A 144179-nucleotide genomic window follows, 5' to 3' on the forward strand; every position below is an offset into this window, starting at 1 on the left:
GAGGGCCGTAAGCTGTTACTCTTCTAAACTTGTTGCTGATTTACAATTGCCTGTAACTTCCAGACGAGTATGATAAATTTTGTCACATGTTTGTAAACATCTTGCATTCAAAATTCCTTCTCTAGCACCCAAAATGGCACTGGCAATGGCAAGGAAATCGTTTCTGAAGAAGAGAAATTTGTTAACATCGAGTATAGATTTAAGTGTCAGGAAGTCGTTTCTGAAAGTATTTGTATGGAGTGTAGCCATGTATGGAAGTGAAACATGGACGATAACCAGTTTGGACAAGAAGAGAATAGAAGCTTTCGAAATGTGGTGTTACAGAAGAATGCTCAAGATAAGGTGGGTAGATCACGTAACTAATGAGGAGGTATTGAATAGGATTGGGGAGAAGAGAAGTTTGTGGCATAACTTGACTAGAAGAAGGGATCGGTTGGTAGGACATGTTTTGAGGCATCAAGGGATCACAAATTTAGCATTGGAGGGCAGCGTGGAGGGTAAAAATCGTAGAGGGAGACCAAGAGATGAATACACTAAGCAGATTCAGAAGGATGTAGGTTGCAGTAGGTACTGGGAGATGAAGAAGCTTGCACAGGATAGAGTAGCATGGAGAGCTGCATCAAACCAGTCTCTGGACTGAAGACCACAACAACAAACAGCACCCAAAAATAAACAGGCCAGATAGGAGTTTGCTGAAAGTGGGATAAAGTGATCTTCAGTGATGGGAAGAATATTTTAGATGGGCCGGATTGATTTCAGTATTATTGCCTTGATATGAGAACACAGTAGCATGTAAGAATGTGCAGATAGTTTGGTGGTGCAATTGTTATGATCTGGTCAGCCTTCTGCAGTAAATGTAACTCACGCATTGCTTGGACGAACACTAGTATGAACTCCAACATGTACACTGAGACGCTAGAGACAAAACTGATTAGAAAGTATGAGGATATAGGGAACAGGAGTCTAATGTTTCAACAAGGCAATGCGTCTGTGCATGTTTCTGCTACGAACAAAAAGTGGTTTGCACGTAAAGATATCATGTGTTACCCTGGTATGAAACGGATTTGAACCTTGCGGAAAACCTTTGAGGAATACTTGCAAGGCGTTTTTACCGCAACAGAAGGCAATTTGAGGGCTATGTAAGATGAAAAGAGCGACATGTGAAGAGTGAGCTATAATTGTACTGTGCGCGACCGCTACGGTCGCAGGTTCGAATCCTGTTTCGGGCATGGATGTGTGTGATATCCTTAGGTTAGTTAGGTTTAAGTGGTTCTAAGTTCTCAGAGCCATATAATTGTACTGTAAGAACTGCAAGCCCTAACAAAACCAACGACAAAGAGAATTTATGAAATTATGAAGAACAGAGGTTGGACAAAGTACTAAGAATGCAATAATACAAGAGGACAGTGAGTTCCTTTATACTTATTTCCATCCTGGAGAAGCAAACGCCTTACTTTGTTACTCGTGTTATGAAAGAAACTATGCAATTCCGTCATAACTGTCTGTGTTTGAGGTGTTCCTATAACCTTCATAGTAAGTTGGATGCATTTTTGCTTCACACATTGTACTATCATTTTTGTATGAATCCTGTCTTTACAAAGATTCCGACTATTGCATATTGACAGCCGGTTTTGCTGTTATTTCAGTCATGAGTGTAACGTTTTTATCGCTGTGTTATTCATATTTACATTATCAGGACTTTTCCATTTTCAAGGTTATTCAATATCTGACATATAATTTGTTCAAAAATGGCTCTGAGCACTATGGGACTCAACCGCTAAGGTCATTAGTCCCCTAGAACTTAGAACTAGTTAAACCTAACTAACCTAAGGACATCACAAACATCCATGCCCGAGGCAGGATTCGAACCTGCGACCGTAGCGGTCTTGCGGTTCCAGACTGCAGCGCCTTTAACCGCACGGCCACTTCGGCCGGCTATAATTTGTTGATTTAACGGTTGTTGCTATGTAGTCGGAGAGCTAGAATTATTCTTGTATCTATTTTATTCTATTACTACCTACTACACACATTTTCCGTTGCTTTCAGAGCTCCATATCCTTCCAACTGCTAAGAATCCACGTTATGATACGTAGGACAACAACAACGTTCGTTCTTGTATCCCCTCGTGGGTAGTCCCTACCAGATCTCCTATTGACATTGATTATTACTCCTTTAGATATTAAAAGACAGAGTTGCCCTACGCGTCAATGAAGTCATCTACATATTACATATGATCCTGGTTGAAAGGTACCTTCATACAATTTCACTTTCCGGTTTTTAAGTAATTACTCCGAGAGATATTGTGGTGTATTAATTATTCCGACTCAAGTGAAAAATATTATGTTTTGAAGAAGACATACCATTAGCGGCATTTGGAAACGTTGAATAAGTGCAGGAGCCAACGAACTATCGACGATCTTTAGAACTGATTAGTAGTAGGCGAATAGGCGTAGGGAAGACACAGTGCATTCTCGGTGAAGAAGTACCGGGCAGTTTCTCAGATGAATCTGATAATGAGAGTTACTAATGAGTTCCTTGGAACATGAGTTATGAATGAAGCTGCTAATGAAGAGCTTTCATAGCGGATCAAACATCAGCGTAAACAAAGCTAATTGGCTGTCTCGTGTCTGGCGAGGATTACGCTGCCTGTTTCAGAGTGTGTCAAAAGAGACTGAAGGCAACCAAGGATAAGGCTGGACTGTTAATCGCGTGTTCCCGTTCAGCTGAGAGCAAGGCAAACTCAGATACAGGGAAGCTATTGCAGGTAGTAAAAGTCCGGAGCACGCAAAGGTCCGTAGCACTTCCTATATTAACTAAAAATAATTTTTCAGTTTTCTTCAAGGGTGGGAGCTGATGCTGAAGAGAATGAACACCTCCTAGAGTAAAACGATTATCAACGAGCTTTCCCTGTTGCTTTTGAATCATGATGGTCCCGTCTTTACAACCCAGTTCTTATTGGAGTCATTAATTTAGTGACCAGCCGGAAGACCGTAAAGGTCAGATATTTTTATCGTAAGTGATTTCACGGTTATGTTACCGTATTTACAAATGTTCAAATGTTTGTGAATTTCTAAGTAACCAAACTGCTTAGGTCATCGGTCCCTAGACTAACACACTACTTACACTAACTTAAAGTAACGTATGCTAAGAACGACACACACAGCAATACCCGAGGGAGGACTCGAACCTCCGGCGGGAGGGGCCGCGCAGTCCACGACATGACGCCTCTGTAATTGGTGCTGGCACACTCAATGCCAAATCAATACGACGTTATAAAACGATTAGATGAAACGTTGAAACGTTTTATCAAATAAATAGAAAGCTCCGTCCTTTCTCTGTACTAACTTAATGTCACCTTCGCTGAGGTTACTGATCTTTACGTACAGCAAGCTGCTGCCTACTTCACTGAACCTGTTTCAGTGTACTCTGTACAGCCCAGTTGCCACCACACTGTACTTAACTACACTTAAGTGGATTATTGTCTCTGTATAACTCATTCGAACGCCAAAACCATCATTATCACTTTTTTCATGCCCACCTAATCGATAACAGCATACTCTGATAAACAAATTATCTGTTGCTAGACTTCCTCCAACATTTACATAAAGAACATACACTGAAACCAGACAAAAACATTACTGTACAACAACAACAACAACAATAATAATAATATACTATCATATGTAATTTATGTAAGTGTATGATATTTATTGGCAACAGACTTGCCGCAATGGTAACACCAGTTCCCGTTAGATCACCGAAGTTAGGCGCTGTCGGGCTTGGCTAACACTCGCATAAGTGACCATCAAGGTCTGCAGAGGGCTGTTGGCAAGCAGGATTCACTCAGCCCTTGTGAGGACAATTGAGGAGCTACTTGATTGAGAAGGAGCGCCTCTGGTAATGAAAACTGAAGCGGCCGGGAGGCGGCCCCTCCATATCTGCACTCAAAGATGCCTGTTTGCTGAATATGACACGGCGGTCGGTCGTACCATTGAGCCTTCCGACGCCCGTTCGGACGGAGTTAGGTGTATAAAATTTAGTGATCGGTGGCTGAATTTAATGTATTAATGTTACATATATATGAACTCCCTGGGCTAGCAGGACAGAGCGGATGAGGTTATATTTGTGGAAAGGGGCCAAAATAAGTTAGTGACATCTGCACTCAACATATAAACTTTATTTGTTAAAACACACAAACACACAAGCAAGAATCAAAACTTGCAAGATTTTAACAAAAGACCTCTTTTGATTTAATTTAGATCGGCTGAAGGCCACATCGAAAATCCAAGGCACAAGGCCTAAACAAGGAATTGACGTACAGGTATTCTTATATAGAATTTTTTTTATCTTCAATATAAATAGGCTGAAAGCCTTAGCTTAAATTTTTCTCATAGAACTCGGCTGAAGGCCACACATTAATCAAGAACAGTGTTACGGCTTAAGGCCGAGACAAAGATTTTCAATGTTTAATCTAAATAGGCTGAAAACTAAGCTGAAGGCCACATATCAACAAAAAAATTTCACGGCTTAAGGCCTAGGAAGAAGAGCTCTCAATTTGAAAAGGCTGAACGCTTTATCTTAAAATATTTCACGTAAAACTCGGCTAAAGACCTCATACTAAGGAATAATAATCTTATGACTTAAGGGCAAGACAAGGGTTTCAAATTTTTAATTTAAGAGAGATTAAAACTCGGCTGAAGGCACCACACCATGCAGAAAACAATTTTACGGGTTAAGGCCTAAAGGGAAGAGCTTCTAATTTTCAACTAAAATGGGCTAAAGGCTTTATCCTAAAATGCTTCACATAAAACTCGGTGAAGGCCACATACGAAACCTAAACAATCTCACGGTTTAAAGCCCAGACAAAGAAATTTCCAATTTTTAATTTAAGCTAGAAAACTCGGCTGAAGGCCCATACAAACTAGAATATATTTCTTATGACTTAAAGCCTAGACAAAATTTCCAATTGTAATTTCAAAAGGCTGAAAACTCGGCTGAAAGCCACATACCAACTTGAAAGCAATTTACGGCTTATGGCCTAGACACAAGGAATTTTCCATTTTAATTTTTAATGGCTGAAACTTGGCAGAAGGCCACATATCAAATAAGAAACAATTTCTTTTTTACTTAAGACTAAAAAGGAAATCACTATGTAAAACACAAGGAGCGGAGCTCAGAAGGTTCCAAGAGTCGGCCTCGGAAAATAACACAAACGCACGTTTTGGTGAGACAGGCAGCCAGACCGACAACCTCTTAATTGGAAAGCAACCCAACCGAAAGCCAGCCGAAGAACCAACCAACAAGTTCAGTTCTGCTCCGCCCGACCTGCAAAACGACAACAAGATGTCAATAGCACAACGTTCTGGATACTGGTACCCAATCCAAGCAAGTCAGAATAAACGCCCAAAACTCAGCTGTCGAACTACATGCCGTGTTGGACAGCATCAACACGACGAGGAAAATACACTGCCTATAACTACGTCAACGACCAGAGCAGGTAACCGGAAAGTCACGGCCACAAGGAAGAAGATACCGCTGGTACACTTCATTAATGAGGGAATGTATTAAATTAAGCTAAACACCACACAGGAAGACGGCTTCAGTTCTAGCCGACTTCAATGCACCTCTCAAGAAGCGCCTCACAACTCCAACCGCGCGTGCACGCAGCCAGCGGCTCCAGCCTGACTACGCACCACGGAGACTTCCTCGCTTCTCAGCCCCAACTGAATGACTGCCACCACCCGGAAACGGTCAAAGGACCAAACAGACGTCAGCTGAAGGGACGACCGAACGGACGACCAACCGACGGTCGTTCCCGCTCCAGTCTCCTCCAGTCGGACAGTGAATGTGTGTCCGCAAGTACTGGCTGTCCGCACCTCACTGGTGCTGCATCCCCGACGCTCCTTCGTCGCTGACCGCTGCTCCGTCCCCGACTCCTGCTCGGTGCCCGACTGCATCCTGGTCCGTCTCTAACTGACTTCCAGACACACAACGACCCAGAAATACTATAGGTCGCTCTAGAGATTGAAGGACAGTGCACTTATCGATAAGCGCTGCTGCTGCCACTCACGGGCAAGTAAGGCAGAATTTAGTGACATGGCATGAACACGAACCCCGCACGGCTCAATATATTCGTTATTATTTCATATACTCTGTATTCAGTGAAAGTTAACATAACGTCAAAATTAAATTACAAATATTAGCGTTACTACTTGTCCTCTAACACACACCAATCGTGTAAAATATGAAACCTATTTATAAAATTTCTTACAAGTGACATCAATTTAACTGATATACGACTTCATGTTTATCTGTAGTATTTAAAACTTATAGTATTCTCGATTGTCTGTAGGTGTCATGTCGTAGGTTTTCCCGATATTTCAGCAAACAGATTTGTTGACATCTGTAGGTGGTTCCAGACGACTGTTGTCCCGTCGTTGTCGGCGTCCTGTATACGCTGAACGTTACCCCTCCACTCCTCTCGGGATCTGTGCAGCCAACGCAGTATGTGGTGGGAGTGGTGGGGATGGCCGCACTCGGCTACGAACTCCCCAGTGTCCCCGGTACCGTCGTTGTGTGCGGATCACACTGTATGGGAACAGTTTTCTTTTTCTAGGATCAGCGCCGGGTTCTACGCCCGACTCAGCCGCGCGGGGTAGCCCCGTGGTCTGTGGCGCCTTGCCACGGTTCGCGCGGCTTCACCCGTCGGAGGTTCGAGTCCTTCCTCGGGCATGGATGTGTGTGTTGTCTATAGCGTAAGTTAGATTAAGTAGTGTGTAAGCCTAGGGACCGATGACCTCAGCAGTTTTGTCCCATAGGAACTTACCACAAATTTCCAATTTTCTACGTCCGACTCAACTGTAGGCCGCTTTGTTTATTCATTATACCGCCTCGGCCCTGCATTTCAATATTCCCTATTATCACGCACTTCCAGAAGGAGGACGACTGCCTAAGTATTTTGATTTTGTTATAGTCAATAGTAAGACCATTTTCATAATCGGTGTCAAGGCTTGTTTGGTGGTCTGTCGTAATTCAAAGTGGCGTCTACATTCACGCACTTCTTTTCTGCCGTGCATAACGTTTCTCCAACGTATACATTGGCGCACTATTAGGGGATTTTCTAGCAGTGCCAAGGTCGGGGGGGGGGGGGGGTAAGGAGGGCCGGCCGGTGTGGCCGAGCGGTTCTATGCGCTTCAGTATGGAACCGCGCGACTGCTACGGTCGCAGGTTCGAACCCTGCCTCGGGCATGTATGTGTGTGATGTCCTTAGGTTAGTCAGGTTTAAGTAGTTCTAAGTTCTAGGGGACTGATGACCACAGCAGTTAAGTCTCATAGTACTCAGAGCCATTTGAACCATTTTTGTTTTGGTAGAGTGGGCTGAGGTGATGCAGAAATTCATCTAAATTGTCCCGCCCTTGTGTTGAGCCTAGAACGTGTCATCTTCCACGAACAAATTCGCCAGAATCGTTGACACAGGACACCGTTCGGCGACGCCGTCCGTCTGTTCACAATAATTTTCAATGAACAGGATGTAGAGGTGAGCACAAACCCGAAAGGGTCTTGTCAGTTTGGTCTCGAAGGTCTTGCTTATCAATTCCCTGATGTCCCTTTGTGATGTCCCGGTGAAGAAGGGCTCTACATTCAATTCCACCAACAGGTCCCTACCACTGATATGAAGTTCTTGTACATGTTGCAGAAAATCAACTGAATTACGGATGTGATGTTCACATTTTCCCACCCAAGACGGAAGTCAAGTGTCTACTCAATCAAAATATTGCTGCTGATTATGTTTGCAGCAGTCAGTATAACCGCAGCCGGAAGACGTTTTACACACACTGGTTCACAGGGCTTGATCCATCTGCGACAAGACAGCCTTCCAACTGAACTGAAGCAAAACATTACAAAGAACGGGGTACAGCAGCAAGTAGGTAAGGTGTGCTTTCATACACGCTGTACCTGGACAACAGCAGGAAGGAAAAGACTGCAGCAGATAAAAAGTGAATTCTATTATTTGAAAATGCAGTAAGAAAATATTTTAAACTTGTATTTCAGGGGCGAAATTATGAGAGGTGTACCAAGGTACTTTTCCTTAATCAAATTACTTCTTTCTCACCACTTTATATGACCGTCTCGGCATTAACTAGCTTCATACATCCTCACTGTTCACTGGCAACTCTCTCCAGCCGGCCGAAGTGGCCGTGCGGTTCTAGGCGCTGCAGTCTGGAACCGAGAGACCGCTACGGTCGCAGGTTCGAATCCTGCCTCGGGCATGGATGTGTGTGATGTCCTTAGGTTAGTTAGGTTTAACTAGTTCTAAGTTCTAGGGGACTAATGACCTCAGAAGTTGAGTCCCATAGCACTCAGAGCCATTTGAACCATTTTTGAACTCTCTCCAATCTCCTACCATGATTACAAAATATAGATGTTAATTCTGATCCAACAGGAATAGCAATTGGCTACATACATCATAAAATTTACATTGTATAAATTTACAAGAAAATACCGTGTGATCAAAAAGTCAGTATAAATTTGAAATCTTACTAAACCACGGAATAGAGAGGTAAAAATTGACACACGTGGTTGGAATGACATGGGGTTTTATTAGAACCAAAATGCACGTTGGCGCTCCACCCCATATTGCTAGACGCGTGAAAGATCTCTTGCGCGCGTCGTTTGGTGATGATCGTGTGCTCAGCCGCCACTTTCGTCATGCTTGGCCTCCCAGGTCCCCAGACCTCAGTCTGTGCGATTATTGGCTTTGGGGTTACCTGAAGTCACAAGTGTATCGTGATCGACCGACATCTCTAGGGATGCTGAAAGACAACATTCGACGCCAATGCCTCACCATAACTCCGGACAAGCTTTACAGTGTTGTTCTGCTGTTCAGAACATTATTCCTCGACTACAGCAATTGTTGAGGAATGATAGTGGACATATTGAGCATTTCCTGTAAAGAACATCATCTTTGCTTTGTTTTACTTTGTTATGATAATTACTGCTGTTCTGATCAGATGAAGCGCCATCTGTCGGACATTTTATGTACTTTTGGTTCTAATAAAACCCCATGTCATTTCAAGCATGTGTGTAAATTTGTAACTCTCTATCTACATTATTCCGTAATTTATTCAGTTTTAAAATTTATACTGACTTTTTGATCACCCGGTATATTCGCAAATATAGTTGTACATAACAGGATTCATTCATTAACATTTTATGTTTGGTAAATAATTACGCAATAACTTTACGTTGGTAACTAAAACAACTAACAAAGCAGACACCACTTGAATATTTACGCATAGGAATTACATAAGACGAATATCTCCCTCATAGTGCCTATGTAGAAATAGTCAATGTTGCTGGCGGTGTCATTAAAGTATACTTATGTAACTGGAGCTCTCTCGCGTTAGTAGCTCCTCGCTACAGCACAGATGTACTTCCATCTCCAATTCAAGACAATAATTGAAGTACTCTGCAGTGCCATTTCTGATCTCTTCGTACCTTTCAATCGAGTCTCCCCTAACAGAAATTGATGCGGACATAATCACAGACGGTATCGCCGCTTACGTTGATGGTCTGTTGTTTCGTTTATTAGTCAATTCAGGAAGAGAATGGAAGCCAAAGCCAGTGGCATACTGCACAGTATGGGCAGGTGGTGCCTGAAAAACAGGTTCACTGAGTCCACGAAAAAAAATTGTCTACGTACCACTAAAAGGAATACTACATAGAGATCCGGTAATAAATGTACATAGTGGAAATATTTACAGAGAAAACCTATCCAGACACTTGGACTGACGATCGACTGACTGACAGGCAGTTTAGGGAGCAAAAATAATCTTGTACACAAACTCACACGCATCAGTACACTCACTAACATTCTACTGTGCGCCGTACGAACATACCAGTCTGCCTTGTTCAAATCAATAGCAGGCTTCGTGGCGAGGACATGGACACAATGAATCCTTCTCACAAGGATCAGAATCTTTTCAGCCGAGGATACCGAGTTGTTCTGCTGAGTCTTTCAGGGGCTTTCTGCACCACGTCAGTGGAAGCACCGTGCGTGGTGGTTGGAATATGCCCCCGAGGGATCGAACAGTCCATCAGTGACCAGAGGCTACTGGCAATAAATGTGAAGATCGGACAAAGTAACGGGAATTATTGGGGAATATATAAGAGACAAGCGTCGGCTAACCCAGTGGTGAATGAATGAGTGGGAGCGTGTGTGAGAGCTGCTAACCCTACATCACGTACACTAAACGACAAATTCACTGAAATGAGAAAATACGAACGAATCAGACGGGCAACCACTGGAGATAAACTCGAACGCAGACTCTGACATTAACAGTTCATAACTGAGGAGTGACTCAGTGGAAGAAGAATGTAGCGAACAACATCACATTTTAACTGACAGGTTGTCGGCTAAAGCCCAACAAAGAGAGGACATCAAGAAAAAACGTCTGTAAATTGCGATTAGCTATAACCATGTCAGGCTGTGCGCTCAGCAGGAACGTTAAAACTGTAATAATTGTAGTGTATAAGCAGTACCAATAGGGTCTCGTGATGACTGGGTGTTGTGTGATGTCCTTATGTTAGTTAGGTTTAAGTAGTTCTAAGTTCTAGGGGACTGATGACCATAGATGTTAAGACCCATAGTGCTCAGAGCCATTTGAACCAGCCAGTACCAATAAGTATGAAACAGATGTCAGTTAGGCCATAGATTCAGAAGTCATATAAGTGCTCGGTTATCCCTACGTGGAAATGAAATGCACTAACTACACTCATAGAGCTATATCAATGTAGAGGTGACAAAAGTCATGAGATAACGATGTGGACATATGCAGTTGGCGGTAATATTGCGTACACAATGTAAAAGGACAGTGCCTTGGAGGAGCTGTGAATACTACTTGGGTGGTTCATGTGAAAATATTTACAGCCTGATCATGACCGAACGATGGGAATTAACAGTCTCTGAACGCGGTATGGTAGTTGGAACTAGAGGCATGGGATATTCCATTTCTGAAATCGTTAGAGAATTCATAAATCTGAGATCAACAATGTCAACAGCCTTACGAGATTGTCAGGAATTACATCTCACCCAGGACATCGCAGTGGCCAACAGCCTTCACTGAACTTTCGAGAACAGTGGCGTTTCTTAGAGTTGCCAGTGCCAACAGACAAGCAACATTGCGTGAAAAAACCGCATAAATCAATGTGGGAAATAAGACGAACGTATCCGTTAGGACTCTGCGGTGAAATTTGGTGTTAATGATGTTAATGGATTACGGTAGCAGGCAAGCGACGCTATTGCCTTTGTTAACAGCAAGACATCGCTTGCAGCGCCCCTCCTGGGCTCTTGGCCATATCAGTTGCATCCTATACGATTGGAAAACAGTGGCCTGGTTAAATGAGTCCAGATTTCACTTGGTAACAGCTGTTGTTAGGGTTTGAGTGCGGCACAGACCTCACGTAGCCCACAAATCCAAATTGTCAACAAGATGATGTGCAAGCAGATAGTCTTCTGGCCCAACAGAACCAATCACTGACTGAAAATGATTATGTTCGGCTGCTTGGAGATCATTTCCAGCCACTCATGTCCTTCATGTTCACTAACAACGACGGAACTTTTATGGATAACAACTCACCTTCGGGACCAGTTTTGTCACAGAGCCACAGTTGTTTGCGACTGGTTTGAAAACCAGTCTTGACAGTTCGAGCGAATGATTTGGCCTCCCAGATCGCCCTGCGTGAATGCCATAGAACATTTATGGGACACAATCGCAAAGCCAATTCGTGTACAAAGTCCTGCACCGGTAACAGTTTCGCAGTTATGAAGTGATTTGGAGGCAACATGGCTCAATATTTCTGCAGGTGACGTCCATCGACTTGGTGAGTCTACGCCACGTCGAGGTGCTGCACTACGGCGGGCAAAATTAGGTCAGACAAGATAGTAGAAGGTATACCATGACTTTTGTCACACCAGTGTGAGATGCCAGCTGAGTTCTCGATAGGCTCAATTGGCTGTCGCAATGTTCCACATCCGTTGGACATCTCATAAATCAAATAATATCCCCATGGACTCAAACATGTTAATGAAAACTGTCGCTCAACGGGAGTGATATAGTAAAAGACGGCCATAACAAATGAGTCCTGCGTGTTGGTTCTCACAAAATGTAGTAAAAGAGGATACTAAATCTGATTAAATGAAAGAACAGTTCAAATTGACCCCAATTTTTTATAATATTTTCTGTCACACAATGACTCTAAAGTAATGACAAAATAATATTGTGATCGTTGGAGATCAGAGATTCAGAAAGTTAACATTTACAGACATTGAACAAATTTATACTAACAGTTGAATAGCTTTGGGACATCTGTGGGATAAATTGACTGAATATCATTTTTCCGGTCATATATGACAAGACAAAACCGCTCTAATTCAGCCAATAGGGCATATGACTACCAGATGCAAATAACTTAGCTGTCCTGGACATGAGTAAGCCTACGCTCACCAAAGAGCGGAACCTACTCAACCGAAAAAAACACCCCACAAACAGTTAATAACTCTCACTTCCCCACTTGCCCTGCCTTCGATTTCTCACCGTACTCTGCACACTGGAAAGTGGGAAGCTGCGTGTGACATGCTCGTCTGCCCAAGACGACGTGTCGTCCACTGAATGTTGTAGCATCGCTGTCAAAAAAACTATCTCGTACCTCGAATGTACACTTCTGTCGCTTAAACTCGAACGTCCTCTACTGAGTCTCAACTTCCAATTTCCTCTCAACAGAATTTCCCGCTCTTTAATGTCTGCAAAGTCCGTGAAATTCTCGTTCGCCAATGAAAAAGCTCCGCTAAGCACTGGGCATTGATATTATAATGAAAACTGTTTCCGCTATTTTCTAAACGTTCGGCTGTTGACCCCGCGCGAGGTCAGCGCACTACTGCTACAATGAGTCGGAGCTTCTAAGCGAAACACAAGTGCAGCCGCTCCCACGAAACAATAGAGATTGGTATCTAAGACCGGGCACCCACTCCGCTGTCTTCTAGGAAACGGGTAGTCGGAGAAAAATACGTTACTTCGGCCTGTGCTTCGATCGGATGGCATACCGTAAAACGGTAATATTCTGCACTGGGCTAAGTGCACCTCATAGCTCATTATACAACTTCTGTAGTTAAAACTCTGACTAGGGGAAAAATGAGTGAACTCCGACACCAACCCGCCTGCCATGAGAATGCTTGGGCCGTGGTTTCTTTCGGCGAACGTACCCGATGCACCACCTTGGCGGGCCGCTCTACTGTGCGGGCGCTGAGTGACCGTCAAGTCACTGTCCTAGACCTCCGCTCTCCTCTCGGCTAGTGACGACTCAGCAAAATTGTGACACTATAGAAATATGTAACATACCAACTACCAACAGATTATAGCAAATATTTAGACAGAAGTTTTTGGTTTAATCCTTGCGATCCCTGTTCTTACTCACAGTCACCTTATCGTATTCATTAACTGGCAGGAGAATGACAGCATATCTAACGCTCAGATTCAGAAAAACGGTTCAAATGCCTCTGAGCACTATGAGACTTAACTTCTGAGGTCATCAGTCGCCTAGAACTTAGAACTAACTAAACCTAACTAACCTAAGGACATCACACACATCCATGCCCGAGGCAGGATTCGAACATGCGACCGTAGCGGTCGCTCCGTTCCAGACTGTGGCGCCTAGAACCGCACGACCACTCCGGCCGGCTAACGCTCAGTTTCCATTCGTTTACGGTTTTCCCACAATCAGTGATTCGCTACCGTACAAATCAGTGCTTCAAACATTCCTCAAAATTATGGGTGATTGAGCCCTGCCGGTCCGATGTTTTTACATCTTCGCCTGCTGGCGCGATCAGTCCCTTTGTAGTCGCCTGGTGGTTCTTTGGAAGCCTGTTAGCTGAGTCTTTGGTTATAGTTACTAGGAGCAGCTTGTTGACCACATCGGCGATCAGTAGCTCGCAGTCAGCGAGAGAGAGAAGAGACACATCTGACGTCCGGTGAGCTGTTCAGAAAGCTTACGGCCGTACGATTGACTAAGCAGCCGGTGTTCGATAGATTGGTGTTGGTTGGCAATGCCTGGGCCCAGTGTCGACTCAACGGGTTTATGTTGGATTAACCAGGCGTTTTTGCTCATGTGTGTGCTGCTCATTTTCTGGTGCCGTTTGTTCTGCCCTTTTTGGGTAAAGTACTTGTTACTTCTTCGACACGTGTTCACAAGTTGAAGTATCTCCCGCCGCCCTGGATTGCGTGTGGTTCTCCATCACTCTGTATCAGGTGTCAAATTCACCCTTTGGTGCGTCTCTTTGATATTATCTGAATGTGTTTTAAAATTTCTTTTAATTATAATTTGTTCAATGTCTTCTTGTTTTGTCAGTTACGCCTAAATTTGTCGTACTTTCTAGGTCGCCAAGTGTGCTAGTGACCATCGAGGTCGAAATTGAGTCTTATTTGCGTTGAAAGTTGTCGCTTTCCTGACTGATCGTCAAATGTTCAAACTTTTGTGAATTCCTAAGGGACCAGACTGCTGAGGTCATCAGTCCCTAGACCTACACACTACTTAAACTGACTTATGCTAAGAACAACATAGACATACACACCCATGCCCGAGGGAGGACTCGAACCTCCGGCGGGAGCGGCCGCGCAATCCGTGACATGGCGCCTGAAACCGCGCAACCAGTCCGCGTGGGTCCTGACTGATGTAGCGACTATAAAATTGCCTGCGGCTGTGTTATGCAAATGCTAGCGGTCCAGTGAACGTTGGCTCATTTTGGTAATTAAGTTGTATAACTCTGGTTAGATTTATTAATTATTTATTGTTTTAAATATAACTACTGTTGTAGTAGTTGGAGTTTTAGCCCTTAAGATTTGCCTCTTACCCTTTATGCCACTTAATTTAATATGCCTGAGTACTGTGTGATTTCCTGATTATTACATTAACTTGTTATATTTTATTGTAAGATTAACCAGTTAATCCTTTCAGTATTATTGTAAAATTCTTGTTATACGTAAGATTCGGTTAGGGCTTTGGGCCACGCTCACAATGAGTTTCTTGTTCTGGTCTGAGCTTTTTCGTATGTTCTATGATTATTATGCATGAATTATATGTTTACTTGTTTTCTCTCGGCCTCCCGAGCTGTTCATAGCGTTTGGAGGCGCTACCCCGGGCTGTTATTTGTCACCCGCCGGCTTGTCGGGCGTAGCCTGTCCGAGTCGGCTGTGTTATGTGCGCGCGGGCTCCGCGCCACTTCCCATCTCACCGTAGCCTCCGAGACGTTGCGGCCTCCTGGCTTCCTACGGCATTCAGCTGAGTTTCTATCTAGTAGCAAGCGGGCGCTAATTTAACCAGTAAACCATGTTATCCAGACCTGACCTGACTTACCTGCTCCTTCCACGTTTTCCGTGTTGGAAGTTTAACGTAACAGTTTTAATATTGGTGTAATGTTCAATTTGTTAAATAGTATTTTACTATTTTTTTCAACGTCAGTATCTTAAATATGTCCAAGGAGCTTCTCTGATTGATCACATGTTGGATTTTGGTGTTGATACCATACTTGTGTAAATTTCTGCTAGTACACATTTGTAAGTTATGTGCATCAATGTCAAGCACCCCTTTCGCCAGCTAAATATTGGAATTGCAATCTTTAGCATCATTGATCTCATTGTTTGACCAGCGCTAAGTGCATTTTTGAGACATACTTGATTGTACTATTTGGTTGTTAGTATTTCTTAATTTGGTGCATTTAACTCGTTTAAATTAATTGACTAACCATCTATTAGTGTAATTGAAGGAATTTTGGAATAATTACCTGAATAACTTGTATTTTATTAGTATTTTTAGTACCTGTGCAATAAGAGATTGTTGTTTTTTGAAGTGACAATGACTTGTGATAAATGGCCTGCATCTTCCCCCTTCCCGTTTGGTTATTTTCTCTCCCTGGGTCGTCCACTGGCATTTCAGTGATGTTTGATACTAGTGGACGTACATGGACACATTTTGCACAGGAATTGCACGTTAGTCTACTTTTTATTCCCTCGTTGCTTCGTCCAACACGTATTGTTTTGCTTTCAAGGCAGCAGAATATCTTCACGTCGTCCACTTCGTGATCTCCAGCTGTGATAAGTTTCTCGCTGTTCTCATTTCTGCTGCTTCTCATTACTTTTCTCTTTTTCCGGTTTACTTTTAATCCATAGTATGAACTCATTAAACTTATCATTCCAATAACAGTGACTTATCACTCATTTAACAGGTCCTGCAGTTTTTCGTCATTTTCACTAAGGATGGTAGTGTCATAATCGAATCTCATCACTGATATCCATCTATTCTTAATCATACTTTTCAATCTATATCCATCTATTCTTAATCATACTTTTCAATCTATCTTTTATTTCCATCACTGCTTCTTCGATGTACAGACTGAATAGGGCGATTGATTACAGCACCATCTACAACCGTTTCTAATCTGGAGACTTCTGTCTTTGTCTTCCGTTCTTATTTTTCCCTCTAGGTTCTTGTACATGTTGCATATTACTCGCCCTGTGTCGTAGCTAACCCTTATGTTTTGAGGTTTTTGGAATATCTTGCACCATTTTCCTTTTTCGATCGCTTTTTGTAGGTCAAGAAATCTCACAGACGCATCTTGACTTTTCTAAAGCCTTGCTGCCATTATATAAACTGCAGAACTACATCTCAGGTGCCTTTACCTTTTATAAAGTCAAATGGATCTTCATCTAATAGATTCTCAATTTTCTTTTCCTTTCTTCTCTATAGCATTTTTATTAGCAACATGAAAGCTAAATGGCAAATGCATTAAGGAACAATTTTTTGAAGCGACTGAGTCGATCGTTATGTAGCCAAACGTGGTGAGATGTAATTCTGACAATGCAGTACAAAAGCATGCGTATGGATGATAGTACATGGCTTGATAATAATAAACAAATGTGGCTATTAGCACTACAACTCAAATAATTACTTCACACAATCACGTTCTCTGCATTTAGTCACGACAGCATCAATTAAAGAGTGAACGTTGGTGGCTGAACAACGCTGAACAATATATAGGTGCTCGTAGTGATGGATGGAGACAAGAAATTCCGCTATTTAGCTACACATGGCTTGACCTTCGTGCACCTATACGCTTCCAGCGTGACGAAACACGAGCTCACTCTAGACACTTTTCTCGTGAACACGTTCGCTGTAAAGTAGATAAGAAGCCCTATTCCACGATTTAATTGATCTGACTTCTATCGATAGCTTCTTTTTAGAATAATGCAAAAGTCTTCTGTGCGAGATACCTGGCGAGAATGAAGAGAATCTCCTGTCAACAATTCTCACTGCCTGTGATATTATTCCAACAACACCTGAGTTGCTCGACCGGATACAGCGAAAATTCTCACTTCAATATCATACCTGTTCAGAATCTACGGAATGGCGCTTTGAGGAACAAGTTATTCTTACAATGAAAATTAATACAAAAACGTATTTTATTATTTGTATAATACAGTTACCAGTAAAATTTATGTTTATTTTCCGTTTAACTTAAATGTACGGGTTTCCAGCACATGCTGCTCTTGTTCATGTGTATGTACACACAGCAAAACTGTGCATAAAATTGTAGCCGTAGTATTTCTATAGATTTACTAGGACATTATGTAGCTGTATGTATACACGTCTAAATATGAGCAGAATATGCTAGAAACGTGCAGTGCTGTCTTACATCAAACGGAAAATAAATACAAATGTGGCTATTAGCACTACAACTCAAATAATTACTTCACACAATCACGTTCTCTGCATTTAGTCAGCCCGCATCTCGTGGTCGTGCGGTAGCGTTCTCGCTTCCCACGCCCGGGTTCCCGGGTTCGATTCCCGGCGGGGTCAGGGATTTTCTCTGCCTCGTGATGGCTGGGTGTTGTGTGCTGTCCTTAGGTTAGTTAGGTTTAAGTAGTTCTAAGTTCTAGGGGACTTATGACCACAGCAGTTGAGTCCCATAGTGCTCAGAGCCATTTGAACCATTTTTGCATTTAGTCACGACAGCATCAATTAAAATCGCTTACGCTCAGGTTTTTTATTGTTTACGGAAGGCCAATGGTAATTCTCAAATTTTCACGTGTTACTTTCGACTCAGTTCGTTTCGTACAATATTCGTTGCTTTTCTTTCTCTGCTTCCCTACCTTGTCTACGTTTTCACTTGGGTGCTTTAAACGTCTTGAAGATGGCTTTCTGGACAAGGAATACTTTAACACGGTAACACAAAGGCTAGTTATTCAAATAATAGACTCGGAACACATTGTTATATAAATAAAAGTAAACACCAAAACTAGTAATTATTGCTAAAGACTTAAACTGCAAGAGAGGTATACAAAAGTACAAAGCAAAAATAATAGTAGAAAAATTGCAGAAGAAAACGTTATCCCATTAAACAACTCCAATATACCTACATGTGTTTCCCACAACGGCAAAAGCCCAATAAACATTGCATTCATAAGGGGACCATCCAAGGGCCATATATCAGCTCTCTGGAATGCACTTTACACCATTTAGGAAACATATGCCTCTCGAAATAAATATCCATAAGAATGGCAAAAAGCGCAAGAAAAAGAGCAAGAAGCACTTTAAAGAACAATAGATATAGGTAAAGTGAAAGCAAAATCAGGCGACGTAAAAAAAACTGAAATGTTAATACACAATTCGCGACTAGAGAAAGGAGCAGAAGCGACAGCAGAACTAAGACAAGCCGCCAATCCCAGCTACAAAAGACGAACGAAAAAAAAAAAAATGGTTCGACACAGTGTTAAAAGCTAAGAAAAGATATACTAGAAAGTCGACTAAAACGACGCGCAGAGAACCCTACACTCCTCAGGACTTAAGCCGAAAAACGATATGTCTAGAAGAAAATTCTAAAAGAAAGGAAGAAAACGTTCTGGGCAAGAGAAGGAAAGAAACTACTGGAGGAAGCCACAAGAGACCCTTATATTTTGCTATGCCGCAGAAAACGAGCTGAAACACATTACTTCCATATGAAAGAATGGGAGACGCACTTCGACAAGATACTGAACAAGGAAGGACTAAAAGGCAGACCAGAGGGTAGACAGAAGAGAATGCCACAAAAAAGTACACAATGGGTGCCAAAAGTCAAAGATGCCATTAGCAGCACGAAGAACAAGAAAGCTGCAAGCTCTGACAGGCTTTATAGGGATTATTTGAAAGACACGGCGTAAATAAAACGCCAATTTGGACAAAAATCAACAATAAGTGCATGGAAAGAGCCACCATTCCAGAACAGTGGAGACAGTCAATAGTAAAAGTGTTTTATAAAGAGAAAGGAGATCCCAAGCACCGTAGCAAATACAGAGGCACATCCCGAGGAAACTTACCTTTCAAAGTATTCACAAAAAAAAAAAAAATAACAGATAAAATAAAGGAAATAATCGACGACCACCAACTGGGATTCAGGAAAGGAAAATAATCTGGGACTGCTCCTTAGAGAGTGTGGGAAGCCCTTGAAGATAGAGCGATGTTTTATGCAGTATTTGTAGACTTCACAAAAGCCTTTGACTTTGTAAACAGAAAATTAGTGACCAAAAAATTAGAGGAAACCCTAAGTGAAAACAACATATGCAAACGAATTATAACCGCAGTACTGCGATAGAACGAAACAAGGATCTCGGACAAACTCTCCCTATCTGAGGTGACACTCCAATCAAACGGAGTAGTTCAGGCACAACCACTGAGCCACTTGTAATTTATCCTTGCAGCGGAAGAAAGGGAGGATGTAATCTCACATGCATAGGCAGATGATATTGTAATAGGTGCAAAGGACATTGCAAAGTTACAAGAAGCAATAAACGACATGGAAGATTGGTGGGTCGAACACGGCTTCGAAATAAATGTGCCAAAAACAGAAATGATTGTGTTCCGAAATGGAGGAAGAGCACCTGCATCAACGAGACCTTCATTCTGGAGAGAAAACTGAAAATCGTATCAAACTTCAGGTACCTAGGCGTCGCCTTACGAACAAGTGAAAAATGTTTCACAAAACATATAATAGAGAAAGCAATGTAAGCGATTATGGCAATCCACGAAATAGAATATATTAAATCCCTCAGCATAGGGACAGCAACGGCACTACTTAGAGCCAAAATCTCCCCAATACTGACATACGGCAAAGAAATTATCGGACAACTTCTAACAGTGAAAAACCTAACGACACTTGAAAGAGTAAAGGCGATCTATATAAAGAAAGCAGTTGGAGTGTCCAAAACCATACGATCAAGACTTGTATACCTGCTGGCGAGGAAACCCTTCCTCACTGAAGACCTACCAACAAACCTGACACTACCCAACACCAACGCATCGAAAGTCTACTAAGACTAAGGGAAGACGTGCCTCCAGAACTTCACTGCGTAGGCGCCATGATTGACCGACCACGGACAAAGGAAAACTACGAAATGAGACACGCGATCACCAGAATGGCTGTCTATAGTTTCCTCCATCTTACTTGCAACAACACGTACCATTATGAAGCAAACGCAATGTGCAAATGTAAGCTGTGTTACCAAATATGCAAACGTTACCAAAGTGTACCAAAATGACACGGTCAATAAGTGGCTATGCAAACCACAATATGTGAAATTTTTAATTTAGTGTGTTTTTGTCATTGTACTTTGAACTTGTATGGCCATTTGGGTGCAATAAACTTATTATTATATAAATAAAAGTCACTGCAGTTTCACTTGCACTCTGCAATGTGGCATATTAGCGCTACATCAGAAAAGCTTTTTAGTACGTTTTCTCGCAAAGAGTAGTGAGTTTAACCTCTTGTGTTTCGTATCGGAGGTGCGAAGTGAGGAAAACGTGGGCAGCAAGCGAGTTTCATGCTCAATGACTGTATACCACACATTTGAACTTCCGTGTCATCGCTGAAAGTTTGAATAACTGTCGCGAAACACAAATGTTACGAGAAGACAGTTTGGGACAAGTGAGCAAGTTAGGTGACTAGTAAGTACTTCCTCACTTGTAGGTGGTAGGCATAGTTCGCATCAGTAAGGATTTAGAATATACCTGATCTTGATTACTTATTTTATTATTTTTAAGTTTCAAGTAAAAAATAATCACTACGGTTTAAAATTTCAGTTCAGGTTCTACATTTTTTATTTACATTTTTCTGGTGTAGGATGGTGTGACCTGTAATCTATAGTTTCATCCTTGCGTTTTTAATAACAAAGACCAAAGAAATTCGAAGGAAAATATTTGGTCTCTTTTGCTATAGAACAACGACAGGCATGGCTACTCATAGTTTGCAGGTTGGCCCCAGACATTCCTAGTACCGACGCTAGAGGTAGCTAACCCAACGGCCGCTACATTCATGGAAGTATTATTAAGGGAGCTGTCAATACTTCACAAACTTGAAGCTAATGTATGTCACGTAAGCAGGGCCAAAGATCCGCTTCTAGTGAAAGTTGTGACATTTATGCCACACCAACCCGGTTTTTATTCCTACATTACATTATAGGCTGCAGATTGGAGAGTGAAGCTGCGTCAGCAGCCTGTAGTCGGTAGCTGACCTCACACTACATAACGCCAAATGGTCACGTAGTGTGGGAACACGGCACGTTCTACAGGCTTTCTGTGATGGAGCAGTGGGAAGTAAACGTTCGGACGGGGTGCCAAACCGCATAACGTTTACAATTTGCCTTTGCAGATTACTATTAAATTTTAACTTCCAACCATACCGGCGGTGTTTCTTGTACTGAAAACAATCATTTAATAATTTCAACATATTTAATAATTTTGATAAGAAAAGGTGAACATTTATTAGATGTTGAGATGAGATGGACCAATCAGAAGCGAGCAGGAGGAGACAGGCGCGAAACGGTGAGTAAGCGTCTAGTGATAGGACACTGAGTGACACTGAAATGTTCCATATGATATTACCGGAAGACATGCACGGAAGCGCCAAAGAAGCTTGCATGGGCTTGCGTATTCAAATACAGAGATAAGTAAACAGGCAGAATATGGCATTGTCATCGGCAACGCTTATATAACACAAAAAATGTCTGGCGCAGTTATTAGATCGGTTACTGCTGCTACAATGGCAGGTTATCAAGATTTAAGTGAGAATGAACGTGATGTTACAGTCGGCGCACGAGCGATGGGACGCAGCATCTCCGAGACAGCGTTGAATTTGGGATTTTCACGAGTGTACCGTGAATATCAGGACTCTGGTAAAACACCAAATTTACGACATCGCTGCGGCCGGGAAAAGATCCTGCAAGAACGGGACCAAGGACGACTGAAGAGAATCGTTCAACATGACACCAAGTGCAACGCTTCCGCAAATTGCTGCAGATTTCAATGCTGGGCAATCAACAAGTGCCAGCGTGCGAATCATTCAACGAAACATCATCGACAAGGGCTTTCGGAGCCGAAGGCTCACTCGTGTACCCTTGATTACTGCACGACACAAAGCGTTACGCCTCTCCTGAGCCCGTAAACACCGACATTGGACTTTCGATGTCTGGAGACATGTTGTCTGGTCGTACGAGAGTCGTTTCAAATTCTATCGAGCAGATTGACGCTCTAAGTGTATGGAGGCAACCTCATGAATCCGTGGACACTGCATGTCAGCAGTGGACTGTTCAAGCTGGTGGAGACTCCGCAATAGTGTGGGGCGTGCGGAGTTGGGGTGACGTGGGAGCCCTGATTCGTCTACATACGACTCTGGGAGATCACACGTGACACGTACGTAAGCATCCAGTCTGATCACCTGCATCCTCTCATGTCCACTGTGCATTTCGACGGACTTGGGCAATTCCAGCAGGACGATCCGACGCCCCATACTTTTCTGAGTTTAAACACTTCCGCTGGCCACCATACTCCCTAGACACGAACATTATTGAGCATATCTGGGATGCCTTGCAACGTGCTCTTCAGAAGTGATCTCCACCCCCTCGTACTCTTACGGATTCTTAGACAGCCCTGCAGAATTCATGGTGTCAGTTCCCTCCAGCACTGCTTCAGACATTAGTCGAGTCCATACCACGTCGTGTTGTGACACTTATGCGTGCTCGCGGGGGCCCTACACGATATTAGGCAAGTGTACTAGTTTCTTTGGCTCTTCAGTGTATAAACTAAATGTTAAAGCATATTGCCTGCAGTGAGTCTGTTATTCACGGTTTTCAGAAAATATTTCAAGTTTTAGAATTTAATTTTTCTGGCTCTGTGCGTCTGCAGGCTGTTAACGGCAAAGTTTGAATAAATTTGGACAGACATTTGCGGCATCCAAAACAGCGTCCTTTCGTGTATTGCGGCCGGTTCATTATTTCGAATTTTGTTTTGTACCACTGTTCGTCCATATAGTATTTAGAATAGGAGCGACGAACTCACAAGCAGCTGAGAAGAAGAATCTGCAAAAGCGTAATGAGACATCTATAGAAGAAGCCAGGCAAGCTAAAACACCTCCAAATAATCAGGGATGATACAGGGCGCAAATCCAGAACAGTGTTTGGACTGTAGTAGCGTCCGTGCCATCTTCGTGTAACCAAAACGGTGGAACTCATTGCCGGCCGGTGCAAAGTGTTTATACGGAAATCTGCATATCAATTTTCGGCAGTGTCTAGGTGACACCGAACATATGCCTTGAAGGCCACAGTAAATGTGATAAAAAGGCTTAATAGTCTGCAGTGCACATCAATTACCACTGCTTATTTCACTATTTTTTCACTTTATTTGTGTTATAAAGTGTTTTTATCAAACGTTCCGGCTTGCATCATTTAAGGTGTACTAGTCGTTCTGATTATTGTCTAACGTGTAAGGTAATCACATTTTATTCTTGGGTGGGCTCGTTCAAGAGATATTTCCTTCGATATATACATGAAGTTTAGTTGCGCTGCCTACTTTTACTATAATGGTTTTATCTCTGTAATATGACTTTAGATGTCCTATGATTAGGAGTCGAAGAGCGCTCTGGTATTAATATTGCAAACCGCCCAGACAAAGGAAAACATGTTCTCAGCTTTTTCGGGAAGAGGACATAGACAGGACACCAGTTTCGTCATTCTGTATTAAAGAAAATGCTGGATTGCAGATATAGTCTTTTCACATCATGTACTTCGCTTCTTGGTTCTTCCAAACGTGTAACAGAAAGAAAGTTACTTTAAGAAGATCAAATGCTTTGTCTTACTGGATCAAATATGCCGTTAAGACCAGAAAAAACTGCGAATGCCTTCGAGACACTGTTACTCACAAAAGAACTTTGATATTTACAATTTAAAACAATGGTTGCGTGGACACGGCAAAAATTAAGAATAAGAAGCAATTGGAAGCAGCAGTCTGGCAATGTTTATGGGTTACTAACATGGCGCTGCTGGCTTGAAAGCTGTATACAGCGTGAGTCTGTAGCGCCACCAGCCCTTGTTTTGCTTCCATGGATACACTAACACACACTCCACAGCAGGCGAAGAGGCAACTACAAGCTAGGATAAACCCCCTCCTGTATTGTGACTGTCGCCTGCGAGTACACATACCCTGTCTCTCAGTGACTACAGTATAACGGACTCGGCTACTGAACAGAATACTGGATCCGACTGCTTTTGTATTTGGCAGCTCACTGAGTTAAGCAAGCGCTTTTTACATACATGTTGTTTTGTGTCTCATTTCTTGGTTTCTGCTTTTAGAACCCATGCACCGCTACAGGATACAACCTAATCAAAATGCCAACCTTTACTAATTTTTAATCTAAAGGTCGGTGGGATCCTAATCTAAAGGTCGGTGGGAGCCACCAGATATAAAAATTTCAAATGATAGACAGGTGACCTCCATGTCAAATTACGCCCTCGTACCGTAATATGCAGGGGAGTGATCTGACATTCTGTTAAATGATTTGGCGAATAACACGCTGTCGATTACTGTATGTGAAATTAACTGGTGAAATTTTTTCTGCCATCGGCTACGAATATGTTACTGTGTTTCGTGAACATCTCGTCACGTCTACTCAGAACGGGGCTGAGTAATATAACACAGTAGGCGCTCTATGCTCTCACTAAGTGATTACTGCAGTAGAGTTTCCGTTGTCGTGTCACTCTTGGTGTCAAAATCGGTGCATTCAGTTCTCAGGATAAACAATTGGCACAAAACGCTGGAAAAAATAACTAGGGGAAGCCATCCGAACTGACCTGACGTGGGTTCATCAGATAATATGAAGTACAGGGAAAGCAGATGCCAAGCTATATTGGAAGAATCTTGAGGAAATGAAATTCATCCGCGAAACATTTCGGTTGCAGAACATTTGTTCGACCGATTCTTGAGTATTGGCCATCAGTTTTGGGCCCTTACCGGTTTGATTTATCAAGAGCTAACGAATAAATGCGCGTTTCGTCACGAAATCGTGCCGCACGGGGTAGCCGCGCGGTCTAGGGCGACTTGCCCCGCGTCGGAGGTTTGATGGGGACCGATGAGCTCTGGTTTTTGGTCCTATAGGAACTTATCACTAGCACCACGAAATCGTTCTGTTGGTGCAAGAGCGTTGCGGAAATGCTTAGAGAACTCCAGCAGAAGACGTTACAAGAGAGGAGTCAGACGTCACGGAAAGATTTAACGCTGAAATTCTGGGAGTTGTGGTGATGCTTACTAGACTGATTATCTTAATTATCACTTACTTCCAGGTTCGGCTTTCTACAGCGTGAGAGAGAACAGACAATGTGATCACGGATAAACTTCATTTTTGGAACACAACCTACGACCAGCTTAGAGACAGAAGTGATGGCACTTTCTGCAGGACTTGACCATCATTTTGCAGGACAATGCTCAAGCACGTACAGTGCAAACTGTTACAGGTTTTTTTAACTGATGGGGCTGGTAAATGCTGTACCACCTACTGCACACCCCTGACTTAAGCCCTCGTCAGTTCAACTCGATTTCTAAACTGAAGGAAACACTTCATGACATTCGCTTCAGAACTGCTCCAAATTCGTCGGACAATAGAGCGCGCCGCTCCAACTGTCAGCACAACTGGCACTGCTAAGAATATCCTACGACTTCCACATAGCTGGCAACGGGTTATATGCAATGCTGGTGACTACTCTGAAGTTCAGTAAAAGTTTGAAACACGTATCTATTTTGTACGAGCTGGCCGGCCGGTGTGGTCGAGCGGTTCTAGGCGCTTCAGTCTGGAACCGCGTGACGGCTACGGTCGCAGGTTCGAATCCTGCCTCGGGCATGGATGTGTGTGATGTTCTTATGTTAGTTAGGTTTAAGTAGTTCTAAGTTCTAGGGGACTGATGACCACAGATGTTAAGTCCCATAGTGCTCAGAGCCATTTGAATTTGTACGACCTGTAAATAAACAGTTGTCACTATTAAAGTTCCAGCTCTCGTATTACGAGATTCCAGTCAATCTGATAAATCTAGACTTCACTCAAACCAATTCCAGTTAACTTCCAGTTGCAAAAATTATGATAAAAGTCTCGTCCAAAGATAGCGGACAATACGTAAACGTTGCTTTGAGGAACTATGGCCTTCGGCTGGTTATTGCTTTTGATAAGATATTCGACATAGTCGATCATCTTGAAGGGTGCCAGACATTCTCCCAGTGATCAGCCACCAAAAGAGAAAAATTCAGTTTCTGTAGTCACATAAGATACATACGCATATACACTACTGGCCATTAAAATTGCTACACCAAGAAGAAATGCAGATGATAAACGGGTACTCATTGGACAAATATAATATACTAGAACTGACATGTGATTACATTTTCCCGCAATTTGGGTGCATAGATCCTGAGAAATCAGTACCCAGAATAACCACCTCTGGCCGTAATAACGGCCTTGAAACGCCTGGGCGTTGAGTCAAAAAGAGCTTGGATGGCGTGTACGGGTACAGCTGCCCATGCAGCTTCAACACGATACCACAGTTCATCAAGAGTAGTCACTGGCGTACTGTGAGGAGCCAGTTGCTCGGCCACCATTGACCAGACGTTTTCAATTGGTGGGAGATCTGGAGAATGTGCTGGCCAGGGCAGCAGTCGAACATTTCCTGTATCCAGAAACGCCCGTACAGGACCTGCAACATGCGGTCGTGCATTAACCTGCTGAAATATAGGGTTTCGCAGAGATCGAATAAAGGGTAGAGCCACAGGTCGTAACACATCTGAAATGTAGTGCCCACTGTTCAAAGCGCCGTCAGTGTGAACAAGAGGTGACCGAGACGTGTAACCAATGGCACCCCATACCTTCACGCCGGGTGATACGCCAATATAGCGATGACGAATACGCGCTTCCAATGGCAGTTATAAGAGTCGAGGGACATGAAAGGGAAGCAGTGATTGGAAAGGCAGTAAGACAGGGTTGTAGCCTCTCCCCGATGTTATTCAATCTGTATATTGAGCAAGCAGTAAAGGAAACTAAAGAAAAATTTGGAATAAGTATTAAAATCCATGGAGAAGAAATAAAAACCTTGAGGTTCGCCGATGACATTGTAATTCTGTCAGAGACAGCAAAGGACTTGGAAGAGCAGTTGAACGGAATGGATGGTGTCTTGAAGGGAGGATATAAGATGAACATCAACAAAAGCAAAACGAGGATAATGGAATGTAGTCGAATTAAGTCGGGTGATGTTGAGGGTATTAGATTAGGAAATGAGACACTTAAAGTAGTAAAGGAGTTTTGCTATTTGGGGAGCAAAATAACCGATGATGGTCGAAGTAGAGAGGATATAAAATGTAGACTGGCAATGGCAAGGAAAGCGTTTCTGAAGAAGAGAAATTTGTTAACATCGAATATAGATTTAAGTGTCAGGAAGTCATTTCTGAAAGTATTTGTATGGAGTGTAGCCATGTATGGAAGTGAAACATGGACGGTAAATAGTTTGGACAAGAAGAGAATAGAAGCTTTCGAAATGTGGTGCTACAAAAGAATGCTGAAGATTAGATGGGTAGATCACATAACTAATGAGGAGGTACTGAATAGGATTGGGGAGAAGAGGAGTTTGTGGCACAACTTGACCAGAAGAAGGGATCGGTTGGTAGGACATGTTCTGAGGCATCAAGGGATCACCAATTTAGTAGTGGAGGGCAGCGTGGAGGGTAAAAATCGTAGGGGGAGACCAAGAGATGAATACACTAAGCAGATTCAGAAGGATGTAGGTTGCAGTAGGTACTGGGAGATGAAGAAGCTTGCACAGGATAGAGTAGCATGGAGAGCTGCATCAAACCAGTCTCAGGACTGAAGACCACAACAACAACAACAACAATGTGCGTTCACCGCGATGTCGCCAAACACGGATGCGACAATCATGATGCTGTAAACAGAACCTGGATTCATCCGAAAAAATGACGTTTTGCCATTCGTGCACCCAGGTTCGTCGTTGAGTACACCATCGCAGGCGCTCCTGTCTGTGATGCAGCGTCAAGGGTAACCGCAGCCATGGTCTCCGAGCTGATAGTCCATGCTGCTGCAAACGTCGTCGAACTGTTCGTGCAGATGGTTGTTGTGTAGCAAACGTCCCCATCTGCTGACTCAGGGATCGAGACGTGGCTGCACGATTCGTTACAACCATGCGGATAAAACGCCTGTCATCTCGACTGCTAGTGATACAAGGCGGTTGGGATCCAGTACGGCGCTCCGTATTACCCTCCTGAACCCACCGATTCCATATTCTGCCTACAGTCATTGGATCTCGACCAACGCGAGCAGCAATGTCGCGATATGATAAATGGCAATCGCGATAGGCTACAATCCGACCTTTATCAAAGTCGGAAACGTGATGGTACGCATTCCTGCTCCTTACACGAGGCATCACAACAACGTTTCACCAGGCAACGCCGGTAACTGCTGTTTCTGTATGAGAAATCGGTTGGAAACTTTCCTCATGTCACCACGTTGTAGGTGTCGCCACCGGCACCAGCCTTGTGTGAATGCTCTGAAAAGCTAATCATTTACATATCACAGCATCTTCTTCCTGTCTGTTAAATTTCGCGTCTGCTAATACGAACAACCATCTGCTGCAAGGCAATGAGGGCAGTGAAAATCGTACCGGACCGGGACTCTAGCCCGGTTTTCGCGCTTTACGCGAGCGATCGCCTTAACCGCTTCGGCCATCCGTGCGCGACATATGACCAGACCCATGCATGCATGCAGGCATGCATGCATACTTGTCAAAATGAACATTGCATCGTTCTTCTTAGCAACACAGTCACTGCAATGTCATATAATTACATATAATACAAACCACAATAAAAACTTGAATAAAGTGTTACGAACATTAGATGGACGGTTGCGAAAATGTGAATGCCACGAATAAATTGGAGACGCTGCAGAGAAGACGTTCTGCAGGAGTTGGACGTTACTTCCTCCTACATGCATCTCACTAAACGACTACGATGAGCCGGCCGAAGTGGCCGTGCGGTTAAAGGCGCTGCAGTCTGGAACCGCAAGACCGCTACGGTCGCAGGTTCGAATCCTGCCTCGGGCATGGATGTTTGTGATGTCCTTAGGTTTGTTAGGTTTAACCTAGTTCTAAGTTCAAGGGGACTAATGACCTCAGCAGTTGAGTCCCATAGTGCTCAGAGCCATTTGAACCATTTTTTTTTTTGACTACGATGAGAATATCAGAGCAATTAGACCTCATGCGGAGGTTTAACAACAATTATTCTTCCCAAGCATGATTCGCGAATGGATGAGGGAAGCGTAGCAAAGATAGTGACACTGGAAGTTCCCTCTGCCACACCGCGTGGTGGTTTTCGTAGTATAGATACAGATATTAGTAGGAAATTTTACGTCGATAATTAGGCAGTGTTCATTTGCCTCGCATTAAACAGTGGTTTTGATACCACGTCGACGTACTCTGAGCACTGAACTTCGGCTGGTTTACAGGTTGATGCGTAACACCTCAGTTTCATTTTAATGCTTCCAGTATAGATAAAAGACATTTTGCTTCCAATATAGTTTGAGTACACTGTCCTCCGTGATTTTTAGCAAGGCATCAGTTTGAATTTTTTACTCTCTGGACTTTCAGTTGTCTTCCTCTCTGCAAGGACGCAGACAATATCGTATATTCGTCCTGGTTCGTTAGTCGAAAAAGACTTGAAAAAACTTAAAACTGTTGGAAGCTGGTGCGGCTATTTTCGACGTAGTTGACGCGTCTACCATAGGCAGCCACGTCATCCGAAATAACAATGACAGTGCGAGCATTGCTGTCAGACACACTAAAGTACGATCAACATCTGTACCACGTGTTATCGGGACAGTACCATATTTTCCTACAAATTTTGTGGAGGTGTCATATCAAACAGATGGAAACACATGCAAAAATGCAATTTTGGTTGCAGGTTTCATGCATGGAGATTTTTCTTAAGAGGGGCCGCAGAGTCGGAAGAATATTTAAACTAGGGTGACATCGAGAAAGCATTTTTGACTAAATACTGTGAAAGGGCCATAAGAACGATTGAAGAAGGAAGTGTTTAATCCAGCCACGTGTCAAAGCAGGCAAGGCAGTCTCCGTGCTTATATTGAGAAGTTCTTAGAGAAGACAAAATTTTGGGACCAAGAAATGTCGTCCACAGATGTTCTAACAATTCTGAAGGCCAAATTACCGCTCAGTATCATGAAGAGGCAGGTAGCAAACATTCCTTATTACGATCTTGACGAATTTCTGTCCGTGATCGATAGGTTAGATTTTCTGGAAGAAGATTGGCATACCATGCGTCACAGATAACAACAACGGGCGCGCAACTAAGCACAATGATAGTTGCTGGCGTGTTATGTTGCCACCCCCGTTATAAAAATAGTAGGAATCTCGATGAGAGGTAGGAGTCTGATGAATTCTGTGATGGCCAAGCGGCAGAAAACCACACAGATCAGCCCCAACGTTCTGGTCTAGGGTGATGTTAGTATGTTACATTACAACAATGAAGTTGACGTGCAAAATGACCTGCAGGCCATCTACGAAAATTGTTCTCAAGCCGAGCTGACGGAAAAGTGATCACCTACTGAGAGAGAGATAGAGCGAATTAATATCACACTGGACTGAAAGAAGGTCAGCATTGGTCGTAATGTCATCTGTCTTTTTTATTGCAACAATAAAAATAATAAAAAAGACAGATGGTATTACGGCTGCTGACCATCTTCTTCCTGTCCCGCGTTACATCACGGTCATCGGGCACAATCATTCCCAAGGAACTGAACATGATATTAATATCGTGGCCGTTACTGACCCAGATGCACAAATGACACTGATACTGTGATGTCGTCAGTCATACGACCACACCGCCGCCTGAGAAATAGAGCCGTCGGATGCGATTCTCTCGATAAATGGAACAGAAGAACGGCTGTGCTAGCCAAAGAGTACACAGTCAATCGCAGTACTTATGTACGCCGCGAAGCGCCTCTAGGCCACTTCATGTTTAGCAAGAGTGTAGAGCAGCTGTGCCAGTCTACAGTTCCTAGCCGCTTGTTAGTCATCCTCTGCAGCTCACTCATTTCTGCCATCAAGTCTTTGTAGCCCAGTTCCAAGTTAGTCTTCCAATTCACCGAATTCGACATTTACGAGAGATTAACCAGCGCCGATATTAGTCATCGTCTGCAGCTCATTGCTGCCATCAAGTCTTTGTAGCCCAGTTCCAAGTTGGTCTTCCAATTCACCGAATTCGACATTTGCGAGAGATTAATTCGTCACTGAAAGATTTTTGATTTGTAAATTATGTCATTCTACAGACGCTTAATCTAGTCGCTTCTTCTACAATTGTCAACCAACAGATCATGGACTACAACGAAGCTAAGTAATAAATACTTCCTTATTTTGTACTCCTGCTAATTAATTGTGTTTTCCTGCTGTAGCAACCAAGCAGTCTTGGCATAGTAGAACCCACGTTTCCGCCTCCTTGGCTACCTCATATTTGCTACCTCATGTTGATGGACTCGGTTATGGTGGAAGATCGAGAGCCATCTGATACCAACGGGTTGTTTGGACCAATTTCTCAGCGAAAGGCAATGACAAATAACTTGACCACGCATGTAGAATCATTGCGCCAAAGCCACACGTAGCAAAGCTGTTAAGCTGCAAGCCAACCTTAGAGGGGAAACTAGTGGAACAGGTAGTACTGCCTCACACGTTCCACATAGTCGACGTCCTTGTGACAAACTGTATCCTTGGCATCGAGAGAAGAATGCAATGACTGACTACTCTGCCGGAACCATCGTTCTGCGTGTAGGAGGCCGTTTGCTTCAGCCAAGGGGTAACTGCCAATTCTGTCCACAGGTAAGCTTGCAGATTGTGGGTACCAGTTTCGGTCCCACGCAACACAGCACCATTAAACGCAAGCACTTTCAGTAATACGATAACTGCCATCGAACAAAAGTTAGCTCAGCCGAGTCATCTTGATGACTAACAGAGAGACCATATAGAGAATGTTTTTACCATATATAGTAATAATTTTGAAGAGAATTCTGGCTTCAGTTGTTGTGACTGCTGATTAGATTGCGTACCTGACGAACTGTTTAATCTGCCGCCTCACTCAGTCCCCTAGACGAAACGACCAGCGGTCTCGAAAACGTTAAATCAACGATTTTGCTGAGCAACTACTGAACGTGGTTTATATCCTTATCAGGATGCGAAAACTTTCTGGAAATAATCAAATGTATGGGATACTAGTCATGCCCTACATATGTTTATAGTTTTCCTAAAATGAATTTATGTGACTTGTAGTACATTTTAGATTCAGATTTAGTCGAAACAAGGCGCCAGGAGTAGACGACAGTCCGATAGAACTACGGATAGCCTTGGGAGAACCAGCCGCGACAAAACTCTTCCATCTGGTGAGCAAGATGTATGAGGCAGGCGAAACACCTTCAGACCTCAAGAAGAATATAAGAATATAATAATCCCAATTCCAAATAAAGCAGGTACTGACAGGTGTTAAAATACCGAACTATCAGATTAATAAGTCACTGTTGCAAAACAAAAAAAAAAAAAAAAAAAAAGATACGAATCCTTTACAGAAGAAAGGAGAAACTGGTAGAAACTGACCTCTGTGAATATCAGTCTGGATTCCGTATGAATGTAGGAACACGCGAGGCGATACTGACCCTGCGATTTCTCACAGAAGACAGGTTAAGAAGGGCAAACCTGCGTTTATAGCATTTGTAGACTTAGATAAAGCTTTTGAAAATGTTGACTGGAATACTCTCTTTCAAATTTTAAAGGTTGCAGTGGTAAAATGCAAGGAGAGAAAGGCTATTTACAATCTGTACAAAAACCAGATGGCAATTATAAGAGTCGAGGGGCGCGAAAGGGAAGCACTGGTGGAGACGGGATAGGACGGGGTTGTAGCCTACCCTCGAAGTTATTCGATCTTTATACTGAGCAACCAGTAAAGGAAACAAAATAAAACTTTGGAGTAGAAATTAAACTCCAGGGAGAACAAATATAAACTTTGAGGTTTACCGATGACATTGTAGTTCTGTCAGAGACAAAAATGTTCAATGTGGGTGAAATCTTATGGGTCTTAACTGCTAAGGTCATCAGTCCCTAAGCTTACACACTACTGAACCTAAATTATCCTAAGGACAAACACACACACACATGCCGGAGGGAGGATTCGAACCTCTGCCGGGACCAGCCGCACAGTCCATGACTGCAGCGCCTAAGACCGCTCGGCTAATCCCGCGCGACTGCCAGAGATAGCAAAGGACTTGGAAGAGCAGTTGAACGGATTGGACAGTCTCGTGAAAGGAGGATATAAGATGAAAATCTGCAAAAGCAAAAAGAGGATAATGGAATGTACTCGAATTGAATCAGGTGATGTTGAGGGAATTAGATTAGGAAATGAGACACTTAAAATGGAAGATGAGTTTTGCTATTTGGGAAGCCAAATAACTGATGACGGTTAGAGTAGAGAGGATGTAAATTGTAGACTGGCTATGACAAGGAAAGCATTTCTGAAGAAGAGAAATTTGTTAACATCGAGTATAGATTTAAGTGTCAGGAAGTCATTTCAGAAAGTATTTGTATGGAGTGTAACCGTCTAAGGAAGTGAAACATGGATGATAAACAGTTTAGACAAAAAGAGAATGGAAGCTTTTTGAAATGTGGTGCTACAGAAGAATGCTGAAGATTAGATGGGTAGACCACTTTACTAATGAAGATGTACTGAATAGAATTGGGGAGAAGAGAAATTTGTGGCACATCCTGACTAGAAGAAGGCATCGGTTGGTAGGACAGACTCTTAGGCATCAAGGAAAAAAAATTGGAAATTTGTGGTTAGGTCTTATGGGACCAAAATGCTGAGATCATCGGTTCCTAAGCTTACGCACAACTTAATCTGACCTCAACTAACTTACGCTACGGACAACACACGCAATCATACCCAAGCGAGGACTCGAACTTCAGATGGGAGAACCGCGCTGCCCGTGAAAAGAGGCATCAAGGTATCACGTATTTAGTTCTGGAGGGAAGCATGGGGGGTAAACTCGTAGAGAGAACCAAGAGATGAATACAGTAAGCAGATTCGGAAGGATGTAGGCTGCAGTAGTTACTCGGAGATGAAGAGGTTTGCACAGGAGAGTTTCATAAAACCAGTCTTTGGACTGAAGACCACAACAACATGTGTGTTATAACAAGTAAGATCTGATTTTCCTCGTAGTAGGATAAGGATGTTTCATTATTATAGTCAGGGACCCCATTTTATATCTAGTTCGACTAGGTATATCATGGGTAACATGTATTGAGGAAGTAGAGTACAGGGGAGTAAGGTAACTTCATCAATCGTGACGGTCGTGTACGTGGAACGCTGGTAAGCTTCAGTTGTGGTCTACGTGTAGATGGTATGTTATCTTATGAAAAACGGACATGACTGTGCCCTGCATTCCTTTTGTAATTTTCGAGAACGTACTCATGCAGAGTTTGCCTACGAGGGACCAATAACATTACCAATACAAAGCCCATGATTGTTCGGGTCCAACTCGTGCACACATACTAATATAGACTTGGGGGTCTACATACTAACAGGGAATAATCTGTATGCCAAGAGGTGTGGCCGTTAGTTACAATTTGGTTCGGTTTCGTTGCTCATTGCATTTAGGTTTGTTTTCCTTTGTTCAGTTTTTGTTATGTAAGCATGTAACTTATTCTGCTTGCGTTATGGGCGGAACGTTTCTGTCTACAGATATGTGTCGGAGGCCGTGATGTTTACTTTCAAAGGTACTCACTACGTCTGGCGTCATATGGGCGTGTATATGCTAGGTTGATTTAGGAAGAAAGTGGCTGCTATAGGCTAACTGCTGACTCACATTCCGTGGTTCAATTAAAAATGACAGTAAGAGGCTCTGAGCTGTCTGCGTTCATGGCGGCAGTCAAGTCTCCATATAATATTAATATTCTAGAATCATGCTGCAGCCGGCCGAAGTGGCCGTGCGGTTAAAGGCGCTGCAGTCTGGAACCGCAAGACCGCTACGGTCGCAGGTTTCGAATCCTGCCTCGGGCATGGATGTTTGTGATGTCCTTAGGTTAGTTAGGTTTAACTAGTTCTAAGTTCTAGGGGACTAATGACCTCAGCAGTTGAGTCCCATAGTGCTCAGAGCCATTTGAACCATTTTTGAATCATGCTGCAGACCTGTTTGCGGTAATCTAAGAATGCTTTGTTCGAAACGTATCCAACTATTCTGACGTTAGCAGTATGAATACCTTTAAGCCATTCATGTTTTTACGCAGTTAGTATTCTTTATTTATGTTACCACCTCTTTTGCCTATGTTTTCTGTGTAACTAACGAAGCCAGACCAGTGACTACGCGTCCCACAGAACTTACCATAAAACATTAGGTTTCTTGTACGATCTGTTGCGTGTATAACACTCCGTGTTGCTGTTGTCAATCTGTGCTGCTTACCGAAGTCATACTATACCAACAGCAATGGGCTCATGATGTCATGATGCCGAATGCCACTGTTGTGGTTTTTTGGAGAGGGTTTCCCTACCACGCTAATGCCAGGGCGAAAAAGTCCTGCCCTCCACGCAAAGTTAACCAAGTACTCAACTTCCTGGCATCGTCAAGGGACCAAGAATAAGAGAAATTAAGCTACTGTAAATAAGGAAACTAGGACTGAAAATTTTGTGAGGCAAACTTCCATTCACAAATACGTAAAAATGCAAATAATACCTATGCAATGCTTAACTTCATCAAGAATATTGAGAGAAATTATAATTGAACGTACTTCCAAACCAGCATACACTGCAGGGCAAGTGAATACGTATATGTACACTTATGTAAAGTATATACTACTCTGGGCGTGATTCTGAAAATCTTCGCTGCTTATATAAACTGTGCGACAAAGATATTAACTATATGCCGGTGTATTCAACAACTCCTATTAAAAACAGTTTTTTTATGTGTAAAAATGACCACTAACGAAGCAACAAAACATGTTACTGATATTTAATGTACTGTGACAGAAAGATGGTGGAGTCTTCAATGTAAGTATTTGCGTAATGTAACTGTTTTGTGTTACAGGTATTCAAGTAATTTCTGTCAGCATATGTAAACTATTATTCTAAAACTGTCTACTCTTCTACCAAAGATACTGCAAAATGATTATCATTGACTAATAGACTTTAAAACTATGAAGTGAGAACAATACACGTGACGTTTGTTACGTAATGCAATTTGTGTATAAACTTTCGGAGATATTTCTCATCAGTTCATCTTAGCAGTTCACTATCTCCATAAGTCAATATGACTAATGTTAACTTACGAAACATTTATTTGGATATAGATCAAAATGATGCTACCAGAATAATTTCGTCATACGTTCATGGCACTGTAACATCTCAGTTTCGCCTCCAGCGCAGATAACACATTTTCCTTAAGATATACATCAAGTGCGTTGTCCTCTGCGATTTTTAGCACAGTGTAACTAACACTCCCTCTGTTTTTAGATACCCAGTGTGATAGTAGCGAGCCCACTTGGCCAGCAAACGATACTTCTGAATGCGTTATCGCATCTGTGCCGATACTGTTGTTTATACTAATTTGTAACGTAGTTTGTACAATAGGGAGCGTATGTAGTGCAATAAAAATCGACTATAACTAAAAACTGACATCACGTTTGTGATTCTTTAGTTTCCTAAAGATTCTGGGAGGTATGAAATTGCATCTTGTTGGACAGTTTATAATAATTCTCTTGTAACGTACAGATATTTACTAAAGAGTATCGTTCTTCTTTAATAACAGAAACTTGCTGTAAACACCAGAAGTCCTGACCTTTTACAGAAAGGCATCGTGTATCTACCTAGCAGAGAGAAGTTTTGTTCGCTACAATTTCATACAAATCAGTGAATGAGGAACATAGGAAATCCGCACGGAATGTAATACCTATATTAAAGTACAAAATAAGCCACCACACCTGTAGCTGAAGGGAAACCATACAGACCCAATAATAAAACGTGAAAGGAACTAGAAGTGTTTTCCCAACACAGAAGAAACCAGTCCCACAGTAGCTGCTACATCTGAATCATAAACGGCAAGAATCTCGCACATACTCACTTTTTATGCAAAAGTAAATGCATTTACATAAATATTCGTGTATTAGAAAGTCGAATGAAGTGTAAGAATGGGCGAACCATGACTGCACTGACGTGTAGTAAGAGCAGATACCAACAGAAATATTTGTTTCTCAAGCATGAAATATATGTTTATATTCTCTTGATTCCAGTTGAGTAACCTATAATCATACAGACATACGAAAGTATTTCTTCATGAGCAAGTTGTACCTGTAGTTATGTCATTGAATCAGTGAAATTTGACTGTTTTTATATTTCTTTCACGATAATTTATGTCTCGTAGTAATATACTGAAGCATGGATCGCGAAACATAATTACTACTTCGGTAATTAATTAGAAAAATGTTCTTACGACGCAGGTAACTGTTTTGTCACCGCTTGGAGCGCTACTGTCTCTCCAGTCATCAATCAGTAACATTTCCAACAGCGTATTATACTGTGTTTTTAGCAACATAGCGACTTGCGTTTTTTACTTTCTGCACTTGTCTTCCTCTCTGTGGAGAGGCAGAAAATATCGGAAAGTACGTCTGATTCATTAGACGAGTGGGTTAGAAGGTTTTTCGGAAAGCACCAATTTGCGCTTACTGCCGCCATTTTGTGAGAGCGTACTTTAATGCAATATTACTGAGGCATATTGAAATGTTCCCCCTTCTCTCTATAAAGACTGAGATATTTCAATAAAAAAATTTTCTCAGTAAGTCACGATATGAAGATACTATGAATACCAAGAAATTTTTCATAGCCCGAATACCGCGATGAGAAAGAGAAAGCTCCAATGCTGATGAATAAAAGCGTCCATTCAGACAAAATGCTGTAAAGTCCTGAATGATTTTAACTCAGCATGCATTTATGAAATAATTCATCGTCAAACTTGAATCATGGGGCTGTGACATCCGACAATTGAGGAGATTTGTGAGTTCATTGTTCGGCGGTAGCTGACCAAGCAGTTAGAAAAATTCTCACGTGAAAATGTACACGAGAATGAGAAAACTGTCCGCAAATAAATCTGAGGGTGGCTATGCTTTACAATAAGGAACAAACAGTGAAAAATCATGTGAAGTGTCTGGTCGTTATACTACCGTACAATACGCCCTCAGTCTTCTTGTTGTGGCCTATGTTCAGAGCTCGACATCAAGTAAGGAGGAGGAGAAAATATGAGGAAAGAAAAAATTGATGACAGATAATTTCATTTGTCAAAACAAAAATTGATAGTAGTCCAGTCAAATAGCAGATATACCTTGCAAAAGGTGGTGTAGAAGAGTTTATTTTTTCAACTCGTTCATATGGTGGGAAAGATTAGAAAACCGGGTTTTGCCAACAAAATTTCGCTTGGGAAAAGTTTCTGCAGTCAAAAAACTTGGAAAATTTCGGCCTTTTTTCAGTTTTTTCAAAATATCTCCGCTTATTTTGCTCCTGTCGCTTTAACGTCTATTTTCTATTTGATTCTTGCCATTTTTTTCTACTGCCAATATCTAAGTCGTTACAGCGCCTCAAAAAATACCAATTTTTCAAATTTTGAGCATAGTGGCAAGATACCTTATTTTTGAACACCATTTTTTCAGTTTCTGTTTATGTAGTATAAATACATTATACATCATGTTATATGTTGGAATTTACCACCTCACTTTCAGGTATTCAATTTCTCTGTATGCAACATGAGGATTGCTGGGCACCCAACTATTCTGATTCTTACATCACTACCTGAAGTTCACTATGGGCCACCTCAGCCCTAGTATTTGTAAAACTATAAATATAAAAATACATCATTAAGAGACATAGACACACATAAACATGCATACACACACACACACACACGCACACACACATGCACACAAAATAAATTGTCTCATGAAACTGAACTACTAGCTGCAATAGGCAACCTAATTAGGTAGGTAATTATTCTTGTGTATAAAAGCCACACAGATGACATTAAAAATAAGTAGCTTTATTACAATTAAAATGCATTGTCAGTTACTAAAAAATTTTGACAGTTCTGGGTGTGTAATACTTGTAATATCGCACTTTAGCGCACTTGAGACAGATATGAGCATCACCTCCAACGTTTTGATGGGCCTGGTTCCTCAGTGTCACCAGAAATACCTTGAGTTACGGATTCAGGGTTTGTACATAGAGTTGATCCCAGATTGACCTCTTCTTTAAACAGCGAGTCAGCTTCAGCAAGTTCGTTGATTTCGTCAGCAGTTTTCTCAGCATCCTCCATAACATCTTCTTCACTGTCTTCATATAAAAATTTTGGCACGTTTTCACAGTTGACCCCAATACATTTCTTGCAAATTGAAGAACATTTCTAACCCACTTTTCTGCAGGAGCACGCTCCGCCACGGTTCAGCTTGCATGAGCATGAAACAATGTGAAGAAGTGCTTCAGGTGCTGGATCTTGGCTCATTATAACGGTTATTGGACCGTGGTCACTGTGATTCCAACCCCATTTCTCAGAAGGTTTCTAGTTTCCCATCCAACTTTGTACTTGTTGGTAAGTCCACAACGAATGATGTTGTGCAGCATCTTGTGTAGGTGGCAACCATGCAAGATTCAGTTTGCTTTTTGTGGCAGACTTGGGGAATAGCTGGTACCGCAAATGGTCTAGTGTGTGGGAACTGCTGACACCTCCACTATACAATGCGATAGTAACATGTTCTCCTGCTGTTATTATTTCTTCACGGGTAGCATGTGGTTTATTGAACGTGCAAAGCGCTGAGGTTAGGTGTTCATTTTTCGCAACAATATTGAAGCACTTAATTTTTCCTTGACCAAAAAGAAGCGGATGTTGTATTACATCCGCTAAAGGCGTGACTGAACAGAATATATTCACCGTCAAACTTGTAAGATGCAGTGGGAAACCACTTGTCTTCTGCATTTCCTCTTCCTGGCTTTAAGAAAAATTAGTTTTCAATGCCTTGCTCCAAACTGGTCATGAGCACAAGCAGGTCAACATCTTCTCCTACAATGACAACACTTCCAAAATATTTGGTTCTTGAAATGGCAGATGTTACAATCATAATGTCAGCATCTTCTTGTGCCTGGTGCACTTCAGTGCTACACTCCAGAAATTCCTTTTTAAGAAGTGTGATCAAACGCATCTCGTTTCGTTCGTTGTACAAGAACTTGTCTTGAGGGACTTGGTTCACCATCTTTGATTCAACCACAACGTCAACCGAAGAATGTTTTTTGGACCTACGAATCCTCTCAGCACTCTTTGTGCTATATTTGTCTCCCTCACGTGGATACCCATCAAATACAATAGCAAACTGATATCCAAAGTGACGTTGCAGGTAAGAAACATAGCTTTGGGCTATTGACTTGAAGCAAACATTTCGAGTTGTAGAGTAACGACGTAAGTTTTGTATAAATGGTTTTCTTTTGACATATGACCATGTGCAGACTTCGTCACCTACGTCAGTTACAAACACTTCAAAATTATTTAAATTCTTTTTAAAATTCTCTCTGAATGGTTCTTGAACGAAACAGTAATTTAAAAATCATCATTTGAGTCGTATGCGCAGAATTACGTCACTCAGTCCAATTGGTTTGCGCAAACTTTTTCAATTTAGATGTCGTTTGTTTCTTCTCGGAAATTATATTAATGCAAGTATCTGCTTAAATAAATATTAAAACCACATTGAATAAACTTTCAAGACTCAAACTCGCGATGAACGTTGTCAAAAATTAATAATCTTGTCAAATAAATCGGTAATGGTTCTTCCTTAATATAATTCTTCATAAATAAGTTCTCGGAACACGTATTTAAACTTTTGTAGTATACACTAGTTTATTATCTTCCTGTATACTACATATAGACGTGAACCTGAGCCTTGACAAGACAGGACTGAACATTTACAACTTGATTAAACTTTCTATGACGTCATTGTTGTAGAAACATTATATATTCTTATTTTTTCAGTTTTTAGAAGCACGACGCAACAACTCGGTTTCAGGATCTTCTGCTACTCTCTGGCTGTCGACCCGCGACGTATAGTGGCCAGCAATTTTCTCTCTGGTCCGGCAGTGAAGATGCTGTCCCCGTTCGTTGCGCAGCCCTCTCCGTACATGAAACATAAAAATAAATACAAAACTTTAGATACTTCACAACCATTACAAATATTACAAAAAATACACAAAAAAAAACCCTAAATTAAATTTATATTCACCTGCAAACTGGGCTGACACTGGTGGATGGGTGACGCTTCAATTTCGCGTCCCACTACATACCCCACCCACAAGCTCAGATTGTCAGGTTTTAACCGAAAATAAAACTTCTTCTATATACAATATTTAACTGTTAATATTATACATTTTTCTCACATTTCTCGTAATCTAAAGTCCTTTCTCTTAGATAGATTCAATCCTTTTACGACGATATTGTTGTGGCTATTTGTCATTTACTTTTAATTGTGCTATTATGGTAATTCATAACCGAATATATGGAGATTACTCCTTTTCATTTAATAGTTGCTAGTAAATAATAATTTAGTACGTTCTTTAACGTTGTTACATTAGGACAGAGCGTTCAAATTGTGATAGGTTAGTTTCAGTTTTATTCATTTACTAGAGTTATTCTTTTCAAAATACATATTACTAATATGTTTTTCACAATAACTAATAGTACTATTTACTTTACGTCGTTCTTTTCCATAATGCTTTATTTATGCCTCAGGTCAAGAAGAAATCACGCAAAACTTTCTTTAGAATCTCGGCACGGCTTTCTTTACCTTCGGACACTTTGTTGGGTAATGGCAATTTATTTAGGAGAAACACTCTGCTATGTTCTCGTGAGACATATAGCTCTGGACGCCCATGGTCCCTAAAATTATTAACCATCCCCTTTGGTTTCTACTATCCGAGTAAATATAAAATATACAAAATTCCTTCTGACCTAATAACAAAATTTCTTCCATATCAATCCCCTTTTAGTTATCTTTCCCTTTTTGAAGTACCGGTAGATTATTGTAGAACACTTGTTTAAACTTCCTGTTATTTCTTTAAAATAACACGTAAATATCACGAAAAACTTCACATGAATAAACTATGAACGCTCGTCCGTATGTAACATATACTAAATATTAACTTATTTAGGAATGAAGGGTTTCATTTGATCGACACTATATAATCCTTTAATTACACCTGATGAAGGTTCCACAAGAAGTAACGCTTTGGGATGTACAATCTTATGAACAACATATGGACCTTCAAAGATAAAGAAGAATTTTCTACATTCCTTATTAATCTTCGAACTTTTAGAATGAGATAGTACTAATACAAGGTCTCCTACCTGAAATGAGGGTTCTATTGCATGTTGATTATAACTTTTAATTCTCCGTTCATCATTTTTAACAATCTGTTCGCGAATTTTTTCGTTTGCACTGCATTGTTGGATCTCATTTACTAGTGGCCAAGGTAGAGCAGCTAGTAAAGGCTCACCTATAATTCGTTGGCCTAAAATTTCTATAGGTGATAATCCCGTCGTTAGATGAGGCAATTCATTTAATATCTTTTCGAATTCAAGCATTAGTTTGGCCCACCGAGTATGTTTATATGCACAATAAGTTCTACATAATCGTCCTAATTCTTTCATGACTCTTTCTACTAAATTACTTTGAGGGTGATATTTAGAAATTAAGATATGTTTATTTCCATATTGTTTTATCATATCTTGAAACTTTAATAAAGGCACTACCGTTGTCAGACATAAGTCGTCTAGGAATGCCCCAGTTAATAAAGTAATTTCGAGTAAGACAGCGTACAACACTTGCTGTATTCGCTCGTTTCAAAGTATATAGTTTCACATGTTTGGACCAACATTCCATTACAACAAACACATAAGTAAATCCTCCTGAACTACGAGGCAGAGGGCCGAAAAAATCTATTGACAGTAGATCCCACAGACCTCGAGGAATTACAGCATATAACTTATAACGCTTAGATTTGTTATTAACTTTAACCTTTTGACAGGTTTCACAAGTCCTAATAATTCTTCACACAATACGGGACATATTTTTGAAATAATAATAGTTCATTAGATGTTTAATACATTTATGAATTCCAAAATTCCCGTAACCTTCATGAATGTTGTTGTTGTTGTGGTCTTCAGTCCTGAGACTGATTTGATGCAGCTCTCCATGCTACTCTATCCTGTGCAAGCTTCTTCATCTCCCAGTACTTACTGCAACCTACATCCTTCTGAATCTGCTTAGTGTATTCATCTCTCGGTCTCCCCCTACGATTTTTACCCTCCACGATGCCCTCCAATGCTAAATTTGTGATCCCTTGATGCCTCAGAACATGTCCTACCAACCGATCCCTTCTTCTGGTCAAGTTGTGCCACAAACTCCTCTTCTCCCCAATCCTATTCAGTACCTCCTCATTAGTTATGTGATCTACCCATCTAATCTTCAGCATTCTTCTGTAGCACCACATTTCGAAAGCTTCTATTCTCTTCCTGTCCAAACTATTTACCGTCCATGTTTCACTTCCATACATGGCTACACTCCATACAAATACTTTCAGAAATGACTTCCTGACACTTAAATCTATACTCGATGTTAACAAATTTCTCTTCTTCAGAAACGCTTTCCTTGCCATTGCCAGTCTACATTTTATATCCTCTCTACTTCGACCATCATCGGTTATTTTGCTCCCCAAATAGCAAAACTCCTTTACTACTTTAAGTGTTTCATTTCCTAATCTAATACCCTCAACATCACTCGACTTAATTCGACTACATTCCATTATCCTCGTTTTGCTTTTGTTGATGTTCATCTTATATCCTCCCTTCAAGACACCATCCATTCCGTTCAACTGCTCTTCCAAGTCCTTTGCTGTCTCTGACAGAATTACAATGTCATCGGCGAACCTCAAGGTTTTTATTTCTTCTCCATGGATTTTAATACCTACTCCGAATTTTTCTTTTGTTTCCTTTACTGCTTGCTCAATATACAGATTGAATAACATCGGGGAGAGGCTACAACCCTGTCTTACTCCCTTCCCAACCGCTGCTTCCCTTTCATGTCCCTCGACTCTTATAACTGCCATCTGGTTTCTGTACAAATTGTAAATAGCCTTTCGCTCCCTGTATTTTACCCCTGCCACCTTTAGAATTTGAAAGAGAGTATTCCAGTCAACATTGTCAAAAGCTTTTTCTAAGTCTACAAATGCTAGAAACGTAGGTTTGCCGTTCCTTAATCTTTCTTCCAAGGTAAGTCGTAAGGTCGGTATTGCCTCACGTGTTCCAGTATTTTTACGGAATCCAAACTGATCTTCCCCGAGGCCGGCTTCTACTAGTTTTTCCATTCGTCTGTAAAGAATTCGTGTTAGTATTTTGCAGATGTGGCTTATTAAACTGATTGTCCGGTAATTTTCACATCTGTCACCACCTGCTTTCTTTGGGATTGGAATTATTATATTCTTCTTGAAGTCTGAGGGTATTTCACCTGTTTCATACATCTTGCTCACCAGATGGTAGAGTTTTGTCAGGACTGGCTCTCCCAAGGCCGTCAGTAGTTCCAATGGAATGTTGTCTACTCCCGGGGCCTTGTTTCGACTCAGGTCTTTCAGTGCTCTGTCAAACTCTTCACGCAGTATCGTATCTCCCATTTCATCTTCATCTACATCCTCTTCCATTTCCATAATATTGTCCTCAAGTACATCGCCCTTGTATAGACCCTCTATATACTCCTTCCACCTTTCTGCTTTCCCTTCTTTGCTTAGAACTGGGTTTCCATCTGAGCTCTTGATGTTCATACAAGTGGTTCTCTTATCTCCAAAGGTCTCTTTAATTTTCCTGTAGGCAGTATCTATCTTACCCCTAGTGAGAAAAGCCTCTACATCCTTACATTTGTCCTCTAGCCATCCCTGCTTAGCCATTTTGCACTTCCTGTCGATCTCATTTTTGAGACGTTTGTATTCCTTTTAGCCCGCTTCCTTTACTGCATTTTTATATTTTCTCCTTTCATCAATTAAATTCGATATTTCTTCTGTTACCCAAGGATTTATACTAGCCCTCGTCTTTTTACCTATTTGATCCTCTGCTGCCTTCACTACTTCATCCCTCAAAGCTACCCATTCCTCTTCTACTGTATTTCTTTCCCCCATTCCTGTCAATTGTTCCCTTATGCTCTCCCTGAAACTCTGTACAACCTCTGGTTCTTTCAGTTTATCCAGGTCCCATCTCCTTAAATTCCCACCTTTTTGCAGTTTCTTCAGTTTTAATCTACAGGTCATAACCAATAGATTGTGGTCAGAGTCCACATCTGCCCCTGGAAATGAATATAAGTAATTAATTCGTACACAACAGGTTTCGGAATGCAGATTTTCCATCTCTGGTGTTCCCTCTGTGCTTTTCACTACAACAAGTCGTTGAAATATAACCACACACCCCGGGTGTTAAATGCTTCGTCCCCATTATTAAGGTTTTGTATAAGTTCCCTATATTGATCGTCATTTCTTTAATTACATCTAATAGCAGTTACTATCCGTTTAACCTTACGTTCGTTCTCCTGAGTTAAAAGGAAATAAACATGGTAATATGTTCCTGGTTCTTCTGCAATGTTAATATTCTCCATTCCTACTGGAAGTCTCGACAAAGCATCCCTTTATATACCTGATTTCGTACTGAAATTCTTGCAAGCATAATACGCAATGTAATAATCTACTGTGAAGTAACCGACAATTGTTCAAAAACGTTAAAGCCTTATGATCAGTATATACAACTGTTTTTCTTCCAATTAATAATCCTCTAAATCTTTGAAAGCCCGATACCACCGCTAGAGCTTCCTTCTCTGTTACAAAATAATTTCTTTCATGTTTATTTAAAGTTCTACTAGCGAATCCAATTGGCTGATATAATCCCTTTTCATTGATCAGATCACCTTGGAATATTACGCAAGACACACCACAATCAGACGCATCCGTTCACATACAAAAGCCTTGATTGAAATCTGGATGGTATAATATTTTGGCTTCTGTTAACGCTCCTTTTATCTTATTAAAACTTCCTCTTCCTCTTTTCCCCAGAGCCATACTGATTTCTATTTTAATAAATCCAGTAATTTAGGATTAACAGTATCCTGCCCAGGAAGAAATCTTCTCAGAAATCCTACCATTCCTAAGAATGATTTCAATTGTTTTCGATTTCTAGGACTCGGGCATCGAGCAATAGCTTCAATACGTGCTGGGTCTGGCCTAATACCTTTACTGTCCACTATATGCCCCAAAAATCTCATTTCCTCCTTTCCGAAGTAAGACTTAGATAATTTTAAAGTAATTCCTCTGTCAATTAAACGGTCAAACAATTCCCGTAATATCGTTACGTGTTCTTCCCACGTTTTAGTGGCTACCAAAATATCATCTACATATAAAATAATGTTTTGTAATAACTGCTAACCCAAAGCAGAATCTAATGCCCTAATGAAAGTTGACACTGATATATTAATTCCAAAAGGTAAAACTTGGAACTGATATGATCTGCCTTCAAAAAGAAAAGCCGTATATTGCCGTGAATCCGGGTGTAATATTACTTGATGATAGCCCGCAGTTAAATCCATTGTACTCATATAACGAGAACCAGCAATCTTAAGAAGTACGTCCTCCATAGGAATAGGTCTGTCTCTTTCCATCTCTAGAATTTTGTTTAATTCACGAGCATCCAGAACCAGTCGTACCCCACCAGTAGCTTTCTTAACTACCCACAAAGGACTGTTAAAAGCACTACATGATCATTCAATAATATTTTGTTCTAGCATCTTACTTATTTCTCTACTAGCCGGTTCTTTGAATTGTACTGGAATAGGGTAAGGTTTCTTAAAGAATGGTTTTTGATCTTTAATCTTAAGTTTACAAACGTAATCTTTGATTCTTCCCGGTTCATCTGAGAAGACAGCTCTAAATTCTAACAATAAAGATTCCAACTCTTCCTTTTCTAATTCGGATAGACAGTTCGTAGAATAACATTTTTCTTTCACTTCGGTTTCGATACTATTACTAGCCTCACATTGGTATACTTCATATTCAAGATCACTAGAATCTATTAATAGGTTCATGGTCTGTGTGTACTTAATCTGTAAGGATTCGTAGCAATTTTCAGGTACTTGATTATTAGAAAACCTCACTTTAAAAGCACATGCCTCTTTATGGATGGTTAAGGAAGAGTCTTTAAAATCTAATATAGCTTTATATTTACACAACCAATCTATACCTAAAATTATGTCCACATTTAAGTTGGCTACGACAAGTACAGAGTGAGAAATTAATTGTTTAGAAATTTCAAAAGTTAAATAAACTTTCTCAGTAATATTTTGACTTCTTTTACCAGTAGCTCCCATAATTTTCACCGCAGTTACAGGTAAGGTTGGGAAATTCCAATATTTTCTTTTAAGTTGAAATAATTCTTTAGATAAAATACTTACTTCGCTACCCGAATCGATTATAATATTTACTTCGGTATCTTTAATATAACCTTTAATAACGGGTTTACAAGTTATATTCTCCCTTATCTGATTGTCTTCCTGAAGTAAATCTTGTTGCCAATCACCTTCCTTTTGGCAGCTTAATGATAAATTGCAATTGGGTCTTGTATAATTTTGACTAACAGTTCCCTTTAGTTGACCCGTACTAAAGGACTTTACTAGTTTTCCGAACTTTCTATGATAGCGTCACCTACAACTTGACCTTCATTAATTACTTGAGGGACCGAGCGAGGTGGCGCAGTGGTTAGACACTGGACTCGCATTTGGGAGGACGACGGTTCAATCCCGCGTCCGGCCATCCTGATTTAGGTTTTCCGTGATTTCCCTAAATCACTCCAGGCAAATGCCGGTATGGTTCGTCTGAAAGGGCACGGCCGACTTCCTTCCCCATCCTTCCCTAATCCGATGAGACCGATGACCACGCTGTCTGGTCTCCTTCCCCAAACAACCAACCAACCAATCAATTACTTGAGGATGATTTATCTCATTATCGTTATTGTGTAATTTCCGCATTTTAGAGTTATTACCACGATTTTGTTGGCTCTCTTTATCTTTAAATTGACGTTTTATATAACAAAACCGGCTATGATTGTTGTTGTTAAATTTTCGTGGTTCTGAATTATTATTATTTCGAGGATTGTCATTTCTACCAAATCTAAATCTCTCGTCTTCCCGTTCTCTATTAAGTATATCTAACTGTTCTAAATATCCTAATAAATCGCAAGGTTGTGACCATTCCCTTTCTATCATTCTTTCCTTTACATAATACGGTAACCTACTAATTAGGACTCGCATTAGATGACTTTCAATAATTGGTTCTTCAATTAATTTAGCACGGTTTAAATGCCATTCGAAATAATTCCTATAACCTCCCCACCGTTTAGAATGTGGAGGAGGGTCTAACAACTCTAAAGTTAAGTGTTGTTGTTTTCCTCTTGACCAATAATTTTGTTTAAACTGCTTAACAAAATCATTCCAGTCCCTAAATTCAGTTCTATGCAGTACTGCCCATTCCCCAGCTTCTGCTTCTAAATGTCCTATTACAAATTGAATCCGTTTTTCATTACTCCATTTAGGAGATAATGAAGTTAAAGCTTTTATAAAGATTATAGGGTGAAGTTCGCCTCCTGGTTTGAATACAGGAAATCGACTTGATACATTTGAATTTGTCGTTATATCATCCCAACATTCTGCGAAAGACATAGTTGGATTTTGTTTAGATTGCAGAGACGGAGTTGCGTCGGATTTGCTTGCCGTGATTTTTTTATTTGTGTTGTTGTCGTCCGAGCTAGCGAACACGATGCGACTGTTGTCTCTGATTACGTTATTACTTCTACTACTTAAGATGTTTTCATTATTATCTAATTTCGATAGTCGTTTAGTAATTTCCTGTATTCGCATTTCTGTATTGGATACGCGGTTAGCTAATATCGATACTTCACTGTGTTCGCGATGTGAACGCTCTGTACCTTCGTCAATGTTATTATCTTTGGAAGTCTCAAGGTTACTGCATACTTCGGTAACTAAGAATTTCATGTTTTCTATTTCAGTATGATCCTTTTCTACTCGATGCGTTAATGTCTCTAATTCTACATTATCTATTGAAGTAATCTCTACAGGTTTGGTAGAAACCTCTTTAATAGATTCTAATAATTCTCTACGAACAGTTTCTGTTTGCATAGAAAATTCCTCTCGTAACTTATCGTAATTTTTCTCTATTTCATTTACAACTAAGACATTGACATTTTCTAGTCTCTTGGTTAAGTTAGTAATATCATTTCGCATGCGAGCTTTTTCCTCACGCGATTCCTGGATATGTTCTTCTCACCTTTTACAATTATCAGCAATCTTATTACTAAGTCCTACTAGTTTTTCCTGCATTTCAACTTTAGAAGCCTCTATTTTATCACTTAATTCTCGACTGGTTTCATTAAGATGTTCCTGTAACTTGTCTGTAGATTTTGTTAGCTCCCCTTTTAACCTAGCATTAGATTCTTCAGTAGACAGTTTTAATTCCTGTTTTAGTTCCTCCTTTAATCTAGCAGTAGATTCTTCGTTAGATTGTTTTAATTCCTCTTTTAATCTAGCAGTAGATTCTTCGTTAGATTGTTTTAATTTAGCGATCGCCCTAAAAAGGGATCTCATGCTCCTATCGGACACAGATTGCTCTTCGTCTGACATTTCACTTCCCAACATTATTGTAAGATATTAATGAAACTGAGATACTTTGAAAAAACTGAAAGAAGTCCGAAATTTTCGAAGTTTTTTGACAGCAGAAAGTTTTCCCAAGAGGAATTTTGTTGGCAAAACTTGGTTTTCTAACCTTTCCAAAAATATGAACGAGTTAAAAAAATAAAATCTTCTCTAATGAAACTGAGATACTTTGAAAAAACTGAAAAAAGTCCGAAATTTTCGAAGTTTTTTGACAGCAGAAAGTTTTCCCAAGAGGAATTTTGTTTGCAAAACTTGGTTTTCCAACCTTTCCAAAAATATGAACGAGTTAAAAAAATAAAATCTTCTACCACACCTTTTGCAGGGTACAGGCTTTTTTTCTGACAGTTTCACTGAACTATAGTGTGACTTTTGGATATTTCGACAGGTACCGATCGTTAAAACAGTCTCTGGCAACGATACAATACAGTTATTACTCTTATTTGACAATTCAGATGAGAGAGAAAAGGAAAAAAATAATATATCGAAATAAATGTACCGTCACATGCATATATTTCTTTTCGATATTCGAGTGCTTGATTAATATATTTGACATACATAAACATGTAATTCTTTAATATGAAGTAGTAGCCACAATCATATTAGAAAGTACTGAGTGCATGTTAGAATTTAACACCTGCAGTGCTCAAAAATAACTGAGCAACAAGGTACTCTTTTCTGCCTTTCGTCATTTAACAATAATTACATATACTTTAGAAATTTATGTACACAGCGCTAATTGCTGAACAGTGATGGAAGATCAGAGGTAAAGTAAATTAGTTTTGAATACATCGTGGGAGCAGACAGTGATCAAAGTTATTACTAATGGTTACTATTATAATCAGTCTTGATCACCAATTTCTTTATTCTGGTAACCGGTTTCGACCACGCCCTGTGGTCATCTTCAGACAAAAATGCTGTATAGTGATTTACCACCGGGAGGCGGCTCCTGCTCATACAGTATTTTGGTCTGAAGATGTTGAGTGCTTCACTCGGAAATTACGAACCGGGCAGAGCGAGTCCATACTCGTCTCTATATCGACTTCCATGTTATGGTGCTGCAGTGCTGAGAGAGAGTGCGTGTCTTCAGGAGCACGTATCATTCGTCGTTGCGGATTGCACCAAGAAATCGCTAATGTATGTGGTATCGACGCACCTTGCCTATTTTGTTGAGGCACCCTTATCTTTGGGCGATACTACATTATCTCATTACGAACCTGTGTCATTGACTGAACGGTATAAGAAGTAGAGAGCTGTCAGATCAACGCAATATTACAGTAGTTCACAAGAAGAAGCACACATCATCATATTAGTACAATATTACAGTATTTCATTACAAAGCGCACACATAAATCCTTCCTTCAATTGAGCAATGGATTTTGCAGAATCTTTTGTAGGTATTTTCCTGCAAATGTTGATAGACAATTTAGTGCTCAGAAATACTTCGTATTTTTATTAGGTGCTACGTTGCAGGAAATTGACAAGATTTACATTATTCCCAAAATCGATTGTCTGTCACGTCCTAAATATCTATCTGTCGTCAAAACGGAGATATACACTATTGAAAAATTGTAGATTATCACCCTGAAAGCCGGCCGCGGTGGCCGAGCGGTTTTAGGCGCTTCAGTCCGGAACCGCGAGGCTGTTATGGTCGCAGGTTCGAATCCTGCCACGGGCATGCATGTGTGTGATGTCCTTAGGTTAGTTAGGTGTAAGTAGTTCTAAGATCAAGGGGACTGATGACCTCAGATGTTAAGTCCTATTGTGCTCAGAGCCATTTGAGCCAATCAACCTGAAAACTTGACAGTGTACTTTAGAGACAGATACATTGACATATATATATTGCATATTTGTGTGACAGAGTATGGCAAAATAAATGCTGGAAAGCAGTGCTTCGCTTCAGTTGCCTACCGAGTAAAACGGTAATTCTCTTTATAGTGGAAAGCGGACGTACTTGCGCATACAGTCATGAGCCAGTCCACTACGACCACCTGATTAATATTATGTTGATCCACTTTCCAAACGTAATCTTGCAGCGATTCCACGGGGCACGGATTCGAAAAGTTCTTGGTCGCTTTCCCGAGGTCACCAGGTGTCTAAGCACAAGTGATGCGAATTCTGCATCCCAGAGGCGTTCCATCGAGTTCAGATCAGGCAAATTCGAGACCAAGACTTCAACGTCACTGTCACTCCTCTTAAAACACTGTGGCGTGTTGTTAGCCTCGTGACACGGACAGCTGTCATATCGGAAGATGCACTGCCGCCAGAAATGACATCAAGCATAAAGGCACACAGTGCTCCGAACTAATGTTCATGTAAGACAGGTATTATGGTGCTTTAGATTACTACAACAGGCACCGTGGAAGCCCAGGTGAACGGCCCCCACAACATAATGTGCACAGAACCATCAGCATCCATGGAGCGGTGCATATTTCGAATAACCATTCGCCTGGATAATAGCCTATCCCAACACAACCATCGGCCTGGTGAAGCGATTAACGTGAATTCACCCGACCAGGCAAAACGTTTCTATTTTCCATGGTGCAGTCTGAATGATTCAACAGCTACCGTCATCGCAGTTGATAATATCGCTGGGTTGACATGGCAACAAATAAGTTAGCTGTAGAGCCCCATGTTTAATAATGTACAATGAACTTCATACTACAAAACCCTTATCCACCTACATTGTACTCTGACATCACATGTGCAACAGATCGCCAAGTGCGCAAGCCAGCGATCTCTATGATGAGTGATGAGCCTTGGACGTTCAATACCTTTTTTTCTGATTTCTTAGTCCTTCAACCACTTTCCATAGATGCTTACGACAGTACCACAGGAGCAGTAGACAAGCTTCGCCGTTCCTGTTGTGACCAGACGAAACTGTCGTTCGGCCATAACTGTGGGTTCTTTGATTGCTCTGGGAAAGGATCATCGAACTAGAAAACGTGAAATATTAGTTTACTTTATTACAAATCTGACAAAAAGAGTTCCTAGCAAAGCATCACTTAATGCACTAATTAACAAACTGTTCTCTTGAGGTACAACGTTCAACATATACTAAAAGTTCATCAGAAACTTTAATAACTCGAAGATCCTACATTATGATGTTGACTCCTTCAGAAGAAGTCACGAACTGGGTGTGAGCTCTTGCATTCTCGACACTGTACTGACCTCAGTGTGAGGGACTGCTCGACTTTGGTGTGGCATTGGAATCTCTGGACATTTACACATTCCTCCGCCCCCCCCCCTCCCATCCCCAACCCCACCACCAAACATCCACACCATCGTCGTGTAGGACAGACGCACATGAGTAGTGACTACAGAGGGATTTGGGGGGAGGGGTGGGGGGGAGGCGTGGAGGACTGAATGCGGATGCAGATGAGGAGACAGGAAGGGCAGCTACGGCCGATAATACCTCCCAGTCAACATCCTGCGAGGGTGACCAAGAACACCAGCCTAAGACCCAGTCATAATATGCACGTCCATGTCCAGAGACGCAGACGCTGTGGTCGGCTGGATGGCAGCAGAAACGTCTGGAGCACTGTGTAGACCTTCACGGAAGGTTCGTCCACGGACATCGGTTCGAGAAGCTGGGTGGGAGCCAGCCCCGGTGACGTCCTCAGCGGGGACAGCTGGGCGTCTATCTCCATGGGCACCACAGTTGAAAGTGCTGGACATGACTGGCGGAGAGACGGGCGCAGACTCGATTGAGGACCTCAGCGACATGCTGCGTCTGTGGACAAACGTTCAGCAGCAGTGTCACTGATATACGAATGACACGGGGCAGATGGTTTTGGTGGCACCGCAGCAGCCCTGCGGAACCGTGGGCGACGTGAGATTACCTCATTGCTCCATACGCTGTTTCTTTACAAAGACTTTGAAAAAAGACTTCATTGTGCAGCTGGGACTTTGTCCGACTTTTCGGAATGAGTTGTTTCCAGAGCAGCCGAGAAAGATTTAATAGGGTACGGTTCGTTCCAGTGGGTAAAGTTCTGCCTGTGAATTCCTGTCATGTAACAAGGAGCGTTATGATGGCAGAAAAATTTTCAAAGCCTTGTTTCGTGTTTAGGAAGAACGGAGCTTCTGCACGTGACTTTTGAATGTCCGAACAAACCATTCAGTTTCACCATTAGACTGTTATTGGAAAAGTGCAGTGGTGACATGGTGGATGTCACAGGCGGTACGAAACTGATGGAAATCGTCTGACATGAATTGTGGTCTATTTTCAGAAACAGTGACCTCAGAAAGATGCTAAAGACAAAAAACGAAAGACAAAGTCGTTATCGTACTGGTAGTAGTGCTGGATGTCATGGTGACAACAAAAGGAAATATGTAGTGTGAGCATCTACTACTAACAGCCATTGCTTGTTCCAGAACGGACCCACTAAATCAATACGAATGCGCTACTATAGACTAGTTGGATGTGGCCATTCAAAAATGCACGAGTGGCCATTTCTTCAATCTGACCCTTCATGCTCTGCCAAGTACAGTGACGGTTGCCGAGTTTATCGTGTGTATTACATCCTAACAACGTCGGTGCAATAAAGACAGTACACACTGTAGAGACTGATGAATCACAATCTAGGAATTGTCATTTTCTGTACGCAACAGCGGAACACCTGATCGCGCAGACAGCACGTGACAATGCGAAAAACAGTGCCGCGCCACTGGATGGGGTATTTCTTTGAAACTGCTTGGCCGCCGATCGTGCATGTATTTCAGAACAATCTGAAGAGCTGTGTCAGTAGTAGTAGTTGTGGCAACATACCAGAAGTCGAGAGGAAAATTTTGAAGACATTCAATATCTGGAGAATTGATTTGAAAACATAATTACTCGAACGACTCACACTTTGTTGATACTGATCAATAACCGACTTTTGGGAAGTGACTCTTTACAACAACTCAAACATAATGAGACAATATCAGAGAACAAAGTTACAATTATTGAGCTGTTCGAGCTGGGGCGGAGTTCGCAGGTTTGAAAAAGACCTACGATCTGTCAGCAAATACACTCCTGGAAATGGAAAAAAGAACACATTGACACCGGTGTGTCAGACCCACCATACTTGCTCCGGACACTGCGAGAGGGATGTACAAGCAATGATCACACGCACGGCACAGCGGACACACCAGGAACCGCGGTGTTGGCCGTCGAATGGCGCTAGCTGCGCAGCATTTGTGCACCGCCGCCGTCAGTGTCAGCCAGTTTGCCGTGGCATACGGAGCTCCATCGCAGTCTTTAACACTGGTAGCATGCCGCGACAGCGTGGACGTGAACCGTATGTGCAGTTGACGGACTTTGAGCGAGGGCGTATAGTGGGCATGCGGGAGGCCGGGTGGACGTACCGCCGAATTGCTCAACACTTGGGGCGTGAGGTCTCCACAGTACATCGATGTTGTCGCCAGTGGTCGGCGGAAGGTGCACGTGCCCGTCGACCTGGGACCGGACCGCAGCGACGCACGGATGCACGCCAAGACCGTAGGATCCTACGCAGTGCCGTAGGGGACCGCACCGCCACTTCCCAGCAAATTAGGGACACTGTTGCTCCTGGGGTATCGGCGAGGACCATTCGCAACCGTCTCCATGAAGCTGGGCTACGGTCCCGCACACCGTTAGGCCGTCTTCCGCTCACGCCCCAACATCGTGCAGCCCGCCTCCAGTGGTGTCGCGACAGGCGTGAATGGAGGGACGAATGGAGACGTGTCGTCTTCAGCGATGAGAGTCGCTTCTGCCTTGGTGCCAATGATGGTCGTATGCGTGTTTGGCGCCGTACAGGTGAGCGCCACAATCAGGACTGCATACGACCGAGGCACACAGGGCCAACACCCGGCATCATGGTGTGGGGAGCCATCTCCTACACTGGCCGTACACCACTGGTGATCGTCGAGGGGACACTGAATAGTGCACGGTACATCCAAACCGTCATCGAACCCATCGTTCTACCATTCCTAGACCGGCAAGGGAACTTGCTGTTCCAACAGGACAATGCACGTCCGCATGTATCCCGTGCCACCCAACGTGTTCTAGAAGGTGTAAGTCAACTACCCTGGCCAGCAAGATCTCCGGATCTGTCCCCCATTGAGCATGTTTGGGACTGGATGAAGCGTCGTCTCACGCGGTCTGCACGTCCAGCACGAACGCTGGTCCAACTGAGGCGCCAGGTGGAAATGGCATGGCAAGCCGTTCCACAGGACTACATCCAGCATCTCTACGATCGTCTCCATGGGAGAATAGCAGCCTGCATTGCTGCGAAAGGTGGATATACACTGTACTAGTGCCGACATTGTGCATGCTCTGTTGCCTGTGTCTATGTGCCTGTGGTTCTGTCAGTGTGATCATGTGATGTATCTGACCCCAGGAATGTGTCAATAAAGTTTCCCCTTCCTGGGACAATGAATTCACGGTGTTCTTATTTCAATTTCCAGGAGTGTAGATCTTCCGACTATACAAATACTGTTGGAATTTCGTAACACCACAAATAACAGCGAGCGCCTCTTTTTCAAGCTGACTGAAGTTACTCAGCGCTTTGCTAACAGCTTTCGAGGCAAAAGGTATGGTATGTCAGAAGGTAAGGTAGGTATGTCAGAAGAACCAATATTATGGGAGAGCATTGCTATGATCCCATAAGAAGATGCATCCACAGCTAAAACGACAGGCGTAGCTGGGCAAAGTGAATCAAACACCTACGGCTTAACAATGCTTCTTTCAATTGCTGAAATGTGTTCTGCCATTTTTTGGACCACACAAAAGTAATATTTGTCGAGCGCAGCTAGATAAGCAGAGCAGCAATTTGCACAGCACCAGGAGTAAATTTTGTGTAACAGGTGAGCTTTCCCTTATTGGATCTCCTTTATGATACAGGGCGCAAGCAGTTGTCTAACGACAGCCAAGTGCGATGTAGTTGGATGTATACGCTGTACATTTATTATGTGAACTAAATAGTTCAATTATTCCTGGAAGAACGAGCACTTTACCTTTTTGCACCTTAACGCAGCTGCAGAAAGAACTTGAAACAAATAGTTTAAATTTACCAAATTCTCTGCAGGCATACGAACTGCTACGACAATGTCGTCCAGGTAGTACAAGAAGGGACTTACGCTGTTAACATTATCAGGAACCACTGAAAAACTGCAGGAGTTGAAGCACTTCCAAAAGGGTAATCTTTGAAACTGGAACAAGCCTAAGCGAGTGTTTATGACAAAATATTGCTGGGACTCTTTATCCACGGCAACTGTACACATTCCTCTCGCAATCTATTTTTGAGAAGTATCTGCTTTTCCCAATCTGTCCATCAGTTTCTTTGGACGTGGAACAGGATAAGAATCCACTATAGTTTGTGGATTTAGTGTTGCCTTAAAGTCTGCACACAAACGAAAACTTCCTGAATATTCCTTCAGAATAATCAAGGGCGATGCCCATTGGCTTGCAGAAATGGGTTTGATAACAGCATTGTCTTTCCATCTTGGCAGTTCGTGAGCAATTTACTGACGTACTGCATGGGGGACAGGTCTGATAAAAAAAATCGCGGCTGTTGGTTGTCTTTCAGAGTGATGTGTGCTGCAGAGTAATTTTCCCTTCCTATACCTAGTTCGAATAGTTCCTTGTGCTTACTGTACTGGTGAAAATTGTTAGCTTGAAGCACAGGAATACTAATTTGTAACATTTTGTTCTGAACGAATAAGTTGAATAAATAAAATAAAACTCACCCATGTATGTTTGGGTTGTTTATAGAGCTGATTATGTGAAAAGAAACACACTTTGTCTACGGAAAACTGCTGGCAAACTGCACATGCCAAATACTGAAATTTCTTGTCCATTGAAGGGAGACAAAATAGAAGTACGCAGCGGTAGCTGTGGCTATCGATTCTGGCATAAGTGTCTTTATTTATCATGGAAACTGAAGCACGAGTGCCCAACTGCAACGTAATTTTGTGTTGTTCCACTTTGAACAAAAACTTTGTTCGCATGCCTCTGTATTGCAGTGGAAGTATTCTGCGATGCTGAAACGCGAGGTTCAGCTCTCACCTGAGTGATTGGAGCCGCCTGCTTGTGAGGACTTGTTGACAGTGACGCTGTGGTCACCGTGCCCTAGCACGAGGGCAGCTGTCGCCCTAACCGTGTCTGCCTCGTAAACAGTTTGAACGTGATTTTCACGCTCACATTGAAAGCTAGTAGCGTCATGGTGAGGACAACCGTTCTAAGCATGGTCCAAAAAGCACTGAGGACACGATTACTTACTTCTGCTATGCTTACAGTTTGTCTGTGCAGTATTCCTAGTTACTTGAACACTCTTTTGTACATGAGACTGAGTGTCTGACACATTACGAACAAGTGAAATACAAGGAGCCTCAAAACCAATCTCTGTGGAGTCCGAAGCTGTTTGAGTTTACAGAATAGACAGAACTGTTTTGTAAATCAGGGTCTGGTAGTTTTAGAAGTGCAACACAAATGCATGCATCAGATTCTGCGTAATAGTATCATGCAACGTTGCTGCACTGTAATTAATTCCACGTTAACGTTTAAGCCTGCAGTGCCTGTTGAGACCTCGCAGTATAGCTGTCCACTGCTTAACTGTCTGAGAAGGCTGCTGCTTCAGACGAAAAAATTTAAACCGTGCAGCTGCTCCATGAATTTGACTTTCATAATATTTGCTAGCAATTGCGCAAGATCATCGTATGTCACTTCCTCGAGAATAGTTTCGGCGCACAGTTTCACAGAGAGTTTGTTGACTTTGGGACCAATGGTGGACAAAAAACAAGAATTGCGCTCCATACCTGCTATAGACATTTCCTGTGGCGTCTCCGATATAATGAAAAATAGTGCACAAAAAAAAGCAGAACACAAGAGGAACAGCAAGGAAATCGACTGCAACTCACGCACATGCAGGCATCTGGGGTAGCGAAATGGCAACAGGGCGCGTGCGTATACTAATTCCCATCATGCCTCACGGCCAACCGTGATATTTGAACCGTTCAGAAGTTATGTCGATTTTGTTTCATATAGTTCAATAATTGTCTTCCTGTACAAAGTTGCCATGCAGTGAACGATTGAAACATGCCTTTGTTGATTCACTAATGCTGCCACTTTCCGTTTCAGTGGGCACTGTAATGGATGAACCGCGTTGTATGGGGCCATTTTTTCTAGAGAAATTTCAGCCTAAATTTTGTAGCTATAACAGCTTTCGCAGCCAACTCTCACTAAAGGAAAGTCTAATGAATGTGCTGAATGTAAAGAGATTTTTTTATGTGTTTCGAATAATTGTTCCCTTGCGATATTGTAGAATTGGAGACAAATCTAATACAGTGGTACAAAAGCGGGGAGGCGGTTGACGGCAAACCGTACCGGGGACCGCACGGAACAAACGACTGCGCAGCTGTTCACGCTAGCACTAGTGAGCACAGATGATATTTGCTTGTTGACGGCAGAGGGGAACGCTGTTCATTTGTTTGGAAAAACTGTTCCGATTAATTTAGCATGTGGCAGACAGATAGTATCGTTTTGACTCGAGCGGAGATCAGTGTCACTTGTACTTCAGTGGAGATCAGTATAGTTTGGACTCAAGCTGAAGTCAGAGCTTAGGGTAGTGATGGGCGGTTCTGGGTTGGCGACTGGATTTTTGCTAGCGTGCCAATGATTTGACGCAAATTACAGCCTATCAGCACAGGCTGTAATAAATGTTCTTTCATGAGATTATTTACGTCGTTATGTGTCGGGAGTCTGAGTGTCGGGATCTGAACGTATTGAAGGTTAACGTGAAAGTAATTTCGTGAAATATTTTTATGTCGTTGTTCTGGGGGCATTGCAAGTGATGTTGAACTTGTTTGTCTGAAAAGACGTTAATTCGTACGGTCTGGTGACAATGGGTTCGGGTCGTAGATCGGTCTTTCCTGTAGTTCACTAGTGTGCCTGTCGTGCTCGCTCAATGATAGTTGAATCGTAGTGTTTGTTTACGGTTGTGAATTTGTGGGAAATGCGGGGAAGTAGCTCCACATAGATGATTTTTGGCAGATACTACATACGTGGCTGCGAAACTTTATACGGTAGCAGCAGTAAACAATTGATTTGATTTTACGATTCAGATACTCAATTTTAATTTTGGTACTCATTCAGCGAACCAATTAAGGACAGAACCATTTGACCAAGCAGATAAAGTGGTGTTATCTACTGTAAAAGAAACGTTACGAACGGCTAATTTATCGCCTTTAGTTCACCCGGTATGTCGGTCCAACACCTGAAGCAACTCTGTAGCTTACTTCGTTTAAGAGTCAGAGTGTAAGTGGCAGTGACCTTTACTGCTGCATGTTTAATTAACTTTCTTTTTAAATATACAGTAAACTCAGTAGGGAGTTCCCTGCTCTCGTAACATAACGACGATTAACTAAACCATAAACAGAAAAAGTTTTATTTGTTAAAAGAGAAAAAAAGAAAGTGCCCCGAATTAAGGATTAAATAGAATCATATCTACTAATTGAAAAAATAAAGAAAGAAAAGAAGAAAAAATATTTATATAAAAATAAAACAATTTAAGGTAAACAGTTACGCAAACTAATGTATAGAGATTACTACACAGAATCCTTAACTTCTGCATAACAGTCAAAGATAAAAAAGTAAATAAAATGCTTATGAGAATTTAAAAGGTGATATTTATATTTAATGGCTTTTGAAGGAAAAATTCCTAAATATTTTGAGTTATGTGATACGGAAACCATATTTCGAATAGTTAACATTACTAAACTTTCCTTTGGTAGCAAGGAAAGAGATTATTGACTGTCAGGAGGTCAAGTGTTATATCGCTGACTTGTAGTTACGGTCATCGCTAATGGTAGGGGAAAGATTTATACTCTCTAAACGAGAATAATTATTACTTTCCAGAAGGAAAAGTTCAAAAAGTTCAAAAATGTTCAAATGTCTGTGAAATCTTATGAGACTTAACTGCTAAGGTCATCAGTCCCTAAGCTTACACACTACTTAACCTAAATTATCCTAAGGACAAACACACACACCCATGCCCGAGGGAGGACTCGAACCTCCACCGGGCCCAGCCGCACAGTCCACGACTGCAGCGCCTGAGACCACGCGGCTAATCCCGCGCGAGTTATTTTGAGTTTTTGTCGCCACACCAGAGTTACGTATAAAATCCAATATTATTTCCACCTAATAGGTTTTATTTAATGGTGACAGAAAAGTGCTTAAACAAATTACGATATTTTTAAGTTGTTAAATCATTTGTCTGACAGAAACATTTACCCAAAAGGTATGTGGGATTATAAAGAAAAGAATTTGTTGACAGCTGATTGAACTTTCGCTCGTAAACTATGATTACCGAATACTATTTTTCCAAGACTTTAGACGAACTGGATATACTTCATAGCACTATAAGCGTCTACATAAAATCTAGAAATCTGAATACAAAGTAACTATGGTTATTGAAATATTTGGACTGTAGGCGTGATCGAATTGCAAGGTCCTGCGACTTTCTGACAGAAAAGCAGCGCGTACAGAGTTAGCGTGTTGTTCTTGCAGTGATAGTACAAACTCACGCTTCATTTGAAGTTGGCGCGACTTGTACGTAAGTGCAGCGTTGTATGAGTACAGCTGCATCAATTAAAACGAACGTGGTATCGAATAAATCTCACATCAAGAGACGTCTTGTAGAGTTTTATCCGACGTTACTGAAGTTGGATTACGCACGTGAATGAAAAGCAGCGACATGAGTAGGATAACATACAACACGAGCCACCAATAGTGGAACTGCTGCATCCGACGCAGACGATTTGTTCACTGCATTCTTTCTTGAAGTTGTGTTTGTGATGACCATTACACCGTAGTGCACTCCGTGCAAGTGTTGTTGGGCGAAAAATTTAATATACCTGAGAGAATACGATGTATCTAATGAAATAGTGCATACTGTAACCAATGAAACAAAGACCAGCAAGTGTTCCTAATATTATCAACAAAGCCAGTAATAGGAAGTTATATTTAGTTGATATTTGAGTACAGAGCTACTTACGTGGTTAGCAAGTGGTTTGTATATCGAAATGCAACACAGTACGACTTTCTAAAACAATTAAGAAAATGTAGCTCTTCGTCCAAAAGCTGGTGTTGCATACGTTTTAGGGGCAGTCAAATGACAAAAAGATATATGACAAAAGTGAATTGTTTATTGTTTCAAAAATAACCACCGTAATTGTAAATACATTTATCCCACTGTGAGACAAGATAGTCAATGCCTTCGTGCAAAAAGTTTTTCGATTGCTTACTGAACTATTATTGTACCCAGGCGTGCAGCACTTCTTCTAGAGCAACTCAACGCCCACCAGTGTCTTCATTCATTGCTCCAACAGTATGGAAATCACTCGGGGTGAGATCGGAATTGTATGGATGATGTAAAACGGCTTCCCAGCGAAACTTCTGCAGTGTAGTCGAAACAATCTTGGCAACATGCCGGTGGGCCCGACATAGAATTACTGTATCGAAAATAAAGTAATGGACATCGGTAATGAAATCACAGAACCAGTGGAAGATTTCTCATAGTTATGGCTGTTCAGCACAACGAGTGCTGTTACAGGAAAAGAAAGAGACGTGTAAAAATGGCCTGGATTAGTTTTGATAAAAAGGGTTTTCAAACGAATTTTCCGATGTGTTGGAAAGGAAAGTTCACAATCAGCGCGTATTATCAGTTTCTATTTAAGGTAGTGTTACAAGGGATTTTAACGAGGAAACCGTTCAAAACCTGAGGGTGGTTTTTAAGAATTACAAAGAGAATATGTCAGGAGAGATTAAAAAACACGAGGGGTAGACAGTAGTGGATGAAGTATGTATGACCGAAATTAAAACGGTACGGTAGGCGGAACAAGTAGACAGTTGAATGGATGGTAAATGGCATGGAAACTGTTCATCAGATTTCTTGACGAAAGCCGAGGCAGCTATCAAACTAAATAACAAAAGTAAACATGTAGCAGTTTAATGCTTGCGTACAGTACAAATAGAAGATAAAAGCATGTCAAAGCCCTGAAGCGGCCTTCAGTCAGCAGTGGATGGCAGTTACACGTATTGACATATTAAAACTGTTGCACGGAATATTTACACTCCTAAATGCCAGCAGGCACGGAGGAAAGGTATTTATTTTTATAAATTAATTGTAATGTCCTACTTCGTACCAGTATATTGTGAAAGGGAGCAATGGAAATTTAAGTTACTGACTAACCAACAATAAGTTGTTCTTTCGACAGTATTATGGAGATATGATGTCATGTTAATGTTACACGTTCTAGTTCATCGTCATGATGGATCGGTGACACTTTCTGAATTAACGTTTCGGTGTTATTGCAAAACTTTTTCAGATGTTAAAACTAAAAACTGTGGACGTGATGGATATCCCTATCACAGTATCCACCTGGTTCGCTATAATTACGCATTTTCAACCTGTAAAAATATTCACTTTAGATTTTTTTCCTTCTCTGATACATTCCTTTGTCACTTGAGAATAATAAAAACGTGAAGACGTCGTCCTTAAGGAAAGTTTCAACACTTTCACACTCGTTGTAATGGAAACAAGGTGGCGTCAGGATTTTTAGGCAGGAGGTAGTCTGAAACTGATCTTTATCAGACCCAAACATATGTTGATTCTCTTAAAACATTTTTTCAAACGACCTAGAATTCTCCTATCCCTGAATAATGATCAGATACCGACTAGTTTCTGACGTGCAAGTCAGTGTTCAAATTACCTGGAACCTTATTCGCGAGAAGCTCCTGTCTCACTAGAAAAAAGATATTGTTTCGTTCCATTAAGTTTTACTTATATGTAGGAAAAACTATAGAATCGGATTTCGAGGGGTCTAATCATATCTTCTATATGCACAGTCACTTCTGTCTTTATACAAAACCATCTGTCGTTTCTGGGCTGTTTTGAGAAAAGTGGTAGGAATGTTGAAAAGTAACAAGTAGTCGGCGTCGAGATAATTACTGATAGAGCGTAGACTTAGACAAAAATCAATTTACCATCTAAAAATTAGCTCGGGGAGAAATCTAAATATGTAGAGCCGAGGTCTGAACTTCATTTCTCCCACAGCCGAGACTACGGTCTTAACGACAGGACCATCCTGATAAACCCTTGGCATTTTAGCTCTTAGCACTAACTCTTTATGTTCATATTAACTGAAACTATTGATGAATAAGTCACACGAAATATCTTATGTCTTTATGAGAATTAATTATGAAGCTTTAGAGTGTTGTAGCGTTGGAAAACTGACTTACCCATGTGTTGATCATTAAGGCGAAAAAGTATGGCACGTCTCAGAATTTCAGGTGAAGGATAGAAAGAGTTAGTTCTAGAGACGAACACAGCTTAGCGTTGATTAAATTAAATTCTGGAGGACCAGAATCTTGAAAAGCAAACATTTAAAAATTCCAGTACAGCAAATAATGTACAAGTACAATAAATTCTGAAACTAATCATAATAATACTACATATTACAAGTAAATGATCGTACTGGTTGGGGGTGGGGTTGATATGGGATAATAATATCAGTTTCTATTGTGTGACATCCTCAGTCCTTATGTAGTATATATTCGTATCCTACAAGCAAAATTTATCTATTTTTCTAGCCCAGGAAAGATAGGAAGTTAGCTGTGTCTAATTGCAGTATGTGCTTTACACAATGTTCTTCCACTGCATCACTTGTTTTCTTTTCTGTATGTCCCCAGTAGATGGAAGCACCTACTTAAAAAGATGTTTATCGTAGTGTCAGCATGTCTTCGACTAATAAAGGCAGTTTCTGTATATTTTTAGTAATTTTGGATTAGAATGCGTTTAGAATGTGGTGTAACATGGTAATATACCCTAAAAATACCGAGTAAGAGATTGTGCATTTCATTACAGCAGTTTAGCGATATATTTTTTCGATGTGGCATTCAGGAACGACCTATACCTTCACATTACAGTGGCATTGTTTTCACAATTTTTAGGTGGCTAGTATTGAGTTTTCAGAGAATTAAATATTTTCAGTCGTTTTCGAACATAAATGGTATTATCCTTAAATATCGTCTAAGAGTCTGATGAGTCACACCAGTTTTCTATACCCAATATTTTACTCTTACTTTGTGCCAGAACAACGCATTGATTAACGGTGTAAACTTTTCAGATCTAAACTCAGGGTTGAGGCAGATAAAGGAATTTTGCAATAAAAGGGAACAGATTACCTTAATATCCCTCTATATTATAAAATGGGTGTGTATTGTCAAAGAAGAGCGTTAAGACAGTATCCAAGTAACTGTAAAATAAGTTGTAATGAAATTCGTAGAAATCGTGTTCTTGTATCAAATTAAAAACCACATTAATATCTGCTTTAATTCCGGATAGTTGTGTAATTAACACTTTGTTGTCAACATGCGCAGAAAACGCCTTCTGACACGAGCAGATTGTGTGAGAATTTTTGGATGTGAGGTCCGCCATTTATGCAAAACACCGTTTTTCTCAGTATCCAAACATGTTTCGTCACCACTGTACCATCATCAGTGGGTTTTAGTTTTTTTGTTTATTCTGCAATGTGAATATTTTGTTAAATGATTATGAAATTATGTGCATTTTTACTTCAAACAACAGATCATTTATTTTTGTAAATACATTTGGTGTGCATGAGCTTCCTGGATAACTTTTGTGTTAATTACTACTGGTAGCTTGTTATCTGCAACCAAACGATGTTGATAAGAAAGTTTTTTGCTGGGAGTTAACCTATCTTCTAGAATGTAAATTAGTTTTTCGCGATGTTTTCGCGCCTATTTTCGTATTTACTTACGTTTTCGTGTGGCAAGCGCTTCCATTCTCCACATCATGCTGAGATGTGATGCATACGTAACTACAACAAGTATTTTCCACAAATGACGTAGTAAAATACTTTTTCACTACACCAGAACACAGTGTGATTTTGGTTGTGTCCCAGCCCAGTCAGTGTTCATATGTTCACCAGAGAGTTCGGCGCCAAATTTGAATTTTGTTCGCATTTTATCTTTGTGTGTGTGTGTTTTCTGTGTGCTTCCTTAACTGCGTGTGTTGTCTTTTATATGGTGTTCCTTTTGTGTGTAAATGGTGCGTCTTTGCAGATTTTAGTGTATCTACACTCCTGGAAATGGAAAAAAGAACACATTGACACCGGTGTGTCAGACCCACCATACTTGCTCCGGACACTGCGAGAGGGCTGTACAGGCAATGATCACACGCACGGCACAGCGGACACACCAGGAACCGCGGTGTTGGCCGTCGAATGGCGCTAGCTGCGCAGCATTTGTGCACCGCCGCCGTCAGTGTCAGCCAGTTTGCCGTGGCATACGGAGCTCCATCGCAGTCTTAACACTGGTAGCATGCCGCGACAGCGTGGACGTGAACCGTATGTGCAGTTGACGGACTTTGAGCGAGGGCGTATAGTGGGCATGCGGGAGGCCGGGTGGACGTACCGCCGAATTGCTCAACACGTGGGGCGTGAGGTCTCCACAGTACATCGATGTTGTCGCCAGTGGTCGGCGGAAGGTGCACGTGCCCGTCGACCTGGGACCGGACCGCAGCGACGCACGGATGCACGCCAAGACCATAGGATCCTACACAGTGCCGTAGGGGACCGCAGCGCCACTTCCCAGCAAATTAGGGACACTGTTGCTCCTGGGGTATCGGCGAGGACCATTCGCAACCGTGTCCATGAAGCTGGGCTACGGTCCCGCACACCGTTAGGCCGTCTTCCGCTCACGCCCCAACATCGTGCAGCCCGCCTCCAGTGGTGTCGCGACAGGCGTGAATGGAGGGACGAATGGAGACGTGTCGTCTTGAGCGATGAGAGTCGCTTCTGCCTTGGTGCCAATGATGGTCGTATGCGTGTTTGGCGCCGTGCAGGTGAGCGCCACAATCAGGACTGCATACGACCGAGGCACACAGGGCCAACACCCGGCATCATGGTGTGGGGAGCGATCTCCTACACTGGCCGTACACCACTGGTGATCGTCGAGGGGACACTGAATAGTGCACGGTACACCCAAACCGTCATCGAACCCATCGTTCTACCATTCCTAGACCGGCAAGGGAACTTGCTGTTCCAACAGGACAATGCACGTCCGCATGTATCCCGTGCCACCCAACGTGCTCTAGAAGGTGTAAGTCAACTACCCTGGCCAGCAAGATCTCCGGATCTGTCCCCCATTGAGCATGTTTGGGACTGGATGAAGTGTCGTCTCACGCGGTCTGCACGACCAGCACGAACGCTGGTCCAACTGAGGCGCCAGGTGGAAATGGCATGGCAAGCCGTTCCACAGGACTACATCCAGCATCTCTACGATCGTCTCCATGGGAGAATAGCAGCCTGCATTGCTGCGAAAGGTGGATATACACTGTACTAGTGCCGACATTGTGCATGCTCTGTTGCCTGTGTCTATGTGCCTGTGGTTCTGTCAGTGTGATCATGTGATGTATCTGACCCCAGGAATGTGTCAATAAAGTTTCCCCTTCCTGGGACAATGAATTCACGGTGTTCTTATTTCAATTTCCAGGAGTGTATATTTCGTGTGTGCGTGTGTGTGTGTGTGTGTGTGTGTGTGTGTGTGTGTGTGTTATGTGCGTGTGGGTGTGTGCGTGTGCGCGTGTGTATGCGTGTGTGTAGACTTTATCTGTCTGTGCTGTTTTTATTTGTAAAGTTCCTTTAATGTGTTAAATAGTGTGCCCTTGCCGAGTGTAGTGTATTCGTTTAAGACGTGTTTTCCTTCTGCTATTGCCTTCTGTACATGGAAGGTTTTCCCAATGGTCAGTTTGCTGTATAGGCTGCGGCTAGGTTTTAGTATTCTTAAGTCTGTTTCTATTGTGGTTGTGTGGTGATTGTTGCCTACAAGGTCGTCAGCAAATGTGCTATGGGAGCGATTGCTTTTTAAAGCTCTGAGGTGTATCGAATATCTTGTTTTGAAGTTTCTGCATGTTTGTCCTATGTATACTGACTGGCAAGTGTTGCATGTGAGTTCATATATTCCTAATCTGTTAAATTTATACATTGGTGTTTCTTGTGTTCTGATCTTTTTCTGTGTTGTGTTCTCTGTCCTGTATCCTATTTGGAGTCCCTGTTTCATTAATATGTTGCCTATTCTGTGAGCAATCTAATTATTGTTTGTGAGTATGTGCCATTTCGTTTTATGTGTGTGTTGTTGCTCTGTTGAGCTTGTGTGTGGTCATTGTTTGTGTTTTGTGTTGTTCTGTGCTGGGTGAGGATTTGTGTGTGTGTGGTGTGTTCATTTTTGTACTGTTTGTATATTTTTTGATTCAACTTGTCAACCATATGGGTAGTATAACCATTTTCTACTGCTATTTGTTTTATTGTGCATAGTTCTTATGTGTAGTTCTGTTTGTTCATGGGTGTTCTGTTTATGCTGTGGAGCATGCATCTGACGTTTGCGTGCTTATGTGTCAATGAGTGGTTTGATAGGTTGTGAATGGTGGTGCTTGTGGCCGTCGGTTTCCTGAATATTGTGAAGTTGTGTGTGTTGTTTGTTTTTTGTATGGTGAGATCTAGAAAATGTAGTGTGTTGTTAGTTTCTGTTTCATGTGTAGTTAATTTTTGGGTGTAAGTTGTTTATTTCATTGTGTAGCTGTTCTATGTGTGTATGTGGTTCACCAATCAGGCATATTATGTCATCGACATAACGGTACCAGTATATAACTTTGTAGTTCTTTGGTTTTATTATGTGTCCAAAGATCATGTTCTCCGGGTTGTTCATGAATACGTTAGCTAGGAGTCCACTGATTGGTGATCCCATTGGCAGTCCTTCGTGTTGAGAATAAAATTCTTTGTTGAATACAAAATAATTTTGTGATGTTATGGTCCTGAGTATGTTTGTTATTTCATTGATTTTTGTGTCTGATATGTTTCCTAGTTGTTTTAATCTTTTAATCTTTTAACACATTAAAGGAACTTTACAGATAAAAACAGCACAGACAGATAAAATCTACATACACGTACACACGCACCCACACACACACACACACACACACACACACACACACACACACACACACACAAAGATAAAATGCAAACGAAATTCAAATTTGGCGCCGAACTCTCTGGTGAACAAATGTACACTGACTGGGCTGGGACACATAACAAACCACAATCACACTTTGTTCTGGTGCAGTGAAAAGTATTTTACTACGTTATTTGTGTAAAATACTTGTTATAGTTACGTATGCATCCCAACATCTCAGCATGATGTGGAGAATGGAAGCGCTTGCCACATGAAAACGTAAGTAAATAAGTAAATACGAAAATAGGCGCGAAAACATCGCGCCAAACTAAATTACATTCTAGAAGATAGGTTGACTCCCAGCAAAAAACTTTCTCAAGAACATCGTTTGGGTGCAGATGACAAGCTACCTGTAGTAATTAAAAAAATTGATCCAGAAAGTTCATGCACACCAAATGTAAAGGTACTTACAAAAAGAAATGATCAGTTGATTGAATTAAAGATGCACACAAATTATAATCATTTAACAAAATATTCACATTGAAGAATAAACAAAAAGAAAAAAAAAAACGAAAACCCACTGATGATGGCACAGTGGTGCCGAAACATGTTTGGGTACTGAGAAAAACGGTGTTTTGCATAACTGGCAGACCTCACATCCAAAGATGTTTAAATGCAAACACGGCCAATACAAGGAGCTGCATATCAAAAGATGGAGATTGTGTGAGGTAGTATGGTGAATTTTAAAAATTTCTTCGCTAAATGAAGATAATCCTCAAACAAAGAAGCCACAGTTTTGCAATATTTTTTCCTCGAACACTTTCTTTACAATTCTTTCTGGATGTAATTCTATAAAACCCTCCTGGTCAACGACAATAAGTTCTTGCACTTCGCGTATTATGCAGGTTCTGGAGATACTCCACGAAAACTTCTCTGCAAATCGTGAAAATGCTGTCTATATGTATAGTACCGTGGACTGATGTTAACGCTCGAATACACGCGCAACAACTGGGGACTGCAGAGTGAATCACAGCAGGAACTTCCCATAGTTCTAATTTCCTTATGACAGCTTGGATTTTGTCGTTCAAACGAAACATCGTCTAACTTTATCGTCTTACAGATGTGGGTTTAATGATTTATAAATTATTTTAAGTAATTCAGTCATACACAAGGAATTGTTTCTTTTATAAATGTTTTTTTTTCTGTATTCCTAGCAGAAAAGAAACTTTCGATAACCATTGAACATCGGAATTTAGTGTTATGCTTCGTGCGATTTCCATATCTTTAGAAGACTGTACGTATATTATTGTATGTGAAGCTCAGAGGTTGGTAAAATTTACGATGTTGGGCACATATTTAGCATTCCGCTTAATTTTTTCCTGTATTCTCCTAGCTATGTTTCCTGTGCGCGAAAGAGTAACATCAAGACAACGAAGGTATATTTGACTTTTAGATTGGTGGATACTCTTATCAGGACTTGTAACAAAAGCACTAACTAAAATGGGATACCAAGGGCATACAACTATTAATCTTTACACTGACCGTTAGTCCGCGTTAGTGGAATGAAACGTTCGAAATAATTTCTCCAAAATGTTGTTAATGTAAACCGAGGGTAATAGAGGTACATCATTGCTTATAAGTGCAATTACAAATAAACAATAAAACTCTCGTGGCTCATAAATGACGTGGATCCCATACTGAAGAACGCTGCTATGGATCGCGAATGGACTTGTTAAGGACTTAAACCATAGTTTCGGCTTGATTGTAAGCTGTTCGTTAAAAAGGAAAGTCTGTTGGTAAATTACCATCAGTTCCGGCTGCAGAGGCCAGTTTCTCGAAGTACATGGAACTGCCAAATAAGTCTCTATTACACTAGGAAATAGATTACAGCACTTTTTTACGAGACGTACGACTAGAGATGCTTCAAAACACACCAACTGCTGCAATCTTGGGAAACGAGACAGAGCATATGTGTGCAAATCGTTGAGTCGAGTGAATTTGTGTCTCCTTTGATGTTTCTGTAACAAATGCCCTCCCACTAATGTTATACGTAAAACAGTATACATTTCCTTTGTTTTTTGTCTTTTAAATACTTTCTATTCATGTTGTGACCTTAGGTTTTTGAATATTTCATTCTTCTGTAAACCAATACTATTGTTTTAAATATTATTCGCAGTGTACATTTACCAATTGTCTATGAGTTTCTGGAAGCTTCGGCCCAGTAGGGAAAATGATATCAATGAAAGAGATCTACAAACGCTAGAGAGACAATTCATGAGCAGTTAGTTCGTGCAGGACTCGGAGGCATTTAGACGGATCGGTCGCGAGTACAGTGTAAATCACTGAAAATTTCCATTTAACTGCGAAGAAAAAATCAGTTAGGCAGTACTGCAAGGAGGAGAAGTTTGGAAGAAGTTAGAAGCAGGAATTTTGCAGAAATTACAAATAATATGATTTAGAAGGACCTAGCACAAAAAGTCAAGAACGAGGATATGCCACAGAGCCATTAGAACCTGCTAGAATCAACAGCAATCAGGTTACGACAGCGCCATTGTTTCATAACAAATTGAAAGGTGCTAATAAAAAATTATCGTGATCTGCAAGACAACTACAGAATACGAAATTTGCTGTTTCGGTACTTGCGGTGGTATTTGATCAAATGTGTGACGTACAACGAACTGTGATTGTTTCGTAAGGAACTGTGTTCGAAAGCGTGAGGGCCAAGCTTCCAATCTTTTATTTTGCGTGGAAAAATAAACCAAAAGCTGTATATCTAAATAATGTAACTACGTTACGGTCTTTTTAAAAATGCATCTGTGTCTGTATTCCTAACCCAGTGCAATACAGTCCTCTATCAAGTTGAAAACAGTTGAAGCATTATGTACAGTGCATTTTGCTAACAAATGATGCACCGGTGCCCCAATGAAGTTTTCTTTTGATTTATGATAATTCATTTTCATAAATCAACGTAATCGTAACATCATTTTGCTCCAGATCAGATCAGCGACATTTAAGGACAGCAGAGCGTCGATTTCACTGCAGTCATCATGAAGTAGGAATCATCTCAGTCTACACCTCTGAATTCAGCATCAACGATCCGCCGCCATTTACCTATAATCATATTAAAGTGTGGTACCCAGCGAAACAGTGTTCACATCTCTTAAAACGATAACTGCCGGTATTCCGTAGTGTACTAATCAAGTTTGCAGCCCAATAGATTTCACACGCTGTCAGGAAGTTACATCCCACTGGCATAGAGTAGAGATGGTAAAAATAGAGGTTATGAAAGACATACTGACGCTCTTAATTACTACTCGGTTGTGTCATTTACGGAGACGTTTTTTAAAATTAATCTGTAAACAAAATTAGAGGCGATATTAATTTCCTGGAACTTTCGAATTTAGAAAAGTCTGATGTGAAGCATTGCATTAAATTGCAGTCAACTGACAGCTACATGTAATCGAAACTCAACAGAAATATTATTAATCACTGGATTCAAGTCAGTGAGGCCAGATTGAGGGAAATTGCCCACAAACGAGGGGAAAGTAACCAAAAATTTGGTCTTGTGGGAAAAGGCGAAGACTGAATAATTTCAGCAAACGTGGGAATTTTGAAATGATTAATGAGTAATCTAAGAAAAAAGTTCAAATATATACCTATATTACAAACAATGCAATGGTTCTCGACATCTTCTGCTACCATCGACCTCACTACAAGGGGTTTCCCTGGTTTTTGGAACCTGTCCTGCGAAAGAGCAGCTTTAGAGCGTTAGTTTTCCACGCAGTTGCGTTGTGCCAGTCGCAGTGGAAGTGTACCTACATAGTAAAAACTGGCTATATTAACATCTCAGTAATACGTATGATTAGTGTGTAAAATGAGTGACAAACAAAGTACTCCGAAAAAGAAAAGAAGAGTTAGTGAAGAATTAATGCCAGAAGAAGACGGTGAGAAGATTTCGAGAAAGTAGAAATTTCACGGCCAATAGCTAACTGATCTTAATTTTAAGGGACGGTTAAGACAAATTCCTGGTAATGAATCCAAATGTAGATGTGCTACATTTAACGTGGAAATACAAAGAAGCTGAGGTTAAACCGTCAACTTTTATTGAAAAACATAATGTTGCATTGCAGGTTGTTGACAATTTAATCCCCTTGGTGAAAGATTTATTTTCTGATTCTAAAATTGCCTAAAACATTCGAATAAAAAGCTCTAAATGCACCAACATTATAAAAGAAATTGTTGTCAAACTAGAAGCAGATGATATTGTAGAAGATATAAAAGCTACGCCCTGCTCATCGTTGCTGGATGAAAGTTCAGACATTAGCTTGCAAAAATCCGTGTGTGTTCTGGTCTGGTTTGTTTCTACAGATTTGGGTGGGATCAAAAGGCGATTTCTGTAACTCATTGCTCTGCAGATAAACTTTATATGACTTTTAAAGAATCCTTGCTTGCGAAGGCCATTCCAGTAACGAATATTGTAGGCAGTTCGTGAAATGGTGCATTTGTAATGGTTGTTGTCAGAGAATTCTTTTGTTTCTCGTCTTAAAGATGAGGTAAATGGTGATCTTCTAATCCAGTGCCTTTGTCATTCAGCAGCCTTAATAGCTACCACAACTTGTGAAAAACTCCCTCGTGCACCAGCGGATTTTTCAAAAAATATATCTCTCCTTGTCTCAAAGTTGTAAGCGTTGTGCGCAGCTGGTTGGTTGGTTGGTTTGTCGGGTTGAAGAGACCAGACTGCAAAGGTCATAGGACGACGCAGTTGGTGAAGATCCAAGTTTATGGAAGTGGAATAAGATAAAATACTGAAAGCAGCAACTACAGGATGGCTGGCAATGCCCCAATTCGTATGCCACATAATCGGTAACTGAACTTCATTAAAGTGCTTTTTTAATGTAGCTGCATTTGCTTTTGGAATAGGCTCTTCATTTTTTGGACAGTTTCAATGCTCTTTTCCAAAGTCAAAAGATTCTTATTTATTCGCTAGCTAACAATTCAGTCAATCTTCTTAAAGAAATCTGCCAGAACTTTTTATCAGTAAGAACACTGCAGGAAGTTGAAATACTTAATATATGTTGTCCTCGGAACTTCCTTCTTTTCAGTGAAGTGTATTTAGGGGTCGAGTGTAGAACGTTGCTAGCCGGCCGGTGTGGCCGAGCGGTTCTAGGCGCTTCAGTCTGGAACCGCGCGACCGCTACGGTCGCAGTTTCGAGTCCTGCCTCGGGCATGGATATATGTGATGTCCTTAGGTTAGTTAGGTTTAAGTAGTTCTAACTTCTAGGGGACTGATGACCTCAGATCTTAAGTCCCATAGTCCTCAGAGCCATTTGAGCCATTTTTTTGGAACGTTACTAAGGGAGCTACCTGCTTCTGGCACTGATGAAATCAGAAAGAGATGTTTGTAATTATATGTGGTTCTCGTTGAAGAAATAGAGGGACGCTTGCATTTAGGGGTCATTTAGGGATCCAATGCACAAAAAAATGGTTCAAATGGCTCTGAGCACTATGGGACTCAACTGCTGTGGTTATCAGTCCCCTAGAACTTAGAACTACTTAAACCTAACTAACCTAAGGACATCACACACACCAATGCCCGAGGCAGGATTCGAACCTGCGACCGTAGCAGTCCCACGGTTCCGGACTGCGCGCCTAGAACCGCGGGACCACCGCGACCGGCTCCAATGCACAAAGAACTGAAATTTGTGCCCCACTGTAGCATTGGGAAGCGACAGGTCTGGACTTACATAATTACGACATTTAACTAAATATTTTACTAAATATGTCAACGAAAACAATGTGTCTGTACATTGGTGACTGTTACCCCATTTCTTTGTGAACAGGAGATAAGTAATTTATTGAGAATGGAGATAGATGAAATGTGGTACTATACAGTTGATAAAATGAAATTTCCTGACTTAAGAAAATTTGCAGAATTGGTCTTAACATTGTCAGATCCAAACGCAGTCAGAAGGAAGTTTTTCAGTAGTAAAACGTAAATGTCGTGTGACTAGGGCCTCCTGTCGGGTAGACGGTTCGCCGGATGCAAGTCTTTCGATTTGACGCCACTTCGGCGACTTGTGCGTCGATGGGGATGAAATGATGATGAGTAGGACAAGGCAACACCCAGTCCCTGAGTGGAGAAAATCTCCGACCCAGCCGGGAATCGAACCCGGTCCTTTAGGATTGACATTCTGTCGCGCTGACCACTTTTTTTATGCAATAATATTTATTGAACAAACTAACAGTACATATATAGAAACCATGCAACAATTCTTCAAGGTACAATTTAAACATATACAAATGATTTTTAGTTTAACAAAAATATTAGAAAAACATTAAATACAATAATATAGAATAATTCTCTCTTTCTTTTGTCGATGCATGAGAACGTGGATAAGGGTGTTGCATCATGGGACGGGTAGGCATGGCACACCCCAACTTGAGGGGGGTCAAGGAAGACGCTGCGGAGATAACCGGCAAAAGTTTGTCGGTAAGATGGTTTTCGGGTGAGGGTGCTATGCGCGGTCACAACTTTGTACCAGAAGTCGAGGACTGTATGCGGACCACTCTGAAAGAGGTATTCTAAAGCTTGTCCTCTAAAACAGATGAGTGTATCGTGCTTAGCAACCACTCAGCTACCGGGTGCGGCTTTTCAGTAGTGATGATGTGAAGACAAAGAAGGGGGATCGAATAAGTGATGAAATTCTTGGTGCAGCAGTAGTACGGTCTCCTTAAGAAGTCAAGGAAATGGACTGTCCTTCGTTCAAGGTCACCAACACCAATCTGGAACTTCACAATTGAGACGTTCTGTATTAGTTTGGCTGAGTATAGTTCATATATGTTCAGTATTTTAGATATTTTTGATGAGCCTTCAATTTGTCAATTTCCTTCTTATGCGATTTCTAAAAATTTCTGAATGCGTAGGAAAAATAGTCTTGTGGGAAATTCTGTGAGCCAAAATTGAGGTAGAGTATCTGGTGACGCTAATTCAAGTGCCGATCGGTATTGAAAATAATTTGATTCATGCTACTAGCCCATACAATAATTAACACTTGGTCGTTACGATAAATCTAGTTCAAAAATGGTTCAAATGGCTCTGAGCACTATGGGACTGAAGAGGTCATCAGGCCCCTAGAACTTACAACTACTTAAACCTAACTAACCTAAGGACATCACACACATTCATGCCCGAGGCAGGATTCGAACCTGCGCCTTAGCGGTGGCGCGGTTCCAGACTGAAGCCCCTAGAACCGCTGTGCCACAAAGGCCGGCTTGCAATTAATTGACAGAAATTGTTACTACAGCAGCAATTATATTATTTTGAGTAGTTTAACTGTTTATGTGTTTCTCTGTACTCATTGTCAAGTCTCATTGTGTGTGTGTGTCCCCCATTGATCATATCAGTCAGATGTAAGGAGAAAATCTAGCTGCCAGATATTTGCATAGATACATTCACTCAGGTTCGAAGCTTTCCGTATTAGGTTACATTTCGAGAAGAAACATGTCGTTTCAAGTTATATTTAGCCAGAAAAGTGTTCTGGTGGTCATGTCGTGTACAGTAGCATGTACCTATGACAATACAATATACTTATGCAATCAGAAGTTAAATATAAAGCGTGGGGGAGGATATTGATTTTGATAATACTTGTTAATTGCCGTCCGAGGTGCTGTAGAACACGATTGAATGCTTATAATCTCCACAAACTTAATAAAATGGTCTTAACCTATCAGGAAATATTCGTGGTAAGTAATCATTCGGAAGGTGACAATTAGATCTATTGTAGCACATAAATAACATATAACTTATCAAATGTTACAGCCTTGGAAAACAGAACATAACAGGTGTTTTAAACTCATATTTACATCTACATTTACGTCCACGCACTATAAAACACTAAACTTCATGGTGGGGGGTACTTCCGAATCACTGCGCGAGCGATCAATAGGGAACTGTAGTATGTTCCTGTATTTATCATTTGAAACTGATTTTTGAAACCTAGTAAGTAGGCTTTGTCAGGATGGTTCGAGTCTAGTTTCTAGTGTCTGCCAGTTTCATTTCTTCAGTATTTACGTGACACTCTCCAAATGATCAAACAAACCTGTCACCGTTCGTGCTTCTCTGGACACGTTCAATACCCCTATTAGTTGTATTTTGAACGGGTCCCTCACACATGAGCAGTATTCAAGGTCTGAGTCTCACGAGTGTTTTATAAGCAATATCATTCCTAGACTAATTGCATTTCCCAGTATTCTACCACTGAATCTAAGTCTGCCACCTGCTTTACCTACAACAGAGCCTACATAATCATTCCATTTCATACCCCTACAAAACGTTACATCCAGGCAGTTGTTTCAGTTTACCGATTAAATTTTTTTCATTTTGTAAAAAGCAAAGTTGTACATTTCTGAACATTGAAAGTAATTTGACATTCTATGCTCCAGATTGAAATTTTACATTGAATATTTGTGCCGATTTTTTCATACAGTAGTTCGTTGTAGATAACTGTATCATCCGTGAAAAGTCTGAGGTTACTTTTAGTAATGTCTGCCAGGTCATTAACATACTACGCGAACAGCAAAGGTCTCAATACATTCCTTGAGTCATCTGAAGTTACTTCTAGATCTGTCCATTACTCCCCAAGATAAAATGCCGCGTCCCATATATCAATAAATTCTCAGCCCATCGGAAATTTCGTTCGACACCCCACACAATCGTATTTTCGATAATAGGAGTAGTTATGGTACCTAGTGAAATACTGTATCAGATCAATTTGGAGACACCTGTTTCCCAGGTTTATAGCAACAGATGTGTTTGACAGTTTCTTGATATCGCTTTAAACTGACGTGAAAGACTGAAATATGCCAAGAACGCTGCGTCAGGAACTTCTGTTTTTCCCCAGAATCTTACAGCTCTGAAAAACCATGGTTTTAACCTCCCATAAAGGCGGACTTTGTACCTATGGTAAGAAAGCTGAGTGACCGAGAATGAAGCTGGTGGCTTTACTTTGCATTTAGGTTGTACATACACTGAGGTGACAAATGTTATGGGAAAGCGTACACAAGGTACAAACGGGCAGTGCGTTGAAGGAAGTATAATTTGGACTCAGGTGATTCATATGAAAAGGTGATTATGGCTGCACAATGGGAATTAACAGACTGTGAACACGGAATGGTAGTTGGAGTTAGACGCACGGGACATTCCGTTTCGGAAATCGTTAGGGAATTCAGTTTTCTCGAACAGAAGTGTCAAGAGTGTACCGAGGATCCTAAATTTCAGGCATTACCTCTCGCTACGGACAACGCAGTGGCCGACCGCCTTCACTTAACGATCGAGTGCAGCGGCTGATGAGCAGATTTGTCAGCGCCAGTAGTTAAGCAAAACTAACAGACAAGCAACACTGCATGAAATAACAGCATAAATCAATTTGGGACGTACGATCCGTTCGGACAACGCAGCGAAATTTGACCTTAATGGGCTATCGCAGCAGACGACTGGCGCTAGTGCCTTTGCTAATAGCACGATACCGCCTGCATCGGCTCTCCTCAGTTTGTGACCTTATCGGTTGGACCCTAGACGTCGGAAAACTCGTGTCCTGGTCAGATGAGTGACGATTTAAATTGGTGAATGTTGATGGTAGCGTTGGAATGTGGCGTAGACGCTACGAAGCAAGGGGTCCAAATTTAGAGTGTAGACGCTACGAAGCAAGGGGTCCAAATTTAGAGTGGAAGCTAACGGTGGTTCCTTAATGGTAGGAGTTGTGTTTACATGGAATGGACTGGTTCCCTCTTGTCAAAAAATAAATAAATAAATAAATAAAAATAAAAAAAATAAAAAAAGTTGGAATGTCTGTGAAATCTTATGGGACTTAACTCCTAAGGTCATCAGTCCCTAAGTACACACTACTTAACCTAAATTATCCTAAGGACAAACACACGCACCCATGCCCGAGCGAGGACTCGAACGTCCGCCGGAATCAGCCGCACAGTCCATGACTGCAGCGCCTGAGACCGCTCGGCTAGTCCGGCGCGGCTACCCCCATTGCTGGGAACAATGATGGATGTTTTATGGATGACAATGCGCCATGTCACTGGGCCAGAATTGTTCACGAATTGTTTTGGAGAACATTCTGGACAACTTGAGCGATTGGTTTGGCAATCGCGATCGTCCCACATGAATCCCATTGAACATTTGAGGGACATCGAGAGGTCAGTTCATGCACAAAATCCAGCACCGGTAACATTTTCGCAATTATGGATGGCTACAGAGGCAGCATGGCTCAATATTTGCGCAGGGAATTTCCTGCGACTTTTTGTTAAGTCCATGCGACGTCGAGTTGCTGCACTATGCTGGGCGGAAATAGGTCCGACACTGTGTTAGGAGGTATCCCACGACTTTCGTCGCCTCAGTGTACATATATCGAGAAGGTGCATGGGGTGATGTGATGGCTAACGTTTGGGAAACGCCCGTATTGATTCCAGTACATGTATGCTTCATTTGACTTTTTTAATGAAACTCTAACGGAATTATTTCCTCGAACTGGACGTATTTTCTACCTGCGTTGTTGCTAAATACGGAAAAAGCGGTTTGAGCTTGGTGCAGCAGGTTACCGAGATGATTCAGACGTTGGTTGACCTGTCAGAAGTCTTTGGGGAAATTTCGCGGAGACAATAGGATCCGGACTGTAACAGGCTGATACAGCAAGGAAGGCTGCCAAAGCGACTTGTATAGACTTTCGTCAAGGGTCATAATCGGGATCACACTGGGCGTAATGCTCTTAGTGTAAGCTGCGCTGCTGGGGAGTGGGCAGGGGACCATTGACGTCTGGCAGGATGTCTGCAGTGAGTGGTGGGTCGTCCGGTGCAGAGCAGCACATCGCAGTCCGGCGCGCCGGCTCGCGGTGCCTCTCGGCAGACCGGCATCACGGCTGGCCCGCGGGCGGGCGGGCGTTCAATTATCGGAGTCGGGATTACGGCAAATTGAAGCGCCGCGCGGGGTGGTCGCCACAGCCACGTGGCCGGTTCCAGACTGGCCGTGAAAATCAAACTGCTTTCCTATCGCTCCTCCGCTGTATCGCTGGCGGGCGCCTATCGAAATGCGATGATTGTCGGACTGCATTAATGACGCGTATCGACCGGGCAGAGGGGTGGGCGACACAGATGCCGAGTCAACTGGTGAACTGCGGGGTGTGTGGAAAGCTGTAGCGCCAATGGAATAAGACTGACAGACCCACGTACCTATATGTGCTCTGCTCATGTTTCCAGGTGGGTCTGTCACTCTACACAGAATGGCCAAGCAGAAATGGTCTACATCAACGACATGGCAAGAAACATCATTCGAAGCAAATATTTTCATACGAACATGTACCCTATTCCGAAAGGTTTCCGAGACAGAACACATATGGCGTACATTGTTATTTATTTTCTCTGTAATTCAGTATGTTGTATCCACGGACCCAACCAACCAACCAACTCGCGCACGCGCGCTCTGATCGTGACATCGCTGGCCACAGTTCCTGTCGCGGCCGTCGGCGTCTCAGGGCATTGCCGCCGACGGAAGAGGTCGCGCCATGGCTGAGCTCGGGTCCGCAGCGCCCTCTGCCTTTTGCATATAAGGAGGAGCGCTGGCCCCGAGACGAACAGTCTATTGTCGATTGTCTATTGCTAGCCTTTCGTGGACTTTATAGAAGAGCCATTGCAGTGTGATACTTGCTATTGTATTCGACTAGGCTCAGTACACGGATTATTCTTGGATATTACTTGTCTTGTATTGCTGGTGCACGTTTCGTCAGAAATAAAAATAAGTTATCTCTTCATTCTAGCTGACGCAATTCTTGTCATTAATTATTTTTCGGCCAACAGACATAGCTACATCCTGGATCACTACCCACGCTTTAATGGTGGCTGCCCCAAAAGTACCGCCGAGGACCTTGGGTTTCGGAGCCGTCACAAAACAGAACATGCCAGGTTTACAAACGTACACATGTGCAACTGTCAGTAAGCATTACGACAGACGTTTTAAAAGCATAAGATGAAAAATACGTATTTTCAATACATCCACCTCTAACCACTGTCGTACATTGCAGTTAACAGCAGTTTCATAGTTCGCAGTAAATGTACGAATATGCCGCCATCAGCTTCAATGCATTTGCACACTCTTGGGAGGACATGTGTTACTTGTCTGAGTGTCTCTGCATATTTCCTATAGAGGGCAGCAGCATCCATGACGCTTTCAAGTAGTGCGTATTACCTTTCTACACTTCAGGCTTCATCCAACCCCTTAAACAGAAAGATAATAATGTTTGACCAGCTTGGTGACCATTTAACTGTGCTACCACAACCAATCGAGTGATTGGTCCTACACGCACAAGTGCACACCAGTAGGCCATAAAACAAATAATATACACCTAGTCTCTGTCCATCGTTGGAACGAAATATATCGCTGATTCTGCGTTTCGTGGATCTGACAGTTTGTAGGTAGGTTTGTGGAGGTATGCGGCATTAGATGTCTACGCAAATCTCATGTAAATCCCTTAAATAACTGGTCGCTGCGTACCTGCTGATGTCGCCGATGACGACCCAGATGGCGAATTTGGTCACCGAGACACTATAATGCTCCTCCAGCCACTGCAGCACGGTTCTGTTTCGGAGACACGGATCCAAAATGCTACTCCAGTCGGGTGTAAAAGTGAATGTGCGCAACGGAAAATAATAAACGTTAAAATGATGATTTGGCCCTTTCTGAATACCGCGTGAAGTAGAGCTTAGGATCTTTTTTACATACAATATAAACATAAATGAATGATGAAAGCAACTTATGCTACTAAATGATAAACGTTGTTGTTCAATATATTATACACTACTGGCCATTCAATTTTCTACACCAAGAAGAAATGCAGACGATAAACGGGTATTCATTGAACAAATATATTATACTAGAACTTACATGTGATTACATTTTTACGCAATTTGGGTGCATAGATCCTGAGAAACCAGTACCCAGAACAACCACCTCTGGCCGTAATAACAGCCTTGATACGCCTGGGCGTTGAGTCAAACAGACCTTGGATGGCGTGTGCAGCTACATCTGCCCATGCAGCTTCAACATGATACCACAGTTCATCAAGAGCAGTGACTGGCGTATTGTGACGAGCCAGTTTCTCGGCCACCATTGATCAGACGTTTGAAATTGGTGAGAGATCTGGAGAATGTGCTGGCCGGCGCAGCAGTCGATCATTTTCCGTATCCAGAAAGGCCCGTACAGGACCTGCAACATGCGGTCGTGCATTATCCTGCTGAAATGTAAGGTTTCGCAGGAATCGAATGAAGGGTAGAGCCACGGGTCGTAATACATCTGAAAGGTAACGTCCACTGTTCAAAGTGCCGTCTATGAGAACAAGAGGTGACCGAGACGTGTAACCGATGGCACCCCATACCATCACGCCGGGTGATATGCCAGTATGACGATGACGTATATACGCTTCCAATGTGCGTTCTCCGCGATGTCGCCAAACACGGATGCGACCATCCGTCATGATGCTGTAAACAGAACCTGGATTCATCGGAAAAAATGGCGTTTTGCCATTCGTGCACCCAGGTTCGTCGTTGGGTACACCATCGCAGGCGCTGCTGTCTGTGAAGCAGCGTGAAAGGTAACAGCAGCCATGGTCTCCGAGATGATATTCCATGCTGCTACAAGCGTCGTCGAACTGTTCGTGCAGATGGTTGTTGTCTTGCAAACGCCCCATCTGTTGACTCAGGGATCGAGACGTGGCTGCACGATCCGTTACAGCCATGCGGATAAGATGCCTGTCATCTCGACGGCTAGTTATACGAGGCCGTTGGGATCCAGCACGGCGTTCCGTATTACCCTCCTGAACCCACTGATTCCATATTCTGCTAACAGTCATTGGATCTGATGGTACGCATTTCTCCTTACACGAGGCATCACAAGAACGTTTCACCAGGCAACGCCGGTCATCTGCTGTTTGTGTATGAGAAATCAGTTGGAAGATTTCCTCATGTCAGCACGTTGTAGGTGTCGCCACTGGCGCCAACCTTGTGTGAATGCTCTGTAAAACTAATCATTTGCATATCATTGCATCTTCTTCCTGTCGGTTAAATTTCGCGTCTGTAGCACGTCATCTCCGTGGGGTAGCAATTTTAATGGCCAGTATTGTAGATTAAAATCAACCCTTTAAGTGCAATGCCTATATTTCCTAACTAACATTATTAATCAATTTCCCAACTCTGTCCATTTTTATGGCCACGCGATCTGACATAAATAACGCGAAATGACTGACATTATCTACGTATGCCTATGAGCAGCACACCACGCCCGGACACGCGGCGCTCGGGGACCACAGCACAGCTACGACACCTGAGGATGGGCTGATAAAGTCCGAAACCGGTCGTGTGAAAATAAAGTAATTTAGAACTGAAGAGGTATTTTCAACCTCTGCTATAACGCTCATTTGCGTATGTTCTTCCAACAGAATTGTTTCCACGATTATTAATTCACGTCGTTCGCTTCATTTTTAATCATATTTTCTCTTCATTCCCACAACCACACTTATCCCAACGGCTATACTTATTCCAAATACTGTCACTATTTAAAATGACAAAAGTGCGAAAGTTTTGCAAGAGTCCCTAAATGTATTCTATCTCAGACACCATTCGGAATAGGACATATGCCCATATGAATTTTTTCCTGTCATTTCATGTCTCTGGATACTGATCATTCCTTCTGAGGCATACTGTATACAGAATATTTAAAAAGGTGTCACACATCCCTTCAGGCGATAGTGTAGATCAAAATTATAAGAAAACTTCGTGTAATTGTATTCCCGAAAACCAGTACGTGTTGGGATATGCGCCGGGTTTGCTTGTGAAGAGTAACGTGGTCTATTCGGCAGTGTACGTCGTCCTTCTGTTGCAGTCCACTGCGCATGTCTGAATGGCTGTAGTTTGCAGGACACTAATGGTGGAGCCGACATCAGTCATAGCGGTGCAATAATCTGCTGCACCAGTCAGTTGAGACTATGCTGCCTATGCACGACTATAACAGAGCAAGATTAGCGAGTCTGTGCAAAGTAAACAACTTTAAACAATGCAATCGAGGCCCACTGTTTCACGACGGAAATGGCAGACACGGTAAGTAGTCGATACTCTTCCCTGTAACACTATCGAATGACTCTTGAGAAGAATGATTGGCGGTAAACGTGCGAATGCCTCTAATTTCTGTGATTTTCTCGCCTTGGTCATTTCGTGGGACGTATGTGGGAAGTAAGTAATGCATTGCCCAGTAAGTAATACGTTGATCGAATATTCCACAATGTTCGTTTTCAGTATTTCAGCAGAAAACCTGGGCGTGAAGCACAACGCCTCTGGAGTTTGTTGAACAACTGTGTAACAATCTCGCGCCAACTAAACGACGCCGCGATGAAATTCGCTGCTCTTCGTCGTTCTGCTGTTCTATTCAGCCAACCTGCTTACGGTCCCGGACCGATGGTCAACACTCAAGAATCATTACAGCTAGCGTTATGTAAACCATTCCCTTTTTGTATTACATTTTCTTAAGTTTTGTTCCCTGAATATCAGCTTCGCATCTGCTTTTCCTACAATTTGTTTCTTGTCGCCATTCCACTTTAGATCGCTCCTTATAGTTTATCCTAGGTCTTTTACGCTACTTACTGTTTCTAGTAAGTTATCGCGAACAATGAATGTATTAGCCTTTCATGAGCAGGCCGTTACATTAAATCTCTTTTAGGGTCAGCAACTAGTTACAGCACCAATTCGCTACGGTCTTCTGGTGTTGCTACCTTCTTACAAACAAGTGCAGCCTGTTCGAACAGCCCCATGCAACTCCCGACCTTACAGATGAGACTCGGCCAACGGTCTGAAAGGCACAAAGATAGTAGAGGAATTTGTCTTCCCAACGGCAGAGAGAGAGGAAGAACCATCGAAACACGTCAAGTAACATCTGTACTCCATGTTAAGGGCGGTATCAAAGATATCTGCTCCACCATATCAAAGGCGGCATGAATTCGACTTCTGGATCCAACATCCTCTTTTGTATAACTGAATTTAATAGTAACCCCAACAAATAGTGTTTTTAGCTCATGGTATGGATCGCACAATCCAATCAAGATTACCCCATGGCGACAACCCCTGTCGGTCAAGTTGACGCAAGTAGTCATTCCAATTCTGTGGTTCTGGCGAAAAGTGTGTTAGAAGTATTTTCAGAATAGCGGCCATAAATGTGCAGACAACGATCAAGAGTGATGAACAGTTAATAGACGAGATGAAAGAGTGAATACTAGCCATCCAAGAAATAAGGTACATCGACCATGATACAATCAGGTCAGAATGCTTCATAGTACTCAAAGGAAAACTAGGAATCAGCGTGAGGAAGCATACTTTGGCATGGAGTTAATAGTAGACAACAGGTACTAGGACGGCATAACTGAATGTAGAGGAGGCCAAAACGGATATATGGCTAAACATCCGAGCATGGATCAAAGAGTATACAATAGCAAATATAAATGTACACGGAATAAGGATAAGAATAGTTATATCCCGACACTGAGGGATAGATACTGCGATGAACTACATGGTACATCGAAAAGTATACCACACAGACCAATATAAGGGAATAGTAAGGGTATTTCCCGCTCACCGTACAACAAACAGAAATAGAGAAAGGTTGATAGAACTTTTTCGAGAACTTGTACTGCGAATGATGACATCACATCTCAAGGCCAAACAGAGTAAGAGGGCAAGCCCAGCGTACCAGCTGTGGGGAATAACAAACGCTGAAGAGATTATGGGCAACATAGCCAGGAAGAACATAAAAGCAGAATATGATCTCACGGGCATCAAATGTCTTGTGATTCCAAACTGCAGGAGGCAAGTTCAGTCCAACAGAGGAACTCGAAAGATCAAGCTAGACAGAGGAGAATTAGGACACAATCGAGACAAATACGGAAAAGGGATTGAAACGTACAAAGAATGAGAAGATTGTACAACCGAGAGAAATACGAGGAAGGGATTGAAACATTGTTGAAACATACAAAAAAATGAGGAGACCATAGCATCTCCTCCGGAAGAGTCGCGCGGAGTAGCCGCGCGGTCCAGGGCGTCTTGTCACGGATCGCGAGGCTGCCCCCGTCGGAGGTTTGAGTCCTCTCTCGGGCATGGTTGTGTGTGTTGTCCGTAGAGTAAGTTAGTTTAAGTTAGATTAAGTAGTATGTAAGCTTAGGGACCGGTGATCTCAGCAGTTTGGTCCCATAAGACCTTACCAAATTTTTACCACCTCCTGAAGAGAGGAGAGAAACAGATGGAGGGGACAGCTGGAGGCTGTTAAAGAGGCTTCAGGAAGGAAAGTGGGTGTGTAGAACAAACCTTTTTCCTGAAAAAAAATGGTAGGATCTAAGGTCTTAAAGAACAAAAGACGATTTAACCTTCGTGGACCTAGTGAAGGTATTCAACTCCATCGACAGTTCCTTGAAAAATTCCAGAAGAATAGAGGTCTATACGGCTCTGCACGAGAACTGATAACGAAAGGATATGACAAAGGCTAGGATAAGATTCAGATGGCTACCATCAGAAGAGATCAAGACCAGTGCCAAACAAAGAGATGGATCGCCATGAACTGATCAGTGAAGAGTAATAAAAGAGAAAGTTCGAATACAAAAGATTCACATTGAGGACAAATGACTATGTTGACAGACTACGTAGCCTTTGCGAACGAAATAGTGACAGTAAATGAGGCGGAATAGACTCAAAGGTATCAAGACAGATACAACAGATGACCGCCCACAACAAGACAAAGGCACTGAATGCCACTGCTAGTTGAAAACCACAAGACGGCAAATTTAAATATGTGGAAGAACATGAACAGGAATAGACAAAGGCAATGAAAGAGTAACAGAGAAGATGGAGAATATATGGGTAGCATTCTTTATGACAAGAATTGTTTAGAATGAAAAGAATGTAACACACGCAAAAATCAGACACTACAAGGCAACGATGAGGAATGCGGTACTGGATGCAGCTGAGATGTAAACGTTAGGAATTTATGTTGCAGAAAAACCAGAAAAATAGGAGAGAAAAATACTAATGAAACCATTGGGCTTTGAAACAGGTGATGTGGTGTGGTTGCGAAAAACTAGGGAAGAACTGTGCGGGACCATGAGAACAATATCAGGAGAAATCAGACTGAAACGAACAAGTTTTTCGTGAGATGGGCTGAGGTTTTGTATAGATAGGACGGCCAAAAGATTACGGGCAACAGGAGCTAGAACAAGAGGAAAGATAGGAACCAAGTGTGTCGTATCTGTGGATATAAACTGTAGGATCAAGTATACACCGACCAGTAAGACACAGATCAGTGACAGAAAATGGTACAGGAAAAGGATAGTGAGCCGCCAGTGGAGGAGAAGAGAAAGCTCGTGCTGAAGAAAGCCGGAAAAAGATAACAGAAAGGATGAAGAAATTCAGGAGGGAGGTATAATAAATAAACGCAGTCCGTGAAGGAGCTACCTGTGACTCTACAGGGGTGATAACGATTGGTGAAGGAGTTCTAAAGGCTTACAGACGTAGTGGCTGCGGTGATTTTTCTAAATAAACTTTCGGTTTAGTTTTGTAATATGTGACTTGATTCAATCCAAAAAGATACGTAATACGATATCAGTGGTCACAGAAAATGTAATAAACACAACTTTTGTGTAATAAAATGTAACACCTAAAGCCTTCCTTTTGATAATTTGCTGTATTGCAAGCAGTTTCGGTGACTCAGTACACCATTTTGAGGCCTTAACTGGCTCTGAGGCGTTAAATCCCAAGCAAATTCTCCTCTCAGAGTGAGTTAAAACCTGGAGATAGTATATTTGAGTCAGCTGCAGTATAATAAACTAACATCAATAAGACGGCTGTTGGTGTTTCATTTCATTATGTGTCAGTCACAAGGATGGAGTTGGAAAATTTTCTGTTGTATCCTGGGCAGAGTTACGAGAGCGTATCGCCATCATTATCGATCACCACAGAGATACTGCAAGCGTTACCTCTTGCGTTCAATCTAGCGGACAATTAGAGGGGCATACCAGTAAGATGAAGAGGCTCGATCAGTTAGGTATATTGCTGATTTCCGCCAGCTGACTCTTGATCGACAAAAGAAGGAACTACAAAAATGTTCGGGGAAATTCGGGAATAATAAATACAATTCAAACTAAAGAGATTATGAGCATCATGGTCACGAAGAACATATTCCAGGTCGATGAGTTGTCTGGAGACTCCCCAGACAGTGGTGGGGTACCGACCAGACTGTCGTTCCCATACGGCCCGATAACCTGAAGTGATGGTCTGATGTGCCATTTCTTTTCATAACATGACCTCTTTGGTTTTCATCCGCTACACCGTTGTAGCACAGCGTTAAGTCGACCATATTCTACGGCCCGTTTTGTTGCCCTTCATGGCAAGCCATCCAGGATTAAAATGTAGATAATCCCGGCCCATATAGGGAGAGCGTTGCTACTGCCTTTCCTCATTCTTGCCAAACCTTACCTTGGCCAATACTGTCATTGAATCTCTCCCTAATTCAGAACGTTTGGAGCATTATGGACAGGGATCTCCAACCGCTTAGGCATTCTGACGCCCTAACGTGGGAATTGCACAGAATTTATTACAATATCCCTCAAGTGGACATCCAAGAAATCTATCAATCAACGCCAAGCCGAATAACAGCTTGCATAAGGACCAGAGGTGGGCCAAATCGTTACCGACTTTTCCCTTGAGTATATATTTTTTGTCCTGGATTGTACAAAACTCTTCATTTCATTCTTAATCGGGTTTACCTTATACTTTTCTCCTATTACTGCTGAGCCAGGCACTTAGTGCCGTATTCACCACATCATTCTCTAACATCTACAACACAAACGTAAGTTTACTACTTAAGCATACTGCAAAAAGGTGACAATTATTATACGAAATGAACTTATAAAATGAGACTTGAATTAGAGTGCAAAAAAGAACACAGTTGTGACCAAGACACATACACTCCTGGAAATTGAAATAAGAACACCGTGAATTCATTGTCCCAGGAAGGGGAAACTTTATTGACACATTCCTGGGGTCAGATACATCACATGATCACACTGACAGAACCACAGGCACATAGACACAGGCAACAGAGCATGCACAATGTCGGCACTAGTACAGTGTATATCCACCTTTCGCAGCAATGCAGGCTGCTATTCTCCCATGGAGACGATCGTAGAGATGCTGGATGTAGTCCTGTGGAACGGCTTGCCATGCCATTTCCACCTGGCGCCTCAGTTGGATCAGCGTTCGTGCTGGACGTGCAGACCGCGTGAGACGACGCTTCATCCAGTCCCAAACATGCTCAATGGGGGACAGATCCGGAGATCTTGCTGGCCAGGGTAGTTGACTTACACCTTCTAGAGCACGTTGGGTGGCACGGGATACATGCGGACGTGCATTGTCCTGTAGGAACAGCAAGTTCCCTTGCCGGTCTAGGAATGGTAGAACGATGGGTTCGATGACGGTTTGGATGTACCGTGCACTATTCAGTGTCCCCTCGACGATCACCAGTGGTGTACAGCCAGTGTAGGAGATCGCTCCCCACACCATGATGCCGGGTGTTGGCCCTGTGTGCCTCGGTCGTATGCAGTCCTGATTGTGGCGCTCACCTGCACGGCGCCAAACACGCATACGACCATCATTGGCACCAAGGCAGAAGCGACTCTCATCGCTGAAGACGACACGTCTCCATTCGTCCCTCCATTCACGCCTGTCGCGACACCACTGGAGGCGGGCTGCACGATGTTGGGGCATGAGCGGAAGACGGCCTAACGGTGTGCGGGACCGTAGCCCAGCTTCATGGAGACGGTTGCGAATGGTCCTCGCCGATACCCCAGGAGCAAAAGTGTCCCTAATTTGCTGGGAAGTGGCGGTGCGGTCCCCTACGGCACTGCGTAGGATCCTACGGTCTTGGCGTGCATCCGTGCGTCGCTGCGGTCCGGTCCCAGGTCGACAGGCACGTGCACCTTCCGCCGACCACTGGCGACAACATCGATGTACTGTGGAGACCTCACGCCCCACGTGTTGAGCAATTCGGCGGTACGTCCACCTGGCCTCCCGCATGCCCACTATACGCCCTCGCTCAAAGTCCGTCAACTGCACATACGGTTCACGTCCACGCTGTCGCGGCATGCTACCAGTGTTAAAGACTGCGATGGAGCTCCGTATGCCACGGCAAACTGGCTGACACTGACGGCGGCGGTGCACAAATGCTGCGCAGCTAGCGCCATTCGACGGCCAACACCGCGGTTCCTGGTGTGTCCGCTGTGCCGTGCGTGTGATCATTGCTTGTACAGCCCTCTCGCAGTGTCCGGAGCAAGTATGGTGGGTCTGACACACCGGTGTCAATGTGTTCTTTTTTCCATTTCCAGGAGTGTATAACTTAATTTCTCACACAGATATCGGCCTGATTAGAAATCTAACAGTAGTCGATATACTCGAACATAAATATAAAATTATAATTTCATTACATGCAGTGAGCTTCTTTTTAACACAACTAATTACAGACATAGTCTCTTCGGGTTTACTGCCGGATCCTAAAATCAACTTGATATTTCGGCGATCCCATTAGTCGCCATCTTCAGAAAATGCTGTTTCTGCTGATCAGTTCTCAGCGGGACGATTCTGATCCAGGAAGGTAAATAGTGGCAGAGACGAATTGTCTGTGTGGCGTATACCAATAGAAGAGAGAGTGTCATCCATCGATGAATATGAGATGGACGAAGCGTCAACTATCTCTGTGGTTGGCAAATAATGTGTCCCGCCACTTTACTCGTAGGCTGTGCTGACAACATCAAAGAACTACCTTGGTGGACATTTTGCAAAGGAAACTGCTGTTCCCATGAAGCACCTATTTGTACTGTATCCTTAGCTGGCCTGGTCTGGTCGTTGTCTCATATGGATCCGTTAGTTTTCTTCTTGTTCCTTCTTGGAGAACAAGAATTCATTGGCTAATACAAAAGTTGCAGCTTATGATAATACAACGAGAAATGTCAATTCGTGTTCAGCTGATTTAAAACAATAAATGGTTGGTTCAAATGGCTCTGAGCACTATGGGACTCAACTGCTGAGGTCATTAGTCCCCTAGAACTTAGAACTAGTTAAACCTAACTAACCTAAGGACATCACAAACATCCATGCCCGAGGCAGGATTCGAACCTGCGACCGTAGCGGTCTTACGGTTCCAGACTGCAGCGCCTTTAACCGCACGGCCACTTCGGCCGGCAAAACAATAAAGATTTAAATATTATTTATCAGAGCCTGGCAACTGTACTGTCACCAGGAACACTATACAGATACCTCGTCTTTGCCTCTGTACCGCTCGTGATTCATCTGTCTCATTTACATGTTACATTAAGTGTGATGGTTATTGACCTATATGAAATAAAATAGTCATAACTTCTGAACGGTTTATGTTAGGACGTTGAAACTGCACGGTTGGCCACGGGGCATGATGGGAATTAGTATGCGCTGTATTTGATGGTTTAGCGACGAAACACACTTTCATTTGGATGGATTCGTCAATAAGCAAAATTGGAGCATATGGGGGACGGAGAACCCGCATTTCGCGATCGAGAAGTTTCTTCACCCTCAACGGGTGACTGAGTGGTGTGCAATATCCAGCCACGGAACAATTGGCACCATATTCGTGGATGGAATGGTGACTACCGAATCGTACGTGAAGATCTTGTAAGATGATTTTATCCCCATTACCGAAAGTGATCCTGATTTCACCAAGATGTGGTGCTCTCTGGGGCCGCATTCTGGCTCTGGGGTACCCAGAGACCACTGGTATGGACCTCGATTTGCCGCCATATTCTCCGGACCTGAACACATGCGACTCCCTTTTATGGGGCTACGTTAAAGACAAGGTGTACAGCAATAACCCTAAAACCATTGCTTAGCTGAAAACAGCCATTCAGTAGGTCATCAACAGCATCGATGTTCTGACACTTCAGCGGGTCGTGCGGAATTTCGCTATTCGTCTGCGCCAGATCATCGTCAATGTTGACAGGCGTATCGAGCATGAGATGAGCTAAATCCGAATATCCGTAGTGACGTTTACATGTTGAATAAAGTTTGTTCACGCCGTAGTTTGTAAATAATTCACGTTTTTTTCATTATAGTTCACTAATTGTCATCTTGTATTAAATCACTTACGATGTGGCAATACTCATATCTAAGCGGTCAGTACATTTTAAATACGCATTACTGGAACAGAATTACAGAATTACCACTGGTAATATGCAATGTTACATCGATCAGATTGTAGCACCGACATCTGTTTGCCTACAGCAGCCAACCATGTGTTCTGTCTTTGACAAACTGTGCAACATCGTATCGCTATTTAATGGTCTTAGTAAACCTTCACGGTCTTGCGGGTGCTTGTGTTAGTACTCAAGTCACCTGACGTCAGTCGTATGGAAAACAAGTGAGATGCCATCGAGCGAGATATGCTCAAATTGGAATCATCTCCGACTAATCTTCGTTGAGTGAAACGTGCTATTTGCGTCCAGCAGTAAGATAGGAAGCAGCAGGGCCATAATTCTAAACATACACAGCTTGTGTTAAACAATATTTATTACCTAGCACAATTTAACACAATGAAACAGATAATTTAACAACGTCACAGGAGCACAATAGAAATTTTTCTTAAACCCCTGTTAAAATCTGCATAACAAATGCATAAAACGTTAAGAAAATTTCTGTTTGTGTAAATATTTAATACAAACAAAACTTGCCAAATTCTGCACCCGCAAGACTATGCTGTACAATGACTATAAATTCATATCGAGGTATAACAATAAGGCATAACATAAGGCACATAAATAACAATAAAAGCAACCTCTAGAACTTGAACGCTCGGCAATGAAGACACCGGGCACACTAACTTCTGACTAAGGAATAATCCAGTTGATGCCAGTACAGAGGCACTAATTAAAATAACAAACAATTAATAAAAAAAGGCTCCTCGGCATCTAAACATTCCCTGACAACATACGCACATGAAACCCTGCTTTGTAAAAATTAAACTTCACAAATGGTTCAAATGGCTCTGAGCACTATGGGACTTAACTTCTGAGGCCATCAGTCCCCTAGAACGTAGAACTACTCAACCCTAACTAACCTAAGAACATCACACACATCCATGCCCGAGGCAGGATGCGAGCCTGCGGCCGTAGCGGTCGCGCGGTTCCAGACTGAAGCACCTAGAACCGCTCGGCCACACCGGCCGCCTAAACTTCACAACCAGCACACAAGTTACAAATATCATAAACAAATGGCTGATAAGGGACTACAGAATTAATAAGGCGGATCCTCGAGCAATCTGGTCGGGCACTAATTACAGAGTGAAACCCAGTTTTACGGGTTTAAATTCATATTGCGAGCGAAAGATTCATTCGCCAAAGCGGCGGAGGAACGAGCTACAAAGCTTAATGACCTGGCAGAGACAGGAACAAAGAGAACAGCAATACGAAATCGAGACAGAAGGCTGGCAACATGGAGCCCGGTCTAGCGAAACACAGCTCCACTGGCAACGGCCAAGTCGTCAAGTCCTGGTGCCACGCCTCACCGTTCCAGACGAAATACACTGCACTCCGTGCAACTGACACATAAATCAACTGCAACAGCACACTTGTAAGTGCACATTCATATTACAAAAAAAAGAATAAAACATAACATTAAAACAGGAAACTCGCTAAAAGATAGAGAGTTTAAAGACTTAAGAATCCATTTGAACACTCCAATACACGTGTAGATAAGAGTGTTCCTTGAAACGTGATAGTAACAGCTGAATATTATTTTAAACGGGCGGGAGCCCACCAATACTACACTTTCATGGAATCTGATGTATTTTTACGAGACAGCATAGTATTTCGTTACTCGTAAACTAAGGTGCAAATTTTGGGACTTAATCACCAAGGTTACAGCAACTTTAGTTATACACTCACTCAGTAATGAGCAGCTCACTGGGCTTTCTTTCATACAGTTGCAGATCCTTCATCAAGTGGTAGGAAACAAAGATGGAAAGCCCAAGCCCCGTTATCATGCCACTTGTAACATAATTTTGACGTATCAGACTTGTCACCAAAATGAAACATATGCTCAGGCGAACGGTTAATGTCAGGCGACACTCCGGCAAGCTCTTCTTCTCAACCTGCACTGCGTGGCGAGAAAAGCCAAAACAACGCCTCGTACCGGCACCCATTCCTTTCCACCGTCTCCAGCAGAAGAACTCCAGTAATACTACGCGCAATGGGCATGCGCACCAAATAAGGGCCAACATCCCGACTCCATTGTAACCGCCAACGACAGACCACACACTGAGGCCTGCTGCCTCGACGCTGCAGACTTAAATATCCGAACTCGCGATGAACAACTGACTCTCAGCTGGCCAAAGCGAAATCGATGAGAAAGATGACACAACAAGAAAGTGGTACTGGCGCGATGTATGAGTGAGTTGTGGGTGCATTTAGAGAAGGTTTCTGCCAGAACGCAGTGAACCTTTTATTTATTTGGATAATTTTCATTCAATTGAGGCTAGATTCCGACGTGTATTCTGAGAACTTCACACGACAGGGCGTGAGAAAGGCTAGAGTAGTAAGGCAGCGAGTGAGCTAGTGTACTCCGGGAAACGTTCTCCGTTTACAACACAAAATTGTAAAGTTTAATTAACAAACCATAATAGACTGGACCGAGGACTGAATCTGATTACCTATGTAACCACTCGTTCTGACAGCAATGAATCTGATCTATTTAAAGCAGTTATGAGGGTTGTACCAATCCGCAAAAATCTATTGATGTCACAAAGGCTTCCGAATGTATGGTACTTGAATACTGTGCGCAGCGACATCCGTCGACACTCGTGTCAGGTCGAGCCTGCACCACGTGTCACTGGCGAGTATTATTTTCTCAGTAACATTTGTTTAGAGTGCAGCGAACGACCAAGTTTGGTAGACATCACATCACATGTGATTTGAGACTTAGTTTTCATTGGTAATAGCAGTAGGAGATCAGTGACTCACTGGGAGCCGTTAGGGCACAACTATTTTTCCAACCTAACACAACTTTATTACAAAAACACGCAAAATTTCCTTATGCACAAGAAATGTGCCTGGTATTAGAAAACAACAATAATAAAATTCAGGCAACAAAATAATTCAAAGGGGGGAAAAAGTAGAAGGAAGCACGTGCTGTATAACTAAATTTAATAAGAAATCTCGTCCACAGTCCCTATGAAATATTTATATTGTTTTTTGTTGAGAGAAAGAAATAGCTTTCCTCATAAGGAATATTAATATTATAAGAAAATGAAACAAATCTTTACACTTGTGTTTAATGGTTGTTTTAACACTCCTTGTATTTCCGCACGTTGCGTGGCCAGGATTATAAATGACTCCTAATAAAGAATATGTGCTGTCACCGCCAGACACCAGACTTGCTAGGTGGTAGCCTTTAAATCGGCCGCGGTCCGTTAGTATACGTCGGACCCACGTGTCGCCACTATCAGTGATTGCAGACCGAGCGCCGCCACACGGCAGGTCTAGAGAGACTTCCTAGCACTCGCCCCTGTTGTACAGCCGACTTTGCTAGCGATGGTTCACTGCCTACTTACGTTCTCATTTGCCGAGACGATAGTTTAGCATAGCCTTCAGCTACGTCATTTGCTACGACCTAGCAAGGCGCCATTATCAGTTACTATTGATATTGTGAATCATGTACCGTCAAGACCGACGTTCATCATTAATGGATTAAAGTTAAGTATTCCACCAGCTACGTCCGTTTTTCTAAATTATAATTTCCCTGTCCTGTTCCAGACCTCACGCGTGAGCTAAAATGCGTGCATTTCGGCCTCCTCTAGTAACACTGTGTTGGCTCTCCTGTCAACCGCAACAGAATATGTCCTTGAAGTTTTTCTTTTCCCTGGAGGTGACAGATTCTGACGCTCTTCTAGTAATCATTTTTCACCATGTGCAATGCTAATGGAGGGCGATCGAACTGTTTATCTGTATTTTCTTTTCTTCTGTCGCTGATTCGTATTTGCATATTGGGTTTCAAATAGCTCAAGGAGACATTTTTTCTAATTTTCTTGAACTATATTTAATAACATGTAGAAAAATAATTTTATCATGAAATATTCAGACCAGCACTACTAAAAGTGCAGCTCATGCAAGAACATAGAACAGATAAAGAAGATAGAAGAAGATGGAAAATGTTTATTTTAACTAAGATTCCTTTGAACTCTTCAACAACACTTATCGTAACTTTCTTGTACGTCGTTACACAAGGTATTTACACATTTTCAATAAAAATTTATTTTCATCAGTTCTTGCACCAGTCATAAAAATTATCATTCTATTATTCCCGTACATACGTTAAATCATATATGTCGGTACTGTCCCCTGGAGCCGGCCGAAGTGGCCGTGCGGTTAAAGGCGCTGTAGTCTGGAACCGCAAGACCGCTACGGTCGCAGGTTCGAATCCTGCCTCGGGCATGGCTGTTTGTGATGTCCTTAGGTTAGTTAGGTTTAACTAGTTCTAAGTTCTAGGGGACTAATGACCTCAGAAGTTGAGTCCCATAGTGCTCAGAGCCATTTGAACCATTTGAACCATTTGTCCCCTGGAAGTGAAAACTTCAGTACTGACTTATTTAACAAGGAATATCGCCGAACAGCCGAATGATTTGTTTTATTTTAATAACCAGTTTCTCCAGTTTAACATGCTATCTTCAGACCCTATATGCATGTCATGTATAGACATCCAAACGTATCGATATTGGCGTACTGGAGCCGTCTGTATCTGAATACCGTGAATGCACATTTCGAGTGCTTCCTTCGAAGACTTGACAACAACTGAACACACCTGAGTCTGTGCTCAGTAGTTGTGAAGCCTACGAAGGAAGCACTCGAAATACACATTCACGTTATCCAGAGACTGATGGCTTCAGAAAGCCAATATCGGTGCATTTGAATGTCTATACATGAAGTGCATATGGGGCCTGAAAATGGCATATTGAATTGCCGAAACTGGTTGTCAAAATATAATAACTTCGCAACTTACACGTCTTTATAGCGATTTTCGTTGTTAAATATTGAGACCAAACACTGTCTCGCGTCCACAATGGATCAACAGAGATTCCGTACTGATTTGTCGATGACAGCAGACAGCCCTTGAACATCTCATTGAACACATTAAATTACAAATGTTTGCTTGTGTAGTCCCAAAGCCATAAAACAATGACATAGGTTTGAAGTTACGTTTTTATATTTAGAAAGCATGATTTTGAATTTCATACAGCCTCGAATACCGTTGGATTAGCATCATGGTCCGGGGATATAATTCCTTCGTTATTGGACCAAGAATACGTGCGAGGGTGTCAGGAATTTTTTCATACCTTTTCTTTATTATTTTCGCGTGTCTTCCCGTCTTACAGAAACGAAAAATTTACAAACTGCAATTATAAAATAGTTAAGTTTACCTTAGATATTACTTTCAGACGGCTCTTTACATATACGTACAATGAAAGATTTATTTACATTTGTGTTACATTGAAAATTACCCCACATAGAACTGCATCATCTCTTTTGTTATCTATTTTGGGCATTTCACGTGACCTATTAATTCATGGAATACGATATCGAGTAATTTTCTCAAGGGACGGGAGGCTAATTCATTTTGCCTCACTTTACAGGCAAGTGAATGAACTGAGTGTTATCAACTCCGCATCAACTATAGGAAAATAAGCGAAAATCTATGAACCACACACCTGCAATTATATTCATTTACTTAGAAGAAGTGTTTCAGTTGCAGAAATCAAGACAAGACTCAACATAATACACATATTCAACAAACAGAAGAGGCGTGAACAAACTGCAATGGAAGTAAGTCACTGAGAGAGAAACCAAAGTTGACAGTGTAGTTTCATCTACTTCCTGCTTATAATATCTACAGTTTTACATAGACGAATTCATATAGGAGGTACCATCGTATTCGCACTATGTTGCGTCAAAGCATTATTTCAAATTCGCATTGATGGCGCTGTCCATATCTCTCCTACTTCAATACCTTTTAGATATGTGCAAATATGTAGTTTTCAATAGTCATACATGTATGTATCTACCTCTGGTAATTTTTCCATCAGTCATTCTTTTAACTATAGATGTTTGCATAAGTAATCTCGTTCTTCGGCGTGGCGAGTCGTAGTAACGCACGTCTCTCACATTCTTATACAGAAATGCGTGACTATTCTCTCTATGGACGAGCAACACTGAGTATTCTACTTATTGTAGGTGCTATGGAAGGTTCGAAATATGAATTTTGGGTAAGAGTTTTACCGTCTGTTACTGGTTCTGTATTACATTCACGTGAAATTCAAGTGGTTACATCTTGAGCGAGGGGGAGGGGGGGGGGGGGGTAAGCGAAGGGTTAGCTCTGTTTCATATTGTTAAACCTTTTTACGTTAGTCGGCGAAAACATACGCTGTCAGTTGATGTGTAACTTGATTCTTCAGTCATTCTTCTATGACTCACTGTCTCTGTCAATACACGCACCACACATTTTCAGCTCTAACGTTACAGTTTCCGCTATTTTTACATCCACTGTAATGAGTATTCATATGTCTCTTCCTACTCCACACATCTTTCGTCTTCCCACACACTCACACATTCATACACTCATAAATGATTATTTTTCATACCAGCAAAGTCCTTACAGTTTCTACCACTGTATCTATACATACCTTTATAAGAGTCCTCCTTTCTACTAATTGGGACGTGCACCTACGACATGTCCTTAAAATTTCCCGAGGGATGGAATAATTAAGTGATTGACTGTCTGTAGGTTGGCCAGCGTACTATTCATACCTAAGCATAACAGTTGCAGAGTTCTTTAGAACATATTATTTCTCATACCTGTGAAATGTTATTCTTGAGTCTTACAAAGACCGCAAGTACTAAAACTAACTTATCCTGACGAAGCTCATATTCTCGTGTTGGCAGAATATCTTGCCCAGTTCGTTGCAACTGTATCTGGTAAAGCTTACCTTTTGACCATTTTACTCGTTGAATAATATTGTGAGCGCTTTATAATAGTACGACGTTCTGTTACATCTCATAATCGTTACTAATTCCACCCAACGTTTATCTTTGCATTTTGAGTTATTGGAGCTGCGATTTATATACATAAGGATAGATATTAGTAAATACTATACGTTTGATTAATTTGTAGTATAGTGCAGCACGAATTAGTATCCTGGTGAGTGCGGAAACCTTGATCCCCTTGTATGACCTCCCTGTTCTGTATTGGATCAGCAGTCATTAGACTACACACATTATATGTCCCCCCATGAACCATGGACCTTGCCGTTGGTGGGGAGGCTTGCGTGCCTCAGCGATACAGATGGCCGTACCGTAGGTGCAACCACAATGGAGGGTATCTGTTGAGAGGCCAGACAAATGTGTGGTTCCTCAAGAGGGGCAGCAGCCTTTTCATTAGTTGCAGGGGCAACAGTCTGGATGATTGACTGATCTGGCCTTGTGACACTAACCAAAACGGCCTTGCTGTGCTGGTACTGCGAACGGCTGAAAGCAAGGGGAAACTACAGCCGTAATTTATCCCGAGGGCATGCAGCTTTATTGTATGATTAAATGATGATGGCGTCCTCTTGGGTAAAATATTCCGGAGGTAAAATAGTCCCCCATTCGGATCTCCGGGCGGGGACTACTCAAGAGGATGTCGTTATCAGGAGAAAGAAAACTGGCGTTCTACGGATCGGAGCGTGGAATGTCAGGTCCCTTAATCGGGCAGGTAGGTTAGACAACTTAAAAAGCGAAATGGAGAAGTTGAAATTAGATATAGTGGGAATTAGTGAAGTTCGGTGGCAGGAGGAACAAGACGTTTGGTCAGGTGAATACAGGGTTATAAATACAAAATCAAATAGGGGTAATGCAGGAGTAGGTTTAATAATGAATAAAAAAAATAGGAGTGCGGGTAAGCTACTACAAACAGCATATTAAACGCATTATTGTGGCCAAGATAGATACGAAGCCCACAACTACTACAGTAGTACAAGTTTATATGCCAACTAGCTCTGCAGATGATGAAGAAATTGATGAAATGTATGATGAGATAAAAGAAATTATTCAGGTAGTGAAGGGAGACGAAAATTTAATAGTGATGGGTGACTGGAATTCGAGAGTAGGAAAAGGGAGAGAAGGAAACATAGTAGGTGAATATGGATTGGGGGAAAGAAATGAAAGAGAAAGTCGTCTGGTAGAATTTTGCACAGAGCATAACTTAATCATAGCTAACACTTGGTTCAAGAATCATAAAAGAAGGTTGTACACATGGAAGAATCCTGGAAATACTAGAAGGTAACAGATAGATTATATAATGGTAAGACAGAGATTTAGGGACCAGGTATTAAATTGCATTTCCAGGGGCAGATGTGGACTCTGACCACAATCTATTGGTTATGAACTGTAGGTTAAAGCTGAAGAAACTGCAAAACGGTGGGAATTTAAGGAGATGGGACCTGTACAAACTGATTAAACCAGAGGTTGTACAGAGTTTCAGGGAGAGCATAAGGGAACAATTGTCACAAATGGGGGAAAGAAATACAGTAGAAGAAGAATGGGTAGCTCTGAGGGATGAAGTAGTGAAGGCAGCAGAGGATCAAGTAGGAAAAAAGACGAGGGCTAGAAGAAATCCTTGGATAACAGAAGAAATATTGAATTTAATTGATGAAAGGAGAAAATATAAAAATGCAATAAATGAAGCAGGCCAAAAGGAATGCAAACGTCTCAAAAATGAGATCGACAGGAAGTGCAAAATGGCTAAGCAGGGATGGCTAGAGGACAAATGTAAGGATGTAGAGGCTTCTCTCACTAGGGGTAAGATAGATACTGCCTACAGGAAAATTAAATAGACCTTTGGAGAAAAGAGAACTACTTCTATGAATATCAAGAGCTCAGATGGAAACCCATTTCTAAGCAAAGAAGGGAAAGCAGATAGGTGGAAGGAGTATATAGAGGGTCTATACAAGGGCGACGTACTTAAGGACAATATTCTGGAAATAGAAGAGAATGTAAATGAAGACGAAATGGGAGATACAATACTGCGTGAAGAGTTTGACAGAGCACTGAAAGACCTGAGTCGAAACAAGGCCCTGGGAGTAGACAACATTCGATTTAACTACTGACGGCCTTGGGAGAGCCAGTCCTGACAAAACTCTACCATCTGGTGAGCAAGATGTACGAGACAGGAGAAATACCCTCAGACTTCAAGAAGAAAATAATGATTCCAATCCCAAAGAAAGCAGGTGTTGACAGATGTGAAAATTACCAAACCATCAGTTTATTAAGCAACAGCTGCAAAATACTAACGCGAATTCTTTACAGACGAATGGAAAAACTAGTAGAAGCCGACCTTGGGGAAGATCAATTTGGATTCCGTAGAAATATTGGAACACATGAGGCAATACTGGCCTTACAACATATCTTAGAAGAAAGATTAAGGAAAGGAAAACCTACATTTCTAGCATTTGTAGACTTTCTCTAAGCTTTTGACAATGTGGACTGGAATACTCTCTTTCAAATTCTAAAGGTGGCAGGGGTAAAATACAGGGAGCGAAAGGCTATTTACAATTTGTACAGAAAGCAGATGGCAGTTATAAGAGTCGAGGGACATGAAAGGCCAGCAGGGGTTGGGAAGGGAGTGAGACAGGGTTGTAGGCTCTCCCCGATGTTATTCAATCTGTATATCGAGCAAGCAGTAAAGGAAACAAAAGAAAAATTCGGAGTAGGTATTAAAATCCATGGATAAGAAATAAAAACTTTGAGGTTCGCCGATGACATTGTAATTCTGTCAGAGACAGCAAAGGACTTGGAAGAGCAGTTGAACGGAATGGATAGAGTCTTGAAAGGAGGATATAAGATGAACAACAAAAGCAAAACGAGGATAATGGAATGTAGTCGAATTAAGTCGGGTGATGCTGAGGGAATTAGATTGGGAAATGAGACACTCAAAAGTAGTAAAGGAGTTTTGCTATTTGGGGAGCAAAATAACTTATGTTGGTCGAAGTAGAGAGGATATAAAATGTAGACTGGCAATGGCAAGAAAAGCGTTTCTGAAGAAGACAAACCTGTTAACATCGAGTATTGATTTTAGTGTCAGGAAGTCGTTTCTGAAAGTATTTGTATGGAGTGTAGCCATGTATGGAAGTGAAACATGGACGATAAATAGTTTAGACAAGAAGAGAATAGAAGCTTTCGAAATGTGGTGCTACAGAAGAATGCTAAAGATTAGATGGGTAGATCACATAACTAATGAGGAGGTACTGAATAGAATTGGGGAGATGAGGAGTTTGTTGCACAACTTGACAAGAAGAAGGGACCGGTTGGTAGGACATGTTCTGAGGCATCAAGGGATCACAAATTTAGCATTGGAGGGCAGCGTGGAGGGTAAAAACCGTAGAGGGAGATCAAGAGATGAATACACTAAGCAGATTCAGAAGGATGTAGGTTGCAGTTAGTACTGGGAGATGAAGAAGCTTGCACAGGATAGAGTAGCATGGAGAGCTGCATCAAACAAGTCTCAGGACTGAAGACCACAACAACAACAACATTATATGTGTCACTGTTTACTCGCCTGTTGTCCGTAGCACCTTGAAAGTTGTTGTATCGACCGTGTTGTAATGATTCGGGGATTCTGATATCCGAGTTTTTACCTATGACCTATTTTCTTTTCATAGTGTTTATTTTTTCGATAGCCGGAACTTCTAGGTCGATTGCCTTGTGGTACCGCATAAGTATACCAGTCACTGATGTTCTTTGTTGTGGATTGGCAGGAGAGCCAACCCAGGAATACTAGAGGAAGCCGAAAGGCACGCGTTTTAGCTCACGCAGGCTGGCGTGAGGTCTGGAACAGGAAATGGAAATTAGACTTTAGAAAAACGGACATAGCTGGTGGAATACTTAACTTTAATCCATTAATGGTGAACGTCGGTCTGACGGTACATGAATTACAAGATCTATAGCAACTGATAATGATGATAATGGAGCCTTGCTAGGTCGTAGCAAATGACGTAGCTGAAGGCTATGCTAAATATCGTCTCGGCTAATGAGAGCGTATTTTGTCAGTGAACCATCACTGGCAAAGTCGGTTGTACAACTGGGGCGAGTGCTAGGAAGTTTCTCTAGACCTGCCGTGTGGCGGCGCTCGGTCTGCAATCACTGATAGTGGCGACACGCGGGTCCGACGTATACTAACGGACCGCGGCCGATTTAAAGGCTACCACCTAGCAAGTGTGGTGTCTGGCGGTGACACCACATTCTTGGTTTTATGTGGCGGTGTGTTCCCATTGTCCTGGAAATTTGATTACGTGCTCGTGTTGGCTCCTTGACCTCGCCCTTCTTCGTAAATTAAGTCAATGGGAAAGTATCTGTTTCCGGAAGAGAGACTAATTTTTCGCGCATGTTTGGCGGCAACCTATCTTACAAAATTTTTTGCACATCTACATGAGAGATAGGTTTGCTCCAGTATCTCGTTGTATTTATATAGTTCCCGAAATATTTTCATAATCTCTCGCTGTATACTGTTGAACGGGACACTTCTCATTGTAATCGTAATTGTGCCGGAGCACCAGTGTACCAAACTTTCCCTAGTAAAGCTTGTTTAAACTGATCATATGCATTTGACCACGTTCTGCCACATTCACTGTCCAGGGCAATGGATCTCCTTTAGTGAATTCCATATCGCTGAGTATTTATCAAACTGCACGTGAGTACTTTGCGGAAGACTCTTATAAGAGCTGCGCGGGATTAGCCGAGCGCTCTAGGTCGCTGCAGTCCTGGACTGTGCGGCTGGACCCGGCGGAGGTTCGAGTCCTCCCTCGGGGAAGGGTGTGTGTGTTTGTCCTTAGGATAATTTAGGTTATGTAGTATGTCAGCTTAGGGACTGATGACCTTAGCAGTTAAGTCCCATAAGATTTCACACACATTTGAACATTTGAACTCTTATAAGAGCAACCGGGGATACATTTTTTGACTTAGTAGAAACATCTGAAATTGACGAAGCCTTAAGAGACTTTCATCTACCAATATTGATGAAAGACAGCGTCCAGTCCCCACTGATTGTGGTACTGACATGTGTGACAATGGTGGTAATTCATTTGGTTTGTCATTTTCGTCACCGCCCGATTATCCGAGCCGAAATCTCGTTCAGCAGCATCGTGAGTCTGCGGAGGTGAAAAGGTATTGCTTTTCTCGTTTTCTAAACTCTCCCGCATGTTTCCTGCTTTAAAAGTAGCCGACTCGTTCAAAACGATACTGCCAGTGGTCATTTCAGAACTAATTCACTGTACAGCAACTTTGATGCACACATCTACTTCGGTAGTAAAGTTGTTTTCTTTTTCAGACATAAATTTTTCGACTTCGTGCTGCAGTATAAACTTTTCCGTGAGTTTGCTGTCGTTATCGAACGCCCCCAACTCCACGCGGACGTTCAACTTCTTTACCACAGTTTTTTGTTCCAGTTTCATAAACACAGCCTCTTCTGACTTCTGAGTTCGTTTCAAACTGACTGTAGCTCTGAAACATCTGAACTGTGGGCTAACAGTCATGTGCAGTTTGCAGATTGTTTTGCTTCGCTATCAGCTCTCTTGTTCTTTGAGTAATTGTGAAAATTTCTGGTCAAAATCGGTGTAAATTTCAATAAATTTCTCATCAAGTTTCTGATCAAATAGTTTGACATATTTGTAAACATATTTTTAAAAATTTGCGTCATGCTGTTCAAATCGCTCCGCTCAGGCGAAGTTATTTCTCTTGACATTTGTGATGGCATTTCGCCCGTGTTCTAGTTTCATAAACACAGCCTCTTCTGACTTCTGAGTTCGTTTCAAACTGACTGTAGCTCTGAAACATCTGAACTGTGGGCTAACAGTCATGTGCAGTTTGCTGATTGTTTTGCTTTTCTATCAGCTCTCTTGTTCTTTGAGTAATTGTGAAAATTTCTGGTCAAAATCGATGTAAATTTCAATAAATTTCTGATCAATTAGTTTGATATATTTGTAAACATATTTTTAAAAATGTGCGTCATGTCGTTCAAATCGCTCTGCTCAGGCGAAGTTATTTCTCTTGACATTTGTGATGGCATTTCGCCCGTAAACAATATTTATTTTCGCAACATCGGACTGTAATAAATTCCGGATTCATTTACAATACCTCACTCTAAACTACTTTGATAAAAAATACTTCCTGGTATTAACTGTAACGGTAATTCATGTATCGTTTGCATCGAAATATCTCCTAGAAACATCCCCTAGAATGTGTTTTGCGTCAAATTCGGGTCGTGACTAGCGTTTAGAATAATATAAATGTGAAACAGTATCATGCAAGGGGCAGGCGACCATTATTATAATACACTACGGGCCATTAAAATTGCTACACCACGAAGATGACGTGCTACAGACGCGAAATTTAACCGACAGGAAGAAGATGCTGTGATATGCAAATGATTAGCTTTTCAGAGCATTCACACAAGGTTGGCACCGGTGGCGACACCTACAACGTGCTGACATCAGGAAAGTTTCCAACCGATTTCTCATACACAAACATCAGTTCACCGGTGTTGCGTGGTGAAACGTCGTTGTGATGCCTCGTGTAAGGAGGAGAAATACGTACCAACACGTTTCCGACTTTGATAAAGGTCGGATTGTAGCCTATAGCGATTGCGGTTTATCGTATCGCGACATTGCTGCTCGCTTTGGTCGAGATCCAATGACTGTTAGCAGAATATGGAATCGGTGGCTTCAGAAGGGTAATACGGAACGCCGTGCTGGATCCCAACGGCCTCTTATCACTAGCAGTAGAGATGACAGGCATCTTATCCGCATGGCTGCAACAGATCGTGCAGCCACGTCTCGGTCCCTGAGTCAACAGATGGGGACGTTTGAAGACAACAACCGTCTGTACGAACAGTTAGACGACGTTTGCAGAAGCACGGAAATTCAGCTCGGAGACCATGGCTGCGGTTACCCTTGACGCTGCATCACAGACAGGAGCGCCTGCGATGGTGTACCCAACGACGAACCTGGGTGCACGAATGGCAAAACGTCATTTTTTTGTATGAATCCAGGTTCTGTTTACAGCATCATGATGGTCTCATCCGTGTTTGGCGACATTGCGGTGAACGGACATTGGAACCGTGTATTCGTCTTCGCCATACTGGCGTATCACCCGGCGTGATGGTATGGGGTACCACTGGTTACACGTCTCGGTCACTCTTGTTCGCATTGACGGCACTTTGAGCAGTGGAAGTTATATTTCAGGTGTGTTACGACCCGTGGCTCTGCCTTTCATTTGATCCCTGCGAAACCCTCCATTTCTGCAGGATAATGCACAACCTCATGTTGCAGGTCCTGTACGGGCCTTTCTGGATACAGAAAATGTTCGACTGCTGCCCTGGCCAGCACATTCTCCAGATCTCTCACCAATTGAAAACGTGTGGTCAATGGTGGCCGGGCAAATGGCTCGTCACAATACGCCAGTCACTACTCTTAATGAACTGTGGTATCGTGTTGAAGCTGCATGGGCAGTTGCACCTGTACACGCCATCCAAGTTCTGTTTCACTCAATGCCCAGGCGTATAGAGGCCGTTATTACGTCACATGTCAGTTCTAGTATAATATATTTGTCCAATGAATACCCATTTATTATCTGCAATTCTTCTTGGTGTAGCAATTTTAATGGCCAGTAGTGCAATCAATAATTGTGGATTCAGGCTGGCTGGGTCACAATGGTAAGCATTTCCAGCTGTATATGCAACAATCTCACCAGAGTTTTGCAGTGTCGATAGCGTATCTCCAAGTATAGTGGTGGACAGAGTCATTGATTGACCTGTACAGTTCCCTCTCGTTTCTGTCGTTTCACGGAGACCAAGCTATGGCGCGCCGCCGCTAACGAAAGTCGGCTCTTCATGCTACTGTGCAGCTACTTCTCGCGAGCATAAATCTGCAAGTGTTTCGATTGTGAAAGGAGAAACCTCTGCCTTAGAATACCATACAAGAGGCCATTGTGCCACACTGACCCCATGTCGGGAGTCGCAGCGCCTATAAACTAGACCTCCCTCCTGCAACGGAGCTTGGACGGGTCAGGCGACACACAGGTGGAGAAAATACACTCCTGGAAATGGAAAAAAGAACATATTGACACCGGTGTGTCAGACCCACCATACTTGCTCCGGACACTGCGAGAGGGCTGTACAAGCAATGATCACACGCACGGCACAGCGGACACACCAGGAACCGCGGTGTTGGCCGTCGAATGGCGCTAGCTGCGCAGCATTTGTGCACCGCCGCCCTCAGTGTCAGCCAGTTTGCCGTGGCATACGGAGCTCCATCGCAGTCTTTAACACTGGTAGCATGCCGCGACAGCGTGGACGTGAACCGTATGTGCAGTTGACGGACTTTGAGCGAGGGCGTATAGTGGGCATGCGGGAGGCCGGGTGGACGTGCCGCCGAATTGCTCAACACGTGGGGCGTGAGGTCTCCACAGTACATCGATGTTGTCGCCAGTGGTCGGCGGAAGGTGCACGTGCCCGTCGACCTGGGACCGGACCGCAGCGACGCACGGATGCACGCCAAGACCGTAGGATCCTACGTAGTGCCGTAGGGGACCGCACCGCCACTTCCCAGCAAATTAGGGGCACTGTTGCTCCTGGGGTATCGGCGAGGACCATTCGCAACCGTCTCCATGAAGCTGGGCTACGGTCCCGCACACCGTTAGGCCGTCTTCCGCTCACGCCCCAACATCGTGCAGCCCGCCTCCAGTGGTGTCGCGACAGGCGTGAATGGAGGGACGAATGGAGACGTGTCGTCTTCAGCGATCTCCTACACTGGCCGTACACCACTGGTGATCGTCGAGGGGACACTGAATAGTGCACGGTACATCCAAACCGTCATCGAACCCATCGTTCTACCATTCCTAGACCGGCAAGGGAACTTGCTGTTCCAACAGGACAATGCACGTCCGCATGTATCCCGTGCCACCCAACGTGCTCTAGAAGGTGTAAGTCAACTACCCTGGCCAGCAAGATCTCCGGATCTGTCCCCCATTGAGCATGTTTGGGACTGGATGAAGCGTCGTCTCACGCGGTCTGCACGTCCAGCACGAACGCTGGTCCAACTGAGGTGCCAGGTGGAAATGGCATGGCAAGCCGTTCCACAGGACTACATCCAGCATCTCTACGATCGTCTCCATGGGAGAATAGCAGCCTGCATTGCTGCGAAAGGTGGATACACACTGTACTAGTGCCGACATTGTGCATGCTCTGTTGCCTGTGTCTATGTGCCTGTGGTTCTGTCAGTGTGATCATGTGATGTATCTGACCCCAGGAATGTGTCAATAAAGTTTCCCCTTCCTGGGACAATGAATTCACGGTGTTCTTATTTCAATTTCCAGGAGTGTACACCTGCATCATTTAGCAGCCTACTGAGGTCGCTAGCAGCATGGTAATTACATTTCACGCCAAACATCACATGGGAGAAATAGTGCGGAGGTTAGTATCTCAGCGCACCACGATGTAAGTCGCACTCCATGACTGAGAACCAGTCATAAAAAAAAATGGCTCTGAGCACTATGGGACTCAACTTTTGAGGTCATTAGTCCCCTAGAACTTAGAAGTAGCTAAACCTAACTAACCTAAGGACATCACAAACATCCATGCCCGAGGCAGGATTCGAACCTGCGACCGTAGCGGTCTTGCGGTTTCAGACTGCAGCGCCTTTAACCGCACGGCCACTTCGGCCGGCGCAAACCAGTCACAGTTTCATTTTCTCATCTGTCAGTAGAAGAAAGCACCATCCTCACCGCAGACGAGTCCGACATAGTATCAACCATCATCGTCAACGCAAGACAGTACCACGGAGGAAGGTCCACACCAGAAAGAAAACAACTTTTGTTCAGCGATCTGGCATATAGCCTGAGCGGGAAGGGTCTGGCTCTATCTACATCTACATCTACATCTACATGATTACACTGCAATTCACATTTAAGTGCTTGGCAGCGGGCTCGTCGAACCACAATCATACTATCTCTCTACTATTCCACTCCCGAACAGCGCGCGGGAAAAACGAACACGTAAACCTTTCTGTTCGAACTCTGATTTCTCTTATTTTATTTTGATGATCATTCCTACCTATGTAGGTTGGGCTCAAAAAAATATTTTCGCATTCGGAAGAGAAAGTTGGTGACTGAAATTTCGTAAATAGATCTCACCGCGACGAAAAACGTCTTTGCTTTAATGACTTCCATCCCAACTCGCGTATCATATCTGCCACACTCTCTCTCCTATTACGTGATAATACAAAACGAGCCCGCATCTCGTGGTCGTGCGGTAGCGTTCTCGCTTCCCACGCCCGGGTTCCCGGGTTCGATTCCCGGCGGGGTCAGGGATTTTCTCTGCCTCGTGATGGCTGGGTGTTGTGTGCTGTCCTTAGGTTAGTTAGGTTTAAGTAGTTCTAAGTTCTAGGGGACTGATGACCATTGATGTTAAGTCCCATAGTGCTCAGAGCCATTTTTGAGCCAATACAAAACGAGCTGCCCTTTTTTGCACCCTTTCGATGTCCTCCGCCAATCCCACCTGGTAAGGATCCCACACCGCACAGCAATATTCTAACAGAGGACGAACGAGTGTAGTGTAAGCTGTCTCTTTAGTGGACTTGTTGCATCTTCTAAGTGTCCTGCCAATGAAACGCAATCTTTGTCTCTCCTTCCCCACAATATTATCTATGTGGTTTTTCCAACTGAAGTTGTTCGTAATTTTAACAGCCAGGTACTTAGTTGAATTGACAGCCTTGAGAATTGTACTATTTATCGAGTAATCGAATTCCAACGGATTTCTTTTGGAACTCGTGTGGATCGCCTCACATTTTTCGTTATTTAGCGTCAACTGCCACCTGCCACACCATACAGCAATCTTTTCTAAATCGCTTTGCAACGGATACTGGTCTTCGGATGACCTTACTAGACGGTAAATTACAGCATCATCTGCGAACAACCTAAGAGAACTGCTCAGATTGTCAACCAGGTCATTTATATAGATCAGGAACAGCAGAGGTCCCTGGACGCTTCCCTGGGGAACACCTGATATCACTTCAGTTTTACTAGATGATTTCGCGTCTGTTACTACGAACTGCGACCTTCCTGACAGGAAATCACGAATCCAGTCGCACAACTGAGACGATACTCCTTTGGCCCGCAGCTTGATTAGAAGTCGCTTGTGAGGAATGGTGTCAAAAGCTTTCCGGAAATCTAGAAATACGGAATCAACTTGAGATCCCCTGTCGATAGCGGCCATTACTTCGTGCGAATAAAGAGCTAGCTGCGTTGCACAAGAACGATGTTATCTGAAACCATGCTGATTACGTATCAATAGATCGTACCCTTCGAGGTGATTCATAATATTTGAATACAGTATATGCTCCAAAACCCTACTGCAAACCGAGGTCAATGATATAGGTCTGTAGTTCGATGGATTACTCCTACTACCCTTCTTAAACACTGGTGCGACCTGCGCAATTTTCCAATCTGTAGATACAGATCTATCGGTGAGCGAGCGGTTGTATATGATTGCTAAGTAGGGAGCTATGGTATCAGAGTAATCTGAAAGGAACCTAATCGGTATACAATATGGACCTGAAGACTTGCCCGTATCAAGCGATTTGAGTTACTTCGCAACCCCTAAGGTATCTACTTCTGAGAAACTCATGCTAGCAGCTGTTCGTGTTTCAAATTCTGGAATATTCCATTCGTCTTCCCTGGTGAAGGAATTTCGGAAAACCGCGTTCAGTAACTCCGCTTTAGCGGCACAGTCGTCGGTAACAGTGCCATCGGCACTGCGCAGCGAAGGTATTGACTGCGTCTTGCCGCTTGTGTACTTTACATACGACCAAAATTTCTTCGGATTTTCTACCAAATTTCGAGACAATGTTTCGTTGTGGAACCTATTAAAAGCATCTCGCATTGAAGTCCGTGCCAAATTTCGCGCGTCTGTAAATTTTAGCCAATCTTCAGGATTTCGCGTTCTTCTGAACTTCGCATGCTTTTTCCGTTGCCTCTGCAACAGCGATCGGACCTGTTTTGTGTACCATGGGGGATCAGTTCCATCTCTTACCAGTTTATGAGGTATGAATCTCTCAATTGTTGTTGCTACTATATCTTTGAATTTGAGCCACATCTCGTCTACATTTGCATAGTCATTTCGGAAGGAATGGAGATTGTCTCTTAGGAAGGCTTCTAGTGACACTTTATCCGCTTTTTTAAATAAAATTATTTTGCGTTTGTTTCTGGTGGATTTGGAAGAAACGGTATTGAGCCTAGCTACAACGACCTTGTGATCACTAATCCCTGTATCAGTCACGATGCACTCTATTAGCTGTGGATTGTTTGTGGCTAAGAGGTCAAGTGTGTTTTCGCAACCATTTACAATTCGCGTGTGTTCGTGGACTAACTGCTCGAATAATTTTCGGAGAAAGCATTTAGGACAATCTCGGAAGTTGTTTTCTGCCTACCACCGGTTTTGAACAAGTATTTTTGCCAACATATCGAGGGAAGGTTGAAGTCCCCACCAACTATAACCGTATGAGTGGGGTATTTATTTGTTACGAGACTATTGTACAGCCATCTCTTGGAGTTGAATATCCGTTTTATCAAATAAAAAAATGGTGTGAGATTAGAATTTATAGACATTTCTGTAGGCGTGTCTTATATGTATGCGTGCCGGATTGGCGCCTTTTCTTCACACTGACACACCAGTGGCACCTTGTGGTTGTGCTGTCACTGAACAAGCGTACTCTGTATGTGGAAGGCTCTGGTGCTTGCGACGATGGCCAGTTTGAATCACGTATTCTCGGTATAGACCTGGAGTACCAAAGAATTTTCTCTCCCTGTACTTAAAGCTCATCTCTCACTGTGTCAATTTAGGTTGCTGGATTCCAAAACAGCACTAACGAATTAGACCGCTTAGCGCATCTTGCACCGATATATTGCCACGGTATCCAGGAAAGCCTTGAAGACTTCACGAGATATTCAACTATAACACACAGCACTCAGTACAGATGGAGAGAAACAACTTAGATTGGAGAGCTCATCAATGTGAATCGCTTTACCACAAGTGTTTACAAAATTGGAGATTCTGAAATGGTAAAGTGAGCTGTAGAACTGACTGCCGTACTGAAAACGCTGCTGATGTGTCGTAGTTTATTGAAGGACTCAAGACGACAATGGTTGTTGATCGGGGTAATTATATAAGAGACTCAGAAGCAAGAAAAACATTCAGTAGTTGAGATGTATTACTTCCCCAAGGAAGTTATGAGCTTAATGAATGATCAGTTAAAGAATAACTTCGGAACAGCAGTACAAACAGTAGTACTAGAGATGGGGTAGCTGATGAACGAGTGAAGAGTACTTTTGTAATGGTAGAAAGTAGCTTTTCTGTTTTCTTTTTGATTCTATTTCATTATTTATAGTATTGTTTTTTATTTTTAATTTTCCGTCTTGACCACATGTTTTAGAAAATAAAGTGCCAAATACGATCGCAGATTCGTTTAAAAACTTCACTACTTCTGTGGATAATTTCTTTTTCTTACCTCAAGTGTTAGGCATGTCCTTGTTACGTCCTCTTATTCAGTGCCTTTATTGTGTGTGGTTAGTTTGTACTTTATTTCTCCCCCTCTTTCTTGGTTTACGTTTTTCTATTGGTCTTTGATTGACCATTATTCTGGGCATGCAATTTTAATTCGTGGGTTGCAGTGTCTTTAACTTCTATACTCCTTGATCAGTTTAAGTCATAATTTTTATCTGGTTCTTGTAGTTCGTATCACATAAGATGGTCTATAGCCAGCTGCTCTTCTTAAAAATATTTCCGCAGCTTATATTCTTCATTCGTTTCCAGCCGTTATTGTCGAAGTCTCATTGTCATAAAGTGTAGATAGTATTTCCACTGTTTTGTAGAAATTTATTAGTGTTTTTTTCCTCGCTTTGTTATTCGGTGTTAATTAATGTAATTGAATATTTCAGTTATTTCGGTACGTCTTTTTCGTTTGTGAATGAGACATTATTTTCCAAAAAGTCGAATTCATTTCCGTTTTCTAATTTCTGGACTTTATTACAGTTTAGCTTGGGACCGGATCTTGATCTATGAAAACCACCACATTCGCTTTTTGAGCAGAGATTATCAAGTTATAGCTTACAATTTACATATGACTTTTTCACAGTTGTCACCAATGTCAGCTATGGATAGCTGGCCATCAACAAAGAGAGTTGGCAGTAATTAATTTCGTTCTTTAAATTTATGGGTATAAACTCTATTTCTTTCAGACATTGGCAAATTTGGGGTCGTCGAACATTATTCGGATTATGCGTCTTCTGTTTAGTATTTCCCAAAACTTTCCCTTGTCTGTATTGTTTAACGTTTTCAAGTAGTCAGTAAGTAGCACATATGTTTTTCTATTAGTTTCTAGATGCTTATGAATTAATTGTTTGATGACAAATATATCTGGAATAAAGCTTGTTCTTTCAACAAGATATCTGAGTCCTTGTATTATCATCCTTGGAAATATTTCATGCAGGGAGCGATAATAAGAAGTATACAATAGTTATTACTACTCACTTATTAAAACTGCAGGAAACTGATACTGACTTGTACTGATATGGTAATACTATCATTTTTGTAGTGTTAATAAGCAACAAATAGCAATAATTCTGTATAAGCGTGTTTATTATACACAGAATATAATTTGTATGATGCACTTTAGTGAGGAGAATATGTAACTGAAAATGCAAACGTCATAATTTCAGTGAATAGTAGTAACAATGCAAATATAATACCAATAATAATAATGGTAAAAAGAACATGATGATAACATTAATTTGCAACATCTGCCGCATGGAGACGCCTTGTTTATTCGACACATTGCACAAGAATAGTTTACACAACCTACTAAACCAGCGCACAGAAACAAGTCCAGACACAATCTTAGTCGGTGTAGCCGCCGGATCATCGTGTCTGACACGGAGCGATGTGGAGCAGTAGTTGGCATACTGGACTCGCATTTGGGATCACCATTTGAATGCGGATTTGATCCAGAAGATCGGCGCGAATACCATTTTCCCTCCGATTCTCTCTGATTGCCGTAATTTTTCTAATCTTAACTTTAGTGTGGCCCTGTTATCTAAGGACGACGTCACATGTACAGCGCAAATACGGTTTGCTCATAGGTACAAAGAGTTGTGGAACGAATGCCGAAAAGTATTACGACAGGGTCTTGAACAATAGTACGTCTTTGGAAGGGGAATGCTTAAAGGAAATTTGGTTTAAAATAATCAGACTGCTGTAATTATCTTGTTTTCAACATTGCGTTAGGACGAGCAAAAGAAATATGTTAACATTTGATACAAAATTTGAGTGTTACGATGATGTTTCTGAAAGTATTTGTTTGGACCGTAGTTGTGTATGTAGAGAAACGCTTACGATAAACGCACAAGAAGGGAACAGAAGCTTTTCAGATACGATATTGCAGAAGAATTGTGATCATTAGGTAAATAATCGAATAACTAATCGGGTGGAAGGGAAGAGCGAGGGTGGGCGATAAAATTTATAGAGACAGAGCGACAAGCATTGGCTGTTTCTTTCACAAGTTAACCTCTAGAGTCCATCGATGTTTGTTTCGTTTTACTACGCCGTACATAAACGTTAAATTTTAAATGGAAGTGAAACGCTTCCCTCACAGAATAAGGATGTTCTGCAGACGAAAACTCCTGTTCCATTTATTCCTTTGGCTAACTGCTAAGTCAATAGTTAACGTCAAAGTAGTTTTGTGTATAGAACGACCTTCACGTTTCTCATGCCCCCATTATAGCTAGTTACTCTTGGACGTTGGAACAATATGCCTCGCGGGACATTTCTGCTTCCTATTGACAATGCGCAGATGTACATACAAGGGAAACTATGCTGCAGTTGATTAATAGCATTTGCGAAGTGTCTATGTCAACCAAGTCCATGTAAGATAAAGTGTTTCCAAATAACAAACCTAATTCACCTTGTAAGTAGGCTGTTTAGGTCTTTATGTTGGTAATTCCATGTATCGCTCTGTATGAAAATCACTGAATGTGCTGTGTGCAGCCTGTGGCTGTTTAGGCTCATTGTTGGAATATTCGCTTGTGTAGTGTTGGGCAGTTGGATGGGGACAGCGCGTAGCGTTGCGCATTTGGAGGTGAGCCGCAAGTAATGGTGGATGTGGGAGAGAGATGCCAGAGTTTTGAGCGGACGATCTGGACGTGTGTCCGTCAGAAATAGGAAATTTGTTTGATTGGATGTCACAAAATTATGTATATATTATGACTTTTGAACGCTATTAAGGTAAATACTTTGTTTGTTCTTTATCAAAATCTTTCATTTGCTAAGTATACATATCAGTAGTTAGTGCCTTCAGTAGTTAGAATCTTTTATTTAGCTGGCAGTATTGGCGCTCGCTTTATTGCAGTAGTTCGAGTAACGAAGATTTTTGTGAGGTGAAGTGATTCGTGAAAGGTATACGTTATTTTTAGTCAGGGTCATTCTTTTGTAGGGATTATTGAAAGTCAGACTGCGTTGCGCTAAAAATATTCTGTCAGTTTAGTGATGATCAGAATAAGTAAAGAGAGAAGTGTCTGAGTACGACGTGTATTACTCAGCTATTTCTATATCAAAAAACGTAAGATATTTTCCGGTACTGTCATTCACAATTTTTCTAAGGGGACGTTTCAACCTGGTTCATTACCGAAATATAATTTGACATAAAATAACGTCTGAGTTCTTAGTGTCAACTTGCTCCGCCGAAGGCTTGCGGAAGTCAACATTGCCGCAGTTCTCTACAGCTCCCTGTGGAGGCATGACACACGGGACAGCGCGGCGCTCCCCTGCACGAATGTCCTCTGCCTTGAATATCACAACAAGAACTACAGTCAACATCAACATGGAACTACGAGTACATGGCGTTATGTAGCTTCCCACTACAAACTGAGCTATCTCTCATTTATTTTATTCAAATGTTTTTGTAATTTGCTTCTATTTTTTTTTTACTTTGCTTGCGTTTCTTTTCCACTTTCACTTTTATTGCTAACTGTTCTAATCGCAATATAAATTGGAATAAGAGAGACAGAAATGTTCACGAAGTTTATTCGAACTGCATCCTTTAGAGTAGCAATTCTAGAGCCATTACAATATAGTCAATTATAAACTGATTTATGTAATCAATATTTAGCTTAATAACTGCGATACAATCTCCTTGCTTCGAAACACAGCCACCAGGAGACAGTGGTGAAATGAAAGTGGCGCTAGAAAGTCAACCAAGTTGAAATTTCTGTGGCAGGAAAAAAGTTGCATCTCTTTGGTTACTCCACTAAAAATTCGGAGTTCACACACCAAACTGCATTGCAACTACAGTATGCCACTAGCTGTGGCGACATTTTTCTTACTGTGTCTGTGAATTCAGTTTTACCTGTTAACTCTTGCAGTACCTGCTGAAAAGTGATACTGCCTGCTGACACTTTCTGGAGTTCGTTGCCGCGCGTGTGTGGCCGAGCGGTTATGGGCGCTTCAGTCTGGAACCGCGCGACTGCTACGGTCACAGGTTCGAATCCTGCCTCGGGTATGGATGTGTGTGATGTCCTTAGTTAGGTTTAAGTAGTTCTAAGTTCTAGGGGCTGATGACCTCAGATGTTAAGTCCCATAGTGCTCAGAGCCAGAGCCAGTTGCCGCGCGGGATTAGCCGAGCGGTCTGGGGCGCTGCAGTCATGGGCTGTGCGGCTGGTCACGGCGGAGGTTAGAGTCCTCCCTCGGGCATGGGCGTGTGTGTTTGTCCTTAGGATAGTTTAGGTTAAGTAGTGTGTAAGCTTGGGGACTGATCACCTTAGCAGTTAAGTCCCATTTGAACATTTTGGAGTTCGTTCCCTAAGAAATATCAGGAAATTCCAGCCATCCTGTGAGAAACCATGCCTTTGAAAACCGCGCAGTTGGGCCACGACATTTCGCTTTAGCCAGATTAAACGGAGACCGGAAACTATCTCCTAGTGGAAGAATGGTCCCAAGAGCCGAGAAACCTACTGTCGCTCTCAATAGCGACCAGCACTTTCAGAGAATCGTGACCTAGAAATAACACGTTACAAGTGCTACGAGGGTTGACCAAATGCTGCGTTCCGCGTCGGACCCAACATATCTCAAGTCATGTGACCAGTAATGTTTCACTGTGATACTCTTGAGTAAATGCCTCACGGAACTTTTGCCGCAGTAGCGACTTCATCTGTCGTCATCATCAAGCCTACAGAAATCTCCTGACGATGTGACGAATGATGTCGTCGAAAGCTCTAAATCGATTACAAATATGTTGCGACAACAGTTACGTGAAGCATTTAGTCATGCGATAAGTAACTTCTGCAAACTTTCTCTATTCACATAAGTCTTTCCTTGTTTCCAGTCGGATTATCGTGCGTGGCCGGCTCAATATTTTGTCGACGCACCCTGCTGACGTCATCAGGTGCTCTTGATGTACTGAGCCGTCGTGGGAGATGATCCTCCGTTTATAGCTACCCGTTGCACCTCCATTCGCCCAACTGTCCGTCGTAGGGTGCTCTGTGACGCCACCCGTGACCTGGTTCGTCCCCACGTCTGCGCTTTCGTTCGCGCTAGCGTTCGCTCGCTGCCGGGTTAATGGTGTTTGATGTCGTCTCCACCAACGGAAAACGCGAAGAAGTTGAACCCCTTGGAATGCCGTCGCTCCTTCAGTAATTTGAGCGTCCCCTGAATCTCGGAGTCTGCGCAAGGACTTCCCTCTAGTCATACTGCGTATATCGCTTCTATTCCAGAAGGTGCACTTCCACTGCAGACCTACAGGCTTCGCCCAGCCTAGGAGCACCGGCAGTTGGACTAAATGGGAGTAGGCGGCAGGTGTAAAGCGATGAGCAGCTGTAGTGAAAACTGAGTACATGAGCATCTGTGATATCAGTGGTGTACTTTGGCGAAATACTGTGTCCGTCAGACGCAATTATCCGCCTAGAAATCAAGGAACAGTCAGTTCTATCTCAGTGCCTGTTGAACATGAGAACACGGTATATTCAGTTCCCAGCTTTGCACATCGGAATTCCAAGACGTCACATTCCACAAGAAAAGCACACGGTCAGAAAATGGTGGATTTTATTTGCCTGTTTTCTTCTTTTCGGCGTATTTTGGGCTTATATTTTTATTTCGACTAGTAGTGGCTATTCTCAATTCGAATAATCATCAGGTCTCCTCTAATACAGGTTTTCTGAAGTAAGCAGAACTATCTCTAAAAGTCGAGATCTTTTGTACCTAAGAACCTGAAGATTTTTAGTACACTGCAACGCCAAGTAACCTTTCGTAAATCTAGTTTCTGTAGCCTTCGCATTTTCCAGCCAAATACGACACCAGTTATAAAGGTTTAGTTACTTTTCCCATGATGCCTCTATCGGTTTCGCTGAATTCATTCTAAGGGGCCGGAATAGTTCATTCTAGATTCCCGAAATGGATTTCAGCCAATGCGAAGTATTATATACACTTGTTGTAGCTGCGATTCGCAATCATAAAAAACTGTTTGAAGGACATCATGTTTACGCCAGTAACTGGTATAAGTTTTTATTGCACACTATTGCAATTTCGGCATACAAATGTGTCAGCTTATATCATGCTGACATGGCTTAAAGTCGTAATATCAACACTTGATAATGGCCTAAGGACGAAATTATAATAGTGTGAAATAAAAACTTGTAACAGCCAATGGCGTAAAGATGATGTCCTTCGCGAAGTATTATATTAGTCAAAAAATACATGTCTGAAAGAAGAAGTTTTTCTTTCATACTAAGCTTTCTGCTTACTACGTTGCATACCACGAGAATGTGTATTTTAATATCTACTGAGCGATATTTCATCCTATTTCATTCAAGGTTTTGGTTCAAATGGCTCTGAGCACTATGGGACTTAACATCTGTGGTCATCAGTCCCCTAGAACTTAGAACTACTTAAACGTAACTAACCTAAGGACATAACACACATCCACGCCCGAGGCAGGATTCGAACCTGCGACCGTAGCGGTCACGCGGTTCCAGACTTCAAGGTTTTCCCTATATGTAAAAAGCCCATACTTTGCGAGATGCTCTCAAGTCCTTAGCACACATTTCTACACGCTTCTCAGTCCTTGTTCAAAATATTTATAGAGTGACGAACTTGTCCAAATTTACAAACATGTCATTACACAGTAGAGGTTCCCAAATGAGTACACAGTAACTTTTTATACATCTTGAATTGCGAGATGCCTACCTGTTTCTTTGAAGGTGCCTCATAAACACACGAAAACTTTTCCTGTGCTGGATTTGGGAGCCGTTTCGTGATTAGTATACATTCCCCAATTCCTGATTTCTCCTCAGTCTCTTCTAAGTTTGGTTTCTTTATTTTCCTGCGCCCACCGTTATCACAAATGTGCAGCATTGAAACTACCTGCGCTAGATACCTAGCTCGTCACGCTGGACTGACAGTACAACCTGCTGTCAGGTGCAGCAGGCCGACCGGGTCCCGTGAAGCTTGCCGGGTTTGCGGAAACCCAAACTGGCCTCTTTTAACCTCTGCCCTTCAGTACTCATGTACTCTTGTGTCTCCGCTGCAGTCTGTTGAGCTGCTTTAATGGTTGCGGCGGAGGTAACAACAGGCAGGCTGCAAGGAGAATTTGTACACCTCTGAAACACTCCGCATATGCTACGAGGTCAGGAGAGACATCGATCACTGTCGTGGCACTCGATCTCGGAAGGCAGAGGGGTGGCAATTATTTATTGACGGATGCAGAAGTCGCCTACTACACGACCCACGGATTAGTGAATGGTTTTGGCGTATACAGCTACCTTTTAGTATGACACTGTAGTTCTCCTACAACAGAGCCGTATATTAGTGGGTTTTTAAAGTTGCTGCAACTTTCCAAACCACATACCTAAGTTCCGTAATGACTGTTGCTTTGTGGGGTAAACCCATCTCTTTCAAACGATCGTGTCTGAAGCTTTCTCCTCTCTTATGGGCGGAACCACGGACATTCGCAAAGAGTCCTTAAGCTAAGGGGCAGTTAGAGCTTCCTCTTCTCCGTCTGGCAAACAAATTCAGCCTTAGAATGCGCCGTAGAAAGTACTTTCTGATGCACTGCAACATCTTTTGTGGCAACGTCGTCGGCTGGCCTCTTTACGAGTGCCTCTAGCTGTCGCGTGCATTGAGCTCTCATAGCGTGCAGACCCGCCCCCACATCGCCGGGACTGCCACCCTCTTATTGCCTACCACCATCCCCTCCCCCCCTCATCCCTCTCCCACTCATGCCACATCTCTGACGTCGCGTCGTTCAACAGCACAGAATTTCGGCCCAGAACTGCTGCCGAGCACTTCTGAAAGCAATACATTTCTCGACTGTTTGCTTGCTAGAGCAACAAGTTTTCTCATTTCTTTTGACGAAGCTCCCACTGGATTTTTAGTCAACATTTTGCTACTGAAAGCCTGTCGTTAATTTATGCGGCTCTCGCTTCGATGCTACATAACGCTCGTCTATTACTTTTAATGCTTCTTTCACTAAGGTCATGCACGTTAAAGGTCGTATTTCCTGCTTGCAGAATACTGCAGGACGTCCACCGTCACCATGCAGTATCACTTTTAATAAAAATGGTCCGTAGGAGGCTGTAATATAGACGATATTCATTTAAATCGTGAGTTAGTTGATTTCAACGTCTTCTAATTCTTAGGCACATGTACAATATTATGTGTTATAAGTCATAATTGTCAAATTATTTTTCACTGCACATAAAGAATAGGCTTTGCATTCCATCCTTATATTGTGAATGGAGAAACTCTAACGTGACAAGTTAAAAGAGAGAGAGAGAGAGAGAGAGAGAGAGAGAGAGAGAGAGAAAGACAGAGAGAGAGAGAGAGAGAGAGGAAAGAAAAACATTGTCACGTTAGTTTGGACCCATTAACAATGTAAAGATGAAATATATCGTCTTCCTTTACTTGTAGTGAAAAATAATTTAATAATTACGACATGTAACACGTAATGTTACACATGTGCTTGAAAATGACATGTTGTCTATGTGAGCTAATCTTACTCTTTAAATAAAGATCATCTACATTACAGTCCACTACGGACCATGTCTTCTTTTTAAACAAATAGAGACTGTGGGTCCACACAAAAAAATTCTATTTTAATTTAGCAACTACATGACTACAAGATCTCATTCTGACAGGGATATCACTCTGAAATCTTCTTCACTCAGTGCCCCGTTGTATCTTTTCATTCACTGCCGTCAATTATAAATGAAATCTGCTCTGAAAATGGTATTGGGAAACGTTTACAAACAAAATAATTATTGCAGCTACTGGTGCTCCAGGTATTTCAGATATATGTCTGAGCACATATCAGTTATGTTTATGTACATATGGAAAATCAAAAGAGACAGATACGAAGAGGTTGAAAAATCAGCCAATTTGTTGCAAATAAAGGTTTATTAGCCCTCGAGCTAGGTTTCGATATTTGTAAAAATATCTTCTTCAGAAGTAATGGGCCTTGTTACATCGCATGATGGTACTTTAGGTTAGATGAAGCCGAGCAGCTCTTGTCCGTGTATTAGTTAACACGGACATTCTACCGCGGTTGTGATGGAGTAATTGCTGCTGTATTCCGTTTGATTTGAGTGTGTTTTCATTTTATTTCTGAAGAAATAAGTGGTCGGCTGGTACACACACTTTCGCAGCTTCTGGAACTACAAGAATACTGCTGTAGGAATGTGTGTGTGTGTGTGTGTGTGTGTGTGTGTATGTTGTGTGATTCTTTATGTGTCTGTACGTGCAATAGTATTAGCACCCCAAAGATGTATTTGGATGAATAAATAAACAATTTATAACCAAAAAAGTGAGTCGCATAAACGTGATTTGTGAGACCAAGAACTGCATGAATTGTGGACTATGTGCTGTTAAACTGAAAATTTGTTGTTCTGAATGTCTACATCAACGAACACAATAACTTTCTAAAATCCAGGAACGGTTGTGTGTCTGAATGTACCAGTTGTTGGTTGATTTGCCGTATGAGACAGAATTTTCGTCTCGAGTGTTATTTCTTTTGTAAATGTGTTTGCGGCCACTGATTATCCCTGCGTGAAATCTATTTTCGGATCGAACATTTGGGTTTCGTCTTCCTTGCGTTTAATTCTTGTCATAGTTCTAACGCTATAAGCTGCACTAGATCATTGATAGCCGCCCATAAGATTTCAGGTGACGCCATACTGGAAGTTGTGCTACTACGTAGAATTTGTGGTGTGCTGTGTGAACGATAGCTCACGGAGCCACTACAGAAGGCCACAAGTAGTGGCGTCACGTTAGTTACGTGTGTCATTCAGGCGTAATGAAATTTGCAGCGCCTACTTACTGCTCTGAAGGCTGTTTGGCCCAAAAAGGCCCGCAGTTAAAAACAATTTGCTGGCGAGGAGCAGTCGGTCGGAAACACTAGTGGGGTGCAGGAGGCGAATTTTGAAGACCTCTGGGGCGGAGGTGGTCTGGCGGGGTGTATTTTGGGAGTCGAAAGTAAGGGGCCGGTATATCTGTTCTTTCTTTCTTTCTTTCGCTTACGCCATAGTCCCGCAGCGATCGAAGGGTCGGCGTGGTTAGAACGGATTTGGCAAGGTTAGTGTGAGGGGCGGCCGGATGCACTTCCTGCCGCCACACTGTACCCCCAGGGATGGAATCAGTGTATCCCAGCTGTCTGCATCTAGTGTAAATCGTGAAATAGTGCGAACGTGTTTCAAATGTCTGCGACGCGTGTAACTGAGGCGGAACGTGGGGACCAGCCCGGTATTCACCTAGCGGGATGTGGAAAACCGCCTAAAAACTACACCCAGGCTGGCCAGCACACCGGCCCTCTTCGTTAATCCGCCGGGCGGACTCGATCCGGGGCTGGCGCGCCTACCCGAATCCCGGAAGCAGCTCGTTAACGCTCTCAGCTACCCTGGCACAGTAGCTCAGCGTGTTCAGCAACAGGGTTAGTTGCCCTCTGTAATAAAAAAACTGAGTTAATGGATCAACGATGAACTTGAACGGCTGTCATGCCCCAAACGAATGCAACAAACTGTAACGAACAAAATAGGATTTAAAAACAGGGTAGCGTTTTGATTAACAATCAAGAAGTCCTCAGTCGCCAGCGGGGGTGGCCTAGCGGCTCTAGGTGCTTCAGTCTGGAACCGCACGACCTGTACGGTCGCAGGTTCGAATTCTGCCTCGGGCATGGATGTGTGTGATGTCCTTAGGTTAGTTAGGTTTAAGGGGCTCCGGAACGCCCTATACTTGCAATGTTGAAATAACGCTTATAAATTCCATCTTTCCTCACAAAGTATTTGAGGTAGGAAGTTGAACTTTTTACAGATTATTTATTGGAATATGGGCTACAACTTAACACAGGGATTTTACAAAATTTTAGTTCAGTTATTAAAGATGATTTTTTTTCAATTGTAATGAAAATTCACAACATTTTTTTGCAATTTTTTATTTATATATTCAAAAATATACAGTTTTTTGGAAAAAGGCTGTGTTAAATTATGCAGAAGGTACTGTGTAACATTTACTGAAAGTTTGAAACAAATATGTTTGGAAGATCCTTAGAAAACATGTAATTAGTATGAGAAAATAAAAGTTTTGGGAATCGAGCGACAAAGATTGGATTAACTTTTTAGTGCATTCCAGGTCCATAGGATGGATTATCTTCATCCTCTGCAAACTCCTCCTCCAGCTTCCTCTTGTTCCTCCTCCTGTTTACTCTTGCTTGTATTTCTAGACTCTTTACAGCCCTGTCTGCAGCCCGAAGGCGTTCCTTGTCTAAAGCAAGCATCGCTCGTACCATGTTAGAACCTATCTTCATTCCCATATTTCTAAATACCTTGCACCTTACAATGTTGCCATCATTGAAAGTCGCAACAACATCATACACACCAAAGTGAAGTGTTTCTATTCCAACAAATACAGTCTTGGGGATTCTCGACCATATAACACTATTTACACTTTCATTGGGGTTTTGAGTTTTTCCGTGAATACACTTTTTCAACAGTTCAGGTGCTGCTAAGTCTCTGAAAATAGGTTTTATCACCTCTATTATTGCATGAGGCAGACTATGCTTCTGAGTGTACACTTCACCAGTTAGCAATCCTTTGTTATATTTACATCAACTGTCTTCTTCTTTGGGACACAAGCTATGTTGGGGATTTTCATCGGTTGAAGAAGTATGAAAAAAAAAAAGAGCCCAAACAGCCTTCTTCATTTCGTCGACACTTTGTGTATTTTGCCTAATAGCCATTCCATAATAGTTCTGTATTTTGTCAATTACACTGTCAGTTAACCTTCCCTTCCCATCTAACCCTTTACCATCACTGAGTTTTTGTTTTTTGTACGAAGCTTTCAGTCGCCGAAGTCTTGTTCCCATTCGCTTCTGTACGTGTCCAATACACTCAAATTTCTGCACTACAACATCATCACCATAGGGCTTCAGTCCTTGAACATGTTTGAAACTTTTAGAATCACCGTCACCAAGGTAATTAACATATCGCACTTCATCACACGCCTCAGAACGCTGGAATATACTGGCAACACCAGCCACTTCCATTCCTCCACTACTGCCACTATAGTTAGCTTTGCAATTATTTTCATGTGTACCTTTATATTTTTGTGGACATCTACAATACTTTGATATTACTGCTACATCTAAAACTTTCCCTGTATACATACTGGTGGCAGATACTACACCATGAAGAGATGTGTGTCCCCGTTTATGCCAGGTACCATCGAACGCTGCAGTCAAATCTCTGTTACCATTATTTTCCATTACTACCTCTTCCACAGCGTTCTTCATAGATTCTATACAGACATCTTCTACTTTAGACCCTATTAATTTATTATATGTCGTAAACTTGGTTGGGGGATTTGGAAGATTCATGATGCCACAGAAAATTGCACCTGCAGTAACACCCTTACCAACTGAACGCAAGGAATAAACAAATCTAATGTTGTGGTCGTAGATTTTGCTACCATTTTCTTCAGTTGCAGTTACTGCAGCACTGTTCCAAAAGGTGGTCATGTATGAACACTTATCACATTTCAGTTGTATTTCACTAGCAAGTCCTACGTGATTTATTATGGAGAGTTCCAGACCAACTTCACTACAATGAATACATCTTACACAGTTTGAAAAAATTCCTTTGAGAACCGACATATCAAATATTTCATTCACATCCGATTCGCCCATAAAACATTCATAGTTTTCACTCATTGAACCAAGCTTCTTCTGTGAAGTATTTTCTTTCCCACTTTGACTGCTATGGGCAGGTGTACTTGAGAGGTTAGGTTCACTCACTTGGTTATCGTCTTTATTGTTTACAGTAATAACACATACCTTTGGCTTTCCAACATTTCTCCTTTTCTTAAAAGCCTTCAGAGGATTTCTAATAACTTTACTTTTACTCATTATTACACTTCAACAAAACAGAGACTCAAGAAACAGAATTAATTACGAATATTTTCGAGATAACGACAGAGTAAATAAACATGAAACAATCGACAATCACACCAGCGATATATATTGAACCATCACAGGTGAGCCACAACACATACTTTATCTCAAATCACTAAAATGTACCTGATGAACACGGACGTTAATAATAACACCATTTGACAGCAGTTTAACAGCGCCACAGTGGGTCACGCCCATGTAGAACACATTTCAAAAAAAAAATTTAAAAATAGTTGTAGTCTTCGGAATTGAATAAATTATATATCTATTAAAAGGTAATAGTCTGCAGATTCAGAAAACGCAAAAAAGTAAAAATTGAACTTTTCATGATTTTGAGCCTTTCCGGAGCCCCTTAAGTAGTTCTAAGTTCTAGGGGACTGATGACATCAGATGTTAAGTCTCATAGTGCTGAGAGGCATTTAGTCCTCAGTCCCATTTTCGAATCCTGCCACCGCTTAAATTTTGAACAAGTATTAGCATTCGCTGCCGTAGGCTTCCGAAGCAGAAATGAAAACAACGACAAACTTAACGTCAGCACTGATGGTCACGAAGTAGTTAAAGAATTCTATTACCTAAACAGCAAAGTAACCAGTGATGGACGGAGCACATAGGACATCAAATGCAGACTAGCACTGGCAAAAAGGGCATTCCTGTTCAAGAGAAGTCTACTAGGGTCAGACATAAGCCTTAATTTTAGGAAGAAATTTCTGAGAATGTACGTTTGGAGCACAGCATTGTATGGTAATGAAACAGGGACTGTGGGAAAACTGAAACAGAAGAGAATCGAAGCTTTTGAGATGTGGTGCTACAGACGAATGTTGAAAATTACGCGGACTGATAAGGTAAAGAATGAGGAGGTTCTGAGCAGAATCGGAGAGGAAAGGTGTGTGTGGAAAACACTGCCAAGAAGAATGACAGGATAGTAGTTCACCTGTTATGACTTACCGGAATGACTCCTATGGTATCGGAGTTGTAGAGGGTAAAAAGTGTATAGGAAGACAGAGAGTGGAGTACATCCAGCAAATAACTGAGGAGGTAATTTTGAAAGGGTGGCATAGCAGAGGAGCTCGTGGCGGGCTGCATCAAACCAGTCAGAATAACGATTAAAAAAAAAAAAAAGAAAAAAAAAGAAAACGGTGCAATGTTCAATGTATGTGACTGCACAAGTTCAACAGTCGATAGTTGTGACACTGGGGTAATTTGGGGTAATTCCATCCATCAGGGCATGGCTATACAACATTGGATAAGAGAAAAATCGGTTTTTAATTGACATGAGGCCAAATATCGCAAGAAAAGCAAAATCGGTTTTAAACTGTCACACACTGTGCACCGTTTTCTCTGGGAGTCATGTTTAGAATGTTGTCCAATACGTGCCTTCAATTTAAAAAAAAATGTTCAAATGTGTGTGAAATCTTATGGGACTTGCCTTCAATTCACCTAAGTTCATAAAAGGAGCACTGAACACGAGAACTTTCAGATAACCCTGCAGACAGAAATCACATATTGAGATCAGGTGCCTGGACGGCCAGGTTACAGGGAAACTACAGCCGATAATTCTAGCATTTATGAAGTGCCTCTACAGCTGTCACTTCAATGGCTGTGCAAAGTGCTGAGGAGCGTCATCTTGCATTAAAATGATCCTACCCACACATCCAGTCTGTTGAAGGGTTTCAGTGACGTTGGTGCACAAAAGTCTCTCATGGCTTTTATCAGTGACGGTACTGGTAATAGTATTCGCAGAAAAAGTACGACATTACGATAAATGATGCCGTCAACTCGCACCACACACTCACATTTGCAGAAAGAAGTGATACTGGTTTATGTCTGTGCGGTATTTACGTTGCATATATTCTGTGTACTGACATATCCTTGGAGATGGAAATGGGCTTCGTATGTCCACAGAATGTTTCATGACCATTCGTTGTCCACATGCGAGACTCCAGAGAGTCATTTGTCTTCGTGGTAAGTTCCTATGGGACCAAACTGCTGAGGTCATCGGTCCCTTGTCTTACACACTACTTAATTTAATTTAAACTAACGTACGCTAAGGGAAAACACACACACACACACACACACACACACACACACACACACATACACACACTCCCATGGCCCCAAGGAGGACTCGAACTTCCGAATGGGGGAGCCCCGCGAACCGTGGCAAGGCGCTGAGTCCATGCGGCTAACCCGCGCGGCGTACGTTTGTCTTGTTAGCGGGTTAACAAGAAGCAACAACTGAGCACGGGTGTTTTTGTATGAGAAGCAATGCCGGATGTTTCGTAGGTTTTTTTGTACCGTGCTAACAGGCAACGTTCGGGCCGAACCCCGTGCATGGCTTGTTTATTCATCACCGCTCAAGCTTTCCTGCGTGTTGTAGCCACATCTTCGACAGACGTCGGATCAACTGATTTCTTGCACTTCAAAATAACCTGTCTTTTCGAATTTTGCAATCGTTTTCTTCAGACTCTTAGCAGACATCAAACCAATGCCTTTTTTAATACTTTTGATTGTCCGGAATTTACTCATGGCTACTGATGTACAGTCACCGTTCTCGTAGAAGAACTTTACCAGAGGCACGCGATTCTCCATAGAGACATCTCGGACGCAAACAGAAAAAGAGCCGTGCGCCATGTGTCTGTTGATGTGAATATTCTGACGCTTTCAGCGCTATCTGTTGGTCAAATTTTAGTTATTCTTTTTATTGTTCCATGACGTTTTACACTGCGTCAGTAATATGCTGTTCAAATTTGACGTCGTTCTGAGCAGTGGCTCTCCTTCTGCAACGTTTTGAAACTGGAACTTTTGTTATGAACTGTACACGTAACAGTGCATATGAGCTATCAGGATCCGCCAGCAAATGTTTCGGAAGAACTTTATTCCACGCAGTGTAGCGTGGCCGCGTGTGGGACTTCACTAGACACTACAGCAGGTCTGCAGGCAGGACGAGAAGGAACTTTTCAGTCCGTAAAGCGTCTCTTTGAAGTGTATGTGTCCGCCGATCGCCAGCAGGTTCGGGATATCACTTGTGAAAGTGTCGCACATTAATGCGATGTCCCCTTTACATGCTCCACGCTTTCAGACTGATTCCTCTGGTGACAGCATAGAATTCCTGAATTACCTCTTCGAACTACAGCAGAATATTGTTTTTCCCTGTTAAGTTTCCTCGTAATGGAAAATTAAATCATTTTGTCGGAATGGTTCCGTTATCGTTAGTCACGGCCTTCGATTGCTTCTGTTGCCGAACTGCGGGTAGCTGCAGCGTGCTGTTATTCCTCTTGTCTCTACATAGTGCGCCCTATTGTCTCTTCGGTGACCGGTAAAGTCGGCAATAGTGCGTTAATTCCGGAAGCGACAGGCGACGTGCTGCAGGGGATTCGGCGAAGGCAGAGCCTTCGCGCGGCGCTTGCCGGAAAATGTGGCGCCAGTTGTCCTTGCGGCGCGCTTTGACTGGCGAGGCCCGCCTAATGCGCTTTCGCGGTCGCTTTGCGCGCCTGCCGCTCGGCAACGTTCGCAGCCAGCTGGCGCCAGCACAAGCCGCCTCTCGCTGCAGCTGTTACCTCCCGTCCATTGTTGACAGCTCTCTCGGCTGCCACGCAAAGTGCGGCACGGATACGCACGACTGTGAGTAACGTAATGGCTGGTAGGCCGCACAGACGCACAACTGTGAGTAAAGCAGTGCTGACAAAGGGTACTGGCGAACAGGCAACCTAAAACGTTCTCAAGTGTGAAAGCGACGTTGCCACATCGACGTTTGTTGCAAGACAGAGCATACTGTGTAGAAGTATTAGGACGTTGATACAAAGCACGACAATGCGTGAAGAGACAGATCCTGAGGCTCTGGTCCAGAAGTTCCACTGATTTAACACCTCACATATTCATCTGCGAAACATCTTGGACGCGTACAGTGGTAGTAAACTCACGTGGACTCTCCGTTAATCTCTCGAGGACAGTGGGACAGTAGCTGCACATGAGGTATCTGAATAACGAAAACTGAAACGAACAGCTGTATTGTGATTCAAACGTCGTTTACTCAAAACATGCCACCAGTTTCGACACGAAAAACGCCATCTTCAGGCCTCAAATGCAATCTGCCATGAACGTATGAAACCACAATGACAAAGACCGACGGGGTCTTCAAATGGACCATTGATGGGCTTGTTACTGGAATTGCCCATTGATGGACTTGATACTGGAAGTTACGGAAACTAGCTGATTATGAGCCCGCTGCACTGAGCTTTGTTGGTTGCACATGCTGGCGTAACAAGTTTTACTGTTTACATTTGAAGACTTCATTGGTCTTTGTCATTGTGGTTCGTACATTGACAGCAGATTACGCTGTCACAGATGACTGGGTGTTGTGTGATGTCCTCAGGTTAGTTAGGTTTAAGTAGTTCTAAGTTCTAGGGGACTGATGACCATAGATGTTAAGTCCCATAGTGCTCAGAGCCATTTGAAACATTTTTGAACGCTTCACAAGTGCTTCCAGTTGTCAGCGATTTCCTTGACTCGACTGAAGGAGTGACTGAGTAGTAAGGACTAAGTCTATTAAAACTTCATGTATGACGCAGGAGCTTTTTTCACACATCTCCACACTGGACTCGCATTCGGGAGGGCGACTGTTCAGTCCCGTGTCTGGCCGGGGTGATTCCTCTGGCGGCAGTAGGATCATTCTGCAGTCAGCTTCAAATGCCGGTCTTCGAAATGAATGTCTTCTTCCCTCCAGGGATTCCTGCTTGAGCTGCAAAAGAATGTCCATAACAGTTGCATGCTGATCGAACTTACCGGTAACAAATCCAGCAGCTCGCCTCTGAATTGCTACGATGCCGTGAACTATATGTCGTACGACGAGGTATTTGTGTAGGTACATGTGTGGACAGTGTCAGCGAAATACGTTGCTTGTAGAGTTAGTAGCAAACAAGCAATACGGAACCACGCTGCTGCTAAGGTTGCAGGTTCGAATCCTGCCTCGGGCATAGATGTGTGTGATGTCCTTAGGTAAGTTAGGTTTAAGTAGTTCTGAGTCTAGGCGACTGATACCTCAGATGAGAAGTACCATAGTGCTTAGAGCCATTGTTTGAAACAAGCAATAAATTTTAAATGTCAAGCATAGTGCGGCAGTTTTTCGCGCATCTCAGTGCTCATGACATCATGTTTCCTTAACTATGACAGACAGGTGGTTGTTACTCCCAAAGCGAGTGTTGGCTGACAGCAAAGGACATGTGTACCAAGGTTGGTTGACATTGGTCCAGTGGTTTAGGAGAAGATGTGGAAAACACACAACACACAACACACACACACACACACACACACACACACACACACACACACACACACACATATATATATATATATATATATATATATATATATATATATATATATATATATATATATATATATAATGTTGAAAAATGATACAACTTTGTACCACTTCTGCACAATAAATGATATTTTAAAAATATTTAAGGTTTCATTTGACTCACCCTCGTGGTACAAAGCTGTATCATTTTTCAACACAATCTCCTCCATGCTCAATGCAAGTCCTCCAGCGCTTACGAAGTGCATAAATTTCTTTAGAAAAAGATTCTTTTGGTAGCCCGCAACCACTCATGCACTACGCGGCGTACCTCTTCATCAGAGCGGAAATTCTTTCCTCCCATTGCGTCTTTGAGTGGTCCAAACAAATGTAAATCACTTGGGGCAAGGTCTGGTGTGTATGGTGGATGAGGAAGACACTCAAAATGCAGGTCTGTGATTGTCTCAACTGTTGTATGGGCAGTGTGGGGCCTTGCATTGCCATGTTGCAAAAGGACACCTGCTGACAGCAATCCACGTCGCATTGATTTGATTACAGGCCGCAGATGATTTTTTAGGAGATCTGTGTATGATGCACTGGTGACAGTGATCCCTCTAGGCAAGTAATGCTCCAAACTGACGCATTTTTCGCCCCAAAAGAGAGTCAGCATAACGTTTCCTGCTGATGGTTCTGTTCGAAACTTCTTTGATTTTGGTGATGAGGAATGGCGCCACTCCTTGCTCGCTCTCTTTGTTTCCGGTTGGTGGAAGTGACCCCAGGTTTCGTACCCAGTAACAATTCTTGCAAGGAAGCCATCACCTTCTTGTTCAAAGCACCGAAGAAGTTCGTCACACGCATCAACACGTCGTTCTCTCATTTCAGGAGTCCGCTGCCGTGGAACCCATCTTGCAGACACTTTGTGAAACTGGAGCACATCATGCACAATGTGGTGTGCTGACCCATGAGTAATCTGTAAACATGCTGCAGTGTCATTCAGTGTCACTTGGCGGTTTTCCTTCACTATGGCTTCTACTCCTGCAATGTTCTGTGGAGTCACAACTCGTTGTGCTTGATTTGGACTCCACTGAAGTCACACCATTTGCGAACTTCCTACTTCATTCGCAGACTTGCTGCTGTGACAAACATGCATCACCGTACTGAACCTTCATTAGTTTATGAATTTCAATAGGTTTCACACCTTCACTACGCAAACACCGAATAACAGAACGCTGTTCTTCCCTGGTGGAAGTCGCAAGTGGGGCGGCCATCGTTGTACTGATACTGCGGCGGTATGTGTGCGTCTGCACTATGCCGCCACCTACAGGCGATTCTGCACGCTGTTTGTAGCACGCTTACCAACTTACAGGATAACGGCGAGAAATTTCGATTTGTTATTGCAAATTTAAGATTTTCATTTGACTCAACACATTTTATAATATGTATGGATTGAAAGCGTATGTTATAAGGACGCGGTAAAACACCACAAATAATATTACTCGTCATGACACCAGCCGCAGAAGACTATGTAGTTGAGTCAGGTGATGTTGGGAGGATTTTATTTTTGTAACATGCATCATGAGTACTAAGAAAGGAGACGACAAACAATGCGTTATGAAAGATGGGCATCCGGAATGGAGCCAGTGTTCATATGAGGTCTCACTTGTTGACGAGACCGCTGTGGCCACGGCATTGCAGTAAGACCTGGCGAGGACAACACCCTCAGGCGCCGAGAATAGAAAACACGGACCTATAGCCAGAATACTTTGGTCGTCAGGAAGACCTTCTTTGGCGTCATGGGAAAGCTGCTCTGGTAGAAAAACTAACAAGAACTTTTTTGAAAAATACGTACATAAGTGATTACTGTACAACACCAAGACAATAGCAGTCAGTACTATGCGTTAGTAGGAGTCATCACCCGGAAGCAGGTGGGAGTAGCACAGCAGCGTAGTTGTTGGGAGCAGTTACTATAGGGTGATACTTTGATGCCGATGCAGTGTAGGCTGCAAGAAGTCTGTACACTTTTGGGGAAGGCCAACTGTGTTTCCGATAAGTATCCATCAACATTTGTTAGCTTGAATATTGTGTCTGTTAGTAAAGAACAAACTCTGTAGCGTTTGTGTTAGTAACAGTAAGGAGTGATGATTTGTATTTTCTATGTGTCAGAACACTACTACGTTCGTATCGATATATTTTTGGTGAGCCGGCAGTGATGTGACTTGGAGTTCCTTGCGACACCTCGACAGCGTGCTTTCCAGCACCGGCGGTCTGGAGAAGACGCATGTCCGGGCCACGGGCGAGTGTTACCTTGTAAGACACACAGGTTTTGTTTTGAGGTGGCTGTGTGATGGATATCCACATATGACCGTGTCGGTTCGTCAGCGGCAGTCACTTGCTAGTTTGGAGCATTTCAAGGGGAAGGCTGCTCCTCACTGCAAAAGCACTTCACTGAGCTGTACTTGCTGTGAGAGTATTGTGGTGGTTATCATCGTACGACGGCAGTTAATGGTGAGCCTTATTACATCTTAATGGATCACGACGTGAACGACCTTATTTTGGTGCGGTTCAATGTTGGCAGTGCTCGCAGGAATTCGGCTGCTTTAGCATTTCAGTGTCTTCTGTATAAAATTTCCAGAAGTGAGTGCCATTGGTAACTTATGTGTGCCTTGGGTTTTTCTAGAAACTTAACTAATTATGATTCCTTAAGGAACGCTTGCGCACGGCGGCCAGAGGTTATAGGGAAGGAGTCGCACAGCAATCAGTCGCAATCCCATTAGTTTTTATGATTCTTGCGTATCTAGATTTCTGCTATAGATAGCCGTCTACAGTGCATTTGATTTACAATTCAACAGCCGCAGTACAAGTCTCCACATATTCTTACATGTGGATAGGCAGAAGGTAACTGACTATATACCTGGAAGAACAGATGGCGGCGCTTGCTGTCGTGAGCCTGTTGAACTGTTAATCCAAATACACTGAAGACTGCTGTTTACAGCAGAAATCTAGATTTGCAAGAGTAATAAAAACTAATGGGATTGCGACTGATTTTTGCGTGCTTTTCCTTCGTTTCTAGTAACTGAAAGCATGTACTGTCTAGGCGGCGTCTTACATTACACTGTCTAAGTGTCTGTGCTGACAATCGGTTTATTTGGTAAATTCATTTGCGTTCCTAAATGGCAAAAGACAAATGGGCAGAACGGGTGTCTTGCCTTAAATTATATGTATTGATTTAACATGCTTTTTCATGTATGTTAACGTCATTATTTTTGTATTTTAGATCTCTAAAATCTAATAGTATTCTACCCATGTATACTCGGTAAGATGGCTTTTGGTTCCCGTTGCCGAATGTAAATACCAACTTCCAACCAAGTGTCAGACTGTGCCTTCCGTTTTCCTCGTCGGTAAATTCTGGGTTGTAATGTAATGTATTTCGCTTTACTGACGTTTTTAAAATATTTTTGATAAGTAGTCTAAACTGTTTCTGGCTCATTTAAACAATTCGTTGACATTGTTGCTTACTGGCGCATCTGCAACTATTTTGGAATATTGGTGTTTTCAAAATAATTTCGGTAAATGGTCTAATAGGTTGTGGGTACATTTAAATAATTCCTTCGTATCGATTCTTATCGGCGCCTTCGTATTACTTTCCTTTTGGTTGCGTTACAGTGCGGTAATCGTATTACTTAAATAAAGTTTCTCAGGTTACCAGCGTGTGTTTGATCTAAATTTATGGTAATGAAATAAAATTATTTAGCTTTTCTGCTGATCCTGGGTCCAGTAGTTTACCACTCTCTGATGCCTGTATCCTTAATCATTTCAACTCTGAAGGGGGACAAGTGCTGTTTCACACTTGCCTCCTATTGTGAATGATCGCGTACAGATGCAAGAGTAATATTCGATATTATATGTGTCTGAATATAGGAAGGGACAAGTGCTGCCTCGCACTTGTCTCCCATATTGGGTAAAGTATTTGATCGTGTACTGTGGGAACGAATTTTAAGTAGAGCGCCCGTCTGTGATATCGAAGTGTAGAACTCAGTAACCAGAAGCTGGTGGGAAGGACTAACATATAGAGAGGTAGAGGGTAGTCATTGGTTTGCAGAGATATAGAGCTACCACAAGACACCTCTCCGAATAAGGTTGAACTACTGGGAAATAATTTACCCTTAAGTTTAATTCTTAAGTGTTTGCGCACTTAGCCGGCCATTGTGGCCTAGCGGTTCTAGCCGCTTCAGTCCGGAACCGCGCTGCTGCTACGGTCCATCCTCTGGCATGGATGTGTGTGATGTCCTTAGGTTAGTTAGGTTTAAGTAGTTCTAAGTCTAGGGGACTGACGACCTCAGATGAAATCGCATAGTGCTTGGAGCCTTTTTTTGTTTTGTTTGCGCCTTTATTCATTTTCTAGGAAGCCAGCAACTGTCTTCTCCATTGCAAAATCACTTATGCTGAGCACCCTAGTGAAGTATCTCCCTCTCACCCCATTGAAGGTTCCTTTGTAGTCCTCAGCCCCCATTGCCGTCAACGTCCTGAATTCATCACGTGGTTCACATCTTCGTCGAAAGCTGATCATAGGACCTTTGCATACAGATACGGAGGTGACAGTGGTAGTTGATTTTTGCTGTTTGGGCAGCAAAACTACTAACGATGGCCTAGTAAATGACGAAATAATGTAGACTAACAAGAGAACGGATCATGTTACCGAGAAATATTTTCTCATACAAATTTAAGTTTTATAGTGTCTTTTCTGAACGTACCTGTTTCGAGCATAGTGTTATAATGTACAGAAACGTTTATTATAAAGACGAAAGCAAAGAACAGAATTTTATTAAGATGCTGTGTTGTAAGAGAATGCTAAAGATTTTGAGGGTGGACCCAGTAATTAAGGATGAAGTACTAAACATATTGCTGGCTTTGTAGCAAAATGTGACTAATAGAAGGGATAGGTTACTTGGAAACATGCTGAGACATCAATGAATAGGTAATTTTGTAATAGAGGGAAGTTATTAGGTCGGGGTAAGGAGGGGGGTTATAAATTACACACAGGGAGAACCAAGCTTGAATAGAGTATTTATGTATGTATGTATTTATGTAAATGCATGTTTGTAGAGTACATATGCAGATGTAGAGTGTACTGCCGAAGGAGTATCTTAGCGGAAAGCGCTGATCGTTATAACTGTAACGCTCTGCGGTTTAACACTTATCAAAGTTTTTACCAGAAGATAATCTCTATACTCTATCGACGTTTTCCGGTCTCGTTTTGAGACTGATTGTTCGATGGTACTGAAACGTAGCTTGCGTATATATGGATAATACGCAGACGGAGACTACTGTTCCATTTATTCGTTTAGGTACCAGCTAAGTGAAAGGTAACGTTACCTGTGGCCAAACAGATAATTGCATGATGGAGCATGGTGCCGCTCGGGGAAATATCTGGTTGCAGTTGACAGTACACAAAGGTTTTTTTTGTTTTCATCAGTCTTCTGATTGGTTTGATGCTGCTGCCCGTAACTAATACCTCTCCTGTGCTAACCTCTTCATTTCAGAGTAGCACTTGCAACCTATGTCGTCAATTATTTGCTGGATGTACTCTAGTCTCTGTCTTCCTCTAGAGCCTTTGCGCTCTACAGCTCCCTCTAGTACCATGGAAGTCATTCCCACATGTCTTAACGGATGTCCTATCATCCTGTCCCTTCTCCTGATCAGTGTTTTCCACATACTCCTTTCCTGTCTGATTCTGCGTAGAAGTTCCTCGTTCTTTATCCTATTAGTCCACCTAATTTTCAACATTAGTCTGTAACACCACATCTCAAATGCTTCGATTCTCTTCTGGTCCGGTTTTCCCACAGTCCATGTTTCACTAACATACAATGCTGTACTCAGAAATTTCAACTTCAAATTAAGATCGGCATTATATATTAGTAGACTTCCTTTGGCCAGAATGCCCATTTTGCCGTTGCTAGTCTGCTTTCGATGTCCTCCTTGCTCCGTCCGTCATTGGATATTTTACAACCTAGGTAGCAGAATTCCTTAACTTCATTTACTTCGTGGAAATCAATCCTGATGTTAAGTTTCTCGCTGTTCTCATTTCTACTACTTCTCATTACCTTCGTGTTTCTCCGATTAACTCTCAATCCATACTTTGTACTCATTAGACTGTTCATTCCGTTCAGGAGATCATGTAATTCTTCTTCACTTTCACTCAAGATAGCAATGTCATCAGCGAATCGTATCATTGATATCCTTTCACCTTGTATTTTAATTCCACTCCTGAACCTTTCTTTTATTTCCAACATTGGTTCCTCGATGTACAGATTCAACAGCAGGGGAGAAAGGCTACATCGTTCTCTACACCCTTTTGAATACGAGCACTTTGTTCTTGGTCGTTCACTCTTATTATTCCCTCTGGGCTGGTGTACATATTGTGTATGACCTGTCTCTTCCTATAGCTTACCCCTACTTTTTTCAGAATTTCAAACATCTTGCACCATTTTATACTGTCGAACGCTCTTTTCAGGTCGACAAATCCCATGAATGTGTCCGTGTCTTGATTTTTCTGTAGTCTTGCTTCCACTATTAACCGCAATGTCAGAATGCCTCTCTAGTGCCTTAACTTTACGTAAAGCCAAACTGATCGTCATCTAGCGCATCCTCAATTTTCTTTTCCATTATTCTGGATGATATTGTTGTCGGCAAAATGGTTGCATGAGTTGTTAAGCTGATTGTGCGATAATTCTCGCACTTGTCAGCTCTTGCCGTCTTCGGAATTGGGTGGACGATGCTTTTCCGAAAGTCAGATGGTATGTCACCAGGTTCATACATTCTGCACATCAACGTGAATAGTCGTTTTGTTGCCACTTCCCCAATGATTTTAGAAATTTTGATGGAATGTTATCTTTCCCTTCTCCCTTATTTGATATTAAGTCCTCCAAAGCTCTTTCAAATTTGGATTCTAATACAGGATCCCATATCTCTTCTAAATCGACTCCTATTTCTTCTTCTATCAAATAAGACAAATCTTTCCCCTCACAGGGGATTTCAATAAACATCTTCCATCTATTCGCCCTCTCCGCTGCATATAACAGTGGAATTCCCGTTGCACTCTTAATGTTAGCACCCTTGCTTTTAATGCCACCGAAGGTTGTTTTGACTTTCCTGTTTGCTGAGTCTGTCCTTCCGACAATCTCTTCTTTTTCAATGTCTTCCCATTTTTCCTGCAGCCATTTCGTCTTAGTTTCCCTGTACTTCCTATTTATTTCATTCCTCAGCGAATTGTATTTCTGTATTCCTGAGTTTCCCGGGACATTTTTTTACTTCCTCCTTTCATCAATCAACTGAAGTATTTCTACTGTTACCCATGGTTTCTTCACATTTACCTTCTTTGTACCTACATGTTTCTTCCCAACTTCTGTGATGGCCCTTTTTAAAGATGTCCATTCTCTTCAACTTTACTGCCTGCTGAGCTATACCTTATTGCTGCATCTATAGCCTTAGAGAACTTCAAGCGTATCTCGTCATTCCTTAGTACTTCCGTATCCCACTCCTCCTCTTGTGATTCTTGAACAGGGGAATTCGCTATTACTAACTGTAACTTGTTACAGGACTCAGTCATTCTTTCTCCTCTCTCATTCCTTGTCCGAAGCCCATATTCTCCTGTAACCTTTTCTTCTACTCCTTCCCCTATAACTGCATTCCAATCCCACACGACTATTACAGTTTCATCACCCTTTACATGCTGTATTACCCTTTCAATATCGTCATACACTTTCTCCATCTCTTCATCTTCAGCTTGCAACGTCGGCATGTATTCCTGAACTATCGTTGTCGGTGTTGGTTTGCTGTCACAACGACCCTGTCACTGAACTGTTCACACAAGCACACTCTGTGCCCTAAGATCCTATTCATAACCAATCCTACTCCTGTTACACCATTTTCTGCTGCTGTTGATATTACCCTATACTCATCTGAAAAGAAATCCTTGTCTTTTTTCCACTTCACTTCACTGACGCCTACTATATCTAGATTGAGCCTTTGCCTTTCCCTTTCCAGATTTTCTAGTTTCCCTACCACGTTCAAGCTTCTGACATTCCGTGCCCCGACTCGTAGAACGTTATCCTTTCGTTGATTATTCAATCTTTTTCTCATGGTAACCTCCACCCTGGCAGTCCCCTCCCAGAGATCCGAATGGGGACTATTTCGAAATCTTTTGCCAATGGATAGATCATCATGACACTTCTTCAATTACATATCCTGTGGATACACATTACGTGTCTTTAATGCAGTGGATTTCGTTGCCTTCTGCATCCTCATACCGTTGATAATTGCTGATTCGTCCGCCTTTAGGGACAGTTTCCCACCCATAGGATAAGAGCGTGCACTGAACCTCTGTCCGCTCCTCCGCCCTCTTTTACAAGGCCGTTGGCAGAATGAGGGTGACTTCTTATGCCGGAAGTCTCCGGCTGCCAATGCTGATTATTAATCAAAATTTAAGCAACGGTAGGACTCGAACCCGGGACCGTAGACGTTTTGATTCTAAGCTAGCCACAGGTTGTGTTCCAAAAATGAACAACATAGAGACAGAAGTGGTGACTCTGCAGTACCTGACCATAATTTCGCAGGACAATGCTCAGTCACGTACTGAGCAAGCTGTTAATGATTTGTTTGACTGATGGGACTGCTAAGTGCTATACCATCTACTGCACTCCCCTGACTTAAGCTCTCATAAGTTCAACTCGATTTCTAAACTGAAGGAAACACTTCACGGCATTCGCTTCAGAACTGCTACAAATTCGTCAGTCAATAGACCGCGCCGCTCGAACTGTCAACAGAACTGGCACTGCTAAGAGTATCCTACGATTTCCACATCTGTGGCCACGGGTTATACACAATGCTGGTGACTACTTTGAAGGTCAGTAAACTTTGAAAAATTAATCTATTTTTAAGAGCTGTATCTATTTTTAAGAGCTGTAAATATATAGTGGCCACTATTAAAGTTCCAACACTGGTATAACTCAGTACTGTGCAGTGTACGGTTATACCCCATACCTTGGGTTAAAAGCAGGTGCTCTGTTGAGCACAAACGTGCAACGTTGTATTTTCCGTCTGTGGGACACAGCGATACTCATGTCTGTCATCTTCAATCCAGCCTGTCCTGTCCTCACGGGGCCACTTATCACACTTTTACCAATTATCTGATTTTCTTGTTGTTCAGATAGTTTTTTTGCGAAGAAGACCAGATGTTTCATTCTTATCTTCAAATGACCTGTTTGCCCCAAACATCTTCAAACTCTTCTGACACTTTTTTATGGTCCGTACCCGGAGTCCTTCAACATCTTTTTTTAATCTGCCGCGAAAGTGCTTTTGTTCCACTGATCTAATTTCTGTAGGGAGACTCCGTGATCGCGATGCATATTCCTCTTCATCTGACTGTGGTGGTCTCTTGTAATGAGAAACTGTCTTTACGCTCTCCGGTGGAACAATGAATGAAGACTATGTGTGTCGACGGACCAGGACGTGGAGGAAATCTGGCTTTATTCTTTGTTATATGTGATGGCGGAAATTCCGCTTCGCCAAATGGATTTGCATTAGACAAGAAAATACCGCTCTTAACCATGTAAGTCATTTTGTATTATTGCTGTTTTAATATGTGTAGATCAGAACTACTGAACTATGTGATACTGCGTTGCCACTCTTACGGACAGCTGTTAAGCCATGTCTTAAATTTCCTGGTAGAACAAAAGGATTAATGGTCCTATCTCAAATGAATACTTCCTCTTCGATGCGGGATAGTTAATTAGGTTATTACTAACAAAAAAATTTAAAATTGCCCAAGATAATAGTAAATTCAATACGTAATTATTAAATTGTAGTTACTAGATCTGTATACCTGTAAAAAGCGTTCGACAATGTAAAATGGTGCAAGATGTTAGAAATCCTGAAAAAGTAGGGGTAAGCTATAGGGAAAGGCGGGTCATATACAATATGTACAACAGCCAAAAGAGAATAATAAGAATGGACTACCAAGAACGAAGTGCTCGTATTGAAAACGGTGTAAGGCAAGGATGTAGCCTTTCTCCCCTACTGTTCAGTCTGTACATCGAGGAAGCAGTATTATAAATAAAAGAATAGTTCAGGAGTGAAATTAAAATTAAAGGTGAAAGGATATCAATAATACGATTCGCTGACGACATTGCTATCCCGAGTGAAAGTGAAGAAGAATCACATGATTCCCTGAACGGAATGAACAGTCTAATGAGTACATGGTATGGATTGAGAGTAAATCGAAGAAAGACAAAGCTAATGAGAAGTATTAGAAATGAGAACAGCGAGAAACTTAACATCAGGATTGATGGTCACGAAGTCAATGAAGTTAAGGAATTCTGCTACCTAGGCAGTAAAATAACCAATGACGGACGGAGCAGCGAGGACGTCAAAAGCAGACTAGCAATGGCAAAAAGGGCATTCCTGACCAAGAGAAGTCTACTAGTATCAAATATCGGCCTTAATTTGAGGAAGAAATTTCTGAGAATGTACGTGTGGAGTACAGCATTGTATGGTAGTGAAACATAGACTGTAGGAAAACCGGAAAAGAAATCTAGAAATACGGTAGACATAGGGACATAATGATTTCTGAAAAAGTGCTGAGGTAATAAGAAACCCCTTGGACTTTTAGCACTTCTTCTATGGGTGATCTCTGGAAGAGCAGGTGAAATTTGTAATATTATTAATTTTCGCCTCACAAACATTAATATACGCTCAATAGTAAACGCCTGATGGCCTAAAGTTATCGAAAAATTGTAAAGTAAAAGAAATGAACCATCGCATAGCAGCGACAGAATCTACTATTCTTTATCTTTGCCGTTATTGCGCGGTGCCTGTAAATCTCTATGTACATGTATCGATTAATGATATAAAAAAGAATTCTGTTGTTTCAAGACAAATGAAGCATTGGGCGCCTCACATTTTACTGTTTGTATTCCACGAAGGCGGGCGCGGACCTGCTGCGTTCCGCAACGGTATTTTATATTTTATGTGCAAGTATTGAGTGAATATGCTAATTGTTATTTTTCCAATCGGAAAACATGTAGTTTCTTCTAACTGATTACGATCAGACAGCATCAAGAAGACATTTTGACTGTTACGAATAAAGTATTTAACCACAATGGTCATCTATTGTAATTTAATATGAAAAGGTACGTAGCATTAAAAAAAAAGTGTGTTAAAGATAAGTGTGCTTATTTTAGTAAACTAAGCTTGATGATTTCCATCTAATCATTTACTTGAATGATAATTATATTGTGTTAGTTCATCACCAGAAATTACGATCACGCTGATGGGCCGAACGCAGCATGAGGCACAAGGAACATTATCGTTTTCCTATTATTTCTGAACCAACGCTTTTTTTAATTGTGTAGTGTTGCATTTCTTTTAAAGTCTATAAATCTTCTGGTCCCTTAGTGTTGTTCCGGGTATGACTACATCGCGAGTATAAAAACTCACAGATATGATAATGTTTCTTCTGAACGATCTCAAATAAATCAATCTGCTGCTCTTATTCAGGTATTTAATGCTCAACGTATGTTATTATAATAGTGTAATCAATCCCTGATTCTGCTGCCAAGTATCCCACCAAATTATTCACTTTTTCGACGTTTTTCTAAAACATAAAAAATAAAATAACAATCCTTTTTTTTCCCCCAAAGAGCAACGCTACAAATTTCAACTGAATTTGGTGACATGTAACTTCAAGTTCGGAATAAAATATTGAGGACGGGAGGAGATCGAGCGTGAGGGTTGGAGGTGTGTTTCGTTTCGGGAAGAAATATATTGGTTTTCGAAAAGACCGATATTAGTGGCGCCTCTCTCGTTGCAGCATGGGTGATTTGTGGCACACACTATATATATATATATATATATATATATATATATATATATATATATATATATATATATATATATAGGGTGTTACAAAGAGGTACGGCCAAACTTTCAGGAAACATTCCTCACACACAAAGAAAGAAAATATGTTATGTGGACATGTGTCCGGAAACGCTTACTTTCCATGTTAGAGCTCATTTTATTACTTCTCTTCAAATCACATTCATCATGAAATAGAAACACACAGCAACAGAACGTACCAGCGTGACTTCAAACACTTTGTTACAGGAAATTTTCAAAATGTCCTCCGTTAGCGAGGATACATGCATCCACCCTCCGTCGCATGGAATCCCTGATGCGCTGATGCAACCCTGGAGAATGGCGTATTGTATCACAGCCGTCCACAATACGAGCACGAAGAGTCTCTTCATTTAGTACCGGGGTTGCGTAGACAAGAGCTTCCAAATGCCCCCATAAATGAAAGTCAAGAGGGTTGAGGTCAGGAGAGCGTGGAGGCCATGGAATTGGTCCGCCTCTACCAATCCATCGGTCACCGAATCTGTTGTTGAGAAGCGTACGAACACTTCGACTGAAATGTGCAGGAGCTCCATCGTGCATGAACCACATGTTCTAGCAGCACAGATAGAGTATCCCGTATGAAATCATGATAACGTGCTCCATTGAGCGTAGGTGGAAGAACATGGGGCCCAATCAAGACATCACCAACAATCCCTGCCCAAACGTTCACAGAAAATCTGTGTTGATGACGTGATTGCACAATTGCGTGCGGATTCTCGTCAGCCCACACATGTTGACTGTGAAAATTTACAATTTGATCACGTTGGATTGAAGCCTCATCCGCAAAGAGAACATTTGCACTGAAATGAGGATTGACACATTGTTGGATGAACCATTCGCAGAAGTGTACCCGTGGAGGCCAATCAGCTGCTGATAGTTCCTGCACACGCTGTACATGGTACGGAAACAACTGATTCTCCCGTAGCACTCTCCATACAGTGACTTGGTCAACGTTACCTTGTACAG

Source organism: Schistocerca nitens, chromosome 5 (genome assembly GCF_023898315.1).
Source record: "Schistocerca nitens isolate TAMUIC-IGC-003100 chromosome 5, iqSchNite1.1, whole genome shotgun sequence".
NCBI classification, from domain to species: Eukaryota; Metazoa; Arthropoda; class Insecta; order Orthoptera; family Acrididae; genus Schistocerca; species Schistocerca nitens.